The sequence below is a fragment of the Carcharhinus amblyrhynchos genome, chromosome 25 (assembly GCF_965287045.1).
Source record: "Carcharhinus amblyrhynchos chromosome 25, sCarAmb.v2.hapA, whole genome shotgun sequence".
Classification (NCBI taxonomy): domain Eukaryota; kingdom Metazoa; phylum Chordata; class Chondrichthyes; order Carcharhiniformes; family Carcharhinidae; genus Carcharhinus; species Carcharhinus amblyrhynchos.
Genome location: NC_137348.1, coordinates 14,532,885 through 14,652,125, shown reverse-complemented (window position 1 = coordinate 14,652,125; position 119,241 = coordinate 14,532,885). Strand labels below are relative to the sequence as shown.

At 42.0% G+C, this 119,241-nt stretch overlaps 2 protein-coding genes and 1 long non-coding RNA gene across 4 annotated transcripts; 1 reads left to right on the top strand and 2 right to left on the bottom strand.

Moving 5' to 3' along the window:
- Nucleotides 1-28,180: 28,180 nt before the first annotated feature.
- On the bottom strand, nt 28,181-70,397 carry traf1 (TNF receptor-associated factor 1). 2 transcript variants are annotated; one of them, XM_080212461.1, is made up of 11 exons: nt 70,091-70,397; nt 54,152-54,388; nt 53,049-53,133; nt 49,977-50,075; nt 44,286-44,447; nt 43,014-43,091; nt 39,907-39,975; nt 35,798-36,322; nt 34,963-35,140; nt 33,009-33,157; nt 28,181-31,098 (listed from the first exon to the last, which is right to left on the bottom strand). In XM_080212461.1, the coding sequence occupies exons 2-11, from the start codon at nt 54,358-54,360 to the stop codon at nt 30,880-30,882; spliced, it is 1,773 nt and encodes a 590-aa protein (XP_080068587.1). In that variant the 5' UTR covers nt 54,361-54,388; nt 70,091-70,397; the 3' UTR covers nt 28,181-30,879. The 2 variants fall into 2 exon arrangements, with proteins under 2 accessions (XP_080068587.1, XP_080068588.1); XM_080212462.1 differs by having other exon boundaries at nt 43,014-43,088.
- Nucleotides 70,398-76,042: 5,645 nt separating this feature from the next.
- On the top strand, nt 76,043-88,357 carry LOC145358414 (uncharacterized). Its single transcript, XR_013889471.1, has 3 exons — nt 76,043-76,382; nt 77,986-78,048; nt 88,254-88,357. It is a non-coding gene; the product is annotated as an uncharacterized LOC145358414 (long non-coding RNA).
- On the bottom strand, nt 87,505-102,531 carry LOC145358412 (TNF receptor-associated factor 1-like). The gene is made up of 6 exons (XM_080212463.1): nt 102,455-102,531; nt 100,879-100,953; nt 97,410-97,820; nt 96,075-96,252; nt 90,525-90,673; nt 87,505-88,464 (listed from the first exon to the last, which is right to left on the bottom strand). The coding sequence occupies exons 1-6, from the start codon at nt 102,497-102,499 to the stop codon at nt 88,243-88,245; spliced, it is 1,080 nt and encodes a 359-aa protein (XP_080068589.1). The 5' UTR covers nt 102,500-102,531; the 3' UTR covers nt 87,505-88,242.
- Between the last annotated feature and the right edge of the window lie 16,710 nt (nt 102,532-119,241).

The following is a 119,241-nucleotide window of genomic DNA, read 5'->3' as shown; positions in this document are numbered from 1 at the left end:
GCACCAGTAATGATGGTGATAATATAAAAGCAAAAAGGCAGAGGAATGTCACTGGAAAACCAACTGAGCACCCAAGTAGCCCAAGCCATAAACTAGCGAGTGGAGAAAAAGAGAGACAATGAAGACAAGAGGAGAAAGAGAGTAAGAGGAAAAAAGAGAAAAGTTCTCAAACTGGCCCCCACATCTCAACATGGTGGGCAGGTGTACTCAGGTAAAGGGCCAGGGTGCGTCCAACAAATCAGGAGGTGGGGGGTGATTCTGTGGGAGCATCCAGGGCCGCCGGACTCATGAACTTGAGCTCGGTTCCATTGTTGAGAGTAATCCTCAAGCAAGCTAGAAAGCAAAGCCCAAACCTGACCCCAGGAGTGTCACGTGGAAGTCGCTTTCGATCAGTGAAGACCGCTCTTTTTCTTGCCACCACTGGAGTAAAATCTGGAAATTTATTTTCCTGTACCTCAGAGTGGTAGCCTGTCTTATGCTGAGATGTGATGTACTCGTGCAATAATGGGCTGAGTAGTTTCTCCCAGTCTGAGCTTTGCCCGTAACACACCGTGTGCACGATGCAGAAGCGGCTCATCCTCAAGCTCCAGCACATTCTTCAATAGCCGGGCGACAAACACTGTGATACTTGGGCCCTTGACTCCCTCCGGAAGGCCCATCAGATGGAGGATATTTAGTCTTTGGCATCCTTCCATCTTGTCACGTTTCTCCCTTAGGGACTTAACCTCCGATATCAAATGAATAACTTAGATCTTCAGCTCGGAGGTAGTGTTTCCACTAAATGCCTCCAAGTCCTCAAGCTCCTTCAAGCAGTTCTCGTGGGTGACGATGACACTTGAGATTTAACAGATGATCTGAGCTCTCTCAGCTCGTCTATCTTGGCCTGCAACTCAGTGGCTCACTGGACCAACTTACTGTTCAATCTTTGCATGGCCTCCACAATAACTTCCCCTGTCCTTTCACTCAGCATGCTCTATTCACTGATCCTTCCAGGTGGTGGAGGCCCCCGCTTCTGCCCCTGTGGTCCCAATCTTTGATTTTGGTTTGTTCCCTGCCATTTTGCCATGCTTGTGAGCATAACCATTTCCTCCAGCTTAGAGTGCTATTTCTTGGTCCATGTATCAAGCTGTCTTGTTGTTCAATCTACCAGAGTTCTTACATGGATTGCTTTCCACCTTACTTCACCCTTAAGTGGATGAACAGAAGTAGCAAAGGCTTCCCAGCTGAGCTGCAAGTTGCAACTCTTCTCCCTTACTTTAATTCACCCTTGGTTGGGTGAAAAAAGGAACAGCACGTGTCCCCAGGTTGACCTGGCAGTTGCAGTTTTTATGACACAGGAGTTTTTCCCCGGGCTGCTGTCCATCCTAATCCAATTCACACTTGACTAAGTGAAAAAACTACAAGAAGGTTCCAGACTGAACTGCAAGTCCCAACATGCCCCTCAGAAAAACAACCCAAAAGTAGAAATAGCAGCTTCAATTTGCAGCAGGATCTCAGGGATCCTGCTTTCCACTTTAATTCACCCTTTCTTGGGTGAAAAAAGAAGAGTTTGCAGACTGAGCTGAGATCCTCAGCCTCTTCCCCTGCTTATCACACATAGTAAATTCCAAATGGCAGGAAGGATTCTAAAAATAACCCTTTCCAGCTAGACTTTCGACGTTCTCTCTTTGCAACTGCATTCCAGGTATGTTAAAGCTTGTTTGATGTACATTAACCTCGCTCCAGACCTCAATAAACAGCCGGATTTCAAGAAGGATCTTGCCACCTGTGGGTCACGCTTCCTCTCACACCAGCAACATCTTTGATTCTGCTTTTGACAGTTTTTTCCTTAGTTTCAAAACCCTCCACTCCTTCCATATCCTTGGAATCACTTCCAATTCTACAACCCTTCAGGATCTCTGCATCCTTTCAATTCCAACCTTGTGCACATCTCAAATTTCAGTACTTACATCACTGGTAGCTAGTGGCCTAGTTCCTATGCTCTGGGATTCCCTCTCTAAACATCTCTTTTTTGCCTCCTCTCAAGCCTACTTCTGATCACCTATCCTAATCCTTGTATGGGTTAGTGTCAAATTTTGTCCGATTTCATAGAAATCATAGAAACCCTACAATGCAGAAGGAGGCCATTCAGCCCATTAAGTCTGCACTGACAACAATCCCACTCAGGCCCTATCCCCATACATTTACCCTGTCACTCCCTTTAACCTAAGTATCTGAGGATACTAAAGGTTAATTTAACATAGCCAATCAACCTAGCCTGCACATCTTTGGACTGTGATAGGAAACCGGAGCACCCAGAGGAAACCCATGCAGACACGCGGAGAACATGCAAACTCCACACAGACAGTGACCCAAGCCAGGAATTGAACCTGGGTCCTTGGAGTTCTGAGGCAGCAGTGCTAACCACTGTGTCGCTTTAATTTCTCTCCTCCAAAATGGGTTAGGTTTTTTAATTCATAAGATATGGGCTTTGCTGGCTAACGTTTTGGTGCTATTCCTTTATCTATTGAATCTTTATTTATAGATACCAGTGCCTTAGCCTTCTCCTCTTCCTTCCAGTACGGTGGGTGCAATCCCACTGGATTTGTAGCCTTCTCCTCCTCACTTTGGCTAGTTTGCTTAGCGTCTTTTTCTTTCTTAACTGATGTTATGCAATCCTCTTCAATACTTCTCATTTCTGCTTTGATAGCTTCTTCAGAGAAAACTGTGGCAAAGAATCTGCCACACCTGAGACTTGCAAGTTTATCTCGGCCATATCCATAAATTAACTGTCCTTTTATTACTTATATGCCTCTGCATGTGTATCTTACATCAATACATTCATAGAATCATAGAATAGAATCCTACAACACAGAAAGAGGTCGCTCAGTCCATCAAATCTGCACCAACCACAATTCCACCCAGGCCCTATCCCCATAACTCCATGCTTTTGCCCTGGCTAGTCCTCCTGGCACTAAGGGGCAATTTAGCATGGCCAATCCACCTAATGCACACAGCACCTAATCACTATGTCTTTTGGAATGTGGGAGGAAACCAGAGCACCCGGACAGGGAGAATGTGCAAACTCCACACAGGCAGTGACCCAAGCCAGGAACTGAACCCAAGTCCCTGGCGCTGGGAGGCAGCAGTGCTAACCACTGTGCCACTGCACTCACTGGTAACTTATTAATACATCTATACATAAAAATCGTAAATCTGAATGACTATTTTTGCATTTCAGTCCCTTTTTTAAAAAAACAGTGCATCAGCTGATAGTAATCTTGTTCCTGCGTCAGAAAGTTGTGAGCTGAAGCACAACAGCAAGATGTATATCCCTAATTTAAGCTTACATACCAAGACAATGTGTAATGTTGATGGAGATGGTGTCCTTCAAAAGAAACAGTTAAGATTCTATCTGATGGTTTAGTGTGAAAATAAGCGGCAAATTCTCCTAATATCCTGACCAACGGTCCCCCTCAAAACCAGATTTACCTCCATAACAACAGTCATCACTCTCTAAAACATTACTGGTGGAATCTTCCTGTCCCACTCACCATAGGAATTGTAGCGGGTGGAATCATGCAGAGGTCCACTGACTTCGGACGGGATTTTCCAGCCTTGGAACAAGTGCGGCTGGAAAATCCCATCCTTCATCTGTGACTTTTTGAAAGGAGATGGTTCAAGATGCTTAGTATGTTGAAACATTTAAATTGTTGATACTGCACACATTGAAGTTTTTATTTGATACCTTTGTTACAGTTCCATTCCTTCTAAAGTCTTAACTACAAATGTATCTGTGCAAGAGATTGAACAATAATAACATAAAAATTGTTACATATTTTCAGATGAACTTCAACAATTGTTGAATAAAAGTGAGTCAAAAACAAGGTAATGCAAAAACTGCACTGACGTATTTACATTTCAAATAAAATATTCAATTTCTGATTATTCTTTGCATGTTTAAACACGCCAAGGTTTAAATTACCCCCAGGAGGGGGCCGCAAGATCGAAATCATGTTCACTAACAATGACTCCATGAATAAGATTAAATACATTTAATACACGCCAAACATTTCATAACGTGTGATAGAAAATGCTTAACTATTTACATATTAGTAGAAACATCATCAACTTCAAATGATAAAAAACAAAAGAAAAACTTACGTCCTGGACAGATCTCGCTGTCAATGTTGTCAGCAATCAGCATGCACTTCCCTTCACATCACTTGCCCTTGCTTTACATACATGTCATTTCAGTCACACCAGTAGGAAAAAAAACTATACCGATGGAAATCAGCGGAAAATGGCAATCTTGCACATGGGCAGCGGTCAATGAAATGTCTCACAGGCTGCATCAGAACCCAATTGCGTCATGCCTATCACTGGTTTAGACCATCTATTGCCTGTGGCACATCAGTGCCAAGAAATTCTGTTGCCACATTAAAATACAACAGGTGTACTTGTGTGAAAATTACACACCATTTTAATTTAAAATACACTTCCTTTAATTTCCTGTCACCTGCTGAATTTGTCTGTGTTTCTGTTCCTATATTTTTTTTGTTGCACATTTTTAACCTGCTTACTTGGTCTATTTATTGAATTTTTAGAGACAAGTCACATTGCAATTCAGCCTTTGGGCTGTGTTTCTCAGCGTGCTTCCTGAGACAAACATCATTATTAATACAACAGCAATTTTTTCACTAAATCTTCCTGCATACTGAGGAGGTGCAGAAAGCCAATGTCATACTTTTGTACCAGGAATAAGGCTCCCTGATTTGGGGTTTAAATAGATTGTCAGGATAGTGTCAACACAACCTCAGCATTGAAATATCCAGGCTTCAAGTTTTCGCCAATAAAATTGCTGCAATGAATCCTGACATTCAGGAATCTATTTGTCCTTTGCTTGTGATACTCTGAATCCTTAACACTAACTCAGTTATATTTACTATTGGAATGTACATCCTAATGTGGACACAATTTAGGAGTTATTCTGATCCTGTTATTAATCCCATATTTTTATATTAATCGTAGTAGTCAAAGTGCAGAAACAATTCAACGAGCACCACAAATTCTTTAAGCATCCAATACTGAAAGGACACCAAGATAGTTCTTCAGCTGTGTTACTCTGTGTCTACACAAGGTTTATAAAAATACTGACTTGCATTAAGCAACAAAACTCTATCATGGTACTGTTAGTATTGTCATCAGGAGGAAGGATGTGAAGGCTTTAGAGAGGGTACAGGAAAGATTTAGGAAAATGATTCCAGGGTGAATGACTTCAGTAATGTATAATCAGGGAAACTTGGGCCATTCTCCTTAGAGAAGGGAAGGTTGAAGGGAAGGGGTAGCACTATGGCACAGTGGTTAGCACTGCTGCCTCACAGCGCCAGGGACCTGGGTTCAATTCCTGGTTTGGTCACAGTCTGTGCAGAAGCTGCACATTCTCCCCGTGTCTGTGTGGATTTCCACCCACAGTCCGAAAGACATGTTGGTTAGGTGCATTGGCCTTGCTAAATTCTCCCTCAGTGCACCCAAACAGGCGCCAGGACGTGGCGACTGGGGGATTTTCACAGTAACTTCATTGCAGCATTAATGTAAGCCTACTTGTGACTAATAAATATACTTTAAAAAATAACCTGTTGCATTCATTACCAGTCCCCGGGGAGTTTGATTCAATGAGTCCCGCAGGGAGGTCAATCAGTGATTCCCCGTGTAAGTCCTGAGGGTTATCGCCAGTGGTCAACAGGGAAGTTTAAGTCACATCAATGGAGCCCAATTGCATAAATACTGTGTCCATACATCAGCACATACATGCAAGAGGCTGTCAGTTTACGTCATTCAAAATCTTCTCTCCGGAGCACAGAATTATTATTTAAAACGTACATTTTTTTGGAAAAATTAGAAACGCAAGCTACTTTAAGACATACCAGTTTTTCAATTTCAGGAGTCCCTAGTTATCAGTAGCTGGATTTTATCTTTTGAATTCAGTGAAACTGTTCAGTTTAGAAATCAACATGGTTAAAGGGCCTACACGATCACAATGATTTCAGCACAGGAGGAATCCATTCAACCTGAATGGATTGAAGTCGAGGACTGAGTTGAGGAGGAACTTCTTCACCCAAAGGGTTGTGAATCTGTGAAATTCCCTGCCCAGTGAAATAGTTGAGGCTACCTCATTGAATGTTAAGGCATGACATGAAGATGCCGGCACTGGACTAGGGTGGGCACAGTAAGAAGTCTCATAACACAGGTTAAAGTCCAACAGGTTTATTTGGTGAGTCATCTGATGAAGGGGCAGTGCTTCAAAAGCTCATGCTACTAAATAAACCTGTTTGGACTTTAACCTGATGTTGTGAGACTTCTTACTGTTTTTAAGGCAAGGATAGATAAATTTCTGAACAGTAAAGGGATTAAGGGTTATGGTGAGTGGACGGGTAAGTGGAGTGAATCCATGAAAAGATCAGCAACGATCTTATTGAATGGCGCAGCAGGCTCCAGGGCCCAGGTGGTGTACTCCTACTCCTAGTTCTTATGTTCTTAACCTGTTAGATCAGCACAGGATGTCTGCAGGAAATATTTAGCTGGTCCCTGCAACAGTGAGGCAGGCAAGGTGAGTCATGCTGAATGCCTGCACACCAGGCACTTCCTGAGAATGTCAAAGCGCGCCAAATAACACCCGCCCCATTGGTTCCCATCAGCCAATGAGATGGCGGAGAACGCAGCACCGGCCCCGCCCCCGGCCTGAGATTGGTCCAAAGTTTGCAGTGGCTGCTGCCATTGGCCCATTCCAACGTCAATCAAGTCCAGGCCGGTGAGTTGGAGCTGACAACTGACAGCAAACGCCGTTACTTCCCTTTGCTGCGGTTTTATTGCACTTCCAGCAAAAGGAAAAGCTCAAGTTCACGCTTGATATTCCACTGTCCACTCAACACCAAGCACGATACCGCCTGAGAGCATCAAATCCAACCCCAAACTGGCCACCTCCTTAAAACACTACAAAAATTAAAAATCCCCATTCAAAAACTCTTAACTGCAGCAAACAAAATACAGATTAAACTCAGATTCCAGCGCCAGGCCAGCTATATGTTAAACATGGCCGCTTTGTAAAGCAATAATTTGGGGGTAATTTTCAAAAATATAATTTGGGCTCACAATGATACATTTTAAATTGACAATTCAAACTGGTTTTCACTGAATTTAAATAAATCCAACCGCTCCCCCCCGCAAAAAATTACTCCAGCAAAGGGTCAGATTTGAAATCGCATGCTGACCTTATTTGTGGGAACTGGGAGGAAAATAAATGATACTTTTTTTTCGGATGAATTTGTATTAACATTTATCTCTTAAATCATTATTAACGGGGAGCAAAAAATAAGTAACTGCAGCTGGAGTTTTTGGGGAGATTCAACTCAGTGCAGTTTTTTTCTGAAGGGAGTCACTTCAGGCTCTGTCAGAATCTGCCTTCACTTTCAGCCGAGTAATCCAACATCAGACAGCAAAATATTACTTTCTGTGTTGCATTTTTCAAACTCCTTCCCCGCCCTCTCTTTCTCTGAGGAACAAACCTGCTAAAGTCTTACCCTCTCCTCTCTCTGCTACACACACGTTTCCAGCTCTCTCTCCTCTCTCAGCTGCGAGTCGCTCCTTCCCTGTGGACGCTCAGGAAGCCGGGTGCAGACCATTCGGGGCCACCTCTCGCTGCTGGGGAGGGCACTGGCACTCTGTCCACTTCCACTCACAGCTCCCTGCCCCCCAAAGTCGCCATTTTTTTTCTCTTTCCCGCGATTTATTTTGCGTGTGCTTATGTAATTAGCACATCATCAGGGAAGGAAGTTTAGCAGCGAATGTGTGCCACTGCACTCCCCCCTTCCCTCCGCCCATCAGCACCGCCCATTGCCAGGACAAGCAACCTTCTCCCCAAATTAGCTCCATCATACACACACACTACAGGTACCTGTCCAGCCTGATCTCAAAGCAAAATACTGTGGGTGCTGGAATCTGGAACAAAAAAACCAGAAAATGCTGGTAAAATCTCAGCAGGTCTGACAGCATCTGTGGAGAGAGCTCTGATGGAAAACTCATCCAGACTGGAATTGACAAAGGGTCATCTGGACTGGAAACGTCAGCTCTTTTCTCTCCTCACAGATGCTGCCAGATCTGCTGAGATTTTCCAGCATTTTCTCTTCTGGTTTCAGATTCCAACATCCTCAGTAATTTGCTTTCATTTTTTGCCTCTATTTTCTCTCTCTCCACTGATGCTTTCAGATCTGCTGACACCTGTTGGATGGGATTTTCCGGCCACGCTCACCCCAAGACTGGAAAATCCTTCACAAGGTCAACTGACCATTGCATGGTCCGTGTCCCGCCCGGTACAATTCCCGTGGCGGGCAGGACAGGAAAATTACATCCCCTACCCAGTCTATCCACCCACCCCCAGAGATGACAAAGACAAAGACTAGATACCACATCCCAATTGTGCAGAGTTGAAATTTGACATCTACTTCTTGATTCAGAAAATAGCAAATTTACACAAACCACCTTTGAAAAATTGAATAGGCATCAGTCACAGCTCCTGAGGTTCGTGTCTCGAAGACTCTTCATTTGTCTTCTTGATGCAGGATCAGGAAACGGATGGGAGATACTCCCAACACCTTGATCATTGACAAGGACACTTTGCACAATGTCCACATGACACCAGCACAAGCACGTGTATACTGCCCCCCGGCAATGAATGTTCTCGAAGGAACAAAAAAAAATTTATTTCACAAAAATGCCTCGTAAATGAGTCAACACACTTGATGTCCCACTTTGGGGAAGGGCAGCAGCATGACCTGGATGATACTATTTTGAGGGTGGTTGCAAGAGCAGAAGGACACAAGGATTTATTTTCCAAAGATTTGTGAAAGTGGCAGCCAAGTTAAAAGCACAAATTGAATACTTGGCTTTTTAAATAGGGATATTAAATACAAAAGCAAGGAAGTCATGCCAAACCTTTTCAAACCACTGGTTAGGCTTTAGTTGGAGATTATGTACAAGTCTGGGAGATTTTTGTTTTGTTCATTTAGGGGATGTGGGTGTTATTTGCTGGGCCTGCCTTTATTGGCCTTCCATAATTGCCCTTCGACTGAGTTATCTGCTAGGCACTTCAGAGGGCATTTTTGTCAATTTGCCGTGGATCTGGTGTCACATGTTGACCAGACCAGGCAAAGATGGCAAATTTCCCTCCCTAAAGGACATTCAGAAGACAGATGTGTATTGATGACAATTGACAATTGGTTTCATAGACTTTTAATTCCAGATTTTTATTGAGTTCAAATTTCACCAATCGAACCTGTGCCCCCAGAGCATTGCTCTGGGTCGCTGGGTTACTAGTTCACTGAAGATGCCACTATGCCACTGCCTCTCCTTTTGTACAGAGAAGATTTACCAGGGTGATACCAGGTATGTGGGTAATCGGTTCAATGGAGAGATTGCAAATGTTGAGACAAGTCTTCTTAGACTGCAGAAGGTTAAGGATAGATCTAATAGAGGAATTAAAGTAGATCTAATAGGGGAATTTCACAGTAACTTCATTGCAGTGTTAATGTAAGCCTTACTTGTGACTAATAAATAAACCTTAACTTTTTAACTTAAAATTATGGAAGATCTTGATAGAGTAAGGAGGGAGAAACTATTTCTCCTGGCAAGAGGTTCGGTAACCAGAAGTCACAGATTTTAAAAAAGTGGCAAAAGAAATAGAGGGTAATGGGAGATTTTTCACACGGGAACCACCCTGGTACTATTTATATCCTGATAGAAGATGTTTATATTAGCAGCCAGTCTCTTTTCATACTCTCTCTTTACATCTCTTATTTGCCTCTTCACCTCCCCTCTGAGTCTCCTACATTCAGTTGGTTTTCGATTGTATTTTCTATCTGACGCCTTTTTCTTTCCTTTCTATTTCCTTTGCCATGCAGGGAGTGCTGGATTTGTTTGTCCTACTCTTCCCCTTTCGAGGGAATATAGCTAGACTGTGTCTGAATTATCTCTTCTTCAAAAGAAGCTCATTGATCAGCTAACACTGTTCCTGTCACCATTTGATTTTGTTGTGAAAATCATGAAAGTCCAAATTTTGACTTTATACCATTTTTATTTGTATTTTATAAGCCTGAGTATAAAATTGAGGGAGAATTTAGCATGACCAATGCACCTAACCAGCATGTCTGTCAGACTGTGGGAAGAAACCAGAGCACCCAGGGGAAACCCACACAGAAACAGGGAGAATGTGCAGACTCCACACAGACCCAAGATGGAAATTGAACCCGGGTCCCTGACTAACTTTTTTTTACATCATACTATAAATATACATTAATACTACTTGAAATCTCATTCCAAGTGTGGTGCAGTTGCTCTTTAAAAATCTCATTTATAATAATAACAATATTATAATAATAATCATTTATTATTCATTGTTATTTATTAAAAAATAACTTTCTTACACAATGAAACCATTAGCAAATTGACTTGGAGAAAGTACTGAGTCCCTTCACTGTAGGAAACTAAATGAAGATTCACATGTCTGTATTAATGGTTGCATCGCTGTTTACATCAGATCACTAGCCTATGAAGTTCAATACTTTCTTTAAACTAGTGTAGTTAGCAACTGTACAGGAATTCTGTTAATGTACTCTGCATTTTATAAGAACATTTCAAATACATTGTTGCACAGTTGCATAATTCATTAACCACCAGGAACCTTTTCACGAGATTCCAATCACACGTTTTAATCTTTACACCTGGACTCATTGCCAGGACAGTGCAGATAGGAAAAGCTGGCAGAGAGGATCACATATTTCTTACAGGTCCTCCTAACCTTCCTTCTATTAGAGTGAATGGAAGGAAAATCCAATGGGTTCTACAAAGGATGTACAATTCTCCCTCCAAAACTTACCTTTCTGCACTCTGCCCAGATGATACTTAACATTCATGCAGTAAACACCAGGTCTTTCTGATTTCAGAATAATTGGATTATCTATAACAGAGTAAGAAATTTGGATTTATATTGTTGCATACTCTGAAAACTTTATTGCAAATTTATTATTATCTCTACTTACTGTGAACATAATGTAAATTTTTTTTAATATGTTAGAATCATAGAATAGAATCCCTACAGTGCAGAAGGAGGCCATTCAGCCCATTGAACAGAAATGGGCCACAATCCCACCCATGCCCTATTCTGTAACCCCATATATTTACCCTGCAAATCCCCTTGATACTAGGGTCAATTTACCATGGCCAGTCAACCTAACCCGCACATCTTTGGACTGTGGGAGAAAACCGGAGCACCCGGAGGAAACCCATGCTGATATAGGGAGAATGTGCAAACTCCACACAGGCAGTGCCAGGGACCAAAGTTTGGAATTGAATCTGCGTCCCTGGCACTGTGAGGCAGCAGTGCTAACCACTGTGCCACAGTGCCACTCAGACACATTGTGTCAGACATTCGCATCAAATTGAACTGTTTAGTTGGTCTCTACTTTTGTGCAAATATTATTTGTTGGTATTATGTTAACACTTGAGATGTTTCATGTGGAATAGAAAACGCTAATTGTGTGAACTGATGAAGGGTAACTATCACCACGATGGGAAGTCGATGCAACAGGAGAAAAAGCCAAAGGAAAATGCTATAGATTTGCATGTATTTTTGCACCAGGTTGATCCCACTCAGACACTTCAGCTCCCAGAGAGGACATTCACTAATTTGCTCCAATGTAAATGTTTGACAAGTAGGCATAAGAAATATCCATTCAACCTCAATGGTGAAGTCAATATTCAATGTCAGCAAAATAATATATAGTTACCAGTTTGTTTCTGATATGATTAAACGGAAAACAAGTAAGGATTTCTATGAAAAATGTTCTACATTTCCCCATGGTGTCTGCCATAAAAAAAGATGAAATGAGGATCTGAATTAAGTCATCCAACTATTATTCCATAACTGCCAGGATATCTTGTGACGTTCCCCTACATTTCTGTTTGCTGCATTGCCCCATCTCCAGCACAAGATGAGGGTGCTGAATGAGAGAAGCAGAGGTTTGGATTTGCTATGGCAACAGGCTTGAATACTGGGATTGTTCCCAGTTGGGAATACTGTCTCATGGTCCTGTACTCTGTAGTAGTAATGATGGCAAAATTGTCAGCATTAACTGTCAATTCTCCACTGGAACTGACAGCAACCTTGGGAGTCCACACATGTGCTGGGCAATGTGGAGATCCAAGAGTTGTTATTGGTGATTCTATGTTTCTCCAGAGGTTCAACTGCAGCCAGAAATCCATAATAATCAGCAAATTGATGAAAACTTTCACTGCTCAGAATTACTACTAAACATCTGGCTGCTCCAAAAGAGTTCATTTTATACTTGTGAACGTGGATTTTGTTCATTAGAATAGAAAATCCTTGATACTTTAACCACGTTAACTACTACCCTAATCCAATCATAATCATCTATTTGCAATCTGAAAACTTAAATAAACAGGAAAGATAACCTGTACTTCTTGGCTTCTGGGTTTGTCGTGAGAGTTATTCACTGTGATTGGCTGCTAACCTTCCTTGCTGATATCACTGTTGCTAGATGTCTGGAGACCCTCTTGACTTATAGTTGGATGCAGATTGCCATTGGGAAAGTGAAGGTCCACACCACAGATATGTGTGAAGTCAACGGCTTCCGCTGTCTGCAAACCCCAGGCCTATGTCACCAAATCCTGGAAACAGGCTTTTGTGACGCATTTCATTGGTAGACATAAGGGATAAGTTGCAAATAAAATGATTATGATGCAGAGTGATGATACTGTGCCTTTAAGAAATGTATTTGTCGTTTTCTTGTGCAGGATCTGTTTTCATAGATTTTCTTTATTACTGATACCATTTACTGCATTGTTACAGCAGCAACATAATTGCTCCTAATTGCTAGAATGTTTGTTTTAATCTGGACTAATGCTGATCTGCTGTTTTTGGTGATTTAATCTGATTTTGCAAAATAGGACTTGATTAGGCGGATTGACAGGTAAGGTCACGTAACTGGGTAGAGCTAAGTTTACACAGACACTTTGAGTTTCGTTGCTGTTTGGAATCTGCAGAGAGAGATAGCCCTTTCTGTCTGTGAAGTCTGGAGATGGGGAGCTGCTAGAGATGAAGTTTGCTTCTCTGAAGTTCTGCTGTTTAGGCATAAGACATTGGAGCAGAATTAGGCCACTCGGCCCATCGAGTCTGCTCTGCCGAAAAATCATGGCTGATATTTTTCTCATCCCCATTCTCCTGCTTTTTCCCCATAACCCTTGACCAAGAACCCATTAACCAAGGACCTATCTATCTCTGCCTTAAAAACACTCAATGACCTGACCTCCACAGCCTTTTGTGGCAAAGAGTTCCATAGATTCACCAGCCTCTGGCTGAAGAAATTCCTCTTCATCTCTGTTCTAAAGCACCGTCCTTTAAGCCTGAGGTTGTGCCCTCTGGTTCTAGTTTTTCCTACTAGTGGAAACACCCTCTCCATGTCCATTCTATCCAGGCCTTGCAATATCCTGCAAGTTTCAATAAGAGCCCTCCTCATCCTTCTAAACTCCCAACAAATACAGACCCAGAGTCCTCAACCGTTCCTCATATGACAAAGATTGAGAATATATCCTTCTCTGGAAACTGCTGTCCAGATCTCTGTCTGGAGGTATTAATAGTTTGCAAGTCCAGCATCAACATAAGCACATCTCCTTTTGGTGCTGATTGCTTCTAATGAAGGGATTTATATCTATGGGGGGGATAAGAACATAAGAACATAAGAAATAGGAGCAGGAGTAGGCCATCCAGCCCTTCGAGCCTGCCCCGCCATTCAATAAGATCATGGCTGATCTGTCGCTGCTCAGTTCCACTTTCCCGCCCTCTCCCCATAACCCTTAATCCCCTCTCCTATCAAAAACCCATCAACCCGCGTCTTAAAAATATTTAGCGAGGCAGCCTCCACCACTTCAACGGGCAGAGAATTCCAGAGATTCACCACCCTTTGAGTGAAGAAGTTCCTCCCCAACTCCGTTCTAAACCGCCCCCCTTTCATCTTGAGGCTGTGCCCCCTAGTCCTATTGTCTTTTTTGAGCGGGAAGAGTCTTTCCACCTCTATCCTATCCATCCCATTCATCATCTTATACGTCTCAATGAGATCTCCTCTCATTCTTCTAAACTCTAACGAGTACAAGCCCAGTTTATTCAGCCTCTCCTCATAGCTCAACCCCCTCAACTCCGGTATCAGCTTAGTAAACCTCCTCTGCACTCCCTCCAAGGCCAAAATATCTTTGCGCAGGTGCGGCGCCCAAAAATGCACACAGTACTCCAGTTGCGGCCTCACCAATGCCCTATACAGCTGCAGCAAGACCTCCCTACTTTTATATTCAATCCCCCTCGCTATGAAGGCCAGCATCCCATTCGCCTTCCTGACCACCTGCTGCACCTGCAAGCTGGGTTTTTGCGACTCATGCACAAGGACCCCGAGGTCCCTCTGCACCGTCGCCTGCTGCAGTTTTTCGCCTCGTAAGTAATAGTCCTTCCTACCATTTTTCCTACCAAAGTGGACCACCTCACACTTGCCAACATTAAATTCCATTTGCCATTTCCTGGCCCATTCGCCCAGCCTATCTAGATCCTTCTGCAGACTCTCAACACCCTCCGCACAATTTGCCTTTCCCCCAATCTTGGTGTCATCAGCAAATTTCGACACTCTACACTCGGTTCCCTCCTCCAGATCATCTATATAAATGGTAAAAAGCTGAGGCCCCAGCACCGACCCCTGGGGCACTCCACTAGTCACCATCCGCCAATCCGAATAGCACCCGTTGACCCCCACTCTCTGCCTCCTATTTGACAACCAATCCTCTATCCACGCTAACACCCTACCCCCAACTCCATGTCCCTCGACCTTCTGCAATAACCTCTTGTGAGGCACTTTGTCAAACGCCTTCTGAAAATCTAGAAAGACCACATCCACCGGCTCTCCTCTATCCACAGCCCTAGACACATCCTCATAGAACTCCAGTAAATTTGTCAGACACAACTTCCCTTTAATGAAACCGTGCTGTGTCTGCTCTATCAAGCAATTCCCTTCAAGATGCTTTGCAATTTCCTCCTTAATGACAGATTCTAACATTTTACCTACCACAGACGTTAAACTAACCGGCCTATAATTCCCCGCCTTTTGCCTGGCACCCTTCTTAAACAACGGCGTAACATTAGCCGTTTTCCAATCATCCGGCACTTCCCCGGAATCCAGCGACGTTTGGAAAATAACCACCAAGGCATCCACTGCTAAATTGAAATACTAGTGATGGACAGCTGTTAAGAATTAGACTCTGTTATGTTTAAGTATTTTAATGGGTTAAAGTTATGCTAATACTTTTTGTTATATTCTGTGTTCTTAAATAAAGTTTGTTTTGATTAAAATTTCCTAGTGGGGCAACAAAATCATACCTGGAGCGAAAACACTTTATGTTCACCCTAATGCCAAAATCAAAAGTAAACAGTCTGGACTAACTTCAGAATTTACCTTGGTGTTTCAGATCTGGGCCCAGGCTGCAGTGAAATCAGTATTAATGGTTTGTGAGCATTAGAGATGTCCATTGATTACATATTTATATGAGAGCCTGAGAACAGAACAGAAGCCCTTCACTTCAGCATCTCAACTCTTTGGAGATCGTCTGGCTTCCCAGCCGCATGTTTCCCGCTGGCACGTTGTTTGCCAGCAGTGAGATTCTCTGGTCCTGCAGCTGATCCAACATCACCGAATGCCAGTGGGAATCCCACGGGCGGCGTTGCACTGCCAGCGGGACTGGAGAATCCTGCTGGCGTGAACGGCCGGAGAATTCCAGTCTCAGTGTTTTAAATTTTAATTTACTTATTATGGTGAAAATGTTACATTCCTTTGTTAACTCGTCTTTTTCTTATTTGTCCCAGAACTCGTGTCGACTGTTGCAGAAGGGGAGTACAATCAACCAAATTCTGTCAACTGTGACTGTGGGGAGGCATCAAAACCATGAATCATCTTGTATAATGAACCAGAGCCCTCAAAATCTTCAACTCCTGAGCCAGCCAGTGCCTGTATGGAACAGTAACAGGGTAAATTGGAGCAACAAAACAAGCTTAAAAAAATACTTATACCATTTATTAATTCTTCAGCTGCTTAACGAAAGAGTGTTTGAATTGGTTGCAAAATGGACTTTAAAAAGTCTCTATCACTTGAGTGGTTGACAGTCAGATGGACCAGCACAGTGGCACAGTGGTTAGCACTGGTGCCTCACAGTTCCAGGGACCTGGGTTTGATTCCCAGCTTGGGTCACTGCCGGTTTGGAGTTTGCACGTTCTCACTGCGTCTGTGTGGGTTTCCTCCCACAGTCCAAAGATGTGCAGGTTAAGTTGATTGGCCACGCTAAATTGCCCCTTAGAGTTCCTGAGATGCATGGATTAGCAGGGTAAATGTGTGGGGCTACAGGGATAGGGCCTGGGTGGGATTGTTGTCAGTGCAGTCTTAATGGCCTCCTGTAGGGATTCTATGATTTAAAGAGACCAAATGAATAAACAGGCAAAGTACAGGAAAACAGTATTAAAATCCAGAAGTAGAAATGACCTGGATAGTTTTTTGAGACATGAAATCGATAAGACAGTCATATTCAAAGAGTAAGATAATGCAGACATGTATCAGTTTGGCCAAGTGGCTTGGTCCTGTGCTATATATCTATGTAATTATATAAAAGAAATTGAATCCTAGGCTTTCATTTGTTGCTTCAGGAAGTTTGTAGCTGTTTATACATTTGTAGACAAAATATCAGAATGGCCAGAGTTGGTGTGCTAAGTACCGTGTACTACATTTGACATCCTTGTCCAGGTGGCAACCGGAAGGAATTCTAAGCGCAAGAGAAAAGTTGCTGATGATTTGGATTGTTGATAGAATTCCACTATGTACAAGAAACTACAAATTTCACTCTTAACTTCTCATTGTATCATGCCCTAAGATCATCATATAGTCTCAATTCAAGCAGTTCCCTGTTTTCAGAGTGTAGCCACCAATAAGGAGTTGGGAGGGAACATGTGGGGCAATCCTGCAATTTGAAGCAGACATGTTCCCTTCCCAGCTATGTCTACGCTTCCTTTGATCAATTTTACTTAAATTACCAAATTTATTATTTTTCCTGGTGTGCCTAATCCACAAGATTGGATGCTTGGAGCAAATTATTGTAAGCATAAAGTGGCACGATGGCACACTTGTTAGCACTGCTGTCTCACAGTGCCATGGAACTGGGTTCGATTCCCAGCTTGGGTCACTGTCTGTGTGGAGTTTGCACATTCTCCTCGTATCTGCGTGGGTTTCCTCCGGGAGGTCCAGTTTCCTCCCACACTCAAAGGATGTGTGGGTTAGCTTGATTGACCATGCTAAATTGTTCCTTAGTGTCAGGAAATTAGTAGGGTTAATAGATAGGGTTATGTGGATAGGATCTGGATGGAATTGTGGTTGTGCAGACTCAATGGGTTGAATGGCCTCCTTCTGCAATGTAGGGATTCTATTCTATGATTCTATAAATCATAGAAAGTTTTCAGTATGAATTCAATCTCTCTAATCTTTATTCTCATCAGTGCAAAGTATCTGGTCTCTGTTCATCTGCTCCCTGGATTAAACTTGCTAGTTGACACTTAGAGAATTACAGTGGCACAGTCCATTTTGCCAATTAGTGGGGCAAATGCAAAGCATAAAATATGGAAATAGTAACAGAATGTAGGCAGAAGGCAAAGCAAAGATACATTATTAATACATGTCTTGATTCATATTGGAAATTATTTGAATCAATGGAATTTTATGCACAAATTAGTAAACATATAATCATTGCAGCAGTGTTTAGAGATGTTTATTGATTTAACAATGGGTGAATCTAATGGTGTAAATAAATCTGCTCAGTTTGACCCTCCTGCTCAATTAATATGAAATCAACATCTGGAGGATTACTGGTTTCCCGTACCATGAGTCTGAGGGTTCACTAAGACTTCCTGATGAATGAAGTGCCACAGTATAGGTGCATACCAGAAAATGTAATAAAGTGGGTAATGAAAATTGCTATAGTTAATAATTATGTGTTGTAATGCGCATTTTATAGGAGGTTCAGAGAAATGAATACCTTAACTATCCTCCCTCAGAAACAGTCTGAACTTATTGAATACCATTACCCACAAAGAGAGCACCTTACAAGAGTCAGCTGAAGCAGCAAAGTTCAGAATGGCACAAATACACAGGAGAGGCAGACCGAAGTTGGTGAGACAAATAAAACAAAGTGAAATGAAAAGATTTAATTTTCCAGTCAGATAGGATGGGTGAATTTTACAAAGCACCTGTAATGTGAATATTTGCTGGGATAACTTATGATATTAACTGTGAAATCCATGTTAAGTCTGGGAACATGAACATTATGAAAAGCTGCTTGAGGAGAAAAAAGGGGTTTGCATTCGCCTTAGGGAACAGCAGACACCTGACCACAGGCTGCATTTTAAATTGGACAACTGGCATTTAAATCAGTTTTATAGCTCAGTTACAACTTGGGGAGCTGACTGACAACTACAACAACTTGCAGTAATATAGAGTAGTTGATAGGGTTACGTTCATTTTCAGCACAGAAAGAGGTCATTCGGCCTAAGTCAATACCAGCTCTCTGTGGAGCAATCCAGTTAATCCCATTCTTTCCCCAGCCATCCCCATAACTCTGCACCTTTATTTCCTTCAAGCACCCATTCAATTTTATTTCAAAATCATTAAATGTCTCTGTTTCCACCACCCTGGTGAGCATGGAGTTCACATTTATTATCAATGCTTTTAATGGGGCGACGCAGTGGTTAGCAGTGCTGCCTCACAGCGCAGGGAACTGGGTTTGATTCCAGGCTTTGGTTACTGTCTGTGTAGAGTTTGCACATTCTCCCCGTGTCTGCGTGTGTTTCCTCTGGGTGCTCCAGTTTCCTCTCACAGTCTGAAAGACGTGCTGATTAGATGCATTGACCTGAACAGGTGCCAGATTGTAGCAACTAGGGGAATTTCACAGTAACTTCATTGCACTGTTATTGTAAGCCTTACTTGTAATTAATAAATAAACTTTAATTTTAAACTTTAACACAGTAAAGTGGACACATGGCACTTCCCAAGAACATTATCAAACAAAATTTAGTACTAAAGACATATCAGGATACATTAGAACAGAAGGAGGTTTTAAGGAGCATTTCAAAGGGGAGAAGACAAGTAGAGATAAGTAGAGACGAGTAGGGGTATGGAATGGTCTGCCAAGTAAGGTGGTGGAGGCAGGCACGCTGGAGTTGTTTAAGAGTAACTTAGACAGGCACATGAGTGGGCGTTGGAGATGGTAGGATATAGGAGATTGTTTTAAATAAGGTTCATTAGCACTGGGACATCCCTGGTAATGTAAAAGGATGTGGTATGATAATAATGTTTTTTCTCTTTTAATTTACAGGTTTTAAGTCGGTCCGCCTTGTTGTCCAATGAGGGGCATACATGCAATGGTCGTACTTGGGCTGCTCTTGAATGTTTGAGATTGGCCTAGTGCTTCATGTCGCTAGTGTGTGCTTAAACTGGGACCAGATGCTGGGCGACACAACAGATCAGTGACTATCACTGTTTGCTGTGCAGACACATGGATTTGGGCCAGTGTCTGTGGGAGTTTGCGCATTCTCCCCGTGCTTGCGTGGGTTTTCTCCGGGTGCTCCGGTTTCCTCCCACACCCCAAAGCTGTGCTATTAGGCTGATTGGCAGGAATAAATTGTCCCTAAATTAGTTTCCCTCAATGTGGATTGCCATAAAACAATAGATAAGGGTCATGGGTGGAGGGGGGGGGACTGGTAATATTAAAATGGCGGCGTGGGCTTGTTGGGCCTGTTTCCTGGGCTGTTTTTGTTCTTTGTTCTTCTTTGAGATACAGAAAGTTTAAGGAGAGGATTCACAAATTTAGAACAAGGCAGCAGAAGGCATGGTTTCTAATGGTGAAAGGATGGAATTCAGGGAAATGCAAGAGCCTAGGATTGGAGCAGCACAAAGAACTTGGAGGGTTGTAAGGGTGGAGGAGGTAACAGATAGGAAGGGGTGATGCTATGGAGGAATTTGAAAACTAAAGAATTTTGCAAACAAGGTGTCGGCAGACCAAGCACAGTAGGGATGAGTAAATGGTACTTGGTGAAAGTTAGGATAAAGGTAGCAGAGTTTTGGATGAGCTTAGGTTTACAGAGGATGCAGCTGAGCTGACCTGCCAGGAGAGGATTAAGTTAGTTGAGTCTAGAGGTAACAAAGACACAAATAATTAATTGGAATTTTGGTTAAATGTAGACATCTTGAAGAATCTGGGTACTTTTATTGGAATACACCTCATGTATTAAAGCATAGTCCAAATAACACACAACTGAACACTGGCACTAATCTTTTGAATGACAGAAGTAAGGAAATCTCACTACATTTGTAAAGGCTAATCCTGCTCCTCATTCATGTGGCTTTGTTGAGATGACAGCCAGAATACTGGGTCTCTGTATTTAAGGTGGGATAATACTAGCTTTAGAAGTGGTACAGCAAATTTTCACAAGGTTGGGTTCTGGGATGAGAGATTGGTTAGGGTTATGATGAGAGGCTGAATAAATTGGACCAACTCTCTCTGGGATTTAGAAAACTGATTCAGTGAAACGTACAAGATTCATTATGTGCCTTGACAGGATAGACTCTGAGGTTGTTTCCTCTGGCTGGAGAAGCTAGAACAAGGGGGCACAGTCTCAGGTTAAGGGGCTGAATCATGTATAACTGCGATGATAAGACATTTCTTCACACAGACGGTTTGAATCTTTGGAATTCTCTCCCCTAGTAGGTTTTCCACTGGAGATGCAAATCAAGTTGCACAATGCTGAAACGAAAACAGAAAATGCGGGAAATTCTCAGCAGGTCTGACAGCATCTGTGGGGTGAGAGTTGAGCTAATGTTTTGAGTCTGGATGACCTGACAAAGAGTTATCTAGACTTGAAACATTGGCTCTGTTTTTTCCCCACAGATGCTGTCAGACCTGCTGAGATTTTACAGCATTTTCTAATTTTGCTTCATGTTCCAGCATCCGCAGTATTTTGCATTCACCTTTGCACAATGCTGAACTCACTGCACCATTTTCACGTGGTCTTTGCACGTGTTAAGTAGGCCTTGCGTGCAAAATGCACATCTTCTGAGCTCACGCTCTCCATTGTGAATATCACAAAAAAGTTGTATTTCCTTCCACTCAATTTTCATGTGAGCTTGGAAACCCCCAAAAAAGCAGTCCCTTGGAGAATTGGTGACCACTGGGGGAAGTCTATGAGGAGTAAGGAACATTCTGTAAAGTGAATATAAAATGATTTAACAGCTGCAAATGTCACTATTAGATACTGTATCATAATGTAGATGCATTTTTCGTAGTGACTTATCACAGCAATCTGCCCTGCAAAGGTGTATTTTGACCATCAATATGTAAGTGTTGTCATGCTTTACACCACTGTTTTCATTGCAAATAGTGCCATAATACATTAAAAATGTGAAACAAACATCCTACCAGTCTTTGCTGTCATGTTTTGTTCTGTTATTTAAGTTAACTCTGCTTTTGAAAGCTGAAAAAAATCTCTGCACTTGCTCCTACTGCTTGACACTCTGCTTTGAAATGGAAATCATGATGTGGTCTCGAAGGGGCAAACCCCGAAAGCTAGTGGGTTTACTATCAAATACGCTTGTTGGATTTTAACCTGGTGTTGTGAGACTTCTTACTATTGAAATGGAAAACCATTGTATTCTGTCACTATCAGAGTAAAGTAGCTGGAAGCCTTTGTTTTGATTATTATAACCATTTTGAATGCTTGGCTGGCTTTTAAAAGCTACGAATGGCTTTAGCTCAGCAGGTGGCCTAGTAATCCAAAAACAATTGAAACTTTTAAGAGGCTTTAACAATAGAATATGCTTTTGATATGGTTTCGTTTGAATACAAACTGAAGAGGCACTTAAAAGGATTACTTTTTTTGCATGGGTAGTTTAACGTTTTTTTTCCAGAATGAATGATACTGGAAAACACTAAGGTTGTCAGCAATTTAACTACCACCCCACAAATAATTTAAAAATAATTCCTTTTGCAGTTGGATGGCTCTTGGGGACTCAGTTCAGATTCAGTGATGTGTTATGAAGGATACAAGAGGTCTTGTATCCTTAAAATGTTCCTCTGTCCTGGAGATTGGGTGCCATCCTGAAATTGTGAAAAGAAGATCTGCTTTGGGAGCTGACTGTTTTATATGCAGATGACATATCCAGAGAAGCAGAGATGATTTCACATGGTCATGATTACCATGCTGGAGGAACTGGCTTCATTAAAGGATGCTGGAATTTGCACAATGTTTGGAAGGCCATGCTAGGATGGCCAATTCTGTGGTGGATCTGCACTTTAATGATGACTTTTTTGACAAAGGTTGCTGACAAGACAGGGCAAGTATTCAACCACTTCTAAAATCTCCCCATCAATTACAAAAGCTAGAAATGTAGGTGCTTGTCCAGGGTAGGCTGGTTTTGATATTACGGATGTTAGAAGTTGTTCGGTGGACTCACCTGAGCCACCCTTTGCCCAGTTGAATGCTAGAATCTATTATTATACATCATTAGCAGAAAGATTAATCGTTGACCCCATGACCCACTCAGATTATGGACAAAGTCATGTCTCATACCAAGTTTGGGCCTACATATAGCAGTAACTCCTTTAGCCTGAGCACGACAAAAAAGTACAAATGCAGAATACAGTGTATGCTGGAAATTTGAAATAAAAATAGAAAATGTTGCAAGTACAGCAGGTCAGGCATCATCTAATTATGGTATTTTCACTGGATTAAAATCCAGAGACCAGGGTAATGCTCTGGGGATCCAGACACAAATTCCACCATGGCAAATAATAAAAACCAGAATTAAAAGTTTAATGATGACCATGAAACCATTATTGATTGTCATAAAAATTCATCTGGTTCACTCATGTCCTGTAGAGAAGGGAATCTGCTGTCCTTTCCTGCTCTGGCCAACATGTGACTCCAGAGCCACAACAATGCGATTACTCTTACAAGACCCTCTGAAATAGCCTAACAAGCCACTCTGTTCAAGGGGAATTAGGGATGGGCAACAAATACTGGCCTAGCCAGCAATGCCCGCAACCAATGACTGAAAAACATGAATTTAATATGGCAAAAAAAAGTATCTGCAATGTCCATAATTAGATCATTGTAAATCTCGATTGCTTTAAAAATTGGATAGGTAACACTCCAGAAAATCCCCACTAATTGGTGAAAGATCATATTTCCATCAACTCGAATGAGGATTATATCAGCTGCTTTATTACACTGAATGGTGGGAGAAGTGGGACATTCCACATTGAGAGGGTTGGCTTATGAGGAGAAACTGAGTAGACTGGGGCCATACTTATTGGAATTCAGAAGAATGAGGGGAGATCTTATAGAAACATACAAGATTGTGAAGGGATTAGCTAAGATAGAAGCAGGGAAGTTGTTTCCACTGGCGGGTGAAACTAGAAGTAGGGGGCATAGCCTCAAATTAATCTTTCTGCTAATGATGTACAAGGGGGAGCAGATTTAGGACTGAGTTGAAGAGGAACTTTTTCACACAGAGTTGTGAATCTGTGGAATTCCCTGCCCAGTGAAGAAGTTCAGGCTACCTTGTTGAATGTTTTTAAGAATAGACCCAATTTATGGTTATGGTGAGCGGGTGGATAAGTGGAGCTGAGTCCACGAAAAAAATCAGTCATGATCTTATTGAATGGTGCAGCAGGCTCAAGGGACTAGATGGCCTACTCCTGCTTCTTATCTTCACGTGCATCTTGGTGACACCCAGCCCTACCTCATGGCCACTTGTGTCAAACCCTACACTGTCTCCAAGTTGTCACACTCTTGGCCTGACACTATATTGGATGAGCAGAAAATTCTAAAATATTGATGAAACCAGAGCCATATTTTTGGTCTCACCATAAACTCTGTTTTCTCACCACCAACTCCACCTCTTCTGCTGGTAACTGCTGGAGGTTGAACTACAAGTTCAACATTGGTGTTGGATTTGCCCCAAGGGAAGTGATCTACCTACTTCAACCTCCATAATATTAACTGACTGCACCTTTGTTTTAGTTCAAACTATTAGTCATGTGATTTACTATCTCCAGCTGTGGCTTGGTATCAAATATTGTTTAATAATACTCCTGCGGGATACCTTAGGACAGTTTATGTTAATGCAGCAAAATATAAATAATTGGAATAATAAATAATGTATGAATTTGGAAGCAATAAGATGAGCACACTTTGCAACTCTGGACCTTGACAAACATGTGAAAATGAAGTTATTTTGGAGTTATTAAATGTATTTATTGCTTTAATGTTTCCACTCAGTTGCTTAGACCAAGTACAACTGGTAAAAGACATCCCAATATTTGAATATATTAGCATATCAAGGAGCAGCTTGATTAGTCAAAGAATGGCCACTTTAGCAAGATACAGATGACAACTTGTGCTCATGGATTAGCTCAAGTCACTTCGTTCAGGGAGAAATGAGGGTATGAAAAATAGCTGGGGAAGGCCATGGAAAGGGCAATAGCATACATCAGAACTCTGCACTATTTCAGATACTTTCCACATATTCATTTTAATGCTAAAGCAACATTAGGGTGACTATAACAATTCATCCACTGTTTTTACATGTACAAAAAATATTTCAAATAAATCCTGAAGACATTAAATCATCTCATCCAGCATCAAAAATTGAAAAGCATTCATTTCCAATACAAGTTGAGTATTTACAAAATTACTTATTTTTCCAAAAATATTTCTAATTTATCTAACACCTTTATTGTATAAAAACATTCAAAGTTGTTTCACAGAAACATAAGATAAAATCAATAAGCAAAGGTAGCTAAGAACTTGGTCAAAGAGGATCATCTTAAACAAGGAGTGACAGAGGTTTATGGAGGGAATTTCAGATCCTCAAGTCTAGACAGCTGAAACTGCAGCTAGCAATGCCAGAATGGAGAGCGAGAAACGCATAAGAACAGAGCTGAAGGAATGCATTGCTCTTGGAAGGTAGTTGGGTTGGTAAACATTAGAGAAAGACGTGGAGAATGCATGAAGGGAATTTAACACTGAGGCATGAAATTTAAATCTGAGCTGCTGAAAGAGGTTGGAAGCTTACACAGGTGAGAGAGCAGAGGTGTGCAGTAAAGGATCCAGAAACAAAGTTGTGGTGAACTGAAATTGTGCACATACAGGAATATGAGGCTGGCCACGTGAGCATTTTAATAGTCAAGTTTGAAGGGATTAGCAGCAGATTTCCTGTGGCAAGGGCTGAGACAGGCAATGTTCGAGAGCTGAAACTATGGTAGGTCGTTTTTGAGATGGGTGAAATGGAGTTGAAATAGGATGTGAGGTTGTGCACAGTTGGGTGAAATCTGAGACACTGGCTTACAGGAGAAAGACAGGCATACAATATGACATGGACAGTGAAGCAGTTGAGAGAAAGATGCAGGAGAGATAGAGCTGTGTATTGTCCATGTACACAAGGAACCTGATACATAGTTTGGACAAAGTCATTGAGGACAGCACCTAGATAAGACGTAGGAAGACCAAGGATAGTTACTTGGTCAACCCCTGAAGTAATGTGCTGTGGTGGGAAGGGAAACCATTAAAGGAAATTCTTTGGATATGACTGGATAGGTGAAGCTGCAATCAGCTCAGGATGGATTCATTCTGTTGACAATGGAGCAGAAGTGTTAAACAAGCAGAATGTGGTCTGCCAGATTCAATACCTGCATACCGGTCAGGAGGGATGAGGAGGGATTCTGTACTATGGTCACAATCAATAGGACGTACTGTTACTGAACTAACAATCTAGAGATTGTGATTTCCCACCATGGCAACATGAGAATTAGAATATTAAAAATAATCTTCAAGAGTAAAATTGGTAATAAAGTTATCAGCTGTTGTAAAAATTGAACTGATTCACTAATGTTCTTTAGGGAAATAAACCTGCCATCTGGCCTGTATGGAACTTGTAAGCCACACCAACTTGGATGACTCTTAACTTCCTTCTGAGGTGGAGCCTAGCAGGTCTGTTAACTATCAACTGAACAGTTATGTTAAACTGCTGTCCTGAAACTCCATCTAAGCAAAATTGGAGCACATGCACCATACAGACTGCAGCAGTTCAAGATGGCAGCCCATCAACAAAGGGCAAAAATGTTAGCCTTCCAAGTCTCACCTGTATTTCTAGAAATTAAAATTGTTTTTTGCTTTTATGTGCATTAGCTCTACAATACACACACTCCAAAATATCCTAAAAGGCAAATCTCTAATCAGTATAAAATTTAACATCGGATACATTAATCTTGTAGAAATTCAGGAAACTATTAGCATAACATAAGCTTGGCCGTGTTAAGCACTTAGTGCTCAAAATCTACTCCATCTAGACCTAGAGTAGAACTTTAGATTATGTATTTAATAGTCGCTAAATATACTCCTATGTGTAAATACTGTGCATTTTCTTGAATGCACACTAGAGGTCCCTCTTACACTATACTGACAAGAATGAAAAATGTATTTCACATCGATAGAAAGCATTACCCAATTATAGGAACTTTCCTTAAAGAACCCGGAGTTAAGTTTAGGACTGAAGTACATATATGTCTAAGATGTAGAGCAAAATGATTGCTGGGAGTAGCTGAATGGCCAAACAGCCACTTTGTCATGCCTAGTAATCTGAATTTTCAGCCTGGACACAAGTTAAAAGACTTTCATCTTTTGCAGTAGGGATAAGAAACTTGGGCTGCATCAGCTCTTCAACAATATAAACCCCACAAGGTGACATTTGTTGGGGAAGTAATTATGCACATTCATTTGTGCAAACGTCTATGGGGATTCAGGGAGGAATGGTTCCTATATGCAAAAATTATAGAAATCTTAATAAAAGGAAGATGCCATTTTATGCCGTCCAAAAATAAAATTCACACAGAATTAAACAGCTCTGAATTAAATATCTTGATTTCTTGTGCAATTTTTGTGGAGTTGTGAAATTCTAGTCTCAATATCAATTGACAAGTCACTGAACTACATCTCAAACACCACTGCACTGGTATAGCTGGCCTTAATCTCACAGGTAGACATCAAACAAATATAGTTACCGCTGTTTGCTATACTGAATCTCAAGGTGGTATGTTTTATAGAAACTAGGTACACAAAAATATTGAAGACTGGTAACCTTAATTGATTGATGGTTTCATGCAGCAGTGCTATAAACACAAAGAGGTGCTGGACTTATAACATACTTTGTCTTTACTCACACAATCAAACTGATAAGTAGAGTGGATGTACAGGTCCGCGATAATCTAAATAAATGATGGAATAAGCTTGCAGAGCTGAATGGTTAACTCCTGTCTCTATGTTCCTATGTAAACTACACATTTGGATTCAGTACATTGCCCATCCTGAACCTCGTGGAGGTAGCGGCAGCCAGGACACCAAAAACAAAACAGAAACATTTAAAGATCCATTTCGAATTGAATTATTAGCTTGAGAACGAATAAGATTTCTGGGCAGTTATAGCTGATCTAACCTGGCCCACCACCTGATTCTTTATTATTGTGCTGTTAGGCAAGCCAATTATACTCGGTCGTTAGCCTACATGGCATACAACTTAAAATTATAGGTGGTACTGACTAAGAGAGTCCTGTTCTGTGGGTGAAACAGGCTCATTCAACTGTTAATCCTGTAAACAAAACTCAAATAAGTGCCACAAATAAATTTCCAACAAGCTATCACAGAATTGCAAGGCTATCACATTCTTACAATGAAAAATTTCTCTGTTAAACAGAACGTCTAGCAATGTTATCAGAGACAAAAATCAAATCAATGAAGTACAAAACTCACACTTGCACAAATTTCCTAACCACAAATCTGAAGCCACAATTATTATTTTTTAATTATTCATTTATATAAAGTGGTCATTGCTGGCTAGGCTGGTATTTATTATCCATCCTCAGTTGCCTTCGAGAAGGTGGTGGTGAACTGCCTTCTTGATTCACTGCAATCCCTGTGGTGTAAGCACACCAACACAGCTGTTAGAGAAGGAACAGCGATATATTTTCAAAATCTGGATGATGACTAACCTTGGGAGTGCGGGTGGTGTCCATGTGGTGGTATTCCCATGTGCCTGCTGCCCTTGCACTAGGCAGTAACAGTCATGGGTTTGTAAGTTGCTGTCCAAGGTCAAAGTTTATCAATATTACAAGTCACTTTAACCATCACAATGAAATCCCAAACTCTGACCTTTGTTGAACAAATTTCTGAAGTTCCTCCCTCACAATTAATGTATATTAAAAAAAGTTACTTACACCAATAGCCAATCCACAATTAATACTAGTGTTATACAGAAAGCAAATGGTAAAGGCAACTGGGAAACTGGTAACAAATTGTGAGGATAGGTGGAATTGAAGAAATGGAAGTACAGGAAATACATTCTTCACACAGAAGAACCCAACTCATATATAGTGAAAGAAACATGAAATGATCTTCATTAAGAAAGACTAGTCTTCAAATAATTTCTTTCTAAAGTTTATGTTATGTGCACATGGCTAACATCGATATCTATATGTTTGGTGCAGTTTTGAACTCATCTGCAGAAGGATCTATTCTTGTCAGAGGGGTGCAACAAAAGTTCACTAGATTGATTCCTGGGATGAGAGAACTTTCTTATGATAGGACATCACCAAAAATTGTCTTATATTCTCTGACGTTTAGAAGAATGACAGTTGATCTCACTGAAACAGATAGCATGTCTAGAAAGCTTGAAAGCTGAGAACTTGCTTCCCCTGGCTTGAGAGCTAGCAATCATTAACTCAGGTTAAGAATTAGAACATTTCAGATGGCGATCAGGAGAAATATCTTCAACAGAAGTTTGGGAATCTTTTGAATTCTCTGCTCTAGTAGAGGGTACATGCTCAGTCATCGAGTATATTCAGGATTGAGATTTGTACATTTTTGGGTAAGAAGGGAAACGAGTGTTGTGGGAAAGTGGGGGCTGGGGATTATGTGGAGAAGAGTTAGGAAATGATCTTAATGAATGGTGCAGCAAGCTTGAGAGGTCACATGGCTAGTCTACTCCTATTTCTTTTGTTCTTTCAATTCAATTGTGTTAGATTTGACATTTCTTTTACAATACCCTGAACTCAATAACTAAAATCACAATGATATACTGTTTTGTGAACTTGCGCTCACCAAGACCCATAGCAAAGCAGTGAACAATTCTAAGTCACCAATGAATTGAAACCGACTTCAACTTGACTGAAAAGTAAAACAAAAACCACCTTTGGAACAACTTCTCCTGGTTAAAACAGAAATATTGGCCAGATTAATGGGGTAGTCATGCAAGTATCACTAAATCAAGGTTGATATTTGCTTTAAATTTCACTCAATTTTAAATTTATCTTAGCTTCCTTCCTGCAATAAATGGACAATTCTTTCAAACATTCTTTCCATAATGACATTTAGACCCTTCAGCCCTTTTCTGAATTTATGCTAATAATCACAGTAGACTGATACACTAGGCATAGTAGCTGACAATGTGCACCTACTGATGGGCAAACTAACGACCAGCCAGTGCTTGAGGACAAATTAAAAAATGCCTTCTGGATCCCAATGATCCTCACATTCAAACACAAAGCAACAAGAACCGGTAACGTGAAACAGGCTTTCCTTTCCAGCACTGCTGAAAATGAACAGTTATAGATGTATGATTCTGAATCAATTATTTTGATTTCTCATCTCCAAAATGGAAGGAAAAATTTACATATTAGCCTACACTATTGAGAAGTTGCACATAAAATCAGGATAAAGTACACAGCTCACTTTGAACAGAGATTTTTGAAATATTGTACAATATTTGATTCTTTTTCCATAAAAAAAAGTTTTTATTTATTCATTCATGGGATGTGCCCATCACTGGCTTGGCCAGCACTTGTTGCCCACTCCTAATTGCCCTTGGGAAGGTGATGGTGAGCTGCCTTGAACTGATGCACCCACTGTACTTTTAGGGAGGGATTTCAACCCAGTGAAGGAATGGCAATATAGTTCCAAGTCAGGGAGGTAGAGGGGAGGTTCCAATTGGTGGCATTCCTATGTGTCTGCTGCCCTTGTCCTTCCAGATAATAATGGTTATGGGCTTGAAACATGCTGTCTATGGAGCCTTGGTGAGTTCCTGCAGTGCACCTTGTAGATGGTAAACAATGCTGCCTCTGCGCACTGGTGGCGGAGGAAGTGAACGTTGTGACAATCAGTCGGGCTCCTTTGTACTGGATGTTGTTGAGCTTGTCGAGTGCTGTGGGAGCTGCAATCATGGAGGCAAGTGGAGGGTGTTCCATCATACTCCTGACTTCTGCCTTGCAGATGGTGGACAGGTTTCAGGGAGTCACTCACTGCAGGATTCCTAGCTTCTGATCTGCTCTTATAGCTATGATATTTAAATGGCTAATCCAGTTCAGTTTTTGGCCAATTGTAACTCCCAGGATGCCGATAGTGGGGATTCAGCAATGAATGTCAAGGGCTGATGATTAGATTCTCTCTGTTGGAGATGGTCATTGTCTCACACTTGTATGCAAAAATGTTACTTGCCGCTTGTTAGCCCAAGCCTGCATATTGTCCAGATCTTGAGTGTGTGAAACTTGACATCATTTCATTGAGTTATTTTCAAGGAGCATAAAATAGAACAGTGTAAAGCAGTAATAATGCACACAATTTTTTTTTTTACAGACTTTCATCTCATGTCCCAGTTAAGTGGTAGCATCTATAATGCATTTGATGAACAAGGTGTCATCTTTCACATAGAGAGGTTTCTGCAAGTCAAGTTTGGATAATGGGCAAAACACAGGGCAGCCACTGGCAATATTCATCTCATTCACTGGCCTTTGAAATGAGGAGGAAGAAACATCCGGACGAAAGGCATCAATTACATGTTCCCGGTTGTTTTGGTCTAGAAGCATGAAGGTGACCTGAGAAGGGTAAAAATCAAATTAAATATATTACTGACAACTTTTGAAAAGCGTTTTGAAATATCAGCAACAAATCTGACAAACATCACCCTTACAGAACTGAACTTGCAGGTGGAATAGATTTAGAAATCATTTTAAATCAACTTGAATTGAGGATTAGGGAGCTGACTACACATCGCCCATTCCACATCAACATTTACTTTCCAAAATACAGTTTTTAACAAAAAGATAAATATTCTACTCTGCTCAATCTACATTTGCAGAACAAAAGATCTCTTTTTTTAATTTTTTACAAATGTATGATTACTCCATGGGAGGTAAAGAGGGACACAGATTAATCTCCATTAAGTGTTTATCTTAAATAAATTCCGTTGATTCAACTATAATTACTTCATGAATCATGAATTGAAGATGATAAGTATTGAAGCAGCTACCACTAAGGTGTGGCTGCAGTAACATCCGCTCTTCTTCCTGCAAACAGGTAACTGGGTGGCTGAGAGTTTCCACTCCAGGGGGATCTTCAAAGTTTCATCAAAACTGCTCTCTGCTACAACTCTATTCTCTACTGCAACTGACAATGACATTGTGCCCATCCCTACCTTTTCCAAAATTGCTTCATTGAGACTGGCAAATTCCTCTAAGAAGTCATAAGTGTGACCAACTAGTCATGAATGGGATTCAATGTCTTTTCAGAGCCCAGAGTAGTAGTGTTATAACCACTAGTTGGTCAAGCACAGAGAACATTATTAGCTACGGTTGAACACTTGCCAAGAATTTTCACAAAGGTTGGCTCCCTTTAGAAGTTTAACAATTAATTCACTATTGAACAATTTTTATGATGGAATGTGGTATCCATTTTAAATATTCATGTCTTCTGTGAGAACAGAATGACAATAGCAAGTACACAAGGCCCACGGCAATGGCCTTTTCCAAACTACATCATTAAACTGAGGCTTCCCAAAAACATGACCACCATGTAAACAAATCATTGGTTGTAATATCAATGTGTCCCCCAGTGACTGGGTTGGAACACTAGCTGTTTCACTAAACAATTTTCTATATCCAATGGGAGATTACCAATGTGGTGGCCTACAGGAGTCCACTCTAGATTTTTGCCAAAGTAACTGGATAATATCTTCACACTATTTAAATAAATGAAAACCAACTGCATCACTCCGATACTAAATAATTCTGTAATTTCACTGTTCAAAGTATCCGGCATTAGAAGGGTAGGGTACAACATAAGTGTTCCAGGATTGCAGAAAATAAATTACAAAAACACTGAATGATCCATATGCAAAACATTGGTCAGGATCTTGAGGAAGCCTCCCCATGTTGCCTCTTTTTGGGGAGATGCACTGTATCTTGTTCCGTTAAGGCACCTTTGACAAGTCCTCAAGAGTCTGGGAGTGGAAGCCCTGCCTGCTGAAAGTTGCCAGCCAATCAGGGGCTGGCAGGTCAACTGAACTGCAGAACCACTGGGGAGGTATGGGTTACGACATCCATCCATCCATCCAAGGCCAAGGATTATCACTGGATCACTGGACACAGGTAAGTGATGGTTGGGGTGTAGGGGGATGAGGCTTAAGGTCCAGCAGCAAGGGTGGGGCTTAGCTCTCAGTGTCCCCTGACTTCTCTCATATAAGGTGCATCGATCAGGCACTGAGTGTTTTTGAGAAACCATTGCCTACTTAACGGCCTCAATTGGCAGGTTACAGACAGGAAGCTGGCCAGGACTCCACCTGCCACCATCCCACCTCTCAAATGCTACTCTTGCTGCCGAACCCACTCAGGGTTGGGCACAAGCTTCCACCCATCATCTCTGCAAATTCCTCCAATTATGCAGGTAATTGTGAAACATGATTACAAGGTGTTAGAAATATAAAATTTCAGCTGAACATTCTACATACCTTTTGCTTAAATGGCCAATGTAGCAAGGCGTCATATTCGCCCTTCATAACAACAAAGAACAAAGAGAGATGAGTTCCTCGCCCTGATCCATCTCCATTTAAATAAATTCTCGTACACACTTTATACCCATATTTGCTGGTGTAGAATGCTGGGGAAAATAGAACCGACAATAAGAGACTGTCACATTACACATTAAAACTGCTAATGGCAGAATGAATAAAAGATTCATATGAAGCTTTGTACTAAAAATACAATTTACTTCAGGTTCACTGCTGTCACCATCGGTGTTTTTGTCATCAGTACAAGTACACCATTGCTGTATAAATGAATATCCTTTACAAAGGAATATACAAGACCAAACCAATAAAATTATCATAAAGTATTTTCTGTAGTGCATTGAAAATTTTGATTACATTGGGGAAAAGAAATGTCAGCAATATAGGTGCGGTGTACTTGTTCTTACAAATAAATGTCCAAATTGAGAAAAGCAATTTGTTCTCACTGGAGCAACAGAGGCTGAGGGGAGACCTGATAGAAGTCTACAAGATTATGAGAGGCATGGACAGAGTGGATAGTCAGAAGTTTTTCCCCAGGGCTGAAGAGTCAATTACTAGGGGGCATAGGTTTAAGATGTAAGGGGCAAGTTTTAAAAGAGATATACGAGGCAGATTCTTTTTTTTCCTTACACAGAGAGTGGTGGGTGCCTGGCATTTGTTGCTGGAGGAGGCAGTGGCAGTGGATACGGTAGTGACTTTTAAGGGACATCTTGACAAGTACATGAATGAGATGGGAATAGAGGGATATGGTTCCCAGAAGCATCAAGGGTTTTAGTTAAGTCAGGCAGCACGGTCGGTGCAGGCTTGGAGGGCTGAAGGACCTGTTCCTGTGCTGTAATTTTCTTTGTTCTTCTTTGTTCAGAAGGGTAGGCACAGTCTCAGTATCACAAGGAAGGCATGGTAGAAAGGAAGTGTCAGGTAAATGAGGCTAACAGTTTCAATTAAAGGCTGCTGGTGGAGTTGAATTCAAAACATTTCAAATCCCCTCATCGATTTTCTGGAAATAGGTATTTGTTGGGATGTTACCTATCTCATCTTCAGATAAGAGGCAAAGGGTGAACCTTCAACATTACTTGGGCTGTACCTCAACTGTAAGAAAATTGCTCTAGACAAGGATAGAATCATAGAATGATTACAGCACAGGACAATGATCCCTTTGGAAACAATGATGCCATTAGAAAAAGCTGGCATGGTTCAAAGGGGCTTAAGTAATCCAACAATTTCCTAGATTTTGTTGAGCTGATGGGAGACCTGATTGATAACCATGAGGTATTAAGTGCTTCCAATCTAGATTTTATGAAATCAACTGACACTTTCTCCATAAAAACTGATTCACAAGATACAAATGCATGGGAAAGCATTACTCTGCATTGGTAAACTGGATGATCCATGTACAAATTGACTGCCACAATACTTTTACATTTCATAGAATCATCATAGAATAAAATCCCTACAGTGCAGAAGGAGGCCAGCTGGCCCATTGAGCCTGCGCCGACAACAATCCACCCAGACTCTACCCCTGTAACCCTGTGTATTTACCCTGCTAATCCCCCTGACACCAATTTAGCATGGCCAATCCACCTGGCCTGCACATCTCTGGACTGTGGGAGGAAACCGGAGCACTTGGAGGAAACCCATGCAGACACAGGGTGAATGTACGAACTCCACACAGTCACCCAAGACCAGAATTGAACCTTGGTCCCTGGTGCTGTGAGGCAGCAGTGCTAACCGTGCCGCCAACACTAAAGAAAGGTAAGCTTATATACCACAGATTGAGACATGAAAGATGTGTATTAATATTGTAACGTCATTTCATACACAATTGTAAGCAGAGGATGCCATATCATCACTTCAAGGCCGGAACAATTATTTTACTTAAAAAGTGTAAAAAGCATACCAGGAGAGGAGAGGCTTGTAACTCGCCCTGAAATGGCTTCCTGGCGCTTCCTACTGACATCGGTAATTTTCCACATCAATAACCCCTCATACGAGATCTGCTCTAAAGCAAGCATTTGCAAACGGAATTCATTGATGATCACATCTTTCAAAGCAAGGAGATGCTGTTGATCTGCAACCTAGAAATAGACCAATGTGTCAGACAAGATGCAAACTTTATCTCCAACACATTCTCACATAAAAGATTAAATTTCACAATTGCCTTCAAACTGTTACTGTAATGGATTGTGTCTAATTGTGATGACTGTGTTACACTCTACTGATGTTATGTTTATGAGCCCTGTATTACTGAGACTGGAAATCTTGTGGTGCAGTGGGTAATATCTGTCCGAGACAGAAGCTCTGTGTTTGAGCTCCACCCGAGGGCTCGGTTGTTTAGGAAGAAGGCACATTCCTAATGTGGTCAAACAGGTTGAGTGTCAACTTGTGAATCCTCCCAACACATTCCAATGGCAGGAAGAGTGGGAGAGATTCCAGGTTTAAGAAACTGCATTTTAAATTTCTAACATCAGTCACAAATGCTTATGTGGCCTGTTACAGGAACACAGGTCAAGGAACAATTTGTAAGTAAAAATAAATATAGTCACATGATGTGGCTCATTTCCATACACTTGGTTAGAACAGAAGGTCCTGAAACCAGCATCAAGTTTAGGATGTTAACTGAACAAAAGATGAGAAACAATGTTTCAAAAGGTTTCAGCTTTCCATAAAGTCATTAAGCATTTCCCTACATACGAGAAATATACACAAGCACAGAGAAAAGTTGACTCCATTACCTTACGCTCCAAAGCTTTAATGGCATCCTGGTCAATCTTGCTTTGCCTCTCAAATGCAACCAGAGTAGTTTGGGTTTTTTCCACTTCTCTGTTTAAAACAGTCACAATATTTTCAAACGTCTGAATTTTCCGCTCAAGAGCGTCAACTCGACTTTGACACTCTGCCAATGTCTGAGCAGAATATGGGGCTGTCTGCAAATCTGAAATTCCACTAGAACAGCAAGCTCCTTCAAAATGATCAGTTTCTAAGTCACCATTTGATTCCACAGCAACCTGAGTGTGCAAAGAGACTAAAGAACCTTCGGAGAACAGAGACAGTACATTCTTCTCGAGCTGCTGGACTTTGGACTGTAATTCAGCAAGTAGTGACGGGAGGGCAACTGCTGACGCATCATCACTATCACCATTAGCAAAGCTGGAATTTTGCGGGAAGCTGGCTTTCAAAGTATTGGCAAACTGAAGTATCAATGCAAGATGTGCACCAACTGAAGAGTTTTCATGATCTTTGAGACGCTCTTTGCCACCCTGTAATGTTTTTAAAAAGGTATATGAATTAAAATAGGCTGAAAATTACAATTTAATAAGGAAATACTTAAAGAAGCTCACAAAAAAGTTACATTTTGCTTAGCATTTCTAATACTAAATCATCTCAGAATAATTCACCAAAGGGACAGGTGCACACTGAGCAAAAGCAACACATTTAAGGGGGATCAAAAAAACTGAGACACAAAAGATTTTTTAGTAAGCAAGGTAAGACCGAGCTACACAAATTGATTTTGGAACACAATTCCAGAGGGTAGAAGCAGAGTAAAAACTGACATTTAGGGCCTGGTTTTGTGGTTAGGTGGTGAAGGAAGACACTTGTCATTCACCTCAAATAAAGATACCCAAGAGGTTTTAGCACTGATTTCCTCTTTTTCAATACAGAACACAGTGGTTCAAAAGGACAGCTCACCACCACCTACTCAAGGGCAATTAGGGATGGGTAATAAATGCTGGCCCAGCTGGCAAGACCCACATCCCACAAATGAACAAATAAAAACATTTAAATATTACTTCCTTTAAAGGGGATGTGTGAACAGTACAAGCAGCAGGCAAGGCTAATCAATTATTCACATCAAATAATCCTCATTAGCAGCAAAGCAGAAAATAAACAACTTTCTGCACAATGATTTAAAGTTGTTAAATAAAGATTGGAACATACTGTAACAATTCTAACAAACAAAAGCTCCAAAAAATAATTTTATTAGAAACTGAAGCAATTAATTTTGAGGGAAGCAGTGCCAAGACAGTGGGTATCCTGCTGCCACTCTGCACTCAGCAGTGACAGAGGGAAGGTGGGTGCGGGGCAGGCCAGTGATTGGGAGGCTGGCAGTGTGGGCCACTGCACATGCGCTGATCTTGGCACTGACAGATCGCGCTTGCGGAGTGGCCCACTCAGTGCTATGCTGCCAGCCTCTCCAGCAGGAATAGGCTCCGCCCACAAGTTTTTAATGGGATTCATGCTAGTGCACTCTGCAGCGCATAGTCTGGGAGATCCATATTTCAAATCCCGCTGAAAAAAAACTCCAGTTTTAATGTGAATTTGATACTTAGAATGGCACCTATATACAATGCTCATTTGGAGAGCTAATACTGACATGACAGGCTGAATGGCCTCCTTCTGTGCCAAAACAATTCTGTAATTCCGGTCTTTCAAGTAGAACATCTGACCAGATCCATGTGTGGGAAGGTCAGAAACTAGAAGGAGACCCAGTTAAAAGAATAACTCTAAAAATAACTGAAACTTCTGCTTTCAAGCTTACAGAAAGTTTGAAAGTGATACTTCAAATTACTGGCTGGCTCATTTATCATTCTGCAATTCCTTATTACTGTGTAGTATAAATTTCTCATTTGATTTATAGAACATAGAACACTACAGCAGAAACAGGCCCTTCAGCCCACGAGTTGCGCCGATCACATCAACACCTACCAATCTATAGACCTATCTATAACCCCCAATCCCATTAAATCCCATATACTCATCCAGAAGTCTTTTAAAAGACCCCAGCGAGTTCGCCTCCACCACCACTGACGGCAGCCGATTCCATTCACTCACCACCCTCTGAGTGAAAAACTTACCCCTAACATCACTTCTGTACTTGCCTCCTCGCACCTTCAATCTGTGTCCTCTTGTAGCCACCATTTCAACCCAGGGAAATAGCCTCTGAGAATCCACCCTATCTATTCCTCTCAACATTTTATAAACCTCTATCAGGTCGCCTCTCAACCTTCGTCTCTCCAGGGAAAAGAGTCCCAGCTCCCTCAACCTAACTTCATAAGGCATGCCTCCCAGTCCAGGCAACATCCTTGTAAATCTCCTCTGTACCCTTTCAATAGCTTCTACGTCCTTCCTATAGTGAGGCGACCAGAACTGCGCACAGTACTCCAAATGAGGCCTGACAAGGGTCTTATAAAGTTGCAGCATTACCTCCCGATTCCTAAACTCAATCCCTCGATTAATGAAGGCCAGTACACCATACGCCTTCTTGACCACATCCTCCACCTGCGAGGCCGATTTAAGAGTCCTGTGGACCCGGACCCCAAGATCCTTCTGCTCTTCAACACTACTAAGACTCCTGCCCTTGATAGTGTACTCATTCATCCCATTGGTTCTGCCAAAACGGACGACTACACATTTATCCGCGTTGAAGTCCATCTGCCACTTCTCCGCTCAGTCCTGCATCCTATTTATGTCCTGCTGCAACTTCTGACATCCTTCCAGACCATCCACAACACCACCGACCTTCGTGTCATCAGCAAACTTACTTACCCATCCCTCCACTTCCTCAGCTAGGTCATTTATGAAAATGACAAACAGCAAGGGTCCTAGAACAGATCCCGGGGGCACTCCATTGGTGACTGACCTCCATGCCGAAAAAGACCCATCCACAACCACTCTCTGCCTTCTGCAGGCAAGCCAGTTCTGGATCCACAAGGCCAAAGGCCCTTGGATCCCATGCCCTCTCACCTTCTCAAGAAGTCTTGCATGGGGGACCTTATCAAACGCCTTGCTGAAGTCCACGTACACCACGTCCACTGCACTTCCTTCGTCAATGTGTTCAGTCACATTTTCGAAGAACTCAACTAGGCTCGTAAGGCACGACCTGCCCTTGACAAAAGAAGCCTCTCCATCAGCTTACCAACCACTGAGGTCAGACTCACCGGTCGGTAATTTCCCGGGCTATCTCTGTTCCCTTTCTTGAAAATAGGAACTACATCCACAATCCTCCAATCTTCCGGAACCTCTCCCGTCTCCATTGACGACGCAAAGATCATTGCCAGGGGCTCTGCAATCACTTCCCTCGCCTCCCACAGTATCCTGGGGTACATCCCATCTGGTCCCGGCGACTTATGTATCTTGATAGAATTCAAAAGTTCTAACACATCCTCCTCCTTAATATCCACATACTCAATCTTTTCCATCTGCTGCAAATCCGTAGCAAAATCTCCCAGATCAGTTTCCACTGTGAATACTGAGGCAAAGTACTCATTAAGCACCTCTGCCATTTCTTCTGGTTCCACACAGACCTTTCCCCCTTCACCTTTTATAGGTCCTATCCGTTCTCTTCTCATCCTTTTACTTTTCACATATTTATAGAAGGCCTTGGGATTCTCCTTAATCTTACCCGCCAAAGTCTTCTCATGACCCCTTCTGGCTCTCCTAATTTCCCTTTTAAGCTCCTTTCTACAATCCTTATACTCCTCAAGATCCTTAACATCTCCTAGTTCCCTGAACCTTTTGTACCCCTTCCTTTTCCTCCTGACAAAGGTTCTGATCTCAGTTCCTGACTCAGGTCCAAATCACACAGTCAGACATATTCACTTCAGAAATGTATTATTATACTAAAAAGATAAACAACATGTAAAAAAAAACAAAAAAAATTGAGAATATCACTTTCAAACCTCATGCAATGCTAGGTAGGATAATCAAATGTATAATTTTTTTTGTGTAGTTTTGTTTTAGTCCGAAATCCCAGGTCGGGAGAAGAGGAAAACGTTTACAAAAAGATGCATTACTATGACTTCAACAAAAAATTAAAGCTTTTTTTAAAAACAAAAAGCCTTACCTTGAAATTGCATCCTAATTCTACAAAACGACAGCTATCACGTGTTCGGTTTCCTCCGGGACAGCGAGACTGTAAAACAAGTAATCCACAGCAACATGTTATGTTAATATCAGTTTTAAAATAATAAATGAAAAACAGTCCTTCTCATTGTAAATTAAGAAAAAAATTTGAGATTGCAACATTTACAGAGCTAGTCAATGGAACCTAAAATGTTACTGTTTACTTCACCAATTCTACTAACTGTTTGGAGAAGAGAAGGAAGAATGACTCACTTCAGACTCATGCTACCTTTTCAGTAAAATTAGCAAATGGAAACTGTGGAAATAGCTAATCAACTTAACAGGCTAACTTATTACAATCAGCGCCAACGCAGAGAATAATAACATCAGTGGAATGCTATTTATTTATTTTTATACTAATTTCCCCCCTGCTGAAACTTATTCCTGGAATGATCCAATACAGCTAATTAATGACTAACATAGAACATTACAGCGCAGTACAGGCCCTTCGGCCCTCGATGTTGCACTGACCTGTGAAACCAATCTAAAGCCTATCTAACCTACTCTATTCCAATATCATCCATATGTTTATCCGATGACCACTTAAATGCCCTTAACGTTGGCGAGTCCACTACTGTTGCAGGCAGGGCATTCCACACCCTTCCTCTGACATCTGTCCTATATCTATCACCCCTCAATTTAAAGCTATGTCCCCTCGTGCTAGCCATCTCCATTTGAGGAAAAAGGCTCTCATTGTTCACCCCATCTAATCCTCTGATCATCTTGTATGCTTCTATTAAGTCACCTCTTTATCTTCTTCTCTCTAACGAAAACAGCCTCAAGGCCCTCAGCCTCTCCTCATAAGGCCTTCCCACCATACCAGGCAACATCCTGGTAAATCTCCTCTGCACCCTTTCCAATGCTTCCACATCCTTCCTATAATGTGGCAACCAGAATTGTACACAATACTCCAAGTGCAGCCACACCAGAATTTTGTACAGCTGCAACATGACCTCATGCCTCCGAAACTCAATCCCCCAACCAATAAAAGCTAACACACCAAACACGTTCTTAACAACCCTGTCAACCTGGGTGCCAACTTTCAGGGATCTATGCACATGGACACTGAGGTCTCTCTGCTCATCCACAGTTCCAAGTAACTTACCATTAGCCCAGTACCCTGTATTTCTGTTACTCCTTCCAAAGTGAACCACCTCACACTTTTTCGCATTAAACTCCATTTGCCACCTCTCAGCCCAGCTCTGAAGCTTATCTACGTCCCCCTGGAACCTGCAACATCCTTCTGTCCACAACTCCACTGACTTTAGTGTCATCCGCAAAGTTACTAACCATCCTTCTATGCCCTCATCCAGGTCATTTATAAACATGACATCAGCAGTGGCCCCAAAACAGATCCTTGCAGTACACCACTAGTAGGATGAACATTTCCCATCAATCACTGCCCTCTGTCTTCTTACAGCTAGCCAATTTCTGATCCAAACTAAATCTCAGTGCAATCTAACTTAGGTAAAGGGACGAGTCTGTCAGGATTTCCTGCTTTCCTGTGAAGGAGAGGAGAGGATACGGCATGGCTCTAATACCCACACCTCAGAATCACAATCTAGGTCTAAGAATGACCAGTGTGAGGGCAACCAGTTATTATGGGAGCATAACCCATCCTTAATCACAATATTCAGAGACAATGACTGAAGATTAGTTGAGTGAGTGGAGGAGGAAATGTAATTTCAAGAAAATAATTAGCCCTCCTATTCCCAATTATAACTTGTACTATTGATGCATGAAAAGATTTTCCATAAAGCATGGTATTAGCCATTAGGCTGTTCACAATCATGGCATCCTATTTGACCCTGAGCTGAGCTTCCAATCCCTGATCACCTCCATGACCAAGACTATCTACTTCCATCTCCACAACTCTGTCCATCTCTGCTTCTCTTCAGCTTACCTTCCATTGAAACCGTCATCCCTGCCTTTGTTACTTCAAGAGTCAAAAATTCCAATGCTGTCCAGGTTGTTCCCTCACCTTGAACCCTTCATTAGGTTTGAGCTTGTCCAAAGCTTGGCTGCTGCATCTAATCCTGTCCTGTTCACCCATTCCCTCTCTGCCTCCCCCCTCTCGTTTGTTCAATTTTAAAATTCTCATCCTTGTTTGCAAATCCCTCTCTGGCTCTGCACCTAAAATGATTTCCAGCCCTCCAACCATCTAAGAACCAGTATTTCTCCAATCCTGGACTCTTGCATATCCCCAATTTTAATTGGTCCATCTGAATTCTCTCCAAACTGCTCCATCTCTCCATCTTTTAAGATGCTCCTTAAAAACTACCTTTCGGCCACCTGCCCTCGCAACTATTTAAATACCTCAGTATCAAATTCTGTTTAATAACACTGCTGTGAAGCATGTTGCAAAATCCTACTATGCTAAAGGTACTATCAGTGCAAATTGTTGTTGTAATCTAAGGTGCTATCTTTGGTGAAGTTGGTATCACTCGTGACAGCTCTAACCATTAAAGAAGCCAGAACATTGTAATCTGTCTTGTTCTTAATTGTAGGTTCTCTTACCATAGTGATTATGTAGCCTATAAATTATAACACATTTACATAATGCTTAGCTTGCATGCTAATCCTGCTGAATCTGTAATACAGTCAGAAGAGCAAACATTCGGAATTATAATTCAATGGTTATTATTCAAGCTTCACTTTGGAGCATCTGAGCGTTCTGGGGGGGAGAAATTTGTTCAATGGACAGTAGGCACCTTTGACAAATGCAAAGCAAGTAGCAATCCACAGCACTGCCTACTCTTGGATAATCAACAGCGTCTGTGTAGCACCACTATGCAAACAAATTTCTCTTCCTTAGTCATTAATTAGCTGTATTGGATCGTTCCAGGAATACGTTTCAGCAGAGGGAAAATTAGAATAAATAAATAGCACCCTGCTGATGTCATTACTCTCCATCCAAAACCACAGAGCAGGACCTGAGACCTTCCTGGACGGTATGGCTCAAGACAATATCTGGTAAATACAAAAACAATAAATCACAGGAGGAAAATATCAAATTGTTCTTAACTGTTCAGTTAACCAAGGTCTCACCTTTTCTTTGTTGGCTGATTCAATTTTAAATGTTTTCTTCTCTTTAACAGGAACTTCCTCACAGACATGCTTGTTCTGCTAAACATAATAAGCAAAATGAATGCAAACACGCTCCAACATTTAACTGATTAAGCCATAGTGAAACCTTTATAAAATATTCCACTATTATAGAAAGGAAAGTTACTTTTTTCCAAACTAAACAAAAAACTTATTTTTCCTAAAGACATGTTTAATGTTTCTGGAAGAAACTAACAAATATTTAGTGAGATATTTTAATGGGAGAGAAATGTTAAAGTTGAGATGATTTCACATCAGATCCACTGGAACATGTATACTTGGCTGCTACAAATAACATGCTTTCTTTAATTGCTAGTGTCTAGTAAATATTTAAGAGCAATAATAAATATTGGTCATGCTATGGCTTGATTGTTATATTTTTAAATTAACAAAAGATGCAATGCAAAATTGCATTAGAGGTATTTAACCAATCCTTTGGTACAAAAGTTCACCAGTTCATATGCAGCCTAATGCTTGCAAAAAGCAGATGGGCCAAAAGGCCAGTAGACTTTACGTAAGAGAAGTAAACATTTAACATCTTGAACCATTGGGCACCACAATAGCACAGTGGTTAGCACGGCTGCTTCACAGTGCCAGGGACCCGGGTTCAATTCCTGGCTTGGGTCACTGTCTGTATGGAGTTTGCACATTCTCCCCATGTCTGTGTGAGTTTTCTCCAGGTGCTCCAGTTTCCTCCCACATTCTGAAAGGTGCGCTGGTGGGGTGAATTGACCCGAACAAGCACCAGACTGTGGCAACTAGGGGAATTTCACAGTAACTTCATTGCTGTGTTAACATAAGCCTTACTTGTGACTAATAAATAAACTTTAACTGTCGTTACACTAGGAATTTATTTGGTCACTCTCCCATTCAGTTATCCCTCAACTCAACAGTCTTTCTATCTCACTTGAACAGGTAGAGTTGTCTGGACCTGTTTGAAAGTTGGAACTCAGAATTCAAACTTTTGAATGTGAACTAGTTAGCAGCTTGTCACATGCTTTGTCTCATGGCCTCTGGCATCAGTCAGGAAGGAGCAGCTAAGTTACCTGTTCAAATTAGTCACAGAGATTTCCAGTGCAGAGCAGAACCACACTGTTGTCACAAATGTCCACAGAAATATTCAATTGCAGATATATCAATGATGAAATTCCTATTCTAAATCTACATTAAACTAGTTATGATATTATTTAATACCAAGAAATGTTGCCACCTAACCTGCAAATCTTTCATAAACATCTTCACACTACACTGCTGACATTCCACCATGTTGTTTTTACATTCTTTTTCCAAATGATCTGCCAGTTTCTTCCTTAGAACCATCAATCCACAACCTGTACTGCAAGGAATCAGTGAAAATTCACACCGTGTCACATGATCCTAGAAAAGACAAAAAATAGTTACTGATGTCAACATACAAGCATTCCAATTATGCAACACAAGCTGAATTTATAGAGAAGCTGAATTTCATACAAGTCAGAATCTAAATAAAAAACTTGAAACAATTGCCTTTTGTTCAAAGCTATCTTTCAGTCAGTGCCCTAGCGCAGAAGGTGGCCATTCAACATAGAGTCTGCACTAACTCTGTGAAAGAGATCATACTTAGTCCCCACCCCACCACCCCCCATAACCATAACCCTGTACATTTACCATGGTTAATCCACCTACCTTACACATCGTTGGACACTAGGAAACAAGTTAGCATGGCCGAACCACCTAACCTGCAATGCCTCTGATATTGGGAGGTGACTGTACTGCCTAGGAGGGAATGGGAGCGGACACACACACGCGCACACTACGCAGCTCCACACAGTCATCCAACCCCCAGGTCCTTGATGCTGTGAGGCAGCAGTGCTAACTGCTGTGCCACCTTGCCCACCAGAGATAATTAAGGAACATTATTGATTGCAATAGAGCCCAATTTACACTTAGAAATGTGTGCTGAAACAACAATTTCCACACTTGTGATAAGAAGAAAGTGGTGGGAACCCCAATGCAGCAAAATACGAAATTAAGTATCTCTACTCTGTGAAGACATTGTGCTTTAAGAAATGTATTTGTGTTGTTATGCTTCTTGTGAAAGAGATGTTAAGATTCAATTCTGGTTTCTGGTGCTGCTTTGTCTGCTCCAGGCAACACACCTGCTGAGAACGCAGAAGAGTAATTGTACCTAGTTTTTTTTTTATTATTTATTAGTCACAAGTATGCTTACATTAACACTTCAATGAAGTTACTGTGAAAATTCCTCTAGTCGCCATGCTCTGGCACACGTTCGGGTACGCTAAAGATGAATTCAGCATGGCCAATTTACCTAACCAGCATGTCATTCGGAGTGTGAGAGGAAACTGGAGCATCCGAGGAAACCCACGTAGACACAGGGAGAATGTGCAAACACCACACACACAAACAGTGATCCAAGCTGGGAATTGAACCCGGGTCCCTGGCACTGTGAGACAGCGGTGCTAACCACTGATTATTGGGGTGCTTGTTTTAATCCGAGTTGATGCAGTTTTTTTTAGGGTTGTCCCTTGAGGCTTCAGAGTAGGGTTTAATTAGGTTGATCGACAAGGGTGCGTCATGTGACCTGGATGAGGAAGTGGAAGGATGGGTAAGTAAGTTCGCTGATGACACTAAGGTCGGTGGTGTTGTGGATGGTCTGGAAGGATGGCAAAAGTTGCAGCAGGACATAGATAGGATGCAGGACTGGGCGGAGAAGTGGCAGATGGACTTCAACGCGGATAAATGCGTAGTCGTCCATTTTGGCAGAACCAACGGGATGAACGAGTACACTATCAAGGGCAGAAGTCTGAGTAGTGTTGAAGAGCAGAAGGATCTTGGGGTCCGGGTCCACAGGACTCTTAAATCGGCCTCGCAGGTGGAGGAGGTGGTCAAGAAGGCGTATGGTGTACTGGCCTTCATTAATTGAGGGATTGAGTTTAGGAGTCGGGAGGTAATGCTGCAACTTTATAAGACCCTTGTCAGGCCTCATTTAGAGTATTGTGCGCAGTTCTGGTCGCCTCACTATAGGAAAGATGTAGAAGCTATTGAGAGGGTACAAAGGAGATTTACAAGGATGTTGCCTGGACTGGGAGGCATGCCTTATGAAGTTAGGTTGAGGGAGCTGGGACTCTTTTCCCTGGAGAGACGAAGGTTGAGAGGCAACCTGATAGAAGTTTACAAAATGTTGACAGGAATAGATAGGGTGGACTCTCAGAGGCTATTTCCCCGGGTTGAAATGGTTGCTACGGGAGGACACAGATTTAAGGTGCAGAGAGGGAAGTTCAGAAGTGATGTTAGGGGTAAGTTTTTCACTCAGAGGGTGGTGAGTGAATGGAATCGGCTGCCGTCAGTGGTGGTGGAGGCGAACTTGCTGGGGTCTTTTAAAAGAGTTCTGGATGAGTATATGGGGTTTAATGAGATTGAGGGTTATAGATAGGTCTGTAGGTTGGTAGGTGTTGATGTGATCGGCGCAACTCGTGGGCCGAAGGGCCTGTTTGTGCTGTAGTGTTCTATGTGCTAATGGGAGGAGCTATGCTTACAGAAAGAAAAAGCAAGCAGTTTCTGTTTGGATTTGCAAAGAGCAGTAGCTCTTCTCTCTCTCTGAAGATTAAAGACTGAGATGTGCCAGAAAATAGGTATCACTCCCAGAGGTGTTCTGGAGGTTTCAGGACAAGTAGCCCACATACCAATACAATAAGCCTGTTGTTTGCTGACTGATTTTGAAGAGGAATTTATGTTTATGAAGAATATTACTTAAATTGGGCCCAATAGCAAGAGGCTAGAAGTTAAGAATTACATCCTGTCATGTTTAAGTATTTCAATTGGTAAAAGTTACGCCAATTATTTATTATAGTTAAACTGCACTGTTAAATAAAAGTTTGTTTTGATAAAAGCTTCCCAGTGGGTCAACAGGATCACAGCTGGAGTGAAACATCTTATTCTCACACTAATATCAAAATCAAAATTAGCTGGGGTGAAGGCTAACTTCATAATATACTGTCCTTAACAACTCAGCATGACCTTTTCAAAAATGGAATTCCACATTCCCGCACAGTTGTTTAAAAATACCATTACTGAGTTATCCATTACTAAAATGTACCAATTGCCGTTAGATTAAATTCAGACTTTGGGTTAAAATAAAACATTGGTATTTTTTTGATAGCAGTACTGCACACAATCTTAAAGAAGAAAGAACAAATTTATGCCATTGTCTTAGCCACTCATCAGAAAAGATGAAGCAGCAATTATATCTCCCCACTACATTACAATTCAGAGGCAAACGAGTCATGCAAGGCTACGAAAACCAAAGATCTGAGGGAATGATATAAAACTAGCAATTTTATAGATATCTGATCACGCCAACCAAAATTTTTATTATTGCAAAGATTTAAATCTTTCTGCCCTAATGCCTTGAGTAAAAATGTTGATTTTTTAAATTAATTTATGTAATGTGGATGTCACTGGCAAGGCTGGCATTTATTGACCATCTCAAAATTACCTCATGAAAGTGGTGGTGAGCTGCATTCTTGAACCGCTGCAGTCCCTGCAGTGTAATTACACCAAAAGCACTGTCAGGGAGGAAGTTTCAGGATTTTAACCCAGTGAATGAAGGAATGGCAATATATTTCCAAGTCAGGATGGTAAGTGGCTTGGAGAACTTCCAGGTGATATTGTTCCCATGCGTCTGCTGCCTTTGTCCTTTCATATGGTAGTAGTCATGAGTTTGAAGGGTGCTGCTGAAGCGTCTAGATGAGTTCCTGTAGGGCATCTTGCAGCAATGGTAGACAGAATGAATGTTCGGGGTGTCAATCATGTGGGCAGCTTTGTCCTGGATGGTGTCAAGTTTCTGGAGTGTTGTTTGATGGAATACTCTCCCAGGCAAGGGGAGAGTATTCCCTCATATTCCTGACTTGTACCTTGTGGATGATGGTCAGGCTTTCAAGTGGTGAGTTACTCATCACAGGATTCCAAGCCTCTGACCTCTTCTTGTAGCCACAATATCTACGTGGCTAGTCCAGATCAGTTTCTGATCAACTGTAAACCCCAGGATGACGATAGTGGGGGATTCAGCAATGGCAATGTCATATTTCATGGAGTAATGGTTAGATTCTCTCTTACTGCAGATGGTCATTGCCTGGCACTTTCGTGGTGCAAATCTTACTTGCCAATTGTCAGCCCAAGCCAGGATATTGTCTAAGCCTTGCTGCATTTGGGCATGGGCTGCTTGAGTATTGGAGGAGTCATGAATGGTGCTGAATATTGTGCAATTGTCAGCGAACATCCCCACCTCCGAAAGTAAGATGGAAGAAAGGTCATTGATGATGCAATTGAAGGTGGTTAGTCCTAGGATATTACCTTGAGGAATTCCTATTTCAATGACTGCCCTCCAACCATCACAACTTCCTTTGTGCTCAGACCAGCAGAGGGTTTTCTTCCTGATTACCGTTGATTCCAGGTATTGCTTGGGCTCCTTGATGGCGTATTCATTCAAATGCTGCCTTGTTGTCAAAGGCGGTCATTCTCAACTCACCGAGTTCAGTTCTGTCTTTCATATTTGAACCAAGGCTATAATGAGGTCAGATGTGGAGTGACCCTGGTGAAATCCAAACTGAGCATCGTTGAAGCAGGTTATTGTGAAGCATGTATCACTTGACAGTGTTGTTGATGACCCCTTCCATCATTTTACTGATGGGGCAGTAACTGGAATAGTCCTGATTTTTAGTGTATAGTTAAAGTTTATTTATTAGTGTCACAAGCAGACTTACATTAACACTGCAATGAAGTTACTGTGAAAATCCCCTAGTCTCTGGCACATGTTCAGGTACACTGAGAGAGAATTTAGCATGGCCAAAGCACATAGCCAGCAAGTCTTTTGGACTATGGAAGGAAACTGGAGCACCTGGAGGAAACCCAAGGCCATAGCCTTTGCAATATCCAGTTCCTTCAGCCATTTCTGATACCATATGTAGTGAATCTAATTGGATGAAGACTGTCATCTGTGATGTTGGGGACCTCTGGAGGAGGCTGAGATGAATCATCTGCTCAGCATTTGTGGCTGAAGATTGTTGCAATTTTTTTAGTGTGTGCAGTAATCATCAAGCCAGGCAACTGCTTCCAGAGTGGCAAAATGGAGCTTTGAGCCCTTCACTGAATTTTGTCGGGGAGCAGTCTTTAATGAAGGGAGTCACTGAATGGAGTGCACCACAGCTGCAGTCCAGGTTCCCTGCATATCACTCGTGCCGCTTTGCTGCATAAAGAAAGGCTTTGGCCAGTGCAAAAATGATTGCGCAGGGACCCCGATGTTGGCATGGCAGGTTGAATCTGGGTGGGTGGCTGTGGGATCTGTGATAAGGAAATGGTTTATGTTGACACCTAGTTGGTTCCATTCCTGCTGCGACATGGCCTCTGCTGTTATTCCTTGGTATGGTGGTTTTACACAGTAAGAAGTCTCACCACACCAGGTTAAAGTCCAACAGGTTTATTTGTAGCAAATGCCACTAACTTTCGGGGCTTTCCTCCTTTGTCAGGTGAGTGGGGAGTTCTGATCAGAAACAGAGCATATAAAGGCACACACTCAGTTTACAGAATACTGATAAATAGCTGTAAAGACTCGCATTCTAAGTCTTAAAGGTGCAGACAATGTGAGCAGAGATAGCATTAAGCGCAGGTTAAAGAAATCTCTTGTAAGTGAGGTATTGGAGATTAAAGTCTTTGAACAACAGGATTGGAGGCTCTGTGTAAAAGAAAGAGCCACAATGGGCTGAATGGCCACCTTCTTGTGAAATCCACCAAAGTTGCAGAAACACGGTAATGGAAAGAATTTATGTTTCCATCAACTGGTCCTGTTTTGACATATGACAGCTTTCTTGACTCTTTAGATTGGAAATTTTCACTCATTGATTAACCTACCTCATAGTTTTTCATTGTGCTTTTCCAGGTACACCCCGGATTGATACAATGTACTTTCAAATCCAAGATCTCCTTAGATACTGCAGCATCACTGAAGATCTGAAAATATATAGTTAATAGATTACGGCTCCAACAAAGTAAAAGCGTAAAACTCCCTAAACAGAGAGGATCAAATAAGTATACTTGGAATGTTTTTCCAAATCAGTTCTTAAAGTCTTGCAGATAGGTTATCTTATTCACGGAGCCCAACTCATGTCATTATGTTGGTTTATCCAAGCTGGTTAAAAGTCTCTTAGATTAACAGTTGTTTCCTTTACTGAGAAGAAAGGGCACTTAAAACCGTAGGAAACAACAATTAAGATGGAGAATAATTTGTGATTCAATATTATGAGAACAAATATTTGCACAACATTGCTTCAACATCAAAAACTATTAACTGGAAAAAAAGTTTAAAGAATACAATATTCAAGATCTTGATAAGTAAGACTTTACTATATAGCTTAAATTAACAGAGGGAATTTTAAAAGTAAATCAAACCACAATCTGGGCATGAGGAGACAGACTTAAAATATATATCTTAAATTGACAGGAATTTATGCAGAGATATGAACACTCTATACATCTAGGCTAAGAAAACAAAGTGGCACAATCAAAAACTGCATTCAAAATTGTAATGTTTAGGTTACAGTTAAAATTCAATTGAATAATTGGTAGCAGACAAAGGTAGCAGACAAAAGGCAGGGAATTATAGGCCGGTTAGTTTAACGTCTGTAGTTGGAAAAATGCTTGAATCCGTCATCAAAGAAGAAATAGCGAGGCACCTGGAAAGGAATGGTTTGATAGAGCAGACACAGCACAGATTCGTTAAGGGGAAGTCGTGTTTGACGAATTTATTGGATTTCTATGAGGATGTGACTAGTGCGGTAGACAGAGGGGAACCGGTGGATGTGGTGTTTCTAGATTTTCAAAAGGCGTTTGATAAGGTGCCTCACAAAAGGTTGCTTCAGAAGGTTAGAGGGCATGGAGTTGGGCATAAGGTGTTAGCATGGATAGAGGATTGGTTGTCTAATAGGAGGCAGAGAGTTGGTATCAATGGGTGCTATTCTGATCGGCAGTTGGTGACTAGTGGAGTGCCGCAGGGATCGGTGCTGGGGCCTCAGCTATTTACCATTTATATAGATGATCTGGAGGAGGGGGCTGAGTGTTGGGTGACAAAATTTTCTGATGACACGAAGATGAGTGGAAAAGCAAATTGTGCAGAGGGTGTGGAAAGTCTGCAGAGAGATCTGGATAGGCTGAGCGAGTGGGCAAGGACCTGGCAGATGGAGTACAATATTAGCAAGTGTGAGGTTATCCACTTTGGCAGAAATAATAGTAGGAGAGATTACTATTTAAAGGGCGAAAAGCTGCAGCATGCTATGGTGCAGAGGGACCTGGGGATCCTTGTGCATGAGTCGCAAAAACCCAGTCTGCAGGTGCAGCAGGTGATCAAGAAGGCGAATGGAATGCTGGCCTTTATAGCGAGGGGGATAGAATATAAAAGCAGGGAGGTCTTGCTGCAACTGTACAGGGTACTGGTGAGGCCGCAGCTGGAATACTGTGTGCAGTTTTGGTTGCTGCACTTGCGCAAGGATAGTTTGGCCTTGGAGGGAGTGCAGAGGAGGTTCACTAGGCTGATACCGGAGATGGGGGGGTTAGCCTATGAGGAGAGATTAAACAGACTGGGTCTGTACTCTTTGGAGCTTAGAAGTCTGAGGGGGGATCTTATAGAAACATATAAGATAATGAAGGGGCTAGATAGGATAGAGGGAGAGAGATTCTTCCCACTTAGAAAGGATAGCAGAACTAGACAGCACACCCTCAAACTAAGGCGGGGGGCGCAGTTTAGATCGGAGTTGAGGAGGAACTTCTTCACTCAAGGGTGGTGAATCTCTGGAATTCTCTGCCCATTGAAGTGGTGGAGGCTACCTCGCTGAATATGTTTAAGTCATGGGTAGGTAGGTTTCTGACAGACAGGGGAATTAAGGGTTATGGGGAGAAAGTAGGAAAGTGGAACTGATCCACTCAAGATCAGCCATGATCTTGTTGAATGGCGGGGCAGGCTCAAGGGGTTAGATGGCCTACTCCTGCTCCTATTTCTTATGTGCTTATTAAATTCAAAGACATATTCAAATTAGGCACTAGCATTTATTATTGTATTACTTTGTATAAAGGGGTGAAAAAAAGTACAATATTCAGCAACATAAAAATATTTGCTAGCCAAAATCAAATTCTACAGAATGCAAATTGATAAGCTGTTATTTGTAAAAGTGGCCTTTGTTTCACTGAACTATTCATTGAGATAGAAGCACTCATATTACCCCCTCACATTATACCAACAAAGAGTATATAGGCAAGTTGCTGGGAGCTGCAGATGTCCATGGAATTGTATATCTTCTAAAGAGTGGGGGCTGGGAGGGAACAACATGAAGGGAGAAAATCTGTTTTGTCAAATTAAATTTTGGTAACCAAAATATCACAGTAGTTTTAACAGCAATGCTATTCCTGAACTGCGTAAAATCGATATTCATGATTTTTTTAACAGAATCCCTCCGATTTCCTTAAAAATCGATCAGAACTCTGACAGTTTTTCCATTTGACATCCAAACAGATATTGAGCTTTGTCTAAACGTCATTAAAAAGGAACACATAATTCGTTGCTAAAATGTTTCGTCACTTCTCCTGCTATATATCACACTGAAGGCTTCTCATCCTTCCAGTCAGAAATTGGTTCTGACATTTTTGGGGAAAAAAGTCACAAGGAAAAGGTACAGTGGAATCCAAATGCTGAAACATCACTAAGACAATGTCTCAAAGCAGTAGCCTAAGTAGAAGTTTAAAACAGGAAGTGCTGGAAACAAGGCAATACAATGTGCTCAACACATGTAATAAAATAGCATACATGCCAGTGAATAAATTTGAGATCACAAAATTATCCCGCCTAGTTTTACATATTAGATGGTGCCGAGTCTCTACTGAAACTGCTAAAGCTTTAATTTTACTTGATTCGTTTCACCATTTAAAATCACATACCTTTCCCAAGCCCAAAATGCTATCTTCGTTTATACTCTGAGGCTCGTCTTCCTTACATTTTTGGCAGATTGGAGTTTTATTGTATCTGTTCAATAACAGTAAAATACATTAATATCAATATCTGCATTAAGCAAGTTAGAGCTCAATTACAATTAAAAAAGTAAAATTTATTTATTAGTCACAAGTAAGACGTACATTAACATTGTAATGAAGTTACTGTGAAATTCCCTTACTCGCCACATTTTGGCACCTGTTCAGGTCAATGCACCTAACTGGCACATCTTTCAGTCTGTGGGAGGAAACTGGAGCACCCAGAGGAAACACGCAGACACAGGGAAAATGTGCAAACTCCACACAGACAGCTGGGAATTGAACCCAGGTTCCTGGCGCTGTGAGGCAGCATTGAAAGAGATACATAATTCCCCTTAAATTTCTGTATTATCACACTTCATTAATTTTAAATTGGAAATTATACAGTGTGCAGAAGTTGGTTTGTTTTACCAAAATTAAGCTTGCATTTATAAAACTCTGTTTACAAAACTGTGCATACAGTATTTTCAATAGAATTAGAGAATCTTAAGAACGACATATCTCTCAATTTGAAGAGCATAAAATATTAAGATGTTTCTCTTCAGCACACTCTCATGCTGTCTAAACTGGGTTTATTGAACTAAACAACTTCAAAAAAGCAGCTCAGAAAAATGAATCAGCTCAAATCCAATATCTAGAACTTGCATTATAGCGTGGCAGACAAAAGGCAGCAATTTATCTTGTAGAATGTTACAGAGTTAAAAGGAACATTTTTAAAGTTAGAAGCAAAGACTAAAAGACATTGCATTAGAAACATTTTGAAATGTTCAGCAAACTTTTACTCCTCTTCCTTCTGTCAATTACCACAATTACCCAGCATCTCAATAGCGACAGAAGTGATAGCTTTTCTGTCCAAAATGGTACTGATCCTCTTTTTTAAATAGTAGCCCAAGGGAGCAAAACAAACACTTGCTAGCCTTTTAAAGCTATGGCTGCATTTTATCTGCATGATTATTTTTAACTGAATACAGGAGTTATTTAAAAAGACTGCAATCAATATGGGAACATCTTACTTGACAATCCACTCCACGCATGCCCAGCAGTATCGATGTCCACATAATGTTTGGTATGCTTTCTTCAAGATGTTTTTACAAAAGCTGCACAGGTACTTCTGCTCTGGTACATCATCACAAATATTTTGTGGGAAGCCAGAAGGTAATTCATTTTCATCAGGTGATGAAGGCAGACCATTGCACACGGATCCACTGGGCTCTTGTGCCATTTAAAACTGCTTGTAAATCCAGGGGTTCCTGTCAAAAACGTATCAAGGTTTCTTTAGTCTGGACACAAGGAGTCACAGACGAGGAGAACAAGTCAAGCTGGGAGGAGAAACTAAAAAAGTTTCACCCAGCAGTAAACTTTATAGTTCAGCTGTTGATTAAAAAAAAATCCAAGATGACAAATCTGGAAATTCTGAATGATTCTGTCACGTCACACACCTACACTAACCAAATTGACAGGGCTACCAGTAAATGTTATTTGGTTTGTCAGAAAGTTGAGAGATCTCTATTTTAACTTAAATCACAGAGAATAAGAAAATGAATGTACAACCAATCATTGAACTCCGGACAGGGTCAATGGAAAAAAACAATGCAGAAAATTTGTATCCTCATCATACACGGCTGGAGTTGAATTTCATGTTTAATGAAATAAATCTGTTACTTACAAACTCAATTATTTCAACCTTTCTTCTAATTTCAATGGATAAACTGGAAAGGAAAGGATTGTTCAGCATTCTCAGAGTGTGGTCAACAATATAGTATATCAATGAGCAAGTTACACTTTCATGTAGTTCATTTGAGCTGTGAGAAACACCCATTTGTACAAATCCAGATTTTGTCTATTAAAACAGAATAATATGCTTTGAGCTTTCCAGTATTGATTTTGTCACTGATTAAATTCTGGTTTATACATTGTTTCATAGGCATTTCTGTAGCTTTCTCAAGTTTGTCTCACTGACTGAGCTCTAGTTTATAAATTTCTTCATGGGCACTTTTACCATCTGACAGCTTTTTCAAGCTGGTGCCCTCCAACTCTAGCCTCTTGGACAGTTCTTCTTTATTCCAACCCACTATTACTGACAGAGTTTGAGGCGGGGGGGTTGGGGGCGGGGAGGCTCACTTCCAAATCATTTACCTTGCTATTTCCCTCCATGCTTTAACGGTCTTTTCATAAATGCTTTTAATCCTAATCCTACTACTACTTGGTATCACTTCCTTTGTTATATACATGCACAAACTGTGGCTGCCTGCAGGTGGGAACAGTTGTCAGTGAAAAGCCTCAATTCCCGGGCAATCATCCTTTACTCTTCCTCCCAGAATGATAAGTAAATGGGAATTCCATTTGCCCCAATATTGTAAATCTACAAGAATACAGCACAAAGTCCCCAACTAATGGGAAATAAAACAAAGGCAAAAAATAATTCCGAAAATGCTTCAATTTTTTAAAAAAACACTGGAGTTTTTTCAAAACACAGGCCGTCACTCTCCAGTCTCTATTTTCTCTGAAATTGTTACACAATTTCTTCCACATTTCACAGACAGTATATAAATTTTTAAAGCAAGTACAACTAATTTTTCTAGCTTCTGAAAATATTGTATCCCAAAGATCATATCTAATTAGATTTCACATTGAGCACAATGGTATAACCTATTTACTAAAATAAAACACAACAATGGACTAGATTTAATGCAGCCTGTGGCAATGGGAAACATGGTGGCAAGGCCCACAATCACATCAGTCTGACCCTGCAGCAAAACTTCCCTGGTTATATCAGAGTGAGGGACTGATCACAGAATCATAGAACCCTGACAGTGCAGAAAGAGGCCATCCAGTCCATTGAGTCTGCACCGGCTATCCAAAAGAACATTCCACCCAGGCCCTCCCATCCACTCTATCACTGTAACCCTGCACATTTACCAAGGCCAATCCACTTAACCTACACAGCTTTGGACTGTGGGAGGAAAGCAGAACTCCTACAGGACACCCAATGTCTCATAGGGAGAACACGCAAACTCCACACAGACAGGGTTTCCTGTCCATTGGGGGTGGAAACATCAGCCAATTTACACCCTTTATTCCTGAGCCCACATAATGTAATGGTAGCTCAGGGATTAAATGGGAGCTATATGGCTCTCTTGAGCCCTCAGAAGGCATCCCTGCAAACTTGCTGGGTTTGTCAGTGGTCCACTGTTGCCTGATTGAGGGACCTGGCTTTGGGAAGAAGGGTGCTGAAAGCCACCACCTGTTTTTGTTCCCAACCCTGTCTTCACTTACCTTTAACCTAGGGTCCCTAGGTGACCGTGGGCCTCTGGTAGGTGCACTGCCACCACCTGCTATTACTTCTGCTCATGTCAATGGACAGTTGTCAGCCTCTGATTGGCCAGCAGTTCTCAGCAGATAGGATTTCTGCCACTGGGGACCCCAATTGTAGTGTGGTGGCTACTCCATTGGCACCAAATTCTGTCAGGCCTTTGCTCCGGAACTGACAGGGGATTCTCTGCTGGTTCTCTAACCCAATGGCAAAATCCCCATCAGCCTGACAGAATCCCAGCTATGTTTGGAAGATGGATAGAATCCCTACAATGCAGGAGGCCATTCAGCTCATTGAGTCTGTACCAACCACAATCCCACTCAGGCCTTATTCCCATAACCCCAAGCATTTACCTAATCCTCCTGACACTAGGGTCAATTTAGCATGGCCACTCAACCTAACCTGCACACCTTTGGATTGTGAGAGGAAACTGGAGCACCTGGAGGAAATCCATGCAGACATGGGGAGAATGTGCAAACTCCACAGACAGTGACTCAAGCCAGGAATTGAACCTGGGATCCTGGCACTGTGAAGGAGTGCCTTAGTGTTATAGTTATATATGTTATTGTTATACTTTTATAATATTATCAGTTCAAATGCCAGAAAATAATGGATGTTTGGTGTGTTCCACTATCATACACATGGCTTATGGATTCAACGTTCTTTTCTATTCCCCCAGTTTCCTCCCCTACCCCCCTCGATGGTGTTAACTCCTTGCTCAGTTTCTGATCCATGGGCAGCAACTGGTCTTCATCATCCTTGTGCTAGAAATGCTAAAGTCCATCATCAGAAAAGAAATAGCAAGGCACCTAGAAAAGACTGGTTTGATCAAGCAGACGCAGCACAGATTCGTTAAGGGGAAGTCGTGTTTGACGAATTTATTGGATTTCTGTGAGGATGTGACTAGTGCGGTAGACAAAGAGGAACCGGTGGATGTGGTGTTTTTAGATTTCCAAAAGGCGTTTGATAAGGTGCCTCACAAAAGATTGCTACAGAAGGTTAGGGTGCACGGAGTTGGGGGTAAGGTGTTAGCGTGGATAGAGGATTGGCTGTCTAATAGGAGTAAAAAGTCTGACAACACCAGGTTTAAATCCAACCGATTTATTTGATAGTAAACGCAGTAGCTTTCAGGTTTGTCCCTTCGTCAGGTGAATGGAGAGTTCTGGCCTCAGACAGAGCATATAAAGCACAGACAGTTTACAGATTATTTACAGTAAATAAATCGGTTGGATTTAAACCTGGTGTTGTCAGACTTTTTACTGTGTTTACCCCAGTCCAACGCTGGCACATCCACAACATGTCTAATAGGAAGCAGAGAGTTGGTATCAATGGGTGCTATTCTGGTTGGCGACTAGTGGAGTTCCGCAGGGATTGGTGCTGGGGCCTCAACTATTTACCATTTATATAGATGATCTGGAGGAGGGGGCTGAGTGTAGGGTGACGAAATTTGCTGATGGCACAAAGATGAGTGGAAAAGCAAATTGCGCGGAGGGTGTGGAAAGTCTGCAGAGGGATCTGGATAGGCTGAGCGAGCGGGCGAGGGCCTGGCAGATGGAGTACAATATTAGCAAGTGTGAGGTTATCCACTTTGGCAGAAATAATAGTAGGAGGGATTATTATTTAAAAGACGAAAAGCTGAAGCATGCTACGGTGCAGAGAGACCTGGGGGTCCTTGTGCACGAGTCACAAAAACCCAGTCTACAGGTGCAGCAGGTGATCAAGAAGGCAAATGGGATGTTGGCCTTTATAGCGAGGGGGATAGAATATAAAAGCAGGGAGGTCTTGCTGCGACTGTACAGGGTACTGGTGAGGCCGCAGCTGGAGTACTGTGTGCAGTTATTGGTCGCCGCACTTGCACAAGGATATTTTGGCCTTGGAGGGAGAGCAGAGAAGGTTCACTAGGCTGATACCGGAGATGAGGGGGTTGGACTATGAAGAGAGACTAAATAGACTGGGTCTGTACTTGTTGGAGTTTAGAAGGCTGAGGGGGGATCTTATAGAGACGTATAAGATAATGAAGGGGATGGATAGGGTAGAGGTAGAGAGATTCTTCCCGCTTAGAAAGGATAGCAGGACTACAGGACACAGCCTCAAGATGGGGGGGGGGGCGCATGCGCGCGTGGACGAACTTCTTCACTCAAAGGGTGCTGAATCTCTGGAATTCTCTGCCCGTTGAAGTGCTGGAGGCTACCTCACTAAATATATTTAAGTCACGGGTACATAGGTTTATGACAGACAGGGGAATTAAGGGTTATGGGGAGAAAGCGGGAAAGTGGAACTGATCCACTTCAGATCAGCGATGATCTTATTGTAGATGGCCTACTCCTGCTCCTATTTCTTATGTTCTTATGTAAATTTAGTTAGTGAGCAGGGATTGCCGGACAGAGATAGCACTGGGAATGTTGGCTGTATACCCCCTATCCAAGCTGGGAGATATTGAGAGGGCAACATACAGTGTCCTTAATGCCATCATAGTCAACTCAGTACTGAATGAATATCAAATCGTTCAGTTACTGACTGCAGTAACAGATGAATTCTCATGGTAATATAGCTCTAACATCATAGAGTAAGATCAGCATACTCACTGATTTGCAAACGAGAACAATACAAAAACATTTCCCTAAAACTCACCACAAATTGTCGTCTGCATACATTTTATAGAAACTAGTGTGACAAGCTACCTGTTAAAAGAAGCTCTAGTTCTAGAAGCCTACCACGATAGACAGACAGCTTAAAACATGCGCACATTTATATATCGAGCATTAATAAGGTGTTATAAATGGCTGTGCATTTGTGGCTATGCAGAAAATTGGACTAAGGAAGTGCAATAAATGACAAGCCAAACAACAGGAACAGGGTTTTAAACAGGCTATGAGGTTTAAAATTAAGCAGAACTCAAAGGAACAGGAACATGTAAACCTAGTATTGTATGCTGATATGCAACATTTTGCAAAATTTCATACAAGAAACTTTAATTTATGTCCAGCATATATTGAAATGCTGAATTTAAAGTGGATCAGGGTTACAAGTGATATTTCAAGGTAGGCCATCAAGCAGACTAAATAGCTTACTCAAAGAATCACAAAGGTAGCTTTGCATTACAAAGCTATGCTTTTTGTCAAGACTGAGTTTGACGGTTGAAGTGTAAAGTTTACTTGTTCGCGTCATAAGTAGGGTTATATTAGCAATGAAGTTACTGTGAAAATCCCCTAGTCACCACATTCCGGTACACGTTTACGTACATTGAAGGAGGCTTAAGCATAGCCAATGCACCCAATCAGCACATCTTTCCGACTGTGGGAAGAAACCAGAGCACCTGGAGGAAACCCGTACAGACACGGGGAGAACATGCAGACTCTGCATAGTCAGGAATTGAACGCAGGTCCCTGGCACTGTGAGGCAACAGTGCTAACCACTGTGCCACTGTGTTGCCCAAGTCATCTTTATAGCATGTATTTAAATGAAAAAGGAATTCATTCTGAGATTCCATGACATCTAAAAAAGGGAGAGATGTTTACCCAGTCCCTCAAATCTTAGAACAATCAGTGGTTTCGCCATTACGACATTGCCAAGGCCTTTCATTTATTTGTTCAAAACTGTACCAAAAAACAAGTATTTTGATTGTAGAACACCTCAATGCTCACAATTTAATTTGGACAATCCTCAAATGCCTCTCCCCTGTCAACTCCAATGATAAGAAGAGTTAATGGAGACTATCCAATCAGCTGCCTCTGCCACATCCCTCCCTTCCACTAGCCCACTGGCCAACTTCCTCCAATGCACTCCTCCAACTTAGCCTTAAAAACACATCTTTCAATAGTTCCTTGAAAACTAGTGACCCATTTCCAACCTCCCCTTGCTCTCCAAAATCCTTGATGTATTGTTACTTCTCATCCTCCTCAAATTGTCACTGCCTGCTCCCATCTTTCTCAGAACTTTATGAATCCCTCCAATCAGGTTTCCATTCCTACCACAGTACTGAAAGCTTTTACCATGTTCACAAAGACATCCTATGTGATTGTGACAAAGATTAGCTTTCTCTCCTTGTCATTCTCAACCCATCTGCAGTCTTTGGCATGATTAATCACACTCTTCTCCACTATTATCCAGTTGGTTGGGACTGCTCTCACCTGGTTTCATTCTCGTCTATTGAACTATATCCAAAATATCACCTGTAATGGCTTCTCTTCCTGCTCCTGCACTTTGACTTCCAATGTCATGCAAGGATCTATCTTTGGCTGTCTTCTATTCCTCATCCACAATATTCTATAGCACAACATTGGTTTTCACAAGAATGCTGATAAAGCCTAGTGTTAGCTGATCATCACCTCTCTCAACTTTACTATTTTGCTAAACTAACAGGCTGTCTGTCCAACATCCAATACTGTGGATGAAGGAAATTTTAAATTAAAACAGAAAATGTTGGGAAAAAACAAACCCCAGCAGGTCTGGCAGCATCTGTGGAAACAGAAAGAGTTAAAGTCCAGCCCCAAAATTCTCCAAGATACCTGTGCTCCTCTAATTCTGATCCCTTGAGCTTCCTGGACTTATGTTATAAAACCCTGCTCTCAAAAAGAAACCAGGTGAGTACTTGATAGCAAAAGAAGAGAAAGATGGGGCTGTAAGTTTAAGATGGGGGAAGGTGAAATAGGAAGAGATTTTCTGTGTGAGTCAGCCAAATGATTACATATTCTATGTCATTTCTAAACTATTAATATGTGCTATTTACTTTAGTGACCTCAGAACTGAAACCTGCTTTTTTTTTGTAGAACAGAAGTGCAAAGAAACAAATGTAACTAACTGAAACTGAGCTTTTATATATTTAAAATACAGCATAATACCTACAAATTAATACATGTCCAGCAGCTTAAAGCAGTAGCTAACAACATAATCACCTAATATTATTTTCTAAATTTTATTTAGCAAATTGCGGAAAAGCAAGTTGCATGGAGGGTGTGGAAAGCCTGCAGAGAGATCTGGATAGGCTGAGCGAGTGGGCGAGGACCTGGCAGATGGAGTATAATGTTAGCAAGTGTGAGGTTATCCACTTTGGCAATAATAATAGGAGGGATTATTATTTAAAAGGCGAAAAGCTGCAGCATGCTATGGTGCAGAGGGGCCTGGGGGTCCTTGTGCACAGGTCGCAAAAACCCAGTCTGCAGGTGCAGCAGGTGATCAAGAAGGTGAATGGAATGTTAGCCTTTATAGCGAGGGGGATAGAATATAAAAGCAGGGAGGTCTTGCTGCGACTGTACAGGGTACTGGTGAGGCCACAGCTGGAGTACTGTGTGCAGTTTTGGTCGCCGCACTTGCAGAAGGATATATTCGCCTTGGAGGGCGTGCAGAGGAGGTTCACTAGGCTGATACTGGAGATGAGGCAGTTGGACTATGAAAAGAGACTAAAAAGACTAGGTCTGTACTCGTTGGAGTTTAGAAGGATGAGGGGGGATCTTATAGAGACCTATAAGATAATGAAGGGGATGGATAGGGTAGAAGTAGAGAGATTCTTCCCGCTTAGAAAGGATAGCAGGACTAGAGGGCATAGCCTCAAGATAAGGGGGGGGGGGCAGTTTAGATCAGAGTTGAGGAGGAACTTCGTCACTCAAAGGGTGGTGAATCTCTGGAATTCTCTGCCCGTTGAAGTGCTGGAGGCTACCTCGCTAAATATATTTAAGTCACAGGTAGATAGGTTTTTGATGGACAGGGGAATTAAGGGTTATGGGGAGAAAGTGGGAAAGTGGATCAGCCACTTCAGATCAGCCATGATCTTATTGAATGGCGGGGCAGGCTCGAAGGGCTAGATAGCCTACTCCTGCTCCTATTTCTTATGTTCTTATTTTGGATACAAGTTAAAATTGGCCATCATAACTGCAGATTCTATATGCTATATCCCAAGGAACAGTTCAAAATGCTTGAAAGGAAGATTGAAATATCTATTTGTGAAGAAAAAAGATATTAATATTGGAGAATAAAGCTAAGATGGCAAAGTTTTCATAGCTAATAATAATAACGAGAATGAGTGTCAAAGTCAGTTCCTCAGTCTTTGCAGTCGACTGGGACGCAGCCAAAAGAAATATCACATGCCCAACTGTAATCCCAAAAGGTTATCGAATCAAACATGAAAATTTGTAAAGCAGCCTACTGGCATGCTAAATAAGATTTGTTCTTCGCATTGACCACCATACTGAATATGATTCCCAGCAACTGACCTCTTCTGGGCAACTACTTAAAATGTATCATTGTGAATCCCCTCTTTACTCATGCTTTCTCAGGTTCTTGGTAGTCTGTTAAATTATTAAACAGGTTGCTTTCTAAAGCACTATATAACTCAGAATTGTCATATTACTGTTGCCTGATTCCAAAACACTGTGCATTAGACCAGAAAATGAAAAGGTCCAGAAACACAGCAAGAATTGGAAAGTTATGGGAATGAACTGCAATAGTGTAATGGCACTTTCACAGTTAAAATCATTGGGTGTGGGGTTGAGGAGCTGCGTGTGGTCAACGATCATGATCTTTAAGTGTCATTTGCCTATTTTAACTATCCTATTGCCACTGTTAGTTATGTGGCTGGACAGAAATTGCAATCAGACTAATGGAGACTAATTGCAAATATAAAGAGGTCGGTTAACTCAGTTTGCAGGACAGCTGGTTTGTGATGCGGAGTGGCTGAGGTTATTCATGAAGGCCTGCCTTCTCAACCTTGCCCCTCACTTGAAATGTGCTGATCCTCAGGTTACATTACCACCAGTCAGCTCTCCCCTTGAAAAAGAGAGCAGCCTCTGGTCATCTGGGACTGTGGCAAATTTTACACTGCAGAATGCTATCAACTGCAATGGGCAGATTCTAATGTCCTCTTCCATGGACAGTTTATGGCGCTGGACATTTAATTGGATGGGAAAGTGGTAGGTGGGAAATCTGACACTGCCTTAATTAAGTGGTAGGAAGACTCGTGGACAACCTTCCTATCCCACTGCAAATTCAAATGGGCAATTAATACCCACTCATCTGGCCGCTGCTCATCCAGGGGCCAGTGTGGGGTTTGCCACATGGGGAGCCTGAAAAGCAAACCCTGGTGTGTTTGGCCTTCCAGGGAACTGAAATTAGGAAGGGTAGGGAAAAACCCACTGAGAGCCACCGATTATCCTCCCCACTCCCACCATCACTCGCTTGTACTAGGTCCATGATGATCCTAGGACTTGGTTGGGTACAGTACCAGCAGCAGCTACCACCAACCTGGTGAGCAAAGAAGAGCTGTCAGCCTCTGATTGGCAGGCAGTTCTCAGCAGGTAGGACTTCTATCCCTCGCCTCTTTGTGGCTGCGTACGGCAAGCCACAGCCTAGTTAAATGCCTGATTGATATTTAATACAGCAGGATCTTCATCCAGCAGAGGAGACACCCCCCATTGTCTCCATTAAATACTGCTCTATGTATTTGCACACCTCCAGTCTAGACCTCCCACAAATTCACGCAAAACAAGGGGTAAACTTAAAGGTTACACAATGGAAGGTATGATACAGAAAAAGCCCCACAGATACAAATGTACAAGGCTACACCACATACAGAAGCAAGGAGGCTAAAGGCTCACAGTTGCTTTTTCTTACTACTGTCCTTCTTAGGCACAAAGTGAGTTAATAAGATCTCAAAAGAATAGCATAAGAGAAAAAATTATTTTGTTACACCATCATTAATCATTGATGAGAATCAGAAATTTCTTCCTGAAAAATATAGGTTGACGTTTACACATTAACCACTGCCTAATTAGTTAGTGCTTAGTAAAAGAAAGCACAACAACACAATCTACTGCAATTCTAACAAGTGTATCACAAAATTAGGGTCATGGAAATATAGAATGCTTGCAATATCAGGCAGCTATTTGGCCAGTTGCGTCTGTGCTGATTCTCTGTGTGAGCATCTTAAATAGTCCCACACCTTGCCTTTTCCCAGTAGCTCTGCAATTCCCCCCCCACCCCCACCCAACACCTCCCACACCTCACAAGCCCCCCCACCCCAGCCCCCAACACCCCACAACCCCCCCACCCCACAACAACCCCCACACGCCCCACCCCACCCCACACACACCCTCGTAGAATTCTTCGAGGAGGTGACAAAAACGGTTGACGATGGGCGAGCCGTTGATGTCATCTATATGGATTTCAGTAAGGCGTTTGACAAAGTCCCTCATGGTAGGCTGGTAGAAAAGATTAAGGCACATGGGATACAAGGACAGGTAGCTAGGTGGATCGAAAACTGGCTGGGCAATAGGAGACAGAGTAGTAGCGGAAGGGTCCTTTTCTGGCTGGAGGCCAGTGACCAGTGGTGTGCCGCAGGGCTCAGTACTGGGACCTCTCCTCTTTGTAGTATATATAAATGACTTGGAAGAGGGCGTACGTGGTGTGATCAGCAAGTTTGCGGATGACACCAAGGTGGCAGGATTGGCAGATACTGAGGAGGACTGTCAGGTGACACAGCAGGATATAGATAGGTTGGTATATTGGGCAGATAGATGGCAGATGGAATTTAATCCTGACAAATGCGAGGTGATGCATTTTGGAAGGAATAATGCAGGGAGGAGTTACGTGATAAAAGGTAGACCGATTAAGAGTACAGAAATACACAGGGACCTGGGAGTGCAGGCGCACAAGTCTCTGAAGGTGTCAACACAGGTAGAGAAGGTTGTTAAGAAAGCTTGTGGAATGCTAGCCTTTATAGGAAGGGGTATAGAGTATAAGAGCTGCTGTCTAATGCTTCAGTTGTACAGAATGTTGGTTAGACTGCATTTGGAGTACTGTGTCCAGTTCTGGTCACCTTACTACCGGAAGGACGTGGAGACCCTGGAGAGGGTGCAGAGGAGGTTTACCAGGATGTTGTCTGGCATGGAAGGACTGAGTTACAAGGAAAGGTTGGAGAAACTGGGGCTCTTCTCCTTAGAAAGACGGAGATTAAGGGGGGATCTGATAGAGGTGTATAAAATAATGAAGGGAATAGATAGAGTCAACAGTGGTAGGCTTTTCCCTAGATTGGGGACAATTACGAGAGGTCACGATCTAAGGGTGAGGGGGAGAAGTATAATTTGGATACGAGAGGAAGGTTTTTCACACAGAGGGTCGTGGGGGTATGGAACGCGCTACCTAGTAGGGTGGTGGAGGCAGGCACGTTGGACGTGTTTAAGGTTTACTTAGATAGACACATGAGCGAAACGGGGATGGAGGGTTATAGTAGAGGGTATTAAATAGGGTCAGAGCCTCGGGATGACACCGGAAATGTAGTATTACATGTTAATGTTTTGTCTTTTTATTCCACAGGTGTCGGTGCCCCTTGTTGTCAAACAAGGGGCATGCACACGGTGGGTCGTGCGTGGGCTGCTCTTGGAGGTTCCGGGAGTGGCCTAGTACTTCATGTCGGTGTGTGTGCTTAATCCTGGACCAGCAGACGGGCACCGCAACACCACAGTGACTAGCACTACTAGCTGTGCAGATACATGGATTTGGGCCTGTGTCTGTGGGAGTTTGCGCATTCTCCCTGTGGTTGCGTGGGTTTCCTCCGGGTGCTCCGATTTCCTCCCACACCCCAAAGATGTGCTCTTAGGCTGATTGGTGTACCAAATTGACCCTACACTATTCTCCCCCTGAACCTGGCTACATTACGGGTTCCACTCACATACACACACAGGGCAGGTAGGTGTAGGAAGATGCGGCGGCGTGGGCTCGTTGGGCCGAAGGGCCTGTTCCCGAGCTGGATTGTTCTTTGTACACCCCCCCACCCCACCCCACTCCCACACACACACCCCCCCACCCCACCCCACCCCCACACCACACCCCCCCCCAACCCCCCCACACACCCCCCCACCCCACCCCCACACACACACACCCCACCCCCCCACACACACAGCCCCCCCAACCCCCACACACGCCCCCACACATACACCCCCCACCCCCCACACACACACCCCCACCCCACCCCCCCCCCACACACCCCCCCACCCCCCCACACACCCCCCCCACCCCCCCACACACACCCCCCACCCCCACCCCCCCACACACCCCCCCACCCCCCCACACACACCCCCACCCCACCCCCCCCCCACACACCCCCCCACCCCCCCACACACACCCCCCACCCCCCCCCCCCCACACACCCCCCCACCCCCCCACCCACCACCCCCCACCCCACCCCCCCCCACACACACCCCCCACCCACCCCCCACCCCACCCCCCCCACACACACCCCCCACCCCCCCCCCCCCCACACCCCCCCCACCCCCCCACACACACCCCCCACCCCCCCCCCCCACACACACACCCCCACCCCACCCCCCACACACACACCCCCCAACCCCACCCCCCACACACACACCCCCCAACCCCCCCACACACACACACCCCCACCCCCCCCACACACACACACCCCCACCCCCCCCACACACACACACCCCCACCCCCCCCACACACACACACCCCCCACCCCCCCCACACACACACACCCCCACCCCCCCCACACACACACACCCCACCCCCCCCACACACACACACCCCCACCCCCCCCACACACACACACCCCCACCCCCCCACACACACACACCCCCACCCATACACACCCCACCCCCACACACACACACCCCACCCCCACACACATACCACCCCCACCCCCACACACACACCCCCCACCCCCACACACCACCCCCCACCCCCACACACACGCCCCCACCCCCACACACACACGCCCCCACCCCCACACACACACGCCCCCACCCCCACACACACACGCCCCCACCCCCACCCCCACACGCCCCCACCCCCACCCCCACACGCCCCCACACACACACGCCCCCACCCCCACACACACACGCCCCCAACCCCACACACACACGCCCCCAACCCCACACACACGCCCCCACCCCCACACACACACACGCCCCCACCCCCACACACACACGCCCCCACCCCCACACACACACGCCCCCACCCCCACACACACACCCCCCACCCCCACACCCCCCACCCCCACACACACACCCCCCCACCCCCCACACCCCCACACCCCCCCCACACACACACACCCCCCACCCCCCCCCACACACACACACCCCCACCCCCCCCACACACACACACCCCCACCCCCACACATACACACCCCACCCCCCACACACACACACCCCACCCCCACACACATACCATCCCCACCCCCACACACACACCCCCCACCCCCACACACACCCCCCCACCCCCACACACACACCCCCCACCCCCACACACACACACGCCCCCACCCCCACACACACACCCCCCCACCCCCACACACACACGCCCCCACCCCACACACACACGCCCCCACCCCCACACACACACACGCCCCCACACACACACGCCCCCACCCCCACCCCCACACGCCCCCACACACACACACCCCCACCCCCCACACACACACGCCCCCACCCCCACACACACACCCCCCACCCCCACACCCCCCACCCCCACCCCCCACACCCCCCACCCCCACACACCCCCCACCCCCACACACACACACCCCCCACCCCCACACACACACACCCCCCACCCCCACACACACACACCCCCCACCCCCACACACACACACCCCCCACCCCCACACACACACACCCCCCACCCCCACACACACACACCCCCCACCCCCACACACACACACCCCCCACCCCCACACACACACACCCCCCACCCCCACACACACACACCCCCCACCCCCACACACACACACCCCCCACCCCCACACACACACACCCCCCACCCCCACACACACACACCCCCCACCCCCACACACACACACCCCCCACCCCCACACACACACACCCCCCACCCCCACACACACACACCCCCCACCCCCACACACACACACCCCCCACCCCCACACACACACACCCCCCACCCCCACACACACACACCCCCCACCCCCACACACACACACCCCCCACCCCCACACACACACACCCCCCACCCCCACACACACACACCCCCCACCCCCACACACACACACCCCCCACCCCCACACACACACCCCAGGATGTTTCAAAAAGTATTTCCTTGAATAAAGCCATTAACAAATTAAAACATCTCCAATAATACAGGATATCTTATTTTTCTACATCAGAAATCAAATTGAACTAAAAAAATCTAAAACCACAAAATTGATCCAGTTCTAAAACATTGGCAAATGATGGCATAATTTTGTTTTCTGAATTTTCAAACCAAAAAGTTATACTAAAACATCTAAAACCACAAAATTTATCCTGATCTGAAATATTTGCAAACTTCTTCATGCGCCAAGGTTTTGAATGAATACTGGACAGGACGTTGAAAATATCAACTGTTGCTATTTAGGTAAAATGCTCTACATACAAAAGGTAAGTCAGTGAACAACTGGATGTTATATATGAACTGCTCACAATTTGGAGAAATGAGGGATAGAAGCATAAAATCCCTATAGTGCAGGAGGCCATTCGACCCATTGAGTCTGCACCAACCACAAGCCCACCCACCCAACCCCTATCCCCATGTATTTACCCTGCTAATCCCCCTGACACTAAGTGGCAATTTAGCATGGCCAATCAATCTGACCCAGAGGAAACCCTCACAGACATGGGGACAATGTGAAACTCCAGACAGATAGTGGCCCGAGCTGGGAATTGAACCTGTGTCCCTGGCGCTGTGAGGCAGCAGTGCTGACCACTGTGCCACCGTATAATGTATGAACTGCTCACAATTTGGAGAAATGAGGGATGTTATATGAGTTTAAGTTTATGCGTCACACATAGGCTTTACATTAACACTGCAAATGAAGTTACTGTGAAAATCCCCTGGGTCACCACACTCCAGCATTTGTTCGGGTACACAGAGAGAATTTAGCATAGCCAATGTACCTAACCAGCACATCTTTCAGACTGTGAGAGGAAAGCGGAGCACATGGACGAAACCCACGCAGACACAAGGAGAACGTGTAAACTCCATACAGACAGTGACCGGAGCCAGGCATTGAACCTGGGTCCCTGGCACTGTGAGACAGCAGTGCTAATCACTGTGCCACCCTGTACTGCTCACAAATCGGAAGATGTTATATGAATTACTCACAATTTGGAGAAATGGGGGAGGGAGATGGGAAGAGAAACTTTCATTTAAACATAAAGGAACAAAAGGGGCGTAAAGGCAACAGCGCAATTTCCAGGAGCGTCGTTTTTTTTAAGCTTCAAAACGTTAAACTCTCATTTAATCCGCGCTCGGTGAATTTAAACAATATATAGTGTCTTGAATATCCCTCAGGCTCGCGCAGAGGCTCCGGGCCTTCCCTGGCGGCCGTTGGAACTCCGCCTCTCTTCAAAATTTCAAAAATAACGACTGCCCGAGATGGAAACCCGATTGTGAAAACGGCGACCAAAAGCTCAGGCAAAATGAACCGCATTTCACTGTTAAGTATATCATTTTGAAAAAAAACCCACATATTTACTTTGAAGCGTGGCAGTGAACTAGCCTGTCGCCGTGAGAAAAACAACGTCGTCGCGCGTTTGTTGCTAAACCCCGGCAGACCCCTCTTGCAGTTCCTTCTGTCACTCCACAGCCCTCCATACAAACATTGGGGAGTAAAAAGGTAAACAAATAAAAGGTCACATACTTTACCAAAAATCTTCGTTCCACTGATTTGAAGTGTTCCCGCTTCGAGTGTCCGCAAAGCAGTTTGAACAGGCACTTCCTGTAGCTGAGGAGAAAGCAGCTTCCCCAAAATTAACAGGTCTTACAAATCTACTCTGATCATCAAGAACATGAGTTTATATGGCGCCTTTCACCACCCACAGGACGTCCTAAAACACTTTACAGTCAATGAAGTCCAAAGATGTGCGGTTTAGATACATTGACTATGCTAAATTGCAGTAAGAAGTCTCAAAACACCAGGTTAATAGCCAAGCTCCGCACCCATGAGGACGGCCTCAACCAGGATCTTGGATTCATGTCACACTATTTGTAACTCCCATGAATTTCCTGGGCTTGCAAAATCTCACTTACTGTCCTGTCTTTAACCTATGCTTAATGTTATCTCCACTTACATTTTCTGCACCTTTAAGACTTGACTAGCTGTAAAGACTGGCATTCTAATCAGTATTCTGTAAACTGAGTGTGTGCCTTTATATGCACTGTTTGTGATCAGAACCCCCCGTCACCTGATGAAGGAGCAGCGCTCTGAAAGCCAGTGGTGTTTGTTACCAAATAAACCTGTTGGACTTTAAACAAAGGTTGGACTTTAACCTGGTGTTGTCAGACTTCTTACTGTGTTTACCCCAGTCCAATGCTGGCATCTCCACATTATACTAAATTGCCCCCATAGTGTCCCGGGATGTGCAGGTTAGAGGGATTAGACCATAGAAAATAGGAGCAGAAGTAGGCTATTTGGCCCTTCAAGCCTGCTGTGCCATTCATCACCGTCATGGCTGATTATCCAACTCATCAGCTGATCACATCTTCTCCCCATATCCTCTGATCTCCTTTGCCACAAAATATATAGCTACCTCCACCTTGAAAACGTACAATGTTCTGGCTTCAGCTGTTTTTTGTAGCGAATTCTACAGGCTCACCATTCTCTGACAAAATTTCTCCACATCTCAGTCCTGAAAGGTTTACCCGTAGCCTCATATAATGACCCCTGGTTGTGGATTCTCCCCACCATCAAGAATATCCTTCATGCATCTACCTTCTCTAGTCCTGTTAGAATTTTATAGGTTTCTATGAGGTCCCCCTCATTTACGGGTGGCACAGTGGCAGAGTGGTCAGCACTGCTGCCTCACAGTGCCAGGGACCTGAGTTCAATTCCATCCAGCCCTAGATGACCGTCTGCATGGAGTTTGCACATCCTCCCGATGTCTCCGTGGATCCCTTCCGGGCGTTCCCACCTACCCCCACAGTCCAAAGATGGGTGGACCAAGCTGACTGGCCATGCCAATTGCCTCTTAACGTTAGGGGAATTAGTAGGGTAAATATGTGGGGTATGGGGATAGAGCCTGGGTGGGATTGTTGTCGGTGCAGACTCAATGGGCTGAAGACCTCCTTCTGCAGTATAGGGATTCTATGACTTAATGTACTTTTTTGACCACCTTTTGTGGAAAGCCAATTCACACGCAGCAAGCTCCAGCATGAACACCAAACGGAGAGCCTCCTTCAATATGCTTGCTTGAGTCAGGGCCCAACTTTGAGGTGTTGATTGAAGATGCAAGTACACATCTGGACACCAGTGATAACAATTGCACTCACTGCCCCTGCTCTTCAAAATGGTGCCTTTACATCTTTTGCAATTGATTTATTGTTTCATCAGGGAAAAAGCACCTCCAACAGTGCCGCACTCCCTCATAATGCACTGGAGTGTTAGTGAGCCTAGATTCTTGTGCTCAAGAACAACATTTAAAACTTAAACCACACTTGCTGGAATTCACCCTCCCAAATGGTGTGCGTGTTGATGATGTTTTCTTCAGTCATGGACCTAAACTATGACATTCACAAAGGCAAGTGGGAAGATAATCCCCTTGACTTCTAACAGCACCTGCAGTCTCTGGAACATGGTTGTCTCCAACATGAGCTCTCCTCTATGATGGCCATTCTGACACAGCTACTGATTCAAAATCCAAATTTCAATGTGATGATATTTGGTGATGTGGCTGGTGAAGAGGCTCCAGCTGTGAAGGTAGACAGAGTCAGGGATGTCTTTGGTGACATTAGCAGCCTAGATGTCCTGGTGCTACATCCGCCGGCAGTCTTAGCCACCCACATGCTGAAAGTCGCACATGGCCCTGATTCCAGCAAGCATATTGAAGAGGCTCAAGAATATGAAGCTGCCCAATCTTACCCTCATTCAGGTAGAATTTCTCATTGGCAAGAGGCCCTAAAATCTCCCTTAGGAATATACATTTCACAAATTGCACCGTCTATTGAAGTCCGTTCCATGCTGTTAAATTTTATACAAAAGGATTTACTGCACATTCTTCACTTCCTCACTCTCTCTTTCTGTTCAGATATATCCTGATGTTCCATATTGCCATCTGGTCTTTTAAGACGCAGGTTGATAGGTTTTTGATAGGCAAGGGGATTAAAGGTTATGGGGAGAGGGCGGGAATGTGGAACTGAGCCACGACAGATCAGCCATGATCTTATTGAATGGCGGGGCAGGCTCGAGGGGCTAGATGGTCTACTCGTGCTCCTATTTCTTATGTTCTTATGGTATAGACCCATAGTGGAAGGAACATGGGGCTGCAGGAGCAGAAGTTGCTCATTTGGCCTGTCATTCTCCCCTGCTATTCAAGCAGATCATGGCTGATAATCTACTTTTATGCCATTTTCCCACACCATCCATATATTCCTTGATGCCATTAGTCTCCAGAAATCAATTGATTTCTCTCTTGATAGTGACTGAGCTTCCACAGCCCTCTGGGGAATAGAATATTTCAAAGATTCACCACCGATTGAGTGAAGAAATTCCTCCTCATCATAATGTGAAATGTCTTGCCCCTTATCCTTAGACTGTATCCTCTGATTCCAGACTCACCATAAGAACATAAGAAGTAGGAGCAGGAGTAGGCCATCTAGCCCTTCGAGCCTGCCCCGCCATTCAATAAGATCATGGCTGATCTGAAATGGATCAATTCCACTTTCCCACCTACTCCCTTAATTCCCTTATCTATCAGAAATCTATTTATCCGTGACTTAAACATATTCAACGAGGCAGCCTCCACCACTTCAATGGGCAGAGAATTCCAGAGATTCACCACCCTCTGAGAGAAGAAGTTCCTCCTCAGCGCTGTTCTAAACTGCCCCCCTCTTATTTTGAGGCTGTGCCCCTCCAGTTCTGGTTTCCTTTCTAAATGGAAAGAATCTCTCTACCTCTATCCTATCTAACCCCTTCATTATTTTGTAAGTCTCTACAAGATCCCCCCTCAGCCTTCTAAACTCCAACGAGTACAGGCCCAGTCTATTCAATCTCTCCTCATAAGCTAACCCCCTCATCTCCGGTATCAGCCTGGTGAACCTTCTCTGTACTCCCTCCAAGGTCAATATATCCTTTCGCAAATAAGGGGACCAAAACTGCACACAGTACTCCACCTGTGACCTCACCAGTGCCTTGTACAGTTGCAGCAAGACCGCCCTGCTTTTATATTCTATCCCTCTTGCGATAAAGGCCAACATTCCATTTGCCTTCTTGATCACCTGCTGCACCTGCCAGGGGAATCATAATTTCCATATCTATCCCATCACACCCTATAAGCATTTTGTAAGTTTCAATGAGGTGACCTCTCATTCTTCAAAGCACCAGAGAATAAAGACCCAGTTTCTTCAGTCTGTCCTCATTAGACAATCCTGCCAGGGACTAATGTGATGATCTTCCATCTACTCCCTCTATGTTGAGTTACACCCTTCCTTACATAAGGAGACCAAAGCTATGCATATTACTCCAGGTGAGGTCTCACCAAGGTAACCAATAGCAAGTCATCCTTACTCCTGTATTCAAATCCCCTCATGATGAAGGCCAACATATCATTTACCTTCCTAGTTGCTTGTTGAACCTGCATGCTAACCTTTAGTCCCTTGTGAACAAGGACCCCCAGATCTCTTTGGACATCAACACTTCCCAACCTGTCACCATTTAAAAAATGCTCTGCCTTTCTATTCTTTTACCAAAGTGGATACTTGTACACATTATATTCCATCTGCCATGTTCTTTCCCACTCACAGCCTATCCAAATCCCCTTCAAGTCTCTTGTATCGTCCTCTCAATCATATTCTCACCTAGTTTTATGTCATCAGCAAATTTGGAAGTATTATAATCATTTATATAGCTTGTAAACAGTGGTGGTCCGAGCACTGATCCTTGCAATATCCCTGTAACAGCCTGCCATTCTGAGAATGACCTGTTTATTCCTATTACCCATTTTCTATCGATTAACCAATACTGAATACATACCAATATATTACCTCTAATCACCCAATTTTGTTTACTAACCTCCTGTTTGGGAGCTTACCAAAAGCCTTCTGAAAATCCAAATATGCCACATGCACTGATTCTTCTTTATCTAAGTGAGAGGAAACAGTCTCAAAAAACAACAGGTTTGTCAAAAATGATTTCCTCTTATAAATCCATGTTGATTCTGCCCAATCATATCATTATTTTCTGAGTGTCCAGTTATCACATTCTTTATCATATATTTTAACATTTTCCCTACCACTGACATCATGCAAACAGGTTTCTGTTTACTGTTTTCTCCCTCCCTCCCTCTTTAAATATTGGAGTTACATTTTCTACTTTCTAGTCTGCAGGATCCTTTCCAGAATCTGTAGAACCATTAACGCATCCATTATCTATAGAGCCACCTCCTTCAACACTCTAGTATATAATTCATTTGGTGCATGAAATTTATCAACCTTCTACCCAATTAATGTTTTGAATGCTACCTCTTTATTAATACTAATTTCTTTCAGTAACAGTCCCTTGGTTCCCCAGTATCGCTGAGAGATTTTTTGGATCTTCCTCCAATTTTTTGGATCTTCCTCCAATTTTTTGGATCTTCCTCCGTGAAGACAGGCATAAAGTAATTGTTTAGTTTCTTCACCATTTCCCTACTCTGCATTATGAATTCTTCCTAATCTGAATGTATCTGTAATGGATCCACATTTGCCCTGTCTAATCTTTTCCTATCCACATTCCTATAGAAGTTTTTACTGTCCACCTTTATGACCAAAATTCTCTGGCTATTCATGCTGGCGGAATTTTCTGGTCTGTAGGTTTCTAACTGAGTGGGATGGCTTTCATGGGAATTCCCATCAACAACAATGGATCCAGAGGATCCTGTTGCCAGCAAACAATATGCCACCCACCACCAGAAAAATGCTGAGCGGAGACCAGAGAATCTCACCCTATATTTCTCACTAGCTTGCATTTATATTCTCTTTCCTTTTATCAGTTTTGTGCCCCTCATTTGCTTGATTCTAAATTTCTCCCATTCTTCAGGCTTACTACTGTTAAGCCACTTGCTTTGACCTAATGCAATTTTTAATTTCTTTTGTTAGCCAGGGTTAATTTACCTTTCCTGTTGGGTTCTTTTGTCTTAGAAGAATATATATTTGTGCTGGGCACATTATGTGGTGATTTCCCCCATATTCTTGGAAATCTGGGCTGGGGACTCGCACAGAGCAATGATGTTAAGCGTGATAATGAGCCATTTTATGAACACTCAGAATCATATGAAACTCCTGCAGTCTGATGGAGACCAAATGTTTGCTTCACTACTAAATAAGAAGGGAAAATGCCATAAAATGGGTCTCACAGCATTTGTGGATGGAAACAGAGTTAATATTTCAGGTTGACAATCATTTTTCAGAAGATATAATAACTTTGGAAGGGATATTGTGGTAATTCACCAGATTCCACTTCAACTGAAGCAAATTAATGTCATCAGAAGAAAAGGACACATTTCCTATTGATTGCTTGTTAATTACCAAGCAATACAACCTTTAACGCTTGAACTGTGCCTACCTTTGGTAAACACTTACAACAACTTACATTTCCAATTTTTTCCTCATAATGAAGTCATTACAGTATCCAGGTGGATAAAACAGGATTGAAAAGGTGCAGGTGATCCAGCTGCCCCGAGCAATCTCACAATGCCTGAAATATTATGCTACATAACTGTGTTTACTGGCTACAAATGAGACCTTTGAAACCAAAGAGAGCGCACTGCTCATTTGAAGATTGAAGACTTTAATGCTGTGATCAAACAGAACTTTACCTGGGCAAGAGATGTGCTTACATCTACAAAGCAAATAACAACACTGGGTGGCATTTTACTAGCTCGCCCTGCCCTGGAGTGAGCCAATAAAATTGCGTGAGAGACGAGAAATAACGATCACGTTCGATTTCTGCGATTTTATGGGTGAGAAATTTATTTATTAAATTTATTTAAATGTTGATTAACATGTCTTTAGCAAACCTGGCGCTGAATCGACTAGGCTCACTTGCCTTTATAGTCTCACCAGGAGAAGTTCTGTCTGATGAGGAAAATACCTGCTCCCGACTAATGGGAAGCAGTGATGTTGGCTTGGCACCTTGGCACTTCCCACTGGACAGTGCCAGCGGCGGGACCTAGTGGGACCAACCGATTTATTTGATAGTAAACTCACAAGCTTTTGGGGTTTGTCCCTTCACCTGATGATGAAGGGACAAACCCCAAAGCTTGTGAAATTACTATCAAATAAATCGGTTGGACTTAAACCTGGTCTTCTCAGACTTCTTACCATGGAAACAGCGACAGGGTGCATGCCAAGTTCAGCAGTAACCTATCCACTAAGGCTATTGGACACAGGGATTCGTGAGATGCTGTACTGTTCAAGGATTTAAAGTGCAACTGTACAGAAATTGACAATGAATAGTAAAATGTTTTAAAATAAAACAAAAAAGTGGATACAGGGGAAAGCCAAAATGTGGTCAGAGTACGGGACTTTTGAAGGGTAAAGGAGTTAGTAATACAGAGATTGTGGGAAAGAACTTATCAAGATGGGCGAAGTAATTAGAGTCACAGTCATAGAGGTTTACAGTATGGAAACAGGCCCTTCAGCCCAACTTGTCCATGCTGCCCTTTCTTTTTTAAAACCCCTAAGCTAATCCCAATTGCCTGCATTTGGCCTACATCCCTCTATACCCATCATACCCATGTAACTATCTAAATGCTTTTTAAAAGACAAAATTGTACCCGCCTCTATTACCATCTCTGGTAGCTTGTTCCAGATATTCAAACTCTGTGTGAAAAAATTGCTCCTCTGGACCCTTTTGTATATCTCCTCTCTCACCTTAAATCTACGCTTTCTAGTTTTACACTCCCCTACCTTTGGGAAAAGATATTGACTATCTATCTGATCTGTGCCCCTTATTATTTTATAGATCTCTATAAGATCACCCCTCAGCCTCCTGCACGCCAGAGAAAAAAGCCCCAGTCTATCCAGCCTCTCCTTATAATTCAATCCATCAAGTCCCAGTAGCATTCTAGTAAATCTTTTCTGCACTCTTTCTAGTTTAATAATATCCTTTCTATAATAGGGTAACTAGAATTGCACACAGTATTCCAAGTGTGGCCTTACCAATCTTGTACAACTTCAACAAGATATTCTAACTCTTGTATTCAATGTTCTGACCAATGAAACCAAGCATGCCGAATACCTTCTTCACTACTCTGTCTACCTGTGACTCCACTTTCAAGGAGCTATGAACACGTACCCTTGGATTTCTTTGTTCTGTAACTTTCCCCAATGCCCTACCATTAACTGAGTAAGTCCTGCCCTGGTTCAGTCTAGCAAAATGCATTACCTTGCATTTGTCTAAATTAAGCTCCATCTACCATTCATCAGCCCACTGGCCCAATTGATCAAGATCCTGTTGCAATTGGAGATAACTTTATTCACTGTCCACTGCGCCACAAATCTTAGTGTCATCTGTAAACTTACTAACCATGCCTCCTATATTCTCTGTTATCCTCTTTTTAGGTTGTCACTTAGGATTGAGGATCACTCGCTTTTATTCTGGTTTGATGAGTTCAGAGATGGCTGGTAAGTCCAATGCATGATTCTCATTGTGGGACAAGTGGTAATTGAAGGGTTGGCTACGTGGGTTGTTCAGAGGTTTGTACAATTCATCCAATGCGTTAACTTCGCCTATGCACACTTCCAACAAAATCTCTCATGAGTTTGGTGCCTTCCTGAGTGAGCATTCTCAGTTTTGGTTGTTCACAAGTCAGTGTCTTCCATGAGTCACAGGGTATCTTTGACACCTTCAATGACACTTTGAAGATATCCCTAAAGCATTTCCACTGTCCTGGGAGCCTCCTGCTGCGACCAAGTTCTAGGTAAAGCAGTTGCTTTGGGAATCTGATGTCAGGCATGTAAATGACATTTCCTACCCAGTAGAGTGGGTTTGCACTGATTAGTGCCTCAATGCTGGAAAAGCTGGCTGGAGAAAGCAGGCTATTGTGCAAATATCTTTCTTGCCTAATAATTTGGAGGATCTTGCAAAGACATCACTGGCGGTACTCCTCTAATGGTTTGAGGTGACTGCTATAAGTTATCCAAGTCTCAGAAGCGAAGAGAAGTGTGTGTGAGAATAGTGGCTGATTGACTTATATTGTGAAGCAGAGAAAGGAACACTCACTCTTAATGCACCTGCATAATTTCTCTTTTTTAGTTAAATAGCAGGAAGGACATTTTTTGAAGCTTGAAAAGCTTAGTGTTTAGGGAAATGAAACTTTGATTTCAGGCACCCAACATCATCATTAACCCTTCCAAGCAACCAAATTTGAAGCAAAGCTCCCTTTACCCGATCCCAATAGTATGCTTTGCCTCAGGAAAGTCTCAGAAAAGCTCTGCATTACCCAAGATTCAATTTTCAAGACCAGGCATCTGTGGAATCTTTGAGTGAAATTGCCAAATTGGTACCAAATTTGAAATCATCTTGTGTTGTTAGTGATTGCCCAATTTCAACTAGTTTGATCATTCAATCTCACTTCACATAAATTACTTGGATATACACTTGTAACCTATAAGGTTTCAGCCCAGGAGCTTGAAAATGCGATTAGGCTGGATAATGTTTTCAAATAGCTCTGACAAGATGAAATAAGTGGAATCAGGAAAGTGCAGCTCCACCCAGCTGGACAACAGTGGGAAGCTTTGGAGGAGGACATAAGACTGTAAGACATAGGAGCAGAATTAGGCCTCTCAGTCTATCAAGTCTGCTCCACTATTCAATCATGGCTGATATTTTTCTCATCCCCATTCTCCTGCCTTTTCTCTATAACCCCTGATCCCCCTATTAAGCAAGAACCTATCTATCTCTGATGTGGTTTGGTTGACTGTGCCAAAGGTTGCAGACAGGTCAAGAAGGACTGTGCAAAGATTTCCTGTTTCTAAAGCTCCCAACAGACATTGGGTAGGATTTTTCAGCCTCACTCATCCCGAAACCGGAGAATCCCGCTAGAAGTCAACGGGCTTTTCCATGGTCTGTCCCTCACCCACTCTGATTCCTATGGTGGACGAGACAGTAAAATTCACAGCATTGCCTTTCATTTAATCAGTCTTTGTTACATTTGAATTCTGGTCATCCAGTTCTTTACACGTGGATAATGCCAACAGATGAGAGGCAATAGATGATTGCTTCAACAAACTACTAACCAATGATGCCAATGTGCATCACAATGAAATACACAAGAAATTCGTTAGAAATCAGTTGGAGTTCAGCATGCTCGCTGTAGTTCAGAACAATCTGCTATTCGCTGATAAATGTTTCCCCAGTTGTTACCAAACCAGAAGCTGTCTTTTTCTCCTTTATTTCCTTTGGCTGATATTTTCCATAGGTTCCCCAGTGGTGAGGGGTGCATTCAATGGTGAGGCCAGAAGATCCCATTGCTGGCCAATGGCAGGCCGCCTCCACCACCATGAAACGCATGGCCGATTGCGCAGGAAACCCCACCCTATATTTCTCTTAAAACTAGTTATAAGAACACTTTCTGTCCGGTCCCCTGGCCTTCCTGGTCACCTATTGTCAAAGGAGAAAATAACCTTGTTCTGGCTTCTGCTTATGCTCTGGATTGTGATGGAGATCTGCCACAGGCCCAATATGAGTGCAAACTGGGGTCAAACAAGATAATACCAATACACCAACACTTTTCTATCTTCCTCATTACAACACTCCACCTTATCTCCATGAAGTTCACCACTGGAATGGAGCTACTCCATACGACAAATGGAAAGCTACTTAACCTACAACGCTTCCATTCCAGAACCAAGATCCGTCAATCTCTATCATGGAGCTACAGTATGCTAATGAAACTTGCGTATGCGCATGCTCAGAGGCCAAGTTCCAAACTATCATCAAGATGTTCATGGAAGGCTATGAAAGAATGTGCCTTAAGCCAAACATCTGGAAAACAAATATTCTCTACCAGCCTGCTTCCGATGTGCAACCCTGCCTCAAGTGTCAAGATCCGCAGCAAACCATTGGACAAGATTGATCATTTCTCCAACCTTGGGAGCTCCTCTCAGCAAGGGCAGACATTGATGAAAGAATGCTTGCTGACAAAGACCCTCTAACAAGGCACCAACCTCATGATTTACAGGGCTGCAGTGTTACCTGGTCTCCTGCACGAGATAGAGACATGGACAACTTACAACAGATACTTTGGACCTGATTTTACCGTCGCATTGCACCTGTTTTCAGGCACAAAAACTTGATAAAGTCAGGCGTGAGGCGAGTAGCACAATCTGCACCCGTTCCATGACAGCCATTTAAATGCATTTGAATACACTTAATGGGCTGCACGCCCAACCTTACCGGCTCTTCCGATTCAGGTGTTCCAGCTAGTGAGAAGGTGGGTGTACAGCGTTCAGTGGCTCTCTGCTTGAGATGGGTGGGGAGGAGATGGGAGTCTGCTGCCACTCTGCCTAAGATCAGTGGGGGGAGGGGGGGTCCACTACCACTCCGCCTGAGATCAGTGGGGGGGAAAGGAGGGGTCTGCTGCTACCCTGCCTGAGATCAGTGGGGATGAAGGGGAGAAGGGGCCCGCAATTGTTCTTGGTGGTGGGGGCGGTGGGGATAATAAGAGGGTCAATAATGTTGTGGAGGTGGGCAATGTCTGTGGGGTTAGGGGGAGGCATTATCCAGCCCAGGAGGGATATGGCAGGGGAGCAGTATTCTATCTTTTTTTTCTGCGCATGCGCAGTTGGAGGTGCCAATTGGAGCTGCAGGGTTTTGGGTGCATTAAACCCTGCCCACAGACTTGTGCAGCGTGATTCCAAATCACTGATATTTTTGCAGGCAATGTCTGTATGGGGGCGCCTGAGAACGGGTCTAAAAGTTGGATCTGAAACACTCCCAATTTTATGTCCACCCAGCACTCAGAATCAAAATGGTAAAATAGGGCCCCTTAATTCCTTGGAGAAATATCACCAGCGACACCTCTGCAAAACCTTGTAAATTCAGTTCTAATATCAGTGTCCTCTTTTAGACCAACAGTCCCAGTATTGAGGCATTGATTATGGTTAAATCAGCTACATTGGACAGGTGCGTACTTGTGAATCCTGTGCTTAACAATAAAACCAAATGCACATTTTTTCATGATTACATTACATAACATTAAATCTCTTGAGGATGAATCTTCCTTTGCATGTGAGGCAAAGGAAATCAGTGAACCCAGACTACTTCAGTCAGTGAGATACAAATATTAATTCTTTCTACCAATAATAGTTTACAGTATGAGATGAACTGAGGAAAGAAAAATAAGAAGAATTAGTTTCCTGAATCTCCTCTGTAGCCAGATTCTGATTGGTAACAGATCTCCATTTCCAACCCCAGCATGTGACTGTCCTGCTTGGAGAATACCAATTCTAATCAGGCAGTTGAATTGATTCAGTACCATGAAAATGTCAGTGAAACAAACCTTGAAACCACAATCATTAGGAGGGGAGTGATTAAAGAGGAAACAGGAAGTAAGGGAGGGCTGTTCATTTCGTGGGACTTTCCTAAAGTACAAAAACATGATTAATCTGTTATTAAGCATTTGATGGTTCTAAAATCCCCTGTTTAAAAAACGTTAATAACTGTTACAACACCAATGAAATAGTTTCAACGATGGTGTATCAACAATACGCTGTGATTGTACTTCATGAGAAATACTACATACCACATCCAGACACATTAGAAACATGAGTTTATAGTTTTCACAATCCTGTTGATGTTTGCGGTCTGTTAAATTCTCTACGGACAAGCTGCTGGTTACATCATTCATGTATTTACATGCAATGCCAGTTAAAGTGATCTCATTACTAGGAAGCTCCCAGTAATTTCCCCCCACCCCCCACCCTGGTTTGACACTCACTTTCTTGGATTGGCCAGATTGCTAATTACTGGCAGCAATAGTTTTTAGTTATATCGATCCTTTCAAGAAAAAGTTGGGGGTAGCAGGAAATAATTCCAATTCAGCCCAGTTATAAAATATCACCAATTAATAGAACAATTATCATATAGAAATACATCAAGTCAGTTTCATTACAGAGGGAAATGGAAAAAGGATATAGGAAGGAAGATGAGAAAAGATTAGCTGATAACATTAAAGGGAACCCAAGAATATTTTATAAACATATTAAAGTAAGAGAATAGTTAAAGAAATGGGATGCTAGATTAGAGGAGGAAATAGTGGTAGGGTAGTATAGAATTTGGATATACTTTGATGAAGGGTCATCCAGACTCAAAACGTTATTTCTGTTCTCTCTCCACAGATGCTGTTAGACCAGCTGAGATTTTCCAGCATTTTTTCTATGTTTCAGATTCCAGCATCTGCAGTAATTTGCTTTTATCTTGAGTACAGTCAACGTGCATTGTTTGTGGGAGTTCCGTTCCTGCGAGATTTTGCTAAAGGTGAAATCGCAAACAGTGGGCGTGGTTTATAATGGAACTACATTCCTAACATGCCACAGGAACAGTTGGAATAAAAATGAAAATTTAGCTTTATTATAATTATATTTTGATATTATCAATAACATCAACAAATTAATGAGCACATCCAAAGTGCCTGCTGAATCTCAGTTATCAGAAATTCTATCCCATGTACAGGAGGGCTAAAGGTGGCTGCATGGAGTAATCCCAGTTGAATGTTTCTACCTAGATAGATCCAAAAAAATTTATATTTTCTTTGGCTTCTTTTGCCAATGCATGATAATTGACATTTATGGTTCCTGTAAACCAGGGTTTCCCAAACCTTTTGAATCAAAGAACCCCTAAGTGACCTCCCAAGTGCATTGGGGAACCCCCAAGCATTTTTTTGCTGCGAAATAGGAACGAATACAGAAATCAAATCTTTTCTAGCTATATCCTTGCATAGATTAAGAAATAGGACTTTTCAGTCCTTCAGCATCCAGTGTTCTCGGAGGCCTTGTTCAGATTGGCATATTGCTGTAATTATTTTTGAAATTGGTCAGTTACTCCTTTTGGACCAATGTTTGCCAGTCACGTTGTGGCTGCCAGCTCTGTGGATCCTTTGGAAGCCATCTGTGGCCCCTGGAGGTCTGTGGACGCAAAAGTCACAATATTGTCATAACACAGAAGAAGACCATTCAACCCATTGTGCCTGTGTGGGCTCTCAATGGGGGCAATTTACATAGTGCCACTCCCTTACTTTCTCCCTGTAGTCCTGTGCATTGTTTCTTTTCTGCCTTCTGCCCTTATGTCTTCTTAGTCTGTCAAATTTTGCGTTGTAACTCCCTGCAAAGCTCCTTTCATGTCAAAGACACTATATAAATACAAGATGTTTTTCTCCACAGATGCTGCCAGAATTGTTGAGTATTTCCAGCTTTCTCTAAAATTCAACAGTGGTCAGGGACCTACTCAAGGACCCCATCATCAGGTAGAGAGCCTCAGAGAGAAGCTGTTGAAGCTTGAGCATTTATGGAGTCAGAATAATGCCTCTCCTTTTATATTACCTTTTATTTCAACATGTATCCCTGAAATATGTTGTCAGACAGAATGCATTAAATCTTTGAGCAGTGTGAAGGTACTAGCTCCATATGTGAGGGTTGAGAACTCCACTCTGTGTGATGGAAGAAACAGAAATGAAATGCTCGTTACCGACAGCACAGAACCTCCTCATGTCACTTGTGTTGAGGGACCCCAGCTGAGCACACATATACATTCAGGATGTTGAACAAGCTTTCTGGTAATACTGAATGAGTTGAAAGGTGGTTGAGAAGTAGAGCTACATGTCGTTGGAACACGTGTAGGCTGATTCAATGTTTGCGATTCTCCTGGCCCCTTCCTCATGATGCGATCCAGATCATACCTAGAAAGGGTGCGAGTCTAATTAGCAAATTTAAAGTAGTATTTAAATGTGCATAGCCTGTTCATTTTCCAGTGATGTGGGGATGCTGGCATTGGACTGGGGTAAACACAGTAACCTGGTGTTGTGAGACTTCTCACTGCAATTCCCAGTGTACAGAATTGACCAGTCTTAGGGCGTGGTCCAGTAACGACATGAATAACTACTGGTCTCCACTAGTGGAAATCTGGTGTGATGGTCATGTTGGGTGACTTGGAGGCTACTGAAGCCCCCAGGTGGTCAGGGGCATGGCCAGGCTGTGCTATTGGGCAGTGGCCGCCTGGCATGGCCCACCTGGCACACTGGCAAATGCCCAACTGGTATACAGGAGGTGCCCAGTAGTGGCCACTGGTCACCTGGCAGTAGCCAACAGACAGCGCTCGTTGAGCACTGCTAGTGTGCTAGGGGCAGTGCCAAGGGGGTGGCCATGACGGGGGTGCTATTTGTGTGTGGGGGGAGGGGATTTGTGCAGGGGTGATCATGAAGACATCTTGATGGGAAGCATGTCAGGTTTGGGCAGGAGGACCCATTAGGAGAGCCCCGATTCCAGTGACCTGCATCGGGGAGTGGATGGGGGAATATGTTGCTGATGGGATGGGGTGTCCCAATGTCCATGGAGTGAGGTAGGGGTCTCTCAATGTACTCAAATCAAGGCACCCTTGCAAAATGGTGTACAAGCGTTCAGGAGCCGGGCTTACTGATATGCTTTGACTCCAACTTCCACCAGTACTGGTGCAAAGCTCCCAATATTTAAAAAAAAGACAGGATTGCGGTGTGGAGTGCGCCTGAGGGACCAGTGCTGATAACTCCATTATTCTCACCAGTATGATGCTTAGAAATTTTTGGGAAGAATTCTGGTCTGGAAGGCCAGACGTAGATCAGGCAGAGGATGGGGAAACTCTGGAGTTCACTGTGCAGGGGTTGGAAAAGAAGCCATTGCTCGAGATGCTCTGGCTATTTCTAGATAAATAAGAAGGTTGGCACGGATACCTGCAATATCGCTGTTTTAGTGAAATATATACATTTTTGGAAAGGGTTGAGATTGCAGTCTTATCCATATCCTGAGTCATTTCTGATATTTTGCTACAGTTAATGCCAGAGCAAGTCATTCTCACCAACAGCTAACTGAGATGGATAGTATATCCTAATTGAACTTCTTAATGAGCACAAACTGATTAATTAACTTGTTTATGGTGCTGATTGTCTGGTGGGTCAGGTCAAAGCAAAGAACATTTCTGGGGTGAGAAAATGAAGTTTTGAAAAGATCATACTGCATTCCTTATGTGGACAAATAAATGAAGGTGAATATGAAAATGTACCAGAGTGACAATAAAGTTTTCACAGGATTACACAGACAAGCTCTTAAATAGAAAGAGGCAAGAAACTGTCTTTCCTTAATTCCTTACCATTTAAACCAACACACCGAATTCTAGATAGACATTCTAGATAGACATAGGCCATTGTATTTTTGATGATTTAGTTTCCAGTGTAACTTCCAAAAAGGGAATAACTTTGATGTCACGGAGTTCAATGGGAATGAAAGCTCTTAAATGACCCAAGTCAAGAAATAAACAAACCCACCAAAAGCAATGGTTTTATTAATTACACATCTGTCACAAACAATGAGTGTGAAAGATCTGAAATTAATGTGGAAATTCCATTGTGGATTTAATATTAAGAGTTTTGATTCTACCATTAGGGCAATTATTTTGGCACTAGATCTACATTTATATAGTAACTAACCTTTAATGAAAAGCTGCCTAGGTTAATATGTGCCATATCAGCTTTTGTATACTTATATAGATTGGAAATCTCCCACATTTCTAAACTTGTATTTCATTAATTCCCAACTATATAGCACAAAAGCAGAATATTACAGGTGCTGCAAATCTGAAATAAAAACAAAAGTGCTGGAAAAACTCAGCACCCGTAGAGAGAGAAACTGAGTTAATGAGGGAGATTATCTGTAGTGTGTTTCTCGTGGTGGGTGGTGGCAAAATGGGATTTTCCATTGACTGCACCAAATGCCATTGGAAAACCTGTGGTGGGGGCATGATGTCAGTAGGACCAGAAGATCCTGCCAGCGTGAACAGGCGGGAAACTCCGGCAAATCACTCAGATCAGGATGACCTTGCATCAGTCTATAAGGTCATCTCGATTTAAAGCGATGATTCTGTCTCTTTTCACAGATGCTGCCTGATCTGCTAGGTAATTACAGCATTTTTAATACATAGTAATTGCTGTTGGTTTTTTGAATTTTTGATAAGGAAACAAATTATGATTGTCTAAGAATTGACTTTTGGCCTGTTTTATATACAACTCAAAAGCAGAATGTGCACTCGCATGCACTCACATTTTAAAGTGCTATGTACTAACTCTAAAACACAACTATTAAAGCAAATGTGAAATAATTCTTAAAATAAGTCACTTTTGAAACAATGATGACTAAGAAAAAAATTGAGAAATAAATAAATAATCCTCAAGGCTGGTGACATCCTCAATTTAATATGGTTTTATTGATACAGTATCACAGTCTAGCTGTAGCAAATGGAAAACATATGGTTTATAAAACACTTTTTGAATATTGGTTTTTAAGAATTATTCTTCAAAAGGGTTGAAATTGTGCTGTTGATATCAGCATGATGACAACTTGTGGTAACTCAATTAGATCAGGAAAACAATAACAACACCAAATCTAAGAGTCATTGGCAATATATATTCTCATGAACTAATTCAGAGAATGAAGTCTAATTATTCAAAAGGATTTCTGTGCCATGTTTGCACGTCATAAAGAAGACTTCCATTATATGGCACCTTATCACATCTCTCATATGTACTCAAAGCACGACACACAAGTGACTCTGATGTGCATTGACTACTCATGCTTGCAAATACTGTTCACAAAGAAAGATCCCATAATCAGCAATGTCAATATGTTTTCTAGTCATGTTGCTTCAGGGAGCAATGTTGAGCAGGAAGGCTGTCAGGTCTTGTTGAAGTAGTGATGTGGGGATGCCGGCGTTGGACTGGGGTAAACACAGTAAGAAGTCTCACAACACCAGGTTAAAGTACAACAGGTTTATTTGGTAGCAAACGCCACTAGCTTTCGGGGCAAAGCCTGTTGGACTTTAACCTGGTGTTGTGAGACTTCTTACTTGTTGAAGTAGTGCCATGGGTCTTTTAATATGCTCTTAAACATGCCCTGTGTTTTAATATCTCATTTGAAGCATTGAACATCTGACATTGCAATGCCTTGTCAGCACAATGGATTGATTTTAATTTGAGGTGGGGATCAAATGTGCGAGAACTGAAGCAAGCACACTACCACCAAAACCATCCCCCTCCCCCCTCCCCCAGAGCATGAAGCATGAGAGATTTGAACTCCAGGATCTCATTATTTACATGTGCAAAGGTTAACTTCTACTTGAAGCTGGCAGGAATGACATGTTAGCTGGCAGGAATCGTAAGAGTAAGGGGAGGCTGCTGCTATGTTATCACTGAAATGATCCCTAGCAATGTAAGCAGAAAACAGCAGGAGGGAATAATCAAAGCTCAGTATGAGGAGGCCCAGGGTATCCTTGTGGAGTACTCTTCCTCGATCACAAAGACCTTTTTTTAAAAGGAGCACATAATACTGAGAATACAATACTATGATTATCTTTTTCTTCCTAAAATGCACCCTTTTTAAAGAAAAATGTCTTTACCAATGTCTTCTTACTTAATTTTCTGTGACTATATCCTAATCATTAAAATTTGTATTATCCCATTGTAACAAAGGAGTAGGTTGGCACAGTGATATGATTAATAAGTCGCATTTTACTTATGTAGTGCCAAGGACTAATTATGTCACCTAGCATCAAACTACTTTCAATGTTGAACTCTCTAATCAATTTCTAGGGATGACCTCTGCACCAACAAACATTTCATCACCCATCACAAACTCAGAGAAGCGCTGGTTGAATTCAGATGAAGTTGCAAACATGGGGAATCCGCGTGGTGCGTTCATATTCTCGACAGGTCTCTGTAAAGCTGGGTCCTGTTCATTTGGAACATAGATCTTCAGAATGGACTTCTGTCGATCATTTATGTTTAGTAAGGCAAGTTTCACCTGACAAAAAAAGTAAACAGACACAATCTGAGCTGAAAGTCTTGTTAGATTGCATTTAAAGTTACTGTTATAAAGTAAATACATGTCAGAAAATGTGGCATCACAAGTATTATGCCACTGTTTGGCATCTCGGCGTATGTAGATGTCAGATTATCTGTTGCAATGTGATCTTGTGCTGCAATAGATGATTTGCTACCTCAAATGGCCATTTTGGATTCCTTCCAGCTCCCTTTTCCCAGGCGCACAGTTCTTCCCACAATAACCGCTATCACCATCCGTTACTGAAAAATTTAATCCATCCTTTGTCATGGATCAGCAATATTATTTACTACCATCTCAAATCCTTGTAGTTTGGTCTGACTCTCTGGAACTTTCTTTCTAAACTCCTCCATCCCTATCCATAATTTAAAAAAAAATCTTAAAATCCAATCTCCCCAAATCAAGTTTTCATCACCCATCTTAATACCTCCCTTTCTGGTTGGCACGTGTTTACTTACTATTAAATATCAAATAAATGCAAATGTTCTTGTTTCCTTTTTTATAAGTGTAGCTGTAATGGAGTCTAATGCAGTTAGCTTTGCATTCTGTAGGACAGTGTTTCTAAATGTGGGGTTTGGGCTTGGTGCTCTATCAAGGGTTGCCATGACTCTGAATGGCAGGAAGCTTCAAGCCCTCATAATTAGCACTCATTGCCACATAGTACTCTAATGAATGCTACATCTAGAGTGCGAATTTTGCTGATGACATGAAGATAAGTGGAAAAGCAAATTGTGCGGAGGGTGTGGAAAGTCTGCAGAGGGACCTAGATAGGCTAAGTGAGTGGGCGAAGACCTGGCAGATGGAGTACAATGTTAGCAAGTGTGAAGTTATCCACTTTGGCAGGAATAATAGTAGGAAGGATTACTATTTAAAGGGAGAAAAGCTGCAGCATGCTACGGTGCAGTGGGACCTGGGGGTCCTTGTGCATGAGTCGTAAAAACCCAGTCTGCAGGTGCAGCAGGTGATCAGGAAGGCGAATGGGATGCTGGCCTTTATAGCGAGGGGGATTGAATATAAAAGCAGGGAGGTCTTGCTGCAGCTGTACAGGGCACTGGTGAGGTCGCAGCTGGAGTACTGTGTGCAGTTTTGGTCGCTGCACTTGTGCAAGGATATTTTGGCCTTGGAGGGAGTGCAGAGGAGGTTCACTAGGCTGATACCGGAGATGAGGGGGTTGGACTATGAAGAGAGGCTGAATAGACTGGGTTTGTACTCGTTGGAGTTTAGAAGGATGAGGGGGGGATCTTATAGAGACGTATAAGATAATGAAGGGGAGGGATAGAGTAGAGGTAGAGAGATTCTTCCTGCTCAGAAAGGACAGCAGGACTAGAGGGCACAGCCTCAAGATAAGGAGGGGGGGGCATTTTGGTACGGAGTTGAGGAGGAACTTCTTCACTCAAAGGGTGGTGAATCTCTGGAATTCTCTGCCCGTTGATGTGGTGGAGGCTACCTTGCTAAATATATTTAAGACATGGGTAGGTAGGTTTTTGGTAGGCAAGGTAATTAAGGGTTATGGGGAGAAAGCGGGAAAGTGAAACTGAACCACTTCAGATCAGCCATGATCTTATTGAATGGCGGGGCAGGCTCGAAGGGCTAGATGGCCTACTCCTGCTCCTATTTCTTATGTTCTTATGAATGCAACTCTACAGGAGAAAAAGTTGCTGTTTCCTGACTCACAGAATTAAAAGAGCCTCTTGCTCCCAAAGCCAGGCATACACAAAGAACCTAAATGCCAGTTTCGGATAGGAACACTAGCTACCTATTTCTCTACCTTTGGTATTATGGTGGGCAGTGTGTAATGGGAACGTGCAATGTCCACGATATTGGATGCTTGGATACCTATTTTGCATCTGGAAAATGGATGGAGAACCTTCAAATTTGCAAAACCATAACATTTTCAGAAACAATACTATTCAAAATAGTATTTAAAATAAATGGAGAGTGAAATTCCTCTGCTAATAATTCTATCAAAGGCAAGTACAAAAATATGGGGTTTGCAGAAAAAAGCTTGTGTGGTTCCTTACGTTTTGTTTAAAAGGCCACTGAGTCAAAGCATCATACTGCCCCTTGAGCAAAATGTAATAAAGTGAAATGTGTGTTCCTTGAGCTTCGTCACAGCCATCCAGATATATTCGAAGGCACATCTTATACCCATATTTGTAAAAGTAAAATTCTGCAAAAGTAATGGAAAATACTGTAAATAAATGCAGATATACAAGAACATAGGAAATAGGAGCTGCAGTTGGCCATTCAGCCCTTCAAGTTTGCTCTTCCATTAAATAAGATCATGGCTGATCAGATATCCCAACTCCATATTCTCACAGTAGTCCAAGATGGCCTCTTTGGACTTTCTGGTTCCATTCCTGCCAACATCCTTGGGGTTACCATTGACCAGAAACTCTACTGGACTCACCACATAAACAAACGCAGTGGCTACGAGAGCAGGTCAGAGGCTAAAAATACTGTGGCAAGTAACTCACTTCCTAACTCCCCAAAGCCTGTCCACCATCTATTAGGCACAAGTCAGGCCTGTGGTGGAATACTTCCCATTTGCCTGGACGGGTGCAGCTCCAACAACATTCAAACTTGACACCATCCAGGACAAAGCAGCCCACTTGATTGGCACCACACCCACAAACATTCATTCTCTCCATCACCGACACTCAGTAAAAGCAGTGTGTATTATCTACAAGATGCATCGTGGCAATTCACCAGCAAGTTGCCCTCCAAGCCATTCACCATCCTGACTTGGAAATATATCGCTGTTCCTAAATCCTGGAATTCCCTCCCTAATGGCATTGTGGGTGAACCTATAGCACATGGACTGCAGTGATTCAAAAAGGCAGCTCATCACCACCTTCTCAAGGGAAACTACAGATAGGCAATAAATGCTGACCAGCAATGCCCATGTCCCACGAATGAATAAAAAAACCCTATTTTTATTTCTCATATCTTACAAAATTCTTTATTGTTTTATGTTGATCAGTCTTCTTTCATACTGCCTGTTACTTTTCCTAACCTATTATTTGTATTTCTCAGATTTCTTGATATTTGCTCCTTAATGGCATAGATGTGTTTAAGGGGAGGCTAAATAGTACTGAGAGTGAAAGAAATAAAAGGACATTCTTACAGGGTTAGATGAAGTAGGATGGGTAGAGATTTGCTTGGAGCACCAAACCAACATAGACCAGTTTCTGAACTATAATACATAATCGCTAGCTGTCATGCAAAACATTTGCAGTGAAATCAGTATATTTATTGGAATAATCTTTCATCAAAGAACTTAACAAAATCAACATTTCTCACTCTGGACAAAGCAATATAAAGCTGCCCCTGTTTAAAAGCAGGTCTAGGGATACACATATTGTTAAAGTCTGGCCTTCTGACTTGTTTATTGCCATAGAATATGAAAGTGTAATATGGAACTCTTTTCTCCTGAGTTGAAGTCAGGTTTATATCTGATGGGCTCAGTGCTATTTGAGAAATAAACTAAATTTCCTTGAAATCTGTCTGGGAGAATTTCAGGATCCATTGTTGAAGAAAACAGCTTCCTAATTATCAATCTTGTTCTTTTACAAAATCCTGCAAAGTTTAGAATTTATGCTGCATAGCAACATTTTAAATGGTCCTCATTTGAATCTAAGTTTGCATGGTGGCATGGAGCTAGATAGTACAGAAACTCTGGAGGTTACCTTCTTTGTCTACAAAGTCAGCACTGATGCTTTCTAATAATTCACTTGATTTATTTTCTAAAACCATTTCATTCAAATCTAGATAATCTTTATTTTTAGCATATGAGTAAAAGGTTGAATCAAATAATAATTGTTCCCACTATTTTATCTAATTATCACACTTAACAAGTTCCATCATCTCATTCACCTCAACCCTCCCTCACAGTAAAAATCTCTGCAGCCAGGGTTAGTAGAAAGCAATGCTCACGGCGGTTATAAATTTATTATCATAATACTTCAATATTATGAGATCAGGTTATTGGGTGAAATATTTACAACTCCTCCAACACATGCAACAAACAGAATAATCAATCTTGTTCCCTGAATTCATAAATTCTGCCTTAAATAGATTTTCAAGAACAAATTGACAGCAGTGAGCAAGAAGTGGCAATTATCTAAAGATTGTAATGGTATAATAGATCTTGTTAAATATTCATAGCAGTCAAAGTAGAACAGATTTTCACAGAAAGCAGGCATGGATTTACTGCATAAAATAGCCCATGTGGGGAAAATCTCAAGTACCTCATATTTCAAAGTTTTTTTTCCCCTACAATTAGTTGTTCATTCAGAAGTTAATGATGCTTAATTTGAAATTCACAAAACTAGGAGCTGCAATTTTTTTTAAAGAACTGAAAGGCAATTAACTCAATGATTTTAATTGGTAACAATATCAGGGGAAGACTTCCTCTGTAATCAGCTAATCTAATAATATTCTCGCAGTTAGCATTTCAAGTTTGTCACATTTTCTGGTATGACATTCCACTGTGCGATATCATTTCTTCAGATAACGCCCCGCCATAAGTGGCTGCCACTGGTGTGATGGAAGCAGAATATTATGCCCTACATCATAAAACACCTCTATTGTAAGATCCTCCCATTCACTACAAGTAATGCCATAGGATAACCACTAATATGTTTTTAAAAACTGCAAAACTCTCCAATAAGATTTCAATTTTGGTATATTTATTGTACAGAGAAAATGTTACTCCCACTGTGTAGTGATGCATGGTAATAACATTTCTGATCAAGATATCTATAATTCAGATGGGCTTGTTTCTTATGGAAGCAATAGGAAGATCTCTCGGTCATGAATAACGCAGTTTAATTCTAGAAGTTTGCTAAACTATGGGCAACTCTAGGTTGCTGAGAGGAAACTACAGCATTCCCATGTGTTTACACATTGGTTGTGAATGAGGAACAATGATTACATCTGATGACCAGCACTTGGAAAGCAAAGTGATCCCTTTCTATCCCACAAATCACATCTCTATTACATTGTGCCATGAAATAGCACATTAACATGTTAATGTGCTATTTCAGCACAGTTATATTATCAGAATTAGACAACACCACTGCATTTTTACTGCATGAAAAAACAACAGAATATTGGCAACATATTTTTAAAGAATTGACATTCAAATATTGCCAGATTAATCTTTATAACATCAATCCTGACTAAATATAAATCACATTGTCTCTTTTCCTTTGACAGGAAGGAAACAACCCCGATCTTTCAACTGCTCAGGGACACTTGTTCTCAACAGCACTGCAATATGTTCCCTGCTGAACATAAACAAAATTGTGTCTCCAGGCAGATGCAAAGAAAATAAGATAAGATTAGTCCAAAGCCTTGAATATAATTAGGTGCTGGGATGAACCATTGAGTTAGGTGCTGGGAACCAACAGGATCCTTGATATACTTCTTTTAGGAATGCTGCAGTCTGCATTCCCAGCGTAATGGAGGTAAATTAAGACTCAGTGCAATTCAGCCATTAAGGATAACCAACCTATAACAAATCTATTATGGTGCAGAACTATTTGTGGATTTAAACCTGCTGATCTAAGAAAGTAAACAGTTAATGTAGCTGCTCTGAAATTTCAAGTTCTTCAGTATTGCTGAAAAAAAATACATTTTTAATCAAAGCTTTTCTCTTGCACTCAGAATATTTGCAAGAATGTAATTCAAGGAAAATCAACAAATTTATACTGTGAGTAGAGGGTACTGATTGGTTGGCAAACAGACTTTTGATTTGTCAAGGCTTTGTCATGGAGAATGGTGACTGACAGTTAACTGCCAAGTTGCTGGTGACTGACTGTTAATGATCAAGCATTGTTTGAAATTTAAACCAGGCAGCTTGACTCTGACTGGTAGAAGCATTGCCCTGTGAATGAACAAGCAAATGACTGTCATTTATTTGCTATAACTGAAACAGGTGCAATGTGTGCACATGTTTTTTCTGTTTGCAAAGAACAGGGCCCTGTGTATTAATATATGTAACTTCTGGTATACATAAATGCGTCACATTGTGAGCCCTTGTTTGGTGCAACGTATTTTTTGTTTGCAGTTTCATTGTACAACAAATCAAATACAAGACTCCAAATGCAAATTGCAATTTGTTCTGCTTAGAGAGCATGGTTCCAACAACACATTTTTTAGCCTTTGGAAAACAGATCAATTAAACAAGTTGTAAATAAGCTATTTAATTTAAGTATATAAGGAAGGATGAACATTATATAAATACAATAATGTGAACTGTCTTTAGGAATGTTGTGTGGTACTGTTTAATTATTAAATCTGTCTTATTCAATAATGTTAGTTCTCCCAGCTACTAGATCTTCTGTATTATATTATAGTTGTTGGCAAAGAGGACTGAAACATTTTAAAACTGGGTCCATGTGATCCATGAAATACTTTAGAATCTTTGCGAGATCATTTACCCATTAGACATTGGGTTTTTACATTTGTCTTCCTAGTATATATTTATCTATCTTTATCTGATGTACAGCAAAAGTCTTGATTTGATGGAATTTTCCTGCCCACGTTAAGCTTATTTTCTGTTATTATTTTTAGTCATGCTTTTAAGTCAGTCAACACCAATTAGTATGTTCACGCTCCTAATGCATCTTTCCTATAGTATTCCTGTCATTCATTTTCAAAAAAGGTAAGAGATCAAAATTTGGTAAACACATTAAAAAAAATGTAATAATCCTCTAGTCCACTGATCTGAGCTTTTCACTGTAAAATCAAAACTCGAGGAATTTGATCTCCAATGCGAAAGAAAAGACCATTTCACTCAGTCAAAAAGTAGACTTGAAAGTAATATTTTACACATTACAAAAACATGATATTATACATCTAAGTAAAGTGTGCTCTGATTCATTAAGAAATACCACAGGACATGTACTATCAACATAAATGGAGAATATTTTATGTAATATCACTGTTATCCTTCAGAAAGTTAACATCTTGTTTTGGAAATTAGAAGAGACAGGGTGATCCTTGAGAGCTTATTTATATTTTCTGAAGCTCTCCACACATATAAACCTAAAAAAAACAATTTGTTTTAGAAAGAAAACCTTTCAATTGAATCAGGGATGGATCTTTGTTTGAAGCTAACAAAGTTAACTAATTTCAGTAGGATGTGGCTGTAAACGTCCTGTGTTGTGGCTGAGAATAATCGGTCCTGATTGTTGTCCAGTGACCCCTGCTGGAAGTACACAGAGAAGAACTGTAGAAATTTATAGCACAGCAGGTCATTTGATCCATAGTGTTTGCAGTATAGCAATCCAAAAGAAACTTAATTCCACACTCTCTCTCTTCATAGTCCTTTACCACTGCTTCAAATATTTACGATTAAACATCGATTGAGGACAGGAAAAGGCTCTGCCATGATATTATTCCATCGTCAAATAGCCTGTTCAGGTTCACTTGGCTATTTTGGTAAGGTATCAATGGAAGACAACTGAAGAGAAAGTTACTGAAAATAGATGTAGTGAAGCAAAACTATTAGAGTTATCTAGGATTGTTACATATAGCTACCGAAATTGACATAATCATCATACCACTGGAATCCAAGTAAGGTGTTGTTCCATCGATAGCTTCTTGCAACCTTTTTTTAATTTGTGGAATTTTCCAGATAAATATGCCAGTCTGTGTCATTGTTTCCAATGTCATAATTTTTGCTTTAGTGTCTTCTATAACCTGCTCAGTTCGATGCAGTCTAGACTGACAATGCATCAGCTTTAAAGGGAGCAATAAAATCAACAGAAATCATTGTTAGAGAAAATGTTTATTGGATCAGAGCAGTTAATCATTTTGTCTTAGTTGCATTATTGTTATATGAAATAGTAGACTATGTCAAATAAAAAAAATTGAAATATCACTATTAATTAAGCATTATTATATAGAGATTCTGTTTTCATTTTTTCTGCAGTCCCAGTTACAATGATAGGTGGTGGTAACTGGTCCATCATGCTAGTGTTACCTCTTTGCGAGAGCAATCCAAAACTAATTCCACTGCTTCACCCTTGTTTTATCACCCTGTATATTACAGACCATGACGATGGACTCTTTGGGAATGTTCTGAGGATTTTTAGCCAGCATGCCCCTGAAGCTTTGGTTGCTGCACGAGGCTTGGGAAATGATTAGAGGAAATACAGAAAGTGCAATATTTTTCTTGGCTTGACCATTTTGAAAGGAAACAGGAAACTGGTCAGGGAAGGATTCCTTCTTTCACACTGTAAAATAACGTCTTTTGGCAGACTAACCAATTATGACACTTCTTGCTTTCAAAAGCAAGGATAATATCGATCCAGGTATGTGAGCAGGAGGAGACAAAAACCAGTTAGAATCCCTACAGTGCAGAAAAATGCTATCCGGCCCTCGAGTCTGCAAAAGAGCAACCCACACAAACCTTCCCTCTGCCCTAATCCTGCAACCCTACATATTTACCATGGCTAACCCACCTAGTCTACATATCTTTGGACACTAAGGGTGGAATTTTCCCAACAGGACCATACAAAGGTCCATTGACCTCAGGTGCAATTTTCCAGTCTTGGGGCAGGCACAGCCAGAAAATCCCATCCCAAGGGGCAATTTACCATGGCCAATCCACCTAACCTGTACATCTTTTGGATGGAAAATAATTAAGCTAAAAGGAATATTCTAAAACTAGGTTGGCTGAAATCTGAAGGGCTCAAAGCACCAAATCATATTCTGATTTGAAAACAGTGTATCAATATCAAATTGCCACAATCTAATACAATACTCAATTAAAATGGTACAAGGCAAATAAAGAAATGATGTGTAATCAAAGTCAACGATTGTTCATTTAAGCTGTCAGATATGGTTCCTATATAAAAAACTTCAAAATGAGGGAATTTAATGAGTCAACTGACCTTGTCTTCTAAATCGGTAAACTGTTGGTTATTGAACTGTGTGTGTCTATTCAAAGTACTAGAAATCTCTGAGCATTTGTTAATCTCCCTTGGCAATGCTGTCAGTCTGTCATCCAAGGCAGTCAATTTAGCCTCAACAATTGTGACACATTGTTTTGTTTCTTCCAATAACTTGCAGAACTCTTGCAGCTCTTTGCAGATTTCATTTATTTGGCAATCCTTCTGAAAGGCTGTGATCCTTAACTCAACCTTGCTAACTTCTGCCTCCATTTGTGATAAAGTTCTTGATACATCTGGTGGCAAATTGGCAGAGATTGCTTTTTGATTGAGCTTCATGACTTCATCCATTAAAAGATTAAGGTGCTGTTTAACACTGCCAGCCTCGTGTTCCTGAATCTTTGATTTCCCTCCCTAGAATAGAAAAAAAGGTGTTTTTTTTTGTTGTATCAATATGGAAGAGGATGACCCATGTCTTTTTTGGGGAAAGCTTCCTGGGGAGAGGAAGATTGTAAAATTTGGCATATATAGGGAGCACACTGGTGTTTTGTACTACTGGACAGAGTCCTGCATTTGGTAGCACAACTCAGGGGCTCCTGAGGTTTGAACTAACTAAGGAGATATCCTGGAGGTTTTACAGAATGGATGGAATAAATTGTACTGGCAACATCAGGAACTGGATGTAGACATGTGTGAAAGGTGAGAGCAGGGGAAAGATTGAGGAGTCTGTGACTTCTGTAATTTTGCAACTGTCAACGCCTTTGGTGTCATATTTGACCCCTGGGCAACTCACATATCCATGCCATTGCTAAGATTCCCTGGGTGGGATTCTCCCAAAAAAATCTAAATGCTAAATTTGTGTACAAACTGAAGTAAAATCCTACTTTTTTTCAAAACAGGACTTTCAAAAAGAATCTCCCACACTCTATGCTTCATAGAGAGCACTAGTTTGAATCCCATTAGAAATCAGTGGGTGGAGCCTATTCCCACTGGAGAGGCTGCAGCATAGGACTGAGAGGGCCACTGCGCATGCACTGATCTGTCAAAGTGGAGATAGGCACATGTGCTTGCCGGCTTCCCAATTGCTGGTCAGCCCCATGACCCCATATCGCTGGCCGTGCGAATACCCTCCCCCCACAACGCCCCAATCACTGACCTCCTGGACCCGCTAATTGAATGTAAATTATATTGAAATCCTCATTGTAATAATTTATTCAGCTCCACGCTGATTTCTGGCGTAGAGCTGACAGCGCCAGAAATCCGGTGGCTGGAGATGTGTGGAAATGGTAGCATCCAGAGGGAAGCCCGCTACAATGCATCCACAAGAGTCTCTCAGCCTGCTCTGGGAGAATTGCCCCCCTATTTTTACTTCTGGCGCCTGACTGACTCTGCCTCAGTCTCAGCTCATCTGTTTTGAAACTTCATCCACCCTTGAGACCTTCCTCTATCCTCAGTAAATCTGAGGGCATCCAAAAGTGCCTGTCTCCTAATTTGGATCAAATCCTATTCATCCATCATCTCTGTGCTTGCTGACTTACTTTGGCTCCCACTGAAGCCATGCCCTTTTAAAAGTGCTAACCTTGATTTCTGATTCCACCAAAGCCTTGCCTCTGCTTAACTTTGCAACCCCATAATCTACTAGCCCCATAATCAAGACACTCTAATTCTAGCCTCTTGATCGACCCATTTTAATCATTAGTATTGGTAAATATCTCTTCAGCTGCCATGGCCCTAAGCTCTGGAATTCCCTCTCTAAATCTTTCATCTCTCTTTCCTCCTTCAAAACACTCCTTAAAAAAAACCTCATTCACTAAGCTTTTGGTCATTTTCCATAATATCTCATTATATGTGGCTCTGAAATGTTTCAGGACATTTTATTATGTTAAAGGTGCCTTGCATTTGCCTACACAGGAGGGGGTTTGAAGGGGTGTGGGTGGGGGTGTTTTGTGATTAATAGTATGCAGGAATCGGTGTACAGACCACAGGGAAGATATTCCCATTAAAGCAGTGAGATATAGGGCAGAGAATTAGTACTCTTCTTGCTCTTCATAATTTGATGCATACGCCTTCATAATCTAGCACTGCCTAATGCCATATTCCAACCCACAGGTGTAATATCTCCATTTGCTCCCTGTTTTCCATCTATTGTACCTATCTGGTGCAGGCAGAGCAGATGAGTGGCACAGGAAGATAACAGTTATATAGTTGCAGGTACAGGATATCTGTGATAGATATAAATAGGGAAAACACCCAGCATCAAAGTGAAAATGGGTGAGTAGCAAGGTAGGTTCTGGGAGTGGCGTTCTAAGAGGAATCGTCTGCTGTGCAGATGAGAGCATTTAAGGGAGCATGTATGCAAAATGCAATTCTCTTGTAGTTTAGGCTATGACATTTTCTCAAGGATAAGTCCTTGAATTTCTTGGATTTATGTTAATTTGCTCAATGTATTTTTCTGGAAATGACAAGTGGGCAGAGTTTCAAAAGTGATTTCAATTATATGGATCATGTCATTTACATTATTCTGAAGTGGATTCACAGTCCTTCGGTGTTTGTGCTTCGTTTGTTAGTAATAGATTCACCCTCCCAATAAAATATTCTTGACTTTCTCAGCATCCTCCTCTGCTTAGAATATGAACAGTCCCCTGTGTATTTATCCAAATTCAGCAGATTCTTTCCTCCCATGAAGTGGAGACAGAAAGTCCTGGTTTCACCCACATTCAATTGGGATTTTTTTTAAAAAAAACTATAGAAATAACTTCAGTTACTGTGAAAAAAACTTTAAAAATTCTGTTGGTACAGAGCAGAAACACCTGTGGTCATATCAATCTAACAAGAAAATGTGCATTACATTAATTAAATGTTTCCACAAGTAATTAATCTAATGAGCAAATCTGACTGAATAATATATGAACCATGAAGTCACAAAGTACAATGACGTAAGGCATATGAATATACACAAGCATAATTCCTGTTGACTTTTTACAGACGCTTTGTGTTTTTAAATGGCAATTGTTAAAATTTGAAATGTATATGAACCAAAGAACATTATTTGGGAGGAAATAAAAAGATTTCATACCCACAAAATCTGATGGGTGTATTCACATCAAATGTTGATCCAAACAATAAAGGCTATTTCAGCAGCAAAGGGGCCCCTGCCAACTTTTGGCACCTTGCCAAGTCTTCTCCAGCTGTTTTGTTTCCTGAAACACTCAAGTTTCACCCTGATTGAAGCCAACCATAGCAACAAAACAAATACAGCAGAGGCACAAGCAGGGTTTTATCCCGGGGGCAGCTTTATGGAAGAGATTCAATGGACACATTTGCAAGGTTGAAACTCATGCCCGTAAGAAATATTTTATTTAACAATGCAAGCGGTACGTCCAGCAGTGTAGATATTGTGCTCTCAAAACAGGATTTTGAAAAATAAGCATTTCTGTAACATTCTATCAATGTATTTCAAGCATATTTTTACCTTAAACCTGCACCCTACTGCTCTGAAACAGCAGCTGTTCTTCTTTTTGTAACCTTTGTCTTCAGACTCATCAAGCTGCAAATAAGTTCATTAAACTATTAATAAGTAGTACTTCTGCTCCATTATTTTCAATTTTGAGTACTAAGCAGTTTGAAGTTATGGCTCTAATTGGCTTCTATATGGGAGTGGGTGGGGGGTGGGTACGGATACATTACCAACACACTGCAATTTTACCATGAAACCAGGCGGGAAGAATTTTCCTGCCATAGGAATCGTAGTTGGTGGGACACCAGACCATGCAAAGTTCCGTTGATCTTGATGGGATTTTCCAGCCTTATGAGCGTGGCTGGAAAATCCACCCCATGTCTTCACATATTGTTATACATTATTCACAGTGTCAAAACAGGATATTCTGAGGTGAGAAAACCAAATAAAAGTCAAATGAGTTGCATGCAGTAAACTTGTATTGAGAGGCAGGGTCAGACTGACAGAAAACTTCACTTCAATGTGATTTTCTAACAGGTTTTTGAATTTCAAAGTCAGATTTCCAGACTTGTCGAACAAACCTGGACACAGTCTCCTCCACTGAAGAGGGAGGCAGAATACAAACTGTGCAGTACATGGATGATGCTTATCTCTGGCACCATTCTTAGTAACAAAGGGACTTTGGTGTATTTGTCCATAGATCTCTGAAGGTGGAAGGGCATGTTAGTAGGGTGATGAAAAAGGGACACTTGCCTTTATCAACCATGGCTTAGATTACAAAAGTAGGGAAGTCATGTTGGAGTTGTACAGAGCTTTGGTGAGGTCACAGAGTATTATGTGCAGTTCTAGGAAGGATGTGATTGCACTGGAGAGGGGCTAGAGGAGATTTACCAGGATGCTGCCAGGTATGGAACATTTAAATTTTGAAGAGAGGTTTGATAGACTTTGGTTGTTTTCGTTGGCACAGTAAGAAATCTCACAACACCAGATTAAAGTCCAACAGGTTTATTTGGCAGCACAAGCTTTCAGAGTCTCGCTCCTTCTTCAGGTGTTTTCATTGGAGCAGACAAGACTGAGGGGTGACCTGATTGAGGTGTACAAGATTATGAGGGGCATGGGCAGAATGGATAAGGTGCAGCTATTCCCCTTAGTTGAACAGTCAATCATGAGGGGACACAAGTTCAAGGTGAAGAGCAGGAACTTCACGGAGGATGAGAGGAACAGTGTTTTTACCCAGAGGGTGATGGCAGTCTGGGACACGCTGTCTGGGAGGGTGGTGGAGGCAGGTTGCCTCACATCCTTTAAAAAGTACCTGAATGAGCACTTGACACATCATAACATTCAAGGCTATGGGCCAAGTGCTGGTAAATGGGATTAGGTAGATGGTTAGGTGTTTCCTCATATGTCGGTACAGACTTGATGGGCCGAAAGGCCTTTTCTGCATTGCGTGATTCTAACACAAGTAGAACAGTCCATATAGAACTGAGAAGGTATTTAATTGTTACCCTTGAACTAAAACATACACTGCATTATAAGAATTAAAATGACAGTACAGCCTTAATTCTTTTTACTTGAAACTCCTCCTCAGTACCTTAGTATCTGGTAGTTTCAGCTGTCCTGATATTCCCTCATCCATCTTTGCTTTATGACCTTTATACCCTATGTACACATCTGTTATATGAACCTGTGTGAGCAAAAACATAAGAATAACAACAAATTTTTCAGGCTGCTGTTGTAAAAGAACCATTTGTCCTCTGCAATAGTACTTTATCTGCTGCTCTCCCATGTTAGCTGCTCCTTCCCAACTGGGTACAATATTACCTGACCAAAATAGTTCCTCTCTTCAGCTCACCAAAAGAGCACATTAAAATATATAGCAGAAATCATTTTGGTCTATTTCAAACTCCTGAACGTTTGCATGCAATTGGTTTTGATCTCCATGAGAAATTGCCAATTTCTATAGACCAGTCAGATAAGGATGGCAGATATCTTTCTCTAAGGAACTTTAGTGAACCAGATGAGTTTTTCTCCATTTCCTTCCAGCAGTATGGAGAGAGGCTAAAAAATAACTATGCAGCCTACCTTCACAGCCATGTTGTTTTTCCGTTTGGGGAATAATTGGGGAAGTAATGGGAGGATTCCTGAGCTGATCATCAACCCATTGAACCGCGTTATGAATGCACCATCCATAGCCAACAAGTCCTGGCATTGGTCTTGAACCCAGAACTTCTAATCTGGAGGTAGGGGCACTATCACTATGCCACAAAACCTCCTGCACACAGTCCACTATCAGAATAGAGATGAATATAGTAAAAACAGGATGAAGTTTTCAGGTGCTTTGAAATGACTTTGCAAAACTTGATACGCAGCCAAGTGCTGGAAATTTTTTAACAAGGAGCTGTATACTCTGTGGTTTAGAGTTTGTACTCTCTAGTGATACATACTTTGGCATCACTTTAACCCTAGCTGAACGAAAAGATTAATCCTTTCCCATCCCTAACTGGTCTCGCACATTCTATCCTTTGTGAACTTGAGCTCATCCAAAACTATGCTGCCAGTGTCTTAACTTGCAGTAAATACAACCTCCCCTGTACTCACTGATTGAAAACAAGGATGAAAATTTTCAAATTTCCAGCTCACAACTCTCCACAATATCTGCATCTGTCTAAATCTAGTCTCTTCAGCACCCCGATTTTAACCGTTTCCTTTTGGCAGCTATGCCTTCAGTTGCTCAAGCCCTAAGTTCTGGGATACTCCCCCTACACCTCTCTTTCCTCCTTTAAGAGGCTCCTAAACTACCTCTTTCATCAAGCTTTTGATCATCTGACAATGTCTCCATATGGGGCATGGATCATATTTCGTTTTGCAATGCTCATGACTCTGACAAAGGGTCATCTAGACTTGAAACGTTGGCTTTTTTCTCCCTCCACAGATACTGTCAAATCTGCTGAGATTTTTAGCATTTTCTGTTTTTGTGTCAGGTTCTAGCATTCACAGTAATTTGTCTTCATAAAATTTGTTGTTGTTATTAATAAATGACTCATTGAAATATTGACTCACATCAGTCCAGCAAAGAAACCTACCCAATTACTAAGACATTGAAGCATTTTTTTGTTACTATGCACAAAACATTTAGCATCAGGTATCCTAACATTTAAAAAGGTAGGTGATGGAAGCAATACAAATTCTTTTACTGACATAGATGCTAAACTATAATGAACACAACATAGAATGGGGTGCAGATAAATTCAAATTAAGTACCAAGCAAACAGAGCAATCTTTGGCAGGGACTTTCCAGTGAATATGTGGTAAGGCTAACCACTGGTCATAAAAAGATCAACAGTCATGCAGGTATCTTCTTTTCTGATGGTTAATTTTTTATTGTTGCTTTATTTCAAATACTGAAACTGTAGCAAAGCTTAGACAACAAGGGAAGAATATATAATTCAGTGGTTAAGTGCAGCTTGGATGTAGCTCATTTAAAGCAAGCAAGGTGAGACAAAAACCTGGAGTCTGAGCCCGAGACTCAAAAATCAGACTTTGAGGCCGAAACAAGGTCTGATAATGAAAGCTCAGATGTGTGTTCTGATGTCTAATACAGTTGTACAAATTAGATTCATTTTCAATGTAAATATTAATGTGACATTTGCTGACATGGTTAGGATTCAATAGTTCCATTAAGTTTTATTGTACACCCTGACTTTGCTTCCCATGGTTCTATACAGACACATCTTGTGTGGCCTCATGATATTGTCCTGTCTGCACGATCTGTAATAGTAAATAAGGATGGCATCATCAGATCAGATCATTAGGTACTACATGGCTTTACTTAATCCCAGATAGCATGCATGTCTCAGGTACACCCATAGTGCTATTGGAGAGGGAGTTTTAGGATTTTGACCCAGTGACAGTGAGAAAATGATGATATAGTTCCAAGTCAGGATGGTGTATCCCAGAGAGGAACTTTCAGATGTTGGTATTCTTATACATCTCTGTGCTCCGTTTTCCCTAGGTGTAGGCTGGGAGTTTGTAAGGTGCTGCAAAGGAGTCTTGGCAAGTTGCTGCAAAACATCTTGTGGATGATAAAGAATAGCAAACTCAATATCAGTTCTAAGAAGGGCACTGGTTCCAATGCACTTCCACTGGGTCCAAATCGCTCCTGCGGAGTTTACTTTGTGGAAATTCTTGAGGTCAGCCTTTTGCCACAATTCTCACGAGGTTCACATGTGGACTGGCTCAAGCACCAGAAACGGCATATCCAGTGAGGAAGAGGCTCATAGAGGGCTGCTGCTTGCTCTGAGGGTGGAGAAGATATTAAATACCTGTAAAGTGCAAGATTCCTTGTTGTATCAAGGGTGAAAACATATGAACAGGAGTGTCTCATTGAATTATGAGGTATTGCTCCAGAGGTTAAACAGAGGAACAGTGCCATTGTTGATTTTTTTCACAATGCTTATGATGAGTAACGAATCAAGTGAACGTTAACCCTTATTTTCGTGAGTCACATGAGTAAGTAAAGATAAAGATTTCAGGGCTCTGGTAGATAGTAAAAGTAGGTATTTAGAATTTACCTAAAAAAAATTAACTTGGTGCATTATCACTGAGGCAAAATGTAAAAGCAGTCAGGAAATTTTTCAACTCTTATTCACATGCTTATCTTTATTCAAGTTATTGACATCTATTTAAGGAAATGGGTACTGATTTCCAAGAGCCAGTAACTGCTGCTTCCCAGTGAGAGGGTGCAATTAGAAGAGATACACAGTTCAGTGGTAGAATATCACAAGGAGGAAGTACTGGCGAGGAAAACCTGAACACAAACGTACAATGTCGGAAAAAAAAGCTGTTAAGTTTATTTCAACTATGTCCTGAAAGTTCACCACAAGATGAAGAAATAAATAGAATGGTGCACACGATTGTTGAGATAGGGTGGAGGAGAATGGCAGGGATGCTGTACAAGGCAACTTAATTGTGCATGTGTGAACAGGACGGACTGTACATTCAGGTGGAGCATTACTGAAGTAATCATCTCATTGATTGGAATCTACCTGCTTAATCAATTTTCCCACACCTACCTCACCCAATTCAAGCTTGCGCCACCAGTAATAGCAAGTTGGGAAATTGGCTCAAAAACATGATAAACAAACCCATACTGGCTTTCCGTTAGAAGCTTATGCTTGTTCAAGTGGCTGTTAATATTTTTTCTGGATTATTTTTCCCCCCAAAAGCTCATCTGGATTGTTTGGCCAAATCATCATGAGCTCCTACTGAGCTGGAGTTAAAGAACATAGGAGCATGAAATAATAGTGTTTTCTTTTGTCCATTAGCTGAGAGTCTGAGGCAACATGATAATCAAAAAGATACTTAATTAAAAAGAATGTCAGGCATTTCACTTTAACATGAGTACAACTTCCATCAGTGTAAAGTGGCACTATCGGCTAGCGAACAAAGTTCAAAGCCTTTAAAACTTTTCAAATCAGAATGATGGTACTTGTTTTTCCCCATTTACACCATCACTGTTGATATTTAACACTGTGTCAAAACAGTACATCACTGAAAAAACAACAAAACATTTAATTCTTGTAACTTTAGTTGTACTGGAGCAATTTTTAAACAATCATTTACGGGAAGTGGGTTTTGCTGGCTAGGTCAGCATCTACTGCCCAACACTAGTTGCTCTTGAGCAGGTTATGGTAGGGTGCCTTCTTGAATTGCTGCAGACCCTGAGGTGCAGGTGTTCCCAGAGTGCTGGTGGGAGTTCCAGGATTTTGACCCAGTGACAGTGAAGGAACGGCAATATATTTCCAAGTCAGGATGGGGAATGACTTGGAAGGGAACCTCCAGATGGTGGTGTTCCCAGATATCTGCTGCCCTTGTCCTTCTAGATGGTAGGAGGTGGTCAGTTAGCAGAGTTGTTTAGATGGCTGATTTGTGATGCAGAGTGACACCACCAGTGTGGGTTCAATTCCTGTACTGGCTGAGGTTATTCATTAAAGCCCACCTTGCCCCTCACCTGAGCTACGGTGATCGTCAGGTTAAATCACCCCCAGCCAGCTCTCCCTGTCAAAAGGGAGATCAACCTCTGATTATCTGGAATTATGGTGATTTTATCTTTTAGGTGGTAGTGGTCATGGATTCGGAAGGTACTGCCAAAGGAGCCTTGATGAGTTCCTGCTGTGCATCTTGTAGATGGTACGCTGCTGCTACTGTTTGTCAATTGTGAAGGGAGTGAGTGTTTGTGGAAGTGATAGCAAATCAAGTGGGATGCTTTGCCTTAGATGGTGTTGAGCTTCTTGAGCATCATTGGAGCTACATTTATCCAGGCAAATAAAAAGAGCTCTTGACTTGTGCCTTGTAGATGGTGGACAGGCTTTGGGGAATCAGGACATGAGTTACTTGCCACAGAATTCCTAGCCTCTGACCTGTTCTGGTAGCCACAGTATTTATATGGCTCCTCCAGTTCAGTTTCTAGTCAATAGTAACTTGCGATATGTTGATAGTGGGAGATTCAGTTATGGTAATGTCACTAAATGTTCTACTTACTAGTGTCACAGGTAGGCTTACATTAACACTGAATTTACTGTAAAAATCCCTAGTTGCCACACTCCTGCGCCTGTTTGGGTATATTGAGGGAGAATTTAGCACGGCCAATGCACCAAACCAGCATGCTTTTGGACTGTGGAAGGATACTGGAGCACCCGAGGAAACCCACATCAAAGGGCGATAGTTAGATTCTCTCTTGTTGGAGATGGTCATTCATGCCACACAAGTGCCAGGCAATGTTACTTGTCACTTGTCAGCCCAAGTCTGGATATTGTCCAGGTCTTACTGTATTTGGGCATGGAATGCTCCAGTATCTGAAGAGTTGCAAATGCTGAACATTGTGCAGTCACCAGCAAACATCTCCACTTCTGATCTTATGATGGAGGGAAGGTCATTGATGAAACATCTGAAGAAGATGGTTGGGCTGAGGACACTGCTCCAAGATATCCTCAGGGAAGAGATGATTGACCTCCAACCATCATCCTTTGTGCCAGGCATGACTTCAACCAGCAGAGAGTTTTACATTGACTCCAGCTTTGCTAGGGCTTTTTGATGCCACATTCAGTCAAATGCTGCCTTGAGGATAGTCACCTTCCCCTCCCATTTGGAGTTCAGTGCTTTTACCCATGTTTGAACAAAGGCTGTAATGACGTAAGGAATTGGGTGGAAACCAAATTGAGTGTCCATAAGCAGTTTACTGCTGAGTTAATTGCTGCTTAATGGCACTGTTAATAATCCCTTCCATTTCTTTACTGATGATTAAGAGCAGACTGATGGGACAGTAATTGGCTAGGTTGGATTTGTCCTGTTTCTTGTGTTCAGGACATACCTGGGCAATTTTCCACATTGCTGGGTAGATTCCAGTATTTGTAGTTGTAGTGGAAAAGGTTGGTTAGGGGCGCTGCAAGTTCTGGAGCACAAGTCTTCAGGATATTCTCCGAATATTGTCAGGAGCATTGCCTTTGCAGTATCCAGTGCCTTCAGCTGTTTTTGATATTGCATGAAGTGAATCAAATTGGCTGAAGACTCATATCTGTGGTGCTGGGGACCTCCATAGGAGGCTGAGATGTACCATCCACTCTACACTTCATAGAATCCCTACAGTGCAGAAGGAGGCCATTTGGCCCATTGAACCTGCACCGACAACAATCCAACCGACGCCCACCCCTGTTGCCCTATGTATTTACCCTGCAAATCCCTCTGACACTAAAGGACAATTTAGCATGCCAATCAACCTGACTCTCACATCTTTGGACTGTAGGAGGAAACTGGAGCACCTGGAGGAAACCCATGCAGACATGGGGATGTCATGCAAATTCCACACAGACAGTGACCCAAGGCTGGAATTGAACCCAGGTCCTTGGTGCTGTGACGCAAAAGTGCTAACCTCTGTGCCACCATGGTGCCCTTCTGGTTGAAGATTGTTGCAAATGCTTCAGCATTACGTTTTGCACTGATGTCCTGAGCTCCAGCATCATTGAGAATAGGGACATTTGTGGAGCCTCTTTCAGCGAGTTGTATAATTGTTCACCACCATTCATGACTGGATGTGGCAGGACTGCAGAGTTTAAATCTAATCTGTTGGTTGTGCTGTTGGCATGCGAGTAGTCTTGTGTTGTTGCTTCACCAGATTGACTTTTTATTGTTTGGTATGCCTGGTATTGCTCCCTGCATGTTCTACTGCACTCTTCATTGAGCCACGGTTGATCCCCTGGCTCGGTGATAATTAGTGGCAGAGTGGGGGATATGCAGGGTCATGAGATTACAGATTATGTTTGAGTACAATTAAGAAAATAAGAACTAAGAGCAGAAGTAGGCCACCTGGCCCCTCAAGCCTGCTCCGTCATTCAATAAGATCATGGCTGATCTTTTCATGGACTCAGCTCCACTTACTTGCCCACTCACCATAACTCTTAATTCCTTTAATGTTCAAAAATGTATCTATCCTTGCCTTAATAATGTTCAATGAGGTAGCCTCCACTGCTTCACTGGGCAGGGAATTCCACAGATTCACGACCCTTTGTGTGAAGAAGTTCCTCCTCGACTCAGTTCTAAATCTGTTTCTTCTTATTTTGAGGCCATGCCCCCTAATTCTAGTTTCACCTGCCAGTGGAAACAACTTCCCTGTTCTATGTTTCTATAAGATCCCCCTCATTCTTCTGAATTCCAATGAGTATAGCCCAGTCTACTCAGTCTCTCCTCATAAGCCAACCTTCTGAACTCCAGAATCAACCTAGTGAATCTCCTCTGCGCCTCCTCCAGTGCCAGTTCATTCTTTTTCAAGTAAGGAGACCAAAACTGTACACAGTACTTCAGGTGTGGCTTCACCAGCACCTTAGATAGTTGCAACATAACCTTGCTGTTTTTAAACTCCATCCCTCTAGCAACAAAGGACAAAATTCCATTTGCCTTCTTAATTAGCTGCTGCACCTGCAAACCAATTTGTGATTCTTGCACAAGGACAACCAGGTCCCTCTGCACAGCAGCATGCTGCAATTTTTTACCATTTAAATAATAGTCCATTTTGCTGTTATTCCTACCAAAATGGGTGACCTCACATTTAACAACATTGTACTCCATCTGCCAGACCCTCATCCACTCACTTATCCTTTTGCAGACTTTCAGCGTCCTCTGCACACTTGGCTCTGCCATTCATCTTAGTGTCATTTGCGAATTTTGACACACTACACGTGGTTCCCCAACTCCAAACCATCTATGTAAATCATAAATAATTGTGGTCTCAACACTGATCCCTGCTACTGACGGCCTACAGTCCTCATGAATGCCCAGTCTTGAGTTGGTTTCTGTTTGAAGTCCATCCCATTTAGCATAGTGGTAGTGCCACACAACACCATGGAAGGTATCCTCAATGTGAAATTGAGACTTTGTCTCCACAAAGACTATGATGGGTCACTCCCATCAATAGTGTCATTGATAGATGCATCTGTGGCAGGCAGTAAGGATGAGGCCAAGTATGTGCTTCCCTCTCATTAGGTCTCTCACCACCTGCAGCAATCCCAGACTAGCAGCTAGAGTATGGTTTTCAAACATCACTGGTTCGGTTTTTTGTACTGATGGAAGGTACAAGAAGGTGGAAGAATTTGGTTTCAACACAAGGACACACTAACATCCTGGTCTCATTATAAATTTCCCAGGGGTTTATTGAACTGTCCTCCTTTTGTAAAGAACATTATCACAGAAGCATAGGTTAGCTTCCCTTTCAAGGCATTAATGATTACAAGAAAAATAGCCAGTCCTGATGTGAACTGAAGTCTCAGATGTTAAAGCACAGCATTTACACCCAGTTTACCATCTATTCCTCAAAGCATCTTGTTCTAATCGAACATGGTAGTTTTGCAAAGGCTATCCTAAATCTATATGCTCACCGTGACATAAAAAACTTGTTGAAATGAAGGGGCAGGTACTTCAGAAGAACAAGAAAACCAAGTCCAAATATAAAAAAAAATTACCGAATCTTTACAATGCAGGAGGAGGCCAGACAGGCCATCGTATCTAATCTCACTCCCCTGCTTTCCTGGGGCATTGCACATTCTCTCTTTTCAGAAAGCAATCCGATTCCCTTTTGAATACCTTGCTCTCTCAGGGAGTTTGACCAAAAGTTTTCCTGAGATCACTTTACTGTTTTTGCCAATTATTTTGCCTCTATGCGCTCCTTGTTCTCCTCTTGTGAGGACAATTTCTCATTAATTACCCTGTCCAGACTCCTCAGGATATTGAATACCTCTTATTAGACAGACTTAGGGCCTAATGATTGTATGGGTTATGCCACATAGAAATAGGCATTTGGCCCATCTTTCCTATTGCAAACAAGTCTCCTCCCATTCCATCTATCTCATGTCACCCCTTCAGCATAACTTCCTATTCTCCATTCCCTTTTTGCTTGTCAAGTTTCCTTTTGAAAGGATCCAAGCTATTTGCCTCAGTCACTTGTTGAAGTATCAAGGTCCACATTATGATCCCCCCATGAGTAAATGTTGCTTTATTTCCCTATTATACTTATTAGTAACTGTTTATTATGTATAGACTCTAATTTGGATTCTCTGACAAGCGGAAACATCAGCTACTGATGTTTTGTGGTCAAGAAAGAACAAAGAGCCAGGAAAATATACATTTAAAAAAGATAAACATTTAACAAAAATGTAAACAAATGTGATTTGTGACTTCTAGGTTTAAATTCTTATGGTACAATCCTGTTAATTAGAAAGGCATTGATCTGTGTTTTTAAATGCAGGATTTACATATTAGGTGCATTTCCATGTTCTTCACTGCATTATTTTAGCAGCTGTCTACATACAGTGTTCAATTCTGCAAAAATTGTAGGACAAAGCATATCATTGAATAATTAATACAAATGCAATTGAGATTTATTTCAAGAGACTTGCAGCTTTCTAAACCCTTGAATTGCTGCCTTATCTAAATGTATCTATAACGTAGAATTATAGGAAAGACTGGTCTTTAACTGTCACTGGACTAGTAATCTAGACACCCAGGATAATGCTCTGAGGATCCAGGTTCAAATCCAACCATGGCAGATTGTGAAATATGAATTCAATAAAAATCTGGAATTAAAAGTCTAATGAAACTGTTGTCGATTGTCATAAGAACCCATCTGGTTCAATAATGTTCTTTAGGGAAGGAAATCTGCCATCCTTACCTGGTCTGGTCCACATGTGACTCCAGACTGAAGCAATGTGGTTGACTCTTTTCTATCTTTTGAAATGGCCTAGCAAGCCATGAAGGGCAATTAGGGATTGACAATAAATGCTGGCCCAGCTGGCAATACTCACATCCAATGGATGAATTTTAAAAAATGCCATTTGATTAATCAAAATTGATGTTCCTGTTCTTACACTAGTGTCTGTATTTGAAATTTATGTACAATCTCCCAAGGAATAGCAACCAGGCATCATAAAACAAATCCATTGGGGAATTGGCAATGTAGATTGATGAGACATGTCTCATTTGCTCAGAAAGTACTGTTCAATTTAAATCACAGATATATCATAAATCTAATAAAGTGAATTATACCTAGTTGGACCAAATGGTCTGTTTCTGTGCTGTGAATTCTACGTTACGTAATGTTTGCATATGTGCATTGTACACATATGGACAATTTGTAAACTACCTGGCGTACTAAAAATGAACAATGCTTACTCTGCCCTGTGTGCCATTGCCAATTTTGATTCGCTCCGTCAGTAATGAAATGTGAAATGTTGCTTTGTTTGGGAATGCTCACAGTAGTTCAGTGAAATCAAATTCTAAACTTAATTTACACAATAACATTACATCCCCCTGGAAAGGCAAGAGGGTCTGGGGGATAATGGGCATGATTATTTTCAACACTATTTGCATGTACCCAGTGAAGCTCCTAAGTAAAAGATTATTTTCTCAACAACAAAATCTCTGAATCCTGCTTCAGAGATTCATGATGAAATCAAACTTGCCTCTTTCTAAGAAGCTGTATTTTTGCATAATTCCAAACATGTCAGTGTAGACATAGTTGGAAACTCAATACTTAAGCAGTTTTGTCATGTTATTCGTTGTCACTCTGCTTTCTTACACTATCATTTACTGTTGGTCAATAAATGCTAGCCTTACCAGTGATGCATGCATCCCAAGAATGAGTAAATATATAAAACAACTTTGTTGACCAGGAAATTCTCAGATCTTATCGCATTTTAGCAGAGGTGTAACAGAAACTGCATTTACATGAATAGATAGTATTTCTGCCAAACTGCCAGTGAAACAATGCCAGAGAATCAGGATCAGGTCACAGGAATTTCCTGTCTACTTATGCCTAGCATGCTCCTTCCCCCACATTCATCACATCCTCATTATTGGAAATCTCAAAGTAATCACATTAACTCTGGGTAGGGTCGATCTAGCTCCTCGAAACCTTACAGGAAGATTAGCACTACTGTCTCAACTCCAAGGACCTGGGTTTGGAGTTTGCATATTCTCTCTGTGTCTGCATGGGTTTCGTCCCACAGTCCAAAGGTGTGCAGGTTAGGTGCATTGGCCATGCTAAATTGTTCCTTGGTGTCCTAGGATACGTAGGTTAGAGGGATTAGTGGGTAAATATTTGGGGTTATGGGGATAAGGCCCCGTAATGTTGTTGGTGCAGATTTGAATGGCCTCCTTCTGCATTGTAGGGTTCCTATGATTCAGAAATCTGAGTAAACCAAGAAAGTGTACTGTTGCTGTCTAATGTACTACCTTCCAATCTTCCTTTCCTTCAGTATGGACCTGCACTTCAGTTCAGCTCATCAAGAACCAGGCAGCCCGGTCATAGTTCTGAAGTCATTTGACTGAAAACTCAGAATGTGCAACTCAAGTTTGTACCACAACATGCTACTTTGTGCCCTCAAAGCTGCAAGTTTAACTTCTGAATGCGTCCAGGAAAGCAACATTTCGAAAAGCTGAGAAGCAGGCTCAGATGTTTTACACCAAGAAAATCAATTTGCTGCAAAGCCTTGAAGAGGATTCAGAAAAGTTTTATGAAAAGGTTCCAAGGAAAATTGACTTCAGTTACATGGGTAGATTAAACAAACTGAAGTTAAGGGGTCTAGATAGCCAGAAACTGCACTTATTGGCAGAAGAGTCAAGATTCAGAGGGCACTGATGCACAAGGTAAGTGGAAAAAGAAACAGTGGTGAAAAAACATTTTTATATAATTACTTGTTAGGAACTGAAGTTTAGGTTTGAGGCATTCAAGTCAGGTGACCCTGACCTATACAAGAAAGCCAGATATGATCTAAGGAAATCTATCAATGATGCAAAAAGACAGTACCAGAGCATGCTAGAATCCCAGGCTAGCCAAACGGACCCCCGCTGATTATGGCAAGGTCTGCACGTCATAACAGGCTACAAAATGAAGGCAAGTAAAATCATTGGCACCAACACACCCTTCCCTGATGAGCTCAATGCATTCTAAGTCCGTTTTCAGCAAGAGGTCAGTGAGAGCATGCCCTCCACCTCAGATGATCCTGTATCCGAGATGACCGTTGCAGATATCAGAGCAGCTTTTTCGAAGGTCAACCCATGGAAAGCGACAGCCTAGGTGGGGTACCTGGATGAGCACTCAGATCCTGTACAGTCCAGCTGGCAGAGGTATTCACAGACATTGTCAACCTCTCTTTAGAACAATTTGAGGTCCCTATCTGCCTCAAAAAGACAACCATCATCTCAATACCAAAGAAAGGCCAGGCAGCGTACCTTGATGAGTATTGGCCGGTAGCTCTGACATCCATCAATATGAAATACTTTGAAAGGTTAGTCATGGCATGAATCAGTTCTGGCCTCCCGGATTGCCTGGATCTACTACAGTTTGCCTAATGTTGAAACAGGTCCACAGCAGACGCCATCTCCCTGGCCCCACACTCAATCCTGGAACACCTAGATAACAAACACACTCGTGTCAGACTCCTATTTACCGACTACAGTTCAGTCTTCAACACCATTATTCCTATGAAACCCATCTCCAAACTCTATGGCCTAGGGTTTGGCTCCTTCCTCTGTGACTGGATCCCGAACTTCTTAAGTCACAGATTGCAATCGTAAGGATAGGCAACAGCACCTCCTCCATGATTATCCTCAAAACTGATGCCTCACAAGACTATGTCCTCATCTTCTTACTATATTTCTTATACACCTATGACTGTATGGCCAAATTCCCTGCCAACTCGATTTTCAAGTTTGCTGATGACACCACCGTAATGGGTCGGATTTCAAACAATGACGAGATAAAGTACAGGAAAGAGATAGAGAAACTAGTGAACTGGTGTGTCAACAATAATCTCTCCCTCGATGTCAACAAAATGAAGCAGATTATCATCGACTTCAGGAAGCGTAAAAGGAGAAGATGCCCCTGCTTCCATCAATGGGGATGAAGTAGAAATGGTCGAGAGCTTCAAGTTTTTATGTGACCAGATCACCAACCATCTGTCCTGGACCCCCATGCTGACACTATATTAAGAAAGTCCACCAACGCCTCTACTTTCTCAGAAAATTTAAAGTTTATTTATTAATGACAAGCAGGCTTATATTAACGCTGCAATGAAGTTAGTGTGAAAATCCTCCAGTGACCACACTTTGGCACCTGTTCGGATACACTGAGGGAGAATTTAGCGTGGCTAATGCACGTCTTTCAGACTGCGGGCAGAAACTGGAGTACCTGGAGGAAACCCACACAAACATGGGGAGAACGTGCAAACTCCATATGGACAGTGACCCAAGTGGGGAATTGAACCCAGGTCCCTGGCACTGAGAGGCAACAGTGCTATCTATTGTGCCACTGTGCCCATTTAGCATGACTTATCAACCTTTACAGATGCAACATAGAAAGCATTCTTTCTGGTTGTATCACAGCTTGGTATGGCTCCTGCTCTAAGACTGCAAGAAAATACAAAGGGTCGTGAACAAAGCCCAGTCCATCACTCAAACCAGCTTCCCACCCACTGTCACTATCTGTTGACACTTCTTGCTGCTTCAGAAAAAACAGCCAGCATAATTAAGAACCCCATGCACCCCGGACATACACTCTTCCACACGGAAAAAAATACAAAAGTCTGAGGACATGTATCAATGGACTCAAGAACAGCTTCTTCCATGCTGCCATTAGACCTTTGAATGGACCTACCTCGCATTAAGTTGATCTTTCTCTGCAAACTAGCTTGGAAATATCACACTACATTCCGCACTCTCTCCTTTCCTTCTCTCTGAAGAGTTTGCTTTGTCTTTATAGCATGCAAGAAACAATACAGTAATATTAATACATGTGACAATAATAAATCAAATCAAAGCATTGCCTGCAAGTGTAACTGAGATTCATTCTCTTTCGAGAATAGAGAATTGGATAAGTACTTGAAGAGGAAAAAATTGCAAGCGTATGGGGAAAGGTCAGGGGAGTGGGACTAACTTTGATCTTACAGAGAACAGGCACAACAGAACAAATAATCCCCCACTCTATGATGTATTACTTATCTTTAAGGTACATTTAAATATTTTATAAATTACTATATAGTCTTGACAAATTCTACATTGGGAAGTATGAACATTTAATGCTGGGTAAACATGTTGGTTTTTATTAGCTTCACCAGGTATTTGAGAGATTGGTGCACATGGTTACAGAACTTGGGAAATAATGAATCCCAGCATTCTCCGAGTTGCCACAATTCTTAATTCTTGCATGTTAGATTGACGTGGAATGCACAACCATTGTAATTGTGTTGAAGAGAATTGGAAACAGCCAATCCGTAAGAACATTGCAGCATGTATTTAAAATAACATATCATAGAATGATTCCATTATTAAATGTTGACCTTAAGGTTCAGAGCTCATTACAAACTATTTGTCTTTTAAAGTTGCAGCTCATTTTCTTGACCTGAGCATTGTTGTATAATTAGTTATTCCCAATGATTCTTTAATCTCAAAGTAATTACTTTTAGAAGTTGCCACACAAACGTTATAAAACTGATGGAGGAAAGATCGAAACAGAATCGCATGCAATGTGTTGAGTTCTTTTTACAGAATATACGCAAAAATCGATTTAATAAAAAATAGACGTACCTGTTTTTCAAATTTTCTGCAGGGACAACCAGTCTTCTGCTTTCTTAGAACCCTTGAGTTCTCAGTAAAAACCACTAGAGTGAAACTCAACTGATATTTTGTTCAAAAGAATGTCAGTTGCAGCTTCTGGAATTCCCCCACATCACATGCCTCTACTGCAATTGCAAAAGTCTTCATTGGCTACTGAAAAACTGTAACAGGAGACTATTTATTTACCTGTCAGCTGCAGAGCTGTGGGAGGCGCCTCAAATAGTCATTGCCTATCACTCAAGTTGCTAATGTCAAGAGCTCTGACTGTATTAAATTGGCGCCGAGTTAAAGGCTCTTATTTGACCCTTGCGTTCGATTTGTGCTCGATTATAATGTATAACCCTTAAGAATATCTCTAATGTGTTCCAATTAAACCAAAACCCTTGCCATTGACAAAATGCTTTAAACAGGTTCAATACAGCAAAATCTACCAGTCACGTGATAATGTGATTGAAGCCGTTAGTTGAATTTTGCTGTCAAATGCTCTTGACACTTACATCAGTTTTAAGACAAGATAATTTCCCAAAACACCAGAGAGACTCTGGTTCAGCTCCCAACAACAAGATTTTCACCTTTCAGGAAAACAAGAGAATTTCTAAAAAAAAGGGAGAGAAGGGAAACACTTCTTTTTAGCTTGCTGTCCCTTCTAAAAGCAAAAAACTCAAACCTGTAGCTTCAAACTGAAACTGAAAAAATCCTTGTCACATGAGCTGCCCACAGTGATTGTTTTTGCTCCTCCCAGCAATGACATCACCTAAGGTTGTGAGCATGAGACACACTGACTGTGAGAGCTGCAGAAATCATGATCTAAAAAAACTCTCAAAGGTACATTAACGTCACAGTACAGATGTTCCATCTGCTCTCAGTCTCCAGTACATGACCACTGATGTCAGTTACATCATAATGCACACCAGAAACTCATTACCATTACTATTAACCCACAGGGACCAGTACACTATTAGTTTGCTATTTTCAAAAGTAAGGAACAGTACAATGAACTTTTAATTTCTGGTTCAAGGCAATGCATAGTAGGGATCTTATGGTAATTGTAATCATTTCCACTAACCATACTTACTTGCATGCACAATCTTAAAATCTCTTGTTCTACTTTAATAAGGTGATATCACGAGATTGCTTTCACTGACTGTTGAAGTCACCTGGGTAACAGTCCTCAGTTGCTGACCTCCTTCTGATTCACTTACTATTATTGCAGGAGAAACTTGAGCACAAGTCAGGGAAGTGGAGGGATCAACATCACTCCAGACATGGAAAAAGCTGTGGAGTTGCTGGGGAGACACTCTGTTCTTGTTGTAGTAGTTACTGAGTTCAGGAACACATTTTCAGTACAAGGTTAATGGTTGCACACTTACACTGTCAGTAATAGCAACCCCTGTGAAACAACAGACATTCAGAGAACTCTAACCCCCTTCTCTCACAATTCTAAGGGCATGATTCACACTCACTCTTAGCTTGAATCCTTCTTTTCTGCAAATCCAGCATTTTAATTTGAGAAGGATGATGATGCGAAGAAGAAAGACTGAGGGTAATGACAGAGAGATGGTTGATGAAGTAAAAGGAAAGAGATTCCTGGTCAAGCAATTCCACGTGGACCAAGATCCTGCCTAGTCCTTCGGTGTGAAAACCCTCTCAATCTCACTGGAGAAAAAACAATTTATAGCCTATTTTCTGGTACATAACTGATGATCTGCATACAGCATACACAGATTGGGCCTCTTTTTAATAAAGGCAGCTGATATGGGACTAGCTCAAATTTGGGAGGCTGCCTCTCTGGGAGCAACTTGCAGTACATTTTAGAAGGAAGGAGCAGAAAAACAGATTGGCAGTGGCCTTCAAGGAATCTTGCTCCTCCTGACTCCTCAGGAAGGTAACCTTTATGGTGGCAGCTGCTACTTAGGCCATAAAAAAATGACTGGAGTAGCCTGACGGTGATTGAGAGGGGTTGGGTCCATTTTCCTATTTTATAGAAATATGACTTTTTTGCGGCCTGTTGATGGGCGTCGGAAATGTTGACTTGACTTTAGTGGAACTACTTCCAGCTTCATCTCACCATACAAATATTTGCATTTATGTCTTAATCACTTTTTAGTCTAGCATCTTCAGGTGAAACGATTGAAGAAGGTGACTTTGAAGGTGATAGACAATTTTAAGTAAACCAGAAAATTGCAAAAGTGTTTGCTAAAAATAGAATATCCCCTGTTG

What these genes read in the sequence shown, in the direction of transcription:
- LOC145358412 (XM_080212463.1), bottom strand. Translation starts at nt 102,499, where the DNA reads ATGGATGAGGGAATATCAGGACAGCTGAAACTACCAGATACTAAG. An exon ending in TGAAACTACCAGATACTAAG is followed by an intron (nt 100,954 to 102,454) that starts GTACTGAGGAGG and finishes ACTTATTTGCAG; the next exon opens with CTTGATGAGTCTGAAGACAA. An exon ending in TTACCGATTTAGAAGACAAG is followed by an intron (nt 96,253 to 97,409) that starts GTCAGTTGACTC and finishes CTCCCTTTAAAG; the next exon opens with CTGATGCATTGTCAGTCTAG.
- traf1 (XM_080212461.1), bottom strand. Translation starts at nt 54,360, where the DNA reads ATGGCACAAGAGCCCAGTGGATCCGTGTGCAATGGTCTGCCTTCATCA. An exon ending in GCATTTTGGGCTTGGGAAAG is followed by an intron (nt 50,076 to 53,048) that starts GTATGTGATTTT and finishes ATATATTTTCAG; the next exon opens with ATCTTCAGTGATGCTGCAGT. An exon ending in TGTTTATGAAAGATTTGCAG is followed by an intron (nt 43,092 to 44,285) that starts GTTAGGTGGCAA and finishes TATTATGTTTAG; the next exon opens with CAGAACAAGCATGTCTGTGA.